This window comes from Hyla sarda, chromosome 4, assembly GCF_029499605.1.
Source record: "Hyla sarda isolate aHylSar1 chromosome 4, aHylSar1.hap1, whole genome shotgun sequence".
Classification (NCBI taxonomy): Eukaryota; Metazoa; Chordata; class Amphibia; order Anura; family Hylidae; genus Hyla; species Hyla sarda.
This window is the reverse complement of record NC_079192.1, coordinates 138439547-138583725: the sequence shown is the minus strand read 5'-3', so window position 1 is coordinate 138583725 and position 144179 is coordinate 138439547. Positions and strand designations below refer to the sequence as shown.

Here is a 144179-nt window from a genome sequence, read left to right as displayed (position 1 = left end):
ATTGTCTAGTAAGTTTCAAAATGTATCATAAGTTTTATAGAATTGTATAGGAAGCTAGAAACTAAAGGATAGATAACTTCTTTAACTGTCTAGATAGCATTCAAATTTCTAGATAGTATTCAAATGTCTAGATAGCATTTAAATGTCTAGATAGCATCAAAATGTGCTTAGTCTACTTAGGATGTATAGCAAATGTTCAGATCATCCTGTTCGATAGCATCCTGTTCTAGTCCTAGTCCCTCTGTCTCAGGGGACAGACGTCGAGGCCGACTTATCTTTAGTAAGGGGGTTTGTGGTGTCCCAGTACCGCATTCTATACGGCACTTATTAATGTATGGGTCCCCATAGCCAGAGTCCCTAGGACGTAGGGATCCCTGTCAGCCAGTCTACCCCTAGTCGCCTCTATTCTAGTTTATAATCAGTAATTTATTCATAGGTTAATGAAAATAGAATAATATGTGTAAATAAATGGTTAATTACTTGTTTCCATTAGCGTTGCAGGACCTGCGGGTCATGTGACTAGGTGAACTCTATGGTATTAGGCTTGAGGACCTTTGGAGGCCCTGTGATGTAAGCAATCCCGTCTCACGATGTTATGGTGAATGGCAAACATTCAGACCAACCAGATTCGCCACGCCCCCTGCCCATATAAGGGAGCGGCGGCCATCTTCTCGCTCTCTTGTTCCTGGATGAGCAAGCAAGACCTGCGCAGCAATTATCGCAGTGAGTTAAGCCCGAGTCTTGCAGCAACGGCTGAACAATTATAATTATAGAGTGTATCAGTTCCCAAACACTCTGCAGCATCACCGGACCTAATAACTCCCCTAAATCCGGAGGGATCTGCAAATCTCTTCCTAAATTCAGAGACTGAATGTCTAGCTCAAGGTCCGCAACAACTGGCAGTCACTAAGCAACCTAAAGACTGTTTGTATGAGACTGTTACTGTGCCGTGGATATTGCAAGCACTTCAGTAAAAAGTTGTTCCAGTTCAAGTTTAATCTTCTTGTGGACCTTCAGTTATTTTATGTACCTATCATTACTGGGAAGGGCAGCGATAGGCCGGAACATTGATTCAGCATACCAGCCCTCAGCCTGGCGTCACGAACTCTAGGGTTAACATTAACCCCTTATATACCTATACCATACCACCACTACCATACACCCCCCAAGGGCTACCACAAATTCGAAAGAAGATAAATTAAATGATTTCCAGCCTTTCCACGCCTAAGTGACATATATATTCCCCACACTTGGCCATAAAGGATTACAATGTAAAAACTATAATGAGCAGCAAATATCACCTACAGAGAACTCAGCTGCAAGAAACAAGATCAAGTAGACAGATGAACAACAAAAAAGGAAAACTTCTTAATACATCCATTTCTGCTTCACAAATCACAGGGGAATCACGGCCTCCTGCCTCAGCTTAGTGGAGTAAAGCATACCAGCACTTAAAGATCATGAATTACCTAAAACAATTAGAAAGTGCAGACCACAAGACATCATCATGTGATCCACTAACTACATCAAACCTTAAAAGGCTCAGACACCCGAAATCTGCAGATAATTGCTCCCCCCAAATAACTTCTCACCCCCACTATATCCATCTCTAAGGGGGAGATTTATCAAAACCTGTCCAGAGGAAAAGTTGCCCAGTTGCCCATAGCAACCAGATTGCTTCTTTCATTTTTAACAAGGCCTCTGCAAAATTTAAGAAGCAATCTGATCTTTTGCTATGGGCAACTGGGCAACTTTTCCTTTGCACAGGTTTTGAAAAATCTCCCCCTAAATGTTTACAAAAGTCATTACAAAAGAAACATTTTTCCACCTCTACCTTTACTTACTTAACCCTTAACCCCTTCACGACGAGCGACGTACATGTATGGCGCCGCGAAGTGTCACTTGTTTGCGCGGCGACGTACAAGTACGTCGCGGGGTTCGGGAGCGCCGCATCACCGGTAGCGGTGATCGGGCTGGGATGACTGCTGTTATCTAACAGCAGGCATCCCGGCACATTGCCGAGGGGGGTCCTGAGACCCCCCCATGACCGCGATGGGTGCAAATCGCAGGTCAATTCAGACCTGCGATCTGCGCGATTCTGGGTCATACGGGTCACTGGTGACCCAGTGACCCGGAAAATAAGAGGGATCGGGGGTGTCCGAGACACCCTCAATCCCCCTGAAGGGTTAGGAGTTTGGTGGCAGGGGTGCCACCCCTCCTATCCCTGCTATTGGTCGGCCGAGCGACCGACCGATAGCAGACCGGGGGAGGGGGGGTTAAAGTTCGGTTCCCCCACTTTGCCCACCTATCGGTGTCCGGGCAAAACGGGGGAACTGTCCATGGAAGGTCGGCACCAAAAGGTCCCTTACCTGGATCCTGGATCCCGGATCTCCGAGCGCGATCCTCCCCCACGTGCGGCGGCGGCTGCGGCAGCAATACTTCCGGGTCCTGCTAGGTGAGTCGTTGCCTAGCAACATCCGGAGGGCCACAGTTTAAAGTGGTCTCTAAACCGTGGCCCTCCAGATGTTGCAAAACTACAACTCCCAGCATGCCAAGACAGCTGTTTGCTGTGTGGGCATGCTGGGACTTGTAGTTTTGCAATATTTAGAGGGGTTCAGGTTGTACATCACTAAGTGGTCTCAAACTGTAGCCCTCCAGATGTTGCAAAACTACAACTCTCAGCATGCCCAGAAAGCAGTTTGCTGTCTGGGCATGCTGCGAGTTGTAGTTTTGCAACATCTGGAGGGCCACAGTTTTGAGACCACTGGACAGTGATTTACAACCTGAACCCCTCTAAATCTTGCAAAACTGCAACTCCCAGCATTCAGGAACAGCATAAGGTTGTCTTGGCATGCTGGGAGTTGTACTTGCGTGCCTCCAGCCATTGCATAACTACATCTCCCAGCATGCTCTTCCGCAATCAGTACATGCTGGGAGTTGTAGTTTTGCAACAGCTGGAGGCACACTGGTTGGAAAATACTGAGTTAGGTCATAGAACCTAACTCAAGGTTTTCCAACCAGTGTGCCTCCAGCTGTTGCAAAACTACAACTCCCAGCATGCATGGTCTGTCAGTGCATGCTGGGAGTTGTAGTTTTGACCCCCCTCCCCTGTGAATGTACAGGCTACATTCACACTGGCGGCAGATTACAGTGAGTTCCCCGCTTCAAATTTGAGCTGCGGCAAATTTTCTCCTAACTCCTAGCGGGAGACTCAGTGTAATCTGCCTCCAGTGTGAATGTAACCTAAAAACACTACACTACACTAACACAAAATAAAGAGTAAAACACTACATATACACACGTACACAGCCCCCCCTACCACCCCCCTTCCCCAATAAAAATGAAAAACGTATTGTACGGCAGTGTTTCTAAGATGGAGCCTCCAGCTGTTGCAAAACAAAAACTCCCAGCATTTCTGGACAGCAATTGACTGTCCAAGCATGCTGGGAGTTTTACAACAGCTGGAGGCACCCTGTTTGGGAATCACTGGCATAGAATACCCCTATGTCCACCCCTATGCAAGTCCCTAATTCAGGCCTCAAATGCGCATGGCGCTCTCACTTTGGAGCCCTTCAAGGCAACAGAATATGGTCACATATGGGGTATCGCCGTACTCGGGAGAAATTGCCTAACAAATTTTGGTGGGCTTTTTCTCCTTTTACCCCTTATGAAAAGGAACAGTTGGAGTCTACACCAGCATGTTAGTGTAAAAAAAATAAACATTTTTACACTAACATGCTGGTGTTGCCCTATACTTTTCATTTTCACAAGAGGTAAAAGGGAAAAACGCCCCTCAAAATTTGTAACGCAATTTCTCCCGAGTACGGAGATACCCCATATGTGGGTGCAAAGTGCTCTGGGGGCGCACAACAAGGCCCAGAAAGGAGAATGCACCATGTACATTTGAGGCGATTTGCACAGGGGTGGCTGATTGTTACAGCGGTTCTGACAAACGCAAAAAAAAAACCACACCCACATGTGACCCCCATTTTGGAAACTACACCACTCATGGAATGTAATAAGGGGTGCAGTGAGAATTTACACCCCACAGGTGTCTGACGGATCTTTGGAACAGTGGTCGGTGAAAATGAAACATTTTGCACAGCCCACTGTTCCAAAGATCTGTCAGACACCAGTGGGGGGTAAATGCTCACTGTACCCCTCATTACATTCCGTGAGGGGTGTAGTTTCCGAAATGGTATGCCATGTGTTTTTTTTTTTTTTTCTGTCCTGGCACCATAGGGGCTTCCTAAATGCGACATGCCCCCCGAGCAAAATTTGCTTTCAAAAAGCCAAATATGACGCCTTCTCTTCTGAGCATTGTAGTTCGCCCGCAGTGCACTTCAGGTCCACTTATGGGGTACCTTTATACTCAGAAGAGATGGGGTTACAAATTATGGGGGGTCTTTTCTGCTATTAACCCTTGCAAAAATGTGAAATTTGGGGGGAAACCCACATTTTAGTGAAAAAATATATATATTTTTTTTACATATGCAAAAGTCGTGAAACACCTGTGGGGTATTAAGGCTCAATTTATCCCTTCTTACGTTCCTGAAGGGGTCTAGTTTCCAAAATGGTATGCCATGTGTTTTTTTTTTGCTGTCCTGGTACCATAGGGGCTTCCTAAATGCAACATGCCCCCCGAGCAAAATTTGCTCTCAAAAAGCCAAATATGACTCCTTCTCTTCTGAGCATTGTAGTTCGTCCGCAGTGCACTTCAGGTCCACTTATGGGGTACCTCCATACTCAGAAGAGATGGGGTTACAAATTTTGGGGCATCTTTTCTGCTATTAACCTTTTAAAAATGGTATGCCATGTGTTTTTTTTTTTTTTTTTTTTGCTGTTCTGGCACCATAGGGGCTTCCTAAATGCGACATGCTGCCCCCCAAAAACCATTTCAGAAAAACGTACTCTCCAAAATCCCCTTGTCACTCCTTCGCTTCTGAGCCCTCTACTGCGCCCGCCGAACACTTTACATAGACATATGAGGTATGTGCTTACTGGAGAGAAATTGGGTTACACATACAAGTATACATTTTCTCCTTTTACCCCTTGTAAAAATTCTAAAATTGGGTCTACAAGAACATGCGAGAGTAAAAAATGAAGATTTTTCATTTTCTCCTTCACTTTGCTGCTTTTCCTGTGAAACACCTAAAGGGTTAAAACATTTACTGAATGTCATTTTGAATACTTTGGGGGGTGCAGTTTTTATAATGGGGTCATTTATGGGGTATTTCTAATATGAAGATCCGTCAAATCCACTTCAAACCTGAACTGGTCCCTGAAAAATTGTGAGTTTGAAAATTTTGCGAAAAATTGGAAAATTGCTGCTTAACTTTGAAGCCCTCTGGTGTCTTCCAAAAGTAAAAACTCGTCAATTTTATGATGCAATCATAAAGTAGATATATTGTATATGTGAATCCCCAAAAAATGTTTTGGGGAATATCCATTTTCCTTACAAGCAGAGAGCTTCAAAGTTCGAAAAATGCAAAATTTTAAATTTTTTCATCAAATTTGGGGATTTTTCACCAAGAAAAGGATGCAAGTTACCACAAAAATTTACCACTATGTTAAAGTAGAATATGTCACGGAAAAACAATCTCAGAATCAGAATGATAACTAAAAGCATTCTAGAGTTATTAATGTTTAAAGTGACAGTGGTCAGATTTGCAAAAAAGGGGTTCGTCCTAGAGGTGAAAATGGACAAAGACCATTTTGGCCTTAAAGGGGTACTCCGCCCCCAGACAACTTATCCTCTGTCCAAAGGATAGGGGATAATATGTCTGCCCATTCCCATAGACTTACATTGAGGTTGCGTGGCGTGACGTCACAAGAGGGTGGAGCCGTGACGTCACGATACTCTGTCCCCTGCATTGCCCTGTGAAACGGGAATGCTGCAGGAGAGATCGCAGGGGTCCCCAGCGGTGGGACCCCTGTGATCAGACATTGTATCCCCTATCCTTTTGCTAGGGGATAAGATGTCTAGGGGCAGAGTACACCTTTAATGAAAAGTTTACATTTTTTCCTCCTCCCCTTCTAAAATCCTTAACTCTATTATATTTCCATTCACAGAACCATATGAGGGCATTTTGTGCAACCAATTGTACTTTGTAATAAATCACAAATTTTACCCTAAAATGTATGGTAAACCCCCCAAAAAAAATTTGGTGTAAGGAAATATAAACATGGGGGGAGTTTTGTTTTCACACTGTACACTTTAAAGTTAAAATGACATTTTTTGGCAGATCCTGTCCCTACGAAAACTGTAGGGGGTGACTTTAACTCTGTCATTTAACCCCGCCCTGTCAGATCCCTTACTGCTGACAGGGCGGGGTCGAGGCGTGACCAAGTAATGAAACCTTTTATGGAACATACTTCCTTAACTGATCCGTAGAGGATCCATAACCTGGCGGAGAGGCAATTCTCCTTTTATTCTTATGCACAAGCTACTTAGTCCCGTATCGACTTTGTTCTGTTACATTCCTCCCTAGGATCTCATGTCATTGATAAGCAAATAGAGAATATGGTAATATCGGACCATTCACCCATTGTGCTTCATTTGGCCGATCGCCACCCTTATGGCACTGATATTTTATGGTGCTTCCCAGCCGCCTTATGCAAAGATGAGTCATTTGCGGTGCTACTGAGGGGTTGGTGGTTGGACTATGTGCGCATTTACATGACACATTTCTATTTTGGGACACAGCAAAGGCAGTTTAAAAAGGACATATTATCTCCTATGTTGCGGGGGAAAAAAGAAAACTGGCTACTAGGTATGCCATAGCTAGCGACTCATTGCAAAAGGCATATACTGCCTTTTTGATGGACCCCTAAAAATTGAACAATGTTGGATTAGGGCAAAAGAGGAGTTTGACAGCTGGCTTGCAGAGTGAGAAAAGTATTACCATGTGGGCTTTCAGGCCCTTATACATAATTTCAGAAATAAGTTGGGACGCCTTCTAGCCTCTTTAGCCAAGGGACAGAACCCTCCCGCCTCCATATTGTCATTGAAAACCCCAGGGGGCGCCCTTCTTACCAATCCCAAACATATTTCAGACTATATGGGCAGGCATTATGCTAACTTTTATTCTGCCACTTCCACTAACCCACTACCCATACACACCATCCTTAATGACATAACCCTGCCGACAGTGACTGGGGAACAATTGGAGTCTCTTAATGCGCCCATATCCCCAGATTTAGTGATCAAGATAATTAAACATCTTAAAAACTCGAAGGCTCCTGGTCCTGACGGACTAATTGGGGAGTTTTATAAGCTCCTCCAGGATCAAGTCCCTACCACGCTAGCCAATTTATACAACCAAGTATTACAAGGAAGGGACCCCTGGGAATCGGCCTCTATGTTCTATGTCAGGCTTTTAGCTAAACGAAACAAGGATCCACTGGATCCTGATTCGTACAGGCCTATATCTTTAATAAATGTTGATTCAAAAATACTTTCCACCATTATGGCAAATAGGTTGGCATATATACTGCCAAGTTTAATTTCTCCAGCTCAAACTGGTTTTATAAAAAATAGGGCTGCAGTCATGAACCTCCGTACAGTACTCACGGTTTTGGATACCGTTCAGCACCGTTCTGGCATGCCAGGATGCCCTTCTTTACTGACTTTAGATGCCGAAAAGCCATTTGATAATGTCAGTTGGACATGGTTGGATGCGGTGTTGGACGCTATGCATATCAGGGGAGCTTTTAGAACCCTGCTTCACTCTATATATCACTCTCCGCAATCTAGAATTTATCTCCCAGGCTTTTTGTCACCGATCTTTCCTCTCAATAAGGGCACCCAACAAGGATGTCCTCTGTCCCCTCTTTTGTTTAACCTTTCCCTAAAACCATTAGTGAGATACCTGACTACCTCCACATTGTTCTGGGGCATTGAAATTGGAGAAGTAGTGGTCAAAGCATAGTTTTGATGATGTGATTCTCTATATGCAGGACCCGATAACAGATGTTCCTCGAGTCCTTGATGCCCTCGAACGTTTTGGATCCTACTCAGGCTATAGGGTTAATGCACACAAATCTTCCCTCTTACTCTTAAAAAGACCCCACCCTCACCACGCTCCATTTCTACACTCCTTAGGGGTCCCGATTGCCCCCCAATACATAACATATTTAGGGATTCATATTGGTAAGTCGCCCCAAACAATATACGCCCTAAACTATCCACTGTTAATAAACAAAATCCAACTAGACCTACATAAATGGCATAGTCTGTCACTTATGGGTAGGTGCCATTTAACTAAAATGTGTAGCTTTGCGAAACTCCTATACCCACCTCAAACTACACCTTTGCTACTGAAACATTCGGATGTTAAAATATTGACTTCCATGTTTACAAAATGTATATGGGCTGGAAAGAAGCCTCGGATAGCCTTGAGGAAACTAATGGTCTTTCCCTGTGCAGGGGGAGTAAACTTCCCTGATATTAGATGTTATAATCTTGCGTGCATAATGCGACACATCATGGACTGGTACCATGGCTCCTCCTCTTATTCCAATTTACGCCTTGAGAGAGCGTTCACTGTGCCCTGGCATCCACTCGCGTTGTTACATTGCTCGCTTTCATCTCTGACGCTGGCTGTCAAGCGCTCCTTACTATTCAGAGACACTTATGCCACTTGGAAGGAACTGAGAAGACGTATGAAATTACCCTTCTCGTGTTCGAAACACCTTCCTCTCTGGTCTACACCTGATTTCCCTGCTGGAAATGAAAAACTCTTTATTTAATTTGTGGCATCAAAATGGCATTCACACTATGGGCGAACTCATACATACAACGGAAAAGAGGTGGTACACGTTTCAGGAACTGTCTGATCGCTATACTATTCCTCCCTCACATTTCCTCCAATATAATCAAATAAGCTCTTTCTGTAGATCTAAACTTAGGGACCTCACCAGGAAAGCGAACCCCACTGAATTCGATTCCATCCTCACCTCCATGACTCAAAGATCTATCTCAGGTTTATACTTTACTCTTCGCAAATGGTATGTTCCCCCCCCCCCCCCCCTGAGAAAGCGGTAGGATCTAAATGGGTGTCTATTTTACAGGATGAGAATGCACCTGAACACATATTGAACGGATGGTCTGATTTCAGGAAACATGTTACTAATGAGTAGTGTTGAGCGGCATAGGCCATATTCGAATTCGCGAATATTCGCGAATATATGGACGCATATTCGTCATATATTCGCGAATATTCGCATATTCGTAATATCCTCGTTTTATTTTCGCATATGCAAAAATTCGCATATGCGACAATTAGCATATGTTACTTTTCGCATATGCGAAAATTCGCACACCAGTCTCACACAGTAGTATTAGAGTCTTCTTTACACCACACAAGCTGGAAGCAGAGAGGGGTGATCACTGTGATGTGTACTGTGGAAAAAAAAACGAATATTCGTAATTACGAATATATAGCGCTATATTCGCGAATATTCGCGAATTCGCGAATATGCGATATTCGCGAATAAAATTCGTATTGCGAATATTCGCGAGCAACACTACTAATGAGAAATGGAGAGAGACCCAACTTAAGCTTATGCACTCTGCTATATATGCGTTCACTATTCCACCATCCATGAGCAACCCATCCAGAATGGATTATTGCCCAAAATGTAACCTCTCATTCGTGGATTTATATCACAGCATTTGACTATGCCCACGTGTTCCAAATTACTGGACACTAGTATCACACTTCCTCGTATAACTGCTCCTGGCCCCTACTGATTTCACCCTGGGTCCCTATGAGGCTCTCTTCCATATTACGGTGTTGGGATCGAGTACCAGTCACACCTATAGATATTTGTCTCCCATGATTCACACAGTCATCTTCCTTGCTAAACTGAACTTACTACGAGAATGGCTATCACCCTCGGTACCCACCATAGCGCACCTGTTAGAGGCATTGAAACATTTATTTACCTTAGAGTGGAGGGAAGCACTCTCTCATAAAGAAAAGGCAGCAAGCAGACTTTTTACGAAATGGAAAATGTTCCTGACTACACATTATTCAGCTTTAGAGCTGCTGCCTATAGTTTGCCCTTTTGCATCTACCCAATGGTATGTTATGTCATCTTTGGCGGGATCCTTAGGGGCACTGAAGATACCCTGATCTACCCTAGTCTACACTATAAGCCCTCACCCATTATCGCTGTGTCATCCCCGGTTAGGTCCTAGAAATGACTCTTGGAAACTCCTTAGTGGATGTGGGGGTTTGAGCTCTGGATGACGGCTGCTTATATATTTGTATGTCTGTATGATTGATTAGTCCTGTATGTCTCTCCCTGTCTATCTGTTATTGTCTTATACCATACCTACTGTTTAAAAGTTGCATACATGTATTTAGGCAATATGACCGTATACGGATGTTTATGAATGCTATGCTCTTACTATAAGTGTTTTGGTTGATTGTGTCTTGATCGTTCCCAGATACCAATTTATTGACACGAATGCTGAGACTGCCACTAGCTCTCAGACATAGACGACGCTTCCTGGAACTACGCTGGCATCCTACCAGCAAATGAGACGTGAAACGTACGGTTTTAGTGATACCTGTGCTATATGGCTTGTATGCCTTGTTCTGTGCATTTGTAACTGTTGAGATTCTAACTTGCACTGTCCTATCATATGTATTACTGTGTTCTTGGATAACCTTTTATTCAATAAAACAAAAATTGTTGTTAAAAAAAATGACATGTTTTCTTTATTTTGTGAGTCAATACGATTAAAATGATATCCATGGTTACATACCTTTCTATTATAGTATTCTACTTAATCGCAAACTTTTTTTTTACAAAATCAGTACGTCTAAAATTGCCCTATTTTGACCACCTCTAACCTTCTCATTTTTCCGTATACAGGAATGTGTGAGGGCAAATTTTTTGCGCCATGATCTGTAGTTTTCATACCACTTTTGCATATATGTAATTTTTTTTATCGCTTTTTATCATTTTTTGTGCAATGTGATGTGACCAAAAAGCTGAATTTTTTTTATGTTTACACCATACGGGATCATTAACATTATATTTTTATAGTTCGGACATTCACACATGCGACGATATAAAAATGTCTATTATTCATAGTTTTTTACGCTTTTTTTAACTAAAATGAGGAAAAGGGGGGATTTAAATCTTTATTGGGGGAGGGGCTTTTCACTTTCTTTTTTTACACTTTTTTTTTGTCCCCATAGTGGACAAGTAATAGCAACCATTAGATTGCTATTACTGTTTAGTGCTATGCATAGACATAGCACTGATCAGTATTATCGGCAATCTTCTGTTCTGGTCTGCTGGAAGGCAGATAAGAGCAGAAGATCCCAGGAGAGCGGAGGAAGCAGGCGAGGGGACCTCTGCATCTTGGCTGAGCCCCACGGCAGTGTCTCGGGCTATGAGATCAGCCATTTAAAGTGCCACACTGGTACAGATGCCAGGATCTGTATTGATCACATCTGAGGGGTTAATGGTGACATAAGCACGATTGCTGATGTCTGCGCCACCGTGACCCACTGTGCATGAAGCTCGCAGCCTACCTGTGCCATAAATGTGCTGAGCTGTACGCTAAGTTACTCATTGCAGCACTGTGCATTTACTACACATGTCCTTAAGGGGTTAAAGAAGTATTCCTACCTCACATATTGGGCTTCCAGCTATTTACGTAACTCCGGGAGTTACATAAACAACATAGCTCACAGGGTTAGGCCATTTGTAAGTTTAACTCCCGCACTTAGACTCTTTTTGTCATCATGTTCACCTTCGGTGCCCGCAAACAGACCAAGCAATTATTAGAATTAGTGATTGCAGATCTGATTGCTGTAGCAACATAATAGGTTGCCTATTACGGAGGATCGTCATGCTCCCTCCCATAGACTTACATTGAGGGGGTGGAGCTTGATTTCATGAGGGGGCGGGGCTGTGATGTCACGATCGTCCAGCCCCTGTGTCGCTAGTCATCAGGCGGAACTTCGCTCCATGCGCCAGAAGACAGAGGTGCTGCAGGAGAGATCGCGGGGGTTCCCAGGGGCAGGACCCGAGCGATCAGACATCTTATCCCTTATCCTTTGGAAAGGGGATGAGATTTCTAGGGGAGGAGTGCCCTTTTAACAAAATATGAAAAACAATGCTGTCCTCAAAGCCCAAAATAGGCTGGTCCTAAAGAGGTTAATCGGCTCCCTGTAAAAAGGTCCTAAGATGGGTTGACGCTATACAAGCAAAGGCTAATAAATAAATGACTGTGAACAAATGTGTTTCTCCAGCAATATGCTTATGAAGAACTGACTGAAGTGATTCAGTTGCAATAGCAATAGCAAGACCAATATCACAATAATACCCTATAACATTCAGCTGAATGATAAAGTTCTTCAAATAACTGCATGGAGCCAGAAGATCTATGGGTTATTTCATGTACATTGAAATATTGCAGGAATCAAGATTAACAATTCCAGCTGTGTAGAAATGAAGATTTAAGCAGTGGATTTAGAAGAAGTGTAATGTGTTGCAGAAAAAAAACATTATTTTTTTTTATTCTCAGTTCTAGTCTTTGATTCAAGGTGCAGAACATAACATAAAAAAGAAATAAAAATTGCATTTTGATAAAGTATATCGCTGGGCCATTATTACACATATTGACATTGTTTGTCTTCGGCTTTGGCATTTCAAGATTTTGTTCTGTCAGAATTCACATTCACCTTTAAAGTGACTTCATTAATCGTCTGCTGGCTCTGCTCATTCAACAAAATGCACAGATCTAATCTAGGAAATATGGAAGGGCTTTGTTTTCCAACAAGAAAGGAATTCTATATGCAATACTGACCAATATTTGTGAGCTAAAAAATCAATACAGGAAATCTGTCCTCTTCATGAGAGGTTTAGTGGGGGGGGCTTAAAGGGGTAATCCGCCCCTAGATGTCTTATCCGGCCCCTGGGGTGCCGGACTGGAGGGGTCCCAGCAGCCGGACCCCCGCGATCAGACATCTTCTCCCCTATCCTTTAGATAGGGATAAGGGGGGAGATTCATCAAGACCTGTGCTGAGGAAAAGTCGACCAGTTGCCCATAGCAACCAATCAGATTGCTTCTTTCATTTTTCAGAGGCCTTTTAAAAATTAAAGAAGCGATCTGATTGATTGCTATGCCCAACTGGTCGACTTTTCCTCTGCACAGGTTTTCATGAATCTCCCCTCATATGTCTAGGGGTGGAGTACCCCTTTGAGCTCGAAAGCTATACCTTATCCACAGGACAGGGAATAACTAGATAATCAGTGTGGGACACCCACCGATCTCAAGAATGGAGAACAAGCACCATAGAAAATTAATTGTGCGCTGGCCGTGTGAATCTGTGCTGCTGCTTTATTTGTACATGGAGACATTTTCCTCCATCTCAGGAGTTCCAGTGGTTGGACCCTCACGATCAGCTATGTTATTCCCTATCCCTTTGGATCTTGAGACAATCCCTCTAAGCCAGAAGTCAATTATGACCTTGCATGAACTTTATAGAGGAAATAATTGTTTATATCAGTGGTTTCAAACTGTGGCCCTCCAGATGTTGCAAAACTTCAACTCCCAGCATGCCCGGACAGCTGTTGGCTGCAGCCAATGGCTGTTTCTGCATGCTGGCAGTTGAAGTTTTGCAACAACTAGATCAGTGTTTCCTAACCAGGGTGCCTCCACCTGTTGCAAAACTACAAACTTCCAGCATAATCGGACAGCCAACAGCTGTTCGAGCATGCTGGCAGTTGTAGTTTTGCAACAGCTGGAGGCAGCCCAGTTGGGAAACACTGATCTAGAGGGCCACAGTTTGAGACCACTGGTTTATATCAAGACTAGCTGAGTACCCGGCATTGCCCGGTTTTTCCTTCCTAATCCTTGTTTGGGAGGAAAATAAACAAAGGAGGAAGCTTTTGACTTCATATCCTGTCCTCATATATTGTTGTCATATCCTAACCTCATATCCCGACATCCTATCCTGACCTCCTATCCCGTCCTCCTATCCCGACCTCATATGTCAACCTCCTATCCCGACCCATAATATGTGTACCAGGTATTGAAATATCTCCAGCCGTACGGAAGTTATGTGGGAACATACATTTCCCATTGATTTGCATGGGACTTTAAACAAAAACCCCAACCCTCACAAATGGGGGTAGTTAAGGGTTCAGTAAACTATCTTATATTTTAAGTGGACATGTAAGTAACATGTGACCAAGTATTATCAAAATATCTCTAGCCATTTGGATGTTATGCAGTAACATATATTTCCCATAGACTTGTATGGGACTTTAAACATAAACCCCGCCCCTGGCAAATGGGGGTGGGTAAGGGTTAAATTACCTATCCTATGTTTGTTGTTGACATATAAGTAACATGTGTGCCAAGTTTCATGTTAATATCTTTAGCCGTTTGGACGTGATGCTGGAACACAGAGTTATATATATATATATATATATATATATATATATATATATATATATATAAATAAATCATTGCATTCTTGCCACAATATGAAATCTTTAACCAAAAGAATCATCAACTTGATTCTCATATATGAATAGGATCCATTGAATAGTTTATCATAATAGGGTTTGTTCAAGAAAATATAAATTGTGCCTACAGCCTCAATGACGGAGCATGCTGTCTGCGTCATAACAGAAAAAAAGAAAACAAATAAGAATTTGATTTAGTTTGAATGTCATAGAAATGAAGCAAATCCATCAACTGGTTGAAGTATTAGCAACAAAAACAAACAGTAGAAAGCTCTTTGAGAAGACCACCCAATATTGCAGAAAAAGGTCTTCTATAGGGGTACATAGAGGACACCGGCAGTGGCTGACAGACCCTAATGACATAGAATGGGGTTTATCAGGGTTCCCCTGCATGCAGCATTGGGTTTAATATCCAAAACAACAGAATCTGCATTGGAGGCACCCAACAGAGGCCAACAAAGATGTGGCTAGAGCCAAGCACCCCCTTATGGAATGATATGGAACACTGGCTTAAACCATCAAAATGTCAATGTCAAAAGGAGAAGTCGTATTATTAACTTACCAGAGGCTTCACTGTTTACTGACAAACTTCTTCAAGGAGTCTGAGTCCCTTGTGGGTCTGGATGAAGCCTTGTGCATCCGGATAAAACCTTATAGGTCTGAATGAACATGTCTGGACATGAACTGGTCTTCAGTGATCAGAAAGCAGACACCTTACATCACACTGCACAGATAGCAACCTCCACAGACAAGGACAAGTGCACTACAGGACCCAATACACCTTTTTTTTTTTATCTTCTTTTATCATCATAAATATAATTTAATTTATGTACATGATCTATGCAGATTTTACTGTGATGCAATAACCAATAACTTCAGTTATCTTCCCCCAACTAGAAAAATAAATGGCTGTAATACAGTGTCTTAAAGGGGTACGCTGCTGAAAACATCTTATTCCCTATCCAAAGGATAGGGAAAAATATGTTAGATCACGGGGGTCCCGCCACTGGGGACCCCCACAATCTCCAGGCCAGCAGTGGTGACGTCCGGAATACATAAGCTTGTAGCTTCCGCGTTTGTGAAGTCACACCACGCCCCCTCTATTCAGGTCTATGCCATTCGCTTTGTGCACTGAATGACAGGGGTGCCACAGAGGAGAATGCAGGGGTCCCCAGCAGTAGGACCCTGTGATTATACATCTTATCCCCTATCCTTTGGATAGGGGATAAGATGTTTTTTTTTAGCAGAGTACTCCTTTAAGTCAAAATACTGAAAAGTTGACCACATTGTTTCTAATTAGTTCATCTCCACTGGTTACATCATCATAAACATAAAAGTTACATGATTGGTCCATAAGTGTTCATTTCTTAACCCCTTAAGAACGCATCAATTTTTTGCAAATCTGACCAGTGCCACTTTTTGCATTAATAACTCTGGGATCCTTTAACTTATGAATTTGATTCCGAGAAAGTTTTTTTGTGACATAGTCTCCTTTATGTTCATGATAAATTTTATTCAATACTTGCATCATTTCTTGGTAAAAAAAAATTAAAGAATTTCATGAAAAATTTAAAAAAATTGCATTTTTCTAACTTTGAAACTTTCTGCTTGTAAGGAAAATGGACATAAATAAATTATATATTAATTCACATACACAATATGTCTACTTTATGTTGGCATCATAAAGTTGACATGTTTTTACTTTTTGAATCCATTAGTGGGCTTCAAAGTATAGCAGCAATTTTCACAAAAAATTCTAAATCTGAATTTTTCAGGGGCTAGTTCAGTTTGAAGTGGATTTGAGGGGCCTTTCTGTGAGAAATTGCCCATAAATGACCCATTTATAGAAACTGCACCCCTCAAAGTATTCAAAATTATATTCAGAAAGTTTGTTAACCCTTTAGGAGTTTCACAGGAATAGCAGCAACGTAGAGGAGAAAACTCAAAATCAAAATTTTTTACACTTACATGTTCTTGCAGCCCCATTTTTCGAGTAAGAAAATACCTCATATGTGGATGTTAAGTGCTTTGCAAGCGCACTAGAGGGCTCAGAAGGGAAGGAGCGACAATGGGGTTTTGGGGAGCGAATTTAGACAAAAATGGTTTTTGCAGGGCATGTCACATTTAGGAAGCCCCCATGGTGCCAAAATAGCAAAAGAATACCCACACTATTTGGGAAATTACACCACTCAAGGAAAGTAACAAGGGGTACAGTGAGCCCCACACCCCACAAGTGATTGAGAAACTTTCGTTAAAGTGGGACGTGAAAATAGAAAAAAAAAATTTCACTTAAATACTGCTGTTACTCCAATTTTTTTTTTCACAAGGGGTAATAGGAGAAAATGTCCCCCAAAATTTGTAACCCAATTCCTCTTGAGTAAGGAAATACCTCATATGTGATGTAAAGTGCTCTGTGGGTGCACTAGAGGGCTCAGAAGGGAAAGAGCGACATTGGGCTTTTTGAGAGTGAATTTTGCTGAAATGTTGTTTTTTGTTTTTGTTTTTGTTTTTGGGGGGGGGGGGGGGGGGGGGGGGAATTTTGCATTTAAGAAGCCACCATGGGGCTAGAACAGCAAAAAAAAAAAAAAAAAAACATGTGCATTTACAAAGCCCCCATAGTGCCAGAACAGTGGACCCCCCCCCCCCCCCATATGTGACCCTATTTCGGAAACTACACCCCTCACGGAATGGGGTTACTTGGGGGGTCCACTGTTCTGGCAGCATGGGAGCTTTGTAAACACACATGGCCTTCCTTCTCTTCTCTTCTGAGCATTGTTGTGTGCCCGTAGAGCACTTTACATCCACATATGGGGTATTACCATACTCAAAAGAAACAGGGATACAAATTTTGGGGGTCTTTTTTTCCTTGTACCTCTTGTGAAAATGAAAAGTATGGGGCAACACCAGCAAGTTAGTGTAAAAAAATGTAATTTTTTTTTACACTAACAGGCTGGTGTAAACTCCAACTTTTCCTTTTCATAAGGTATAAAAGGAGAAAAAGCCCCCCAAAATTTGCAATAAAATTTCTCTCAAGTACGAAAATACCCCATATGTGGCACAAAACTGTTGCCTTGAAATACATAAGGGCTCCAGGGTGAGAGAGCGCCATGTGCATTTGAGGCCTAAATTAGGAATTTGTATGGGGCGGACCTGGATGCAAGCATGGCGTTTGCCTCTGCCAACAAAAATACCCTATGGCAGTGTTTCCCAAACAGGGTGCCTCCAGCTGTTGCAAAACTCCCAGCATGCCTGGACAGTCAGTGGCTGTCTGGCAACTCTGGGAGTTGTTGTTTTGCAACAGCTGGAGACTCCGTTTTGGAAACAGTGCCTTACGAGATGTTTTTAATTTTTATGGGGGGGTTATTGTGTAAAGGTGTGTATATACTCGTTATTTTGTGTCAGTGTAGTGTTTTTAGGGTACATTCACACAGGCAGAGGTTGAGAGAGAGTTTCCTGCTGGGAGTTTGAGCTGCAGCGGAAAATTTGTCTCCATCTGTTGCAGAACTACAACTCCCAGCATGCATGGTCTATACATGCTGGGAGTTGCAGTTTTGCAACAGCTGGAGGCACACTGGTTGGGAAACACTGAGATAGGTAACAGACTAACTCAGTGGTTGCACACATGTGTGCCTCCAGCTGTTGCTAAATTACAACTCCCAGCATGCACGGTCTGTCAGTGCATGCTGGGAGTTGTAGGTGGCAGCAGAGAGCACTGTGGTCAGACAGAAAATAAATTCAAAAAGAAAGAACTTCCTGTGGATCATTCAGCAGCTGATTCCAGTACTGGAAGGATTAAGATTTTTTTAATAGAAGTAATTTACAAATCTGTTTAACATTATGGCACCAATTAATTTAAAAATAGTTTTCCACTTGTGTACCCCTTTAATGCCTCATTTATTCCAAAAGCTCTCCGCTGACACCTCTGTCCATGTACCATGTTCCAGGCACTGTCCAGAGCAGGAGCAAATCCCCATAACATACCTATCCGGTTCTGGACAGTTTCAGACATGAATAAACAAGAATAAACAAGATCATTCTTTCGGCTGAGGAATTCCAGCGGCAAAAGCTCCGCTGTTTAAATTCTATAGTGTGCACTTTGACAGCAATCTGGATAAAAGAGGGGGAAAAAAGGGACCAGCGAGAGCACCTCGTGCATTACCAGGTTCATGTGCAGGAATCAAAACAATGCAAACAAGGCTATTACAGAGTGATCCTATAGTACTGGGGTATCACAGAGTAGAAAACAGCTTGCAAGACGTCACGAGGGGGCATGACCCTTATGTCACGTCTCAGTCTCAGGAGCACTGAGAAGCAATGAAAGAAGCAATCTGATTGGTTGCTATGGGCAACTCAGCAACTTTTCCTTTGAACAGAGTCTGATAAATCTCCCCCATAGACTTCAATGAGAGAAAAACACTATGATTTTCACAAATAAACACCATAGTCTCAACATGTTGGCGTTTTTTCCAACTGAAAAGCCAGAAAAACGCCCCAAAAAGCCAGAAAAACGCCAAAGAGTCAATAAACGCCAAATCAAAAAAAATGCTAAAGGAATATAGCATTTAGCAATTCCCCATTGAATTGAAGCTAACATCTGGCTGCAGTGTTTTTGAACAGAAAAAAACATCATGCAGACGATCTGACATTTTTTTGGGCATTTTTACTAAAAAAATCGAAATGTAAACTTAGCCTTAGGGTGTCTTTTTTTGGTGTCATGTGCATTTGCAGAGCTATGAATACAGTGTAAACCCCCTAGATGTGACCCCATTTTTAAAACAACACCCGATAGAGAAGTCATCAAGGAGTGTAGCTATCATTAAGACCTCACTGATGTTTGAAACTAGGTTTCATTACTTTCAAAAGGCTGAAGATATTTTGATAAAAATTGGTGTTCATATTATTTATATGTCAACTAAAAATATAGTACAGTTAAATTAACTCCCCCTTATGCAAGGGTGGGTTTTTTGTCTGTAGGCCTGTTCATGTCTATGGGACATTGGCCCTCATTTACTTAGAAAATCGGGTTGTAAGTCCATCTTGCTTTCTTACCCTGCTGTTTTCCCCTGGTATTTATTATTATGTCGCACGTGGGTTTTGTAGGTTTTGGTTTCCAACTCCTCTGAGTTGTCGGGAAAAAATCCACAACAATTCAACAAATTCGGGTTGGAGACCTTTATAAATACGTGGGAAAGCTCAGAAATGTCGGGTTACGCCCCTTTTTTGGGTTTGGGAGAATCCACATCGGGTCCGTCGGGAAAAAATGTTGCATCGTGTCGCAGACTGGCGCACGATGTCTGCGACTTGTCGCAGACATAGATGCGCCAAAAAAAAGCGACAAAACAAGTCAGGTTTAGAATAGTAAATGAGGGCCACTGTGTTACTCTCAGGCTGCAGAGTTGGCCCGGGACTTTTTAATATCCTGTCGACTGTCCGGCAGGCAGATGAAGAAAACAGTTAGGATGGCATGGGAGGACATGAAGGTGGGATATAAGGTCAGAATAGGAGGTTGGGATAAGAGGATGGCATATGAGGATGAGATACGAGGGCAAGATAGCAGGACATGAAAACGATATACAGTGGTCCCTCAACATACGTTGGTAATCCATTCCAAACGGACCATCGTTTGTTGAAACCATCGCATGTTGAGGGATTCGTGCAATGTAAAGTATAGGACAGTGGTCTACAACCTGCGGACCTTCAGATGTTGCAAAACTACAAAACCAAGCATGCCCGGACAGCCGTTGGCTGTCCGGGCATGCTCGGTGTTGTAGTTTTGCAACATCTGGAGGTCCGCAGGTTGTAGACCACTGTTAGAGGAAGTTGTACTCACCTGTCCCCGCCACTCCGGACCTTCACCGCTCGTCACCGCTGCCCGGGATGTCGCCGTCCATCACTGTCGCCGCGTCCCCGAGGTGTTCCCGACGCTGCGGCAAGGCCTCTGCTTCCCCGGCATCCTCGCTCTCCGCCATCAAGTTTCTACGCACACCGCTCTTATTGGATGACCGGACGACGTGCGCAGCCACGTGATGACGACGATGGAGAGCGCCGACGATGCAGGGGATCCCGAAGAGGACGCTCCGGAGCCCCGAGGACAGGTAAGTGATCGTCAGCTGACCACACGGGGCACCGTAAACGGCTATCCGGTGGCAGCTGAAGCAGTCTGGGCCGCCAAATAGCTGTTTATGCGATGGCCCCGACATACAAAAGCATCGTATGTTGATGCTGCCTTCAACATGCAATGGTCTCTGAGAGGCCATCGTATGTTGAAATTATCGTGTGTCGAGGCCATCGCAGGTCGGGGGGGGGGGGGGGTCACTGTATGAGGACAGAGCAGGAGGATATGAGGACGAGATATGAGAACAGAATATGAGGATAGGATAGGAGTACAAGAGTCTTAATAGGTGGCCTTGACGTGGCGAGTGGGCTTGTACTTTTTGATCAAAAATGTATACTAACAACCTGTTAGTTTTTGATATTATGCTGAGAAGCAATCAGATCATTATACAAGATTGTAGATGTGCGACCATGTCTGTTTTTCTACCCAAATTCACTAGGAGTACAAGAGTGTTTAGATCTCTGCTAGAAGATAATAAAGAAAGGGAGTTCTTGGACATTTGTAATCGCTCCCGCTCAGCCTACATTCTATGAAAATCATGAAAACTGTTGAGCAATTCTTACTGCTAAACATAATTTTAAAGGGAATGTGTCATTTATAACATTTTAGTTTTATTAGTTAGATTCAGGTGTATAGATGATAAATAATCCTTTTGGTACTCATTTATTTATTTTGTATGGTTTTATTTATAAAAACTTCCTTGGATGGCCATATTAAAGATATCTGCTTTGTGTTGTGCCGCAGTATATGTGACAGCTGAAATGAATGGGAGTCGGTTGGCAGAGAAATGACATAGATTATTACAACCTCCAGGAAATGATGGAGTACATCCCTCTTCTCCAGAGACCAGCAGAGATGCAGATACAGAGCCTTATCACTGTGCATAATGTACAATATATCTATGCAACATTAATATCCTGCCTTATCTAGGCCTACAGCAGTACAATAAAGTCAGCATTAAAGAGGACCTTTACTAGACTTCCGTAGCTGCTATGAATGAGCTAGGGTATGTTCACGGGGTGGAATTTCCATGCCGAATCTGGCAGAAAAATTCAGCTTGGAAATTCTGCTACATGGAGTTAACATTGGGGAGAATGGAATTTCCGCTGCCCAATTTACAGTGCTGTGGAAATTCTGCTAAAACAACTTCAGTAAGGGGACTGGAAAAAAAAATCCCGCCATAATAAAAATTCTAATCACCCACCCCCCCCAACAAAAAATAAACATATTTGGTATTGCCATGTGGGTAATTATCTAAACTAGGGCTGCAACTAACAATTACTTTCACAATCGATTAGTTGGCTGATTATGGTTTTGATTATTCAGATAAAAATAACCATAATGGAAAAGATAATTTGGGAGTTAGATTAGGGAGGGAGTTAAAGGGGTTCTCCGCCCCTAATGATATTATCCCCTATCCCAAGGATAGAAGGTACGATGTCTGATCGGGGGGTCCAGCCGCTGGGACTCCCCACAATCTTAGGTCCGGCACTGCGGCCTTCTGAACAAGGAAGCTTGGCTCTTCCGTGTTTGTGATGTCACGCCATGCCCCCTCCATTCATGTCTATGAAGCCGTCACGAATCCTCCCATGAACATGAATAGCTGTGGTCATCTGTCATCCAGCATGGAGCGGAGTTTGCTCTGTGCATCGGATGTCTGGGGAGCCGCACTGTAATTTTATTTATCCCTTATCCTTTGGATAAGATGTCTAAGAGTACAGCTTTAATGAGGGGATCAAACTTAAGGTCTTCTGTGTGTTTTAGGTTTGTGGGGTTCGCTAGCTGCTGAGCTTTGTGGAAGCTAAGAGGAGGAGCTTTTTACTATATTTAAATAATAATTCTTTTAAATATAATTTACTTTTTTTCCTTGTAACGGTTATCCCCACCTCCAGGTTTCTTACCTGTGGCCAGATAAGAGGCACAGCACATTCCCTGGTTGTCCATCCTACGTGCCCCCAGCAGCCCATTTAGTGAAGAGGGGAGCAGCACACATAATCTACATCCTACATCTTCTCTCTGCAACTATTGGGATTCTGGCCTTTAGCACAGAGCCTGACAACCTAGAAAATAATAACTATACTGTTATTGTATGTAATCTTACTGCCCTGAACAATCAAGATAAAATGTCCGTTTGGCCGAACAGTGAACAGCTAAAAAAAATTACAATTTCATCTCCCAAATAATTCATTTTCATCTTTGCAGCCTACTTCATGGTAAAATCAAGGGTATCATTACAAAATGCAAATGGTCCCGCAAAACAACAAACCCTCATAAGGAAACAACAAACCCTCATATTTTCAACGTTTAATATCCATAATATGCAAAAACTAAAACTGGCTGCATCTTTAAGAAGTTAAAATTGTCATGAGCAATTTTGACTTAAGTCAGGGAAGAGTGAGCCCTAAAATGACTCTGAAGCTCTTTTCCTGCCTCATTGCTCAACCGCCCTAGCACGTGTTCAGTCATGTTTTTCATCTGTCTCACAATTATACTGTTGGCTTAGAAGGTCTTTTATTTAGTCTTGTAAAGTTTCATTCATCAAATGAAATTAACATTGTAAACATAATCTCTTTCTATTCTATGCATACACTTATCAAAAAAGGGAACAATAAGGACTTGTTCACACTGCTGAAGTTTAGCTGGCGGAGTTCCACCAGCTGAATATCTGCTAGCAGCAGGCTCCGTTGATGTCTTTGGCTGTAGAGCGTTATCACATAGACGTCAATGCAGTCTGGCTACATTTTTTTCAAAGAATGAACATGTCCATTCTTCAGGCGGACGTACTTCCTGCTGCCGGAATTTCATTGTGAAAAATCTGCATTGTGCAGACTCTGCTACAAGCGGATTTCCGCAGTGGAATTTTGTGGCGGTAAGTCCACAGTGTGGATTGGGTCTTAAAAGGGTACTCCACTCCCCAGCGTTCTGAACATTCAGTTCCAAATGCTGAGTGCGGGCTTTGGGGGGTTGCTACGCGCCCTTGTGACATCACGCGTGATGCCCCCTCCCATAGACTTGCATTGCAGGGGTGGGGGAGTGATGTCACAAAGGGGGCGTGGCGGCCCCCTAAGCCCGCACCCAGCATTTGGAACTAAATGTTCTGAACGCTGGGGAGTGGAGTACCCCTTTAAAGGGAAAGTGTAAATGAGATGGGGCCTAATTGCTCAAGTGCCACAGCCTGGCACCCCTCCTCGCTTACCTGCACCTTTCAGCCTCTCATTGACTGATGCACAGGGCTTTTTTGTGGATCCAGCCTTAGTATTGACAACTTACTATTTTATCTGTGTCACCGTGCTTAGTCTGTATAAAAATATATGCAGTATATAAGTCAAAAAATGTGAGCAGAAATAATTCATCAGTGGTTAGTAAACTGCTTCAGGTTCACCTATTTATGAGTAAGAAAGTATAAAATGTCTTAATATTAAACTGTCACTGTCATTTCCAGTTTGACATTTTGTAACAAAATTTGCATTCTTCCTCCATATAAAAGCATGTGTTTCTAGGTCACTATTCTTTTGTAAATATTCAAAAACTTTTAGAACATAAAAACACATTAACCTTTTAGAGTTAATCTGTAGAGGAGCACACCTTTCTGCACCCAATACTTGATAACAATAATAAATATAACAAACCTTAAAAGTGTATTTTTGCTTATAACCAATCTACATAAAAATATTACAGAATAGAATAAAGTGGTATTCCCAATATGGACATGAATGGTAAATCCTGTGGATATGCCATAATATCATAGTTGTTCAGTAGATTTGGGTCCCATCTCTGATACCAGCCACCTATTTTGGCATGTAAGGGGACCCCCATTCTCTGCATAGTTGCAGGTCCCTCCCTGCAGTGGAACGCAAATCTATCTGATATCGTTATATGAACCCAAAACAGATATTAAGGAAAGATCTGTATACAAATGTTTGCTGGCTCTATATTGTGGTTATATTGTTTATTGTATATGTGGTAGCCTGGGGTTGTAGGGTATATGGGGTGTAGCTGTGCGGTTACTAAAGGGTGCTTGCTTAACCCTTTCTATCCGTGACGCCAGGGTGATTACTATTCTCTGTATGCTTGTCCTACCTCCAACCTTCCCAAGAGCGATAAGGAGATAGTAAATAATTGATTGTCCACAACCGGAGATTTGCAGAAACCTGTTGGAACTTTTACTGAAGATTTTAGGCAATAATGAACAGGAACAGTCCTTACAACAGAGTCCATTAGAGCTTGACAAGTGGTTGGGACCTCGTGAGTCTATTGAGCTTAAGAAAGTAATTGTTGCGGTGAACCACTGGATTTAGGGGTTTAGATTCGGTCCAGTAATCACGCTAGCTTTAGCGGGGATTGAGATTTTAAAGGGGTTATCCAGGAAAAAAACTTTTTTTTATACATCAACTGGCTCCAGAAAGTTAAACAGATTTGTAAATTACTTCTATTAAAAAAATTTAAATCCTTTCAGGACTTTTTAGCTGCTGAAGTTGAGTAGTTCTTTTCTGTCTCTCTGATGACACGTGTCTCGGGAACTGTCCAGAGTAGAAGCAAATCCCCATAGCAAACCTATTCTACTCTGTGCAGTTCCCGAGACAAGCAGAGATGTCAGCAGAGAGCACTGTTGCCAGACAGAAAAGAACAAGTCAACTTCAGCAGCTGATAATTATTGGAAGGATTAAGATTTTTTAATAGAAGTCATTTACAAATCTGTTTAAATTTCTGGAGCCAGTTGATATATAAAAAAAAGTTTTTCCTGGAATACCCCTTTAACTCACGGTTTAGTTTAGGCTGAGGCCGGCAGGTTTCTGGCCTAGCTTGTCTTTGAAAGTTGCGCAGATCCATCCTAATAGTCCGGCATCCACGAGAGCAGCAACCGAAGAGAGGGATCATTGGCAACAGCTCCCTTATATGGGCAGGGGCTGGACTTAAGCTCACTGGTCCATAACAACTGTCAATCTTCTGTACAAAGAGTTATGGGTAAACATGTGAACCAAGGACCTCCAAAGGCCCTCCAACATACCACAGAGGAATCAATATGAATCACATGACCGAAGGTCCTGTGACCGTATCAATGTAATTAACATTTATGTACATTTTATACATATAACACATCAAATTTAAAGGTAAAGAGGCGACTGGAGACTTACTCAGCAGGCGGACCCCATCCCTTACTAGGAACTCTGACTTTGGGGACCACCACACAGGGTACAGTATACCATACGGTACCGGGACACCACATATATTTTGCCCTTCAGTAAACATAAATAAAAAAGAGTTTGGGGGGAAAAATATTAACTCTATAAAAATTGTTGTCATCAAAATTTTTAGGTGAAGATGACACAGAGTGCCACTATAAAAAGCAAAAGGGTCCCCATAAACAGTGCCAGAAGTCTGCTTCTGCTGGCAGAGTGCCCCAATAAACAATGCTGCAAACAGGCTGTCCCCTATAAACAATACTGGAAGCAGTGTTCTCAACTTTAGCAGTGTTTTCCTGTCACACAATACATCTAGCAAAGCACCCTCTCAGGAACAGTGCCAGCCGAGCACGTTTTTGCACAAGTCACAGTTGTAGTGAATAGACCCAAGCTTCTATTGTAATTCTATACATCTCTGAACGTAGAGAGGTCTATTGAAGTTTTTTTGTTGGAAGAAGTATAGTGATGTAATCTCCATTAAGGTAAACCAGGGCACTTCTATGTTAGAGGGGCACTTCCTATTTCCCACATAGAATGTGTCGGCAGATAAGAACCACTTGGTCCATCTAGTCTGCCCAATACTCTAAATCCTATCAATAGTCCCTGGCCCTATCTTATATGAAGGGTAGCCTTACGCTTATCCCATGCATGTTTAAACTCCTTCACTGTATTTGCAGCGACCACTTCTGCAGGAAGACTTTTCCATGCATCCACTACTCTCTCAGTAAAGTAATACTTACTGATATTACTGCATAAACCTTTGCCCCTCTAATTTAAGACTATGTCCTCTTGTGGTAGTTTTTCTTCTTTTTAATATGGTCTCCTCTTTTACCATGTTGATTCCCTTTAGTCTCTTCTTTTTTCCTAGCTATACATTTTAAGGTCCTTTAATCTTTCCTGGTAAGTTGTATCCTGCAATCCATGTACTAGTTTAGTAGCTCTTCTCTGAACTCTCTCTAGAGTATCTGTATCCTTTTGGAGATACGGCCTTCACTACTGCGCACAATACTTCAAGTGAGGCCTCACCAGTGTTCTGTACAACTGCATGAGCGCTTCTCCATTTCTACTGCTTATACCTCTCCCTATACATCCAAGCATTCTGCTAGCATTTCCTGCTGCTCTATTACATTCTCATCCTACCTTTAACCTCTTATGGACTCAGGACGTACCTTTACGCCCTGAGCCCAGTCCCGGTGTTTAAAACGGGGTCACGGCATGACCCCGCATCACACCGGGTCGGTCTCGACTGCTAGTCAACCGATCGTTGTGCCGCGCGCTATTAACTCTTCAGACGCGGCGATCAAAGTTGACCGCCGCATCTGAAAGTGAAAGTAAAAGCTTCCCGGCAGCTCAGTCGGGCTGATCGGGACATCGCGATAAAATCATGATGTCCAGATCAGCTAGGACGCAAGCGGAGGCCCCCTTACCTTGCTCCGTCACGTCTGATCTGGTTTGATAGCTCCAAGCCTGAGCTACAGGCTTGACCAATCGAGCCCCTATCTCGCTGATCCATGCAAAGCTATGGCTTTGCAGGGATCAGGGTAAAAGATCAGTGTGTGCAGTTTTATAGGTCCCTATGGGAGCTATAACCCTGCAAAGAAAAAGTGAAAAAAAAAAAGTTAACAAAGGTCATTTAACCCCTTCCCTAATAAAAGTTTGAATCACCCCCCCTTTTCCCATAAAAAAAACTGTGTAAATAAAAATAAACATATGTGGTATCGCCGCGTGCGTAAATATCCAAACTATAAAATATATTGTTAATTAAACCGCACGGTCAATGGCGTACACGCAAAAAAATTCCAAAGTCCAACATAGCATGTTTTTGGTCACTTTTTATATCATATAAACATGAATAAAAAGCAATCAAAAATTCCGATCAATGAAAAAATGGTACCGATAAAACACGGCACAAAAAATGAGCCCTCATACCGGCCCGTACGCGGAAAAATAAAAAAGTTATAGGGGTCAGAAGATGACAATTTTAAACGTATACATTTTCCTGCATGTAGTTATGATTTTTTTCCCAAGTACGACAATATCCAACCTATCTTAATAGGGTATCATTTTAACCGTATGGACCTACAGAATAAAGATAAGGTGTTAATTTTACCGAAAAATGCACTACGTAGAAACGGAAGCCCCCAATATTGACAAAATTACATTTTTTCTTCAATTTTGTCGCACAATTAATTTTTTTTCTGTTTCGCCGTGGATTTTTTGGTAAAATGACTAATGTCACTGCAAAGTAGAATTGGTGGTGCAAAAAATAAGCCATCATATGGAATTTTTTGTGTAAAATTTAAAGCGTTATGATTTTTAGAAGGCGATGAGGAAAAAATGAAAATGCAAAAACGGGAAAACGCTGAGTCCTTAAGGGGTAAAGTCTTCTGAAGTAATTACTCCTAAATCCCTTTCCTTAGATACTGAGGTCAGGACTGTGTCAAATATTCTATATTCTGTCCAAGGGTTTTTACGGCCCAGGTGCATTATCTTGCACTTGTCCACATTAAATTTCAGTTGCCAGAGTTCTGACCATTCTTCTAGTTTTCCTAAATTATTTTCCATTTAGCATATCCCTCCAGGAACATCAACCCTGTTACATATCTTTGTGTCATCAGCAAAAAGACACAGCTTACTATTGAGACCTTTTGCGATATCACTAAGGAAGATATTAAGCAATATTGGTCCCAGTACAGATCCCTGAGGTACCCCACTGGTAACAAGACCTTGCTCTGAATATACTCCATTGACTACAACCCTCTGTTTTCTGTCGTTCAGCCACTGTCTAATCCACTCAACAATATGGGAGTCATAGCTCAATGACTGCAGTTTATTGATAAGTCTTCTATGTGGGATAGTGTCAAAAGCCTTACTAAAATCTAGATATGCGATGTCTAGTGCCCCTCCGACATCTATTATTTTAGTCACCCAGTCAAAAAAATCTATAAGATTTGTTTGATATGATCTCCCTGAAGTAAACCCATGTTGTTTTTCATGTTGCAATCCATGGAATTTTAGATGTTCCACAATCCTATCCTTTAGTAGAGTTTCCATTAATTTCCCCACTATTGATGTCAGACTTACTGGCCTATAGTTGCTTGATTCCTCCCTACTACCTTTCTTGTGAATGGGCACGATGTTTGCTAATTTCCAATCTTCCGGAACGACTCCTGTTACCAGTGATTGGTTAAATAAATCTGTCAACGGTTTTGCTAGCTCACAACTAAGCTCTTTTATTAATTTGGGGTGTATCCCATCAGGCCCCTCTGACTTATTTGTCTTCACTTTAGACAGTAAACGTAGAACCTCTCCCTCTGTAAAGACACATGCATGAAACGATTCATTAGTTTTCCTCCCTAATGGAGGTCCTTTTCTTTCCTTTTCATCTGTAAAAACTGAACAGAAGTATTCATTAAGGCAGTCGGCTAGCCCCTTATTCTCTTCTACATACCTTCCTTCCTTTGTTTTAGTTATTCCTTGTTTTAATTTCCTTTTTTCATTTATATATCTGAAGAATGTCTTATCCCCTTTTTTCACAGACTGAGCTAGTTTTTCTTCTGCCTGCGCTTTAGAAGTTCTTATAACTTGCTTGGCCTCTTTCTGCCTAGTCTTGTAGATTTCCCTATCTTCATTGCTCTGGGAAGTTTTATAATTACTAAATGCTAGCTTTTTGTTTTTTTATGATTTTGGCCACTTCTGCTGAGTACCACAGTGGTCTTTTCCTTTTCCTGCTTTTACTGACAAGTCTAATGCAATTTTCTGTTGCCTTCAATAATGCGTCTTTTAAGTAGTCCCATTTCTCCTGGACTCCATGTAATCCATTCCAGTCTGATAGGGACTCATTTATGACTAATCTCATTTTTGAAAAGTCTGTTTTTCTAAAACTTTTGTTTTTGTGTGGTGTGACTCCTTCACTATTTCTATATTAAACCAAAATGATTGGTGATCACTAGATCCCAAGCTTTCGCCTACAATAACATCATATACTTAATCCCCATTTGTGAATACCAAATCCAGAATGGCCTCCCTCCGGGTTGCCTCCTCTACCACTTGTTGTAGAGATAATCCCAGTGGGGAATTTAGAATATCTGTTCTCCTGGCAGAACTAGCTATTTTGATTTTCTAGTTTATATCCGGAAGATTGAAGTCTCCCATGATGATAACTTCTCCTTTCATTGTCATTTTAGCTATTTCTTCAACTAGTAGATCATCTAATTATTTATCTTGGCCAGGTGGTCAATATATCACACCTACACGAGTTACTGTCTGATTACCAAACTGCAACGTAACCCAAACTGACTCTATGTTGGCCTCACTAACTTGTATTAGGTTATATTTTATGCTATCTTTCACATATAGGCCCATTCCTCCTCCTTTCTTGCCTCTTGCCTGTTGCATGATCCTCTGTTGCCCAGGGTACAGTTAAGAAAAACACAAAAAAAATATATTGAAACACATACTGTGGCATAGTAGGCTACATTTGGTGTGTCGTATACACAGACTGCAACAACAAACTAGATATATATCTATATATATATATATATATATATATATATATTAAAATACTGAGGCCGACTGCCTATGGTATTGCCACTTATAATAAATCTCTGGAAAGGGCTTCATATATGTACTCCTAACCCATAGAACAACACAAGAACACTGTGGAGTCATTTCAAATACTTGTAAAAATAGTACAATTAATTACATTATTTTAAAATCAAGGGGCATTTCAGACACTTATAAAAACACACAGGGAAAAACTCCCTCTGGGGGAACAGACAAAAGGGCGATTCCTCTATGTATCTACAGAGTATTGTCACTTCAAAAACATAAACAAGAGGTCAGGTATAGCTATACATACCAAGGAGATTACCAAATAACAAATAAGGAGCAGGAGTTGCGCAACCCCAGTATACTGTGTGTATGGAGCTCTGTGGAGAGGCGCAAGTGAGCACCCCTGTATACTGTGTGTATGGAGCTCTGTGGAGAGGCGCAAGTGAGCACCCCTGTTTACTGTGTGTATGGAGCTCTGTGGAGAGGCGCAGGTGAGCACCCCTGTATACTGTGTGCATGGAGCTCTGTGGAGAGGCACAGGTGAGCATCCCTGTATACTGTGTATATGGAGCTCTGTGGAGAGGCGCAGGTGAGCACCCCTGTATACTGTGTGTATGACACTCTGTGGAGAGGCGGAGGTGAGCACCCCTGTATACTGTGTGTATGGAGCTCTGTGGAGAGCCCCAGGTGAGCACCCCTGTATACTGTGTGTATGGAACTGTGTGGAGAGGCGCAGATGAGCACCCCTGTATATTGTGTGTATGACGCTCTATGGGTAATCCAGTGCTCCCTACTTATAATGGGGATCCTTTCACCTTGCGAGACTTCAAGGAAAAGATAGAGTCTCTTTGTTTTCTATTCTTTCCCCCCTAACCAGCAGGTGCAGTTACTCACGGGACAGCTACAGGGATCTGCATTGGAAGAGGTCCGCACCTGGCTAGCTGCCGACAAGGCCACAGTGGAGCAGATTTTTGAGGGACTGTACCAAGTGTTCTAGTCTCACTCCCCATCTGAGGTACGTCTACGCCTGTACGAGAGACATCAGAAATCAGGTGAGACCCTTCTGGCCTATGATGTAGCATTACAAAATGCATTAGAAACTGTGCATAAGTTAGACAGCATTACACTCGAGCAGGGCAACAAGGTGCACATGGACAGATTAATAGATGAGGCACAAAATAAATGGGACAAGGCCCAACTTAGAATGCTGGCGGTGCAGAACCCTGACATATCTTTCACTGCCTTTAAGAGATTGGCCATAAAAGTAATTGAGTCAGGGCCCAAGGCAGAAGAAGTTAGTGCCCCTTCGGCTGAGACATTAGGAGCCTCTGCCAGGCCAGCACAGCCCTCACCGCCTGTTGTTGCATCAATACCTGCCCCTACCAGCCCTGCGCCCGCAGATTTACAGAGTGTACGACAGGACATTGATCAGTTAACTAAGGCCGTTAAAGAACTGACGAGTAGGTCTATTCCACCTAGTCAAGAGACACTTCCACTCAGAAAACCTGCTCCCCGTCCTGCCAAACCACTTCATTATCCCCCTGTTAGGCCACCAGGGACTCAGAGACCTTTCTGCTATTATTGCAATAAATCCATGCATTGGAAAAGTCAGTGTTAGGCTTTAAACGGGAATCCCCTGAGGTCGAGGACCGCCCCTCAGGAGCATCATCCCTAGGTCCAGATTTACCCTGCACCAAATCAGGACTTTCCATGTACATTGCCCCATGCCCTTATGTGCAGGTTATTGTGGAGGGAGTACAATTAGAAGCCCTCATTGACACAGGGTCCCAAGTATCCACTATTCCTAAAGATGTGTTTTATAGATATTGGGGACCTGAGTATTTGTGTGAACCAGATGATGTGGATTTTCAAGTGATGGCAGGGAACGGGAAACCAGTACCCAGTCATGGGTACTGGGAGCCCACCATACAAGTGGGAGAGTATGTCCTCCGAGGACAAGGTGTGATTATCACAAATGTTGATAAAGGGTCAGCAGAGTTCATCCTAGGAATTATGAGGCATTGTTTTGAGGAGAGTGTAGGGTCCTTGCATGCATCTCTCCCTCACATGTCACCCTTAGGCCGGCAAGCTGTGCAACACCATCTGAAGATGCTGCAAGCCGAACAGAAATTTGTCAACCGCCAAGGGGAGATCTGCCGAGTGAGGATTCAGGATATACGGTCTGTGACCCTCCAGCCGCAGACGGAGACAATTATCTGGTGCCGTGCCAGACCAGGGGTGAAGAACCAGGATTACCAGGCATTACTGGAACTGATTCAGCTGGAGGGCTACCCCTTGGTCCGTGCAGCAACGAGTCTAGTTACTGTGTCTAACAGGAGGGTCCCGGTCCGAGTATTCAACTTGTCGGATGTCACCACCAAGCTACCGAAGTATACCCCTGTCGCTCAGCTATACCATCTTGGGCCCAAGGATGTACAGACTAAGCCGCAAGTAGCTCGACAGTGGACCGCTCAGACTACCCACGGAGCCGGTAACAGCTATCCAGAACCATGGTGGACCCAGCTGCAGATGGGGGATGAGAACACCCCCAGTGATCAAGTTGGCGGAGTCATCCAAGTGGCCAAACAATATCAGGAGGCCTTTAGCAAACACCCCACCCCTGATTTTGGTGATAGGTGATAGTCCTCCAATCAATGAAAGACATTGCCCAGTGGCACCTGGTATGTACCAGACGGTGATAAAAATGGTGACTGAGATGAAGGAGGCTGACGTCATCCGGGAGAGCCAAAGTCCTTGGGCTGCTCCCTTGGTCCTCGTCAAGAAGAAAGATGGGAACATCCGCTTCTGCGTGGATTACCGGAAGTTGAATAATGTCACCCACAAAAGATGCCTACCCTCGGATAGAAGAATCCTTGGCTGCCCTAGGATCCACTGCCTACTTCTCTACTCTAGACTTGACCAGTGGATATTGGCAAGTGCCGATGGCAGAAGAGGATTGTGAGAAAACTGCGTTTGTGACACTGATGGGGCTCTTCGAATTCAAAAGTATGCCCTTTGGGCTATGCAACGCCCCTGCCACCTTTCAACGCCTAATGGAACGGTGCCTAGGACATCTTAATTTCCAGAGCGTGCTACTATATCTAGACGATATCATCGTCTACTCCAAGACGTACCAAGGGCATCTGGACCACTTGAAGGAGGTGTTTCAAGTCCTAATCCAACATGGACTGAAGATCAAGCCCTCCAAGTGTCATCTACTGAAGCCACGGGTCCATTCTCTCGGCCAGTGGCGTAGCTATAGAGGTCGCAACGGTCGCCATGGTGACCGGGCCTCTACGCCACGGTCCCTGCCCCAGCTGTGCAGGAGAAGGAGGACATCCCGCCGCCTCCTAGAGATGCTGCATCCTCCCTGCAAGACGAGGAGGACGAGGCTGGAAAAGAATGACAGAGGGTCAGAGGTGAGAGTGGTGGGGGAGGGTTTGCTGGCTAGAAGAGCATGGAGCAGTGTTTCCCAACCAGGGTGCCTCCAGCTGTGGCCAAACTACAACTCCCAGCATGCCTGGACAGCTAAAGGCTGTCTGGGCATGCTGGGAGTTGTAGTTTGGTCACAGCTGGAGGCATCCTGGTTGGGAAACACTGGCATAGAGTATGACAGAGGGGATGGGTGAAAGGAACATGGAGGACAGATGGGGGGGTTGGAAAAAGAACATTGTGGAGGACAGGGGGGGGGGGTTGGGGGGGAGGAGCATGAATAAGCCCCCCTCTGACCTCCTTTTCCAATACCCCCCTGAAAAATGAGCATGGAGGAGGGGAGAGTGTTGGGAAAGGGGGCATGGAGGAGGACAGGGAGGTGGAAAAAAGGAGCATGGAGGAGGATGGGGGTTAGAAAAGGGGCATGAAGCGCCGTTCATTTACGGCATGGCTATGAAGTTAGCGCAGGAACTCCTGCGCTCAATTCATAGAAGTTGCGCATAGTGACATCCTCTGATCTTAGAAGCCAGTGTTTTCCAACCATGGTGCCTCAAGCTGTTGTTAAACTACAACTCTCAGCATGCCTGGACAGCCAAAGGCTGTCTGGGCATGCTGGGAGTTGTAGTTTTGCAACAGCTGGAGGTGCCATGGTTGGAAAACACTGGCTTACAGTAAATATCTTAAAGGAGTACTCCGGGAGGCAAACATTTTCATTCAGACTGCCGGCAGTAAAATAGAAAATATACATACCTGCTGTCGCTCCCCTGGTGGCTCCAGGGGAGCGGCCTACGCCGCAATCCTTTTCCTGGTGTCCGGTGGTTGGTGAGGCATACTGACAATCACCATCCACAGCGAAGTCCTGCCTCGGCCAGAGATAGGCTGAGCGGCAGTGCGACTCATTGACCACCGGCAACCAGGAAAAGGATCGCGGCGGAGGCCGCTCCCCTGGTGCGTATATATATATTTATTATTTTACTGCCAGCAGCTGAATGAAAATGTTTGCATCCTGAAGTACTCCTTTAAGTTAGAGAAAAAAATTATATATTGTGGAAACCTCTCTTATCATAAATCTTCCTGTACAGATTAACATTAGGGTAGGGTTACATGTCTGCGGATCCGCCGATGACTTGACTCTATAGAGTGCCTCCTGCTGTTTTCCCCCCTGTGTGCTGCTCACAACAGCAATCTGCCACTAACAAGCAGCCACACAGGGACCTGAGAGTCACCATGGGCACATGCAGTGTACTCTGAGACATCGTGGAGCAGCAGATTGCTGCTGCAAGCAGGATACGGGGGAAAACAGCTGGAAGCACACTATAGGGTCAGGTCATTGACGGATCAGCAGAGTAACATACACTATTGATCTGTTACATGTGACCCTACCCTAAGGGTGCGTTCACGTGTGCATATTTTTGCTGCATATTTGCTTCAGCAGATTTTGCTGATGTGTGTGCATGTATGATGTGTTTATGTACTGTATGTATGATGTATGAATGTGTGTAAACAAGATGTATGTATGATGTGTGGAGATGTATTCTGTGGGGGGGGATCTGGAGCCAACGGGTGTATGTATGATATGTGTGTGTATGTATGTATTATGTATGTGTGTATGTACTGTATGAATGATGTGTGTGTATGTACTGTATGAATGATGTGTGTGTATGTACTGTGTGTGGCAGTATTCTATTCAGGTGGTACAGTAGGAGGCAGTATTATGTTTAGGGGTACAGTAGTTGGCAGTATTATATTCAGGGGGTACAGTAGTTGGCAGTATTATATTCAAGGGGTACAGGAGGAGGCAGTATTATATTCATAGGGTACAGGAGGAGGCAGTATTATATATAGGGGTACAGCAGTTGGCAGTATTATATTCAGGGGGTACAGTAGGAGGCAGTATTATATTCAGGGGGTACAGTAGGAGGCAGTATTATATATAGGGGTACAGTCATGGCAGTATTCAGGGGCTGCAGTAGGAGGCAGTTTTATATTCAGGGGGAGCTGTAGGAGGCAGTTTTATATTCAGGGGGTACAGTAGGAGGCAGTATTATATTCAGGGGGTACAGTGGGTGGCAGTATTATATTCAGGGAGTACAGTAGGAGGCAGTATTATATTCAGGGGTACAGTAGGAGGCAGTATTATATTCAGGGGGTACAGTAGGAGGCAGTATTATATTCAGGGGATACAGTGTGTAGAAGTATTATATTCAGGGGGTACAGTGTGTGGAAGTCTTATATTCAGGGGGTACAGTAGGAGGCAGTATTATATTCAGGGGGTACAGTAGGTGGAAGTATTATATTGAGGGGGTACAGTAGGAGGCAGTATTATATTCAGGGGGTACAGTAGGTGGAAGTATTATATTCAGGGGTACAGTAGATGACGGTATTATATTCAGGGGGTACAGTGGGTGGCAGTATTATATGCAGGGGGTACAGTGGATGGTAGTTTTATATTCAGGGGATACAGTAGGTGGCAATATTATATTCAGGGGTACAGTAGGAGGCAGTATTATTTTCAGGGGTACAGTAGGTGGCAATATTATATTCAGGGGTACAGTAGGAGGCAGTATTATATTCAGGGGATACAGTGTGTGGAAGTATTATATTCAGGGGGTACAGTAGGTGGCAGTATTATATTCAGGGTTACAGTAGGTGGCAGTATTATATTCAGGGGATACAGTGTGTGGCAGTATTATATTTAGGGGGTACAGTAGGTGGCAGTATTATATTCACGGGGTACAGTAGGTGGCAGTATTAAATGCAGGAGGTACAGGGAAATTTTTCGCACCGGGGCCCTGGGGTTTCTAGCTACGCCCCTGATCTCGGCCAAGTGGTCAGCGCAGAAGGCGTCCAGCCTGATCCAGAAAAAGTGAGTGTTGTCAACTGGCCTACCCCACGCACAGTGCGGGACATCAGAAACTTCCTGGGATTCGCTGGCCACTACCGGCGCTTCATCCCTCACTTCGCACAAATTGCTGGACCCCTTACAGCTCTTCTCCGGGGTACTGCGAAGGAGAACTATAACGGAAGACTCCCGATCCAGTGGGCTGAGGAACAAGAAACAGTGTTCCGGGCTTTGAAGTACCTACTCACCGAGCCACCTATCCTGGCGTATCCTGATTATGGCCAGCCCTTCCGGTTGTACACAGATGCCAGCTTCGAGGGCCTGGGAGCTGTTCTATTCCAGGTGCAGGAAGGTAAAGAAAGGGTGATAGCCTACCCCAGCAGACATCTGCGAGGAGCAGAGAAGAATGACGGCAGCTACAGTTCCTTCAAGTTGGAGCTCCTCCACTTGGTCTGGGCACTGACCGAAAAGCTTAAGGACTATCTAGCAGCCACCCCTTTCCCCATGTACACCGACAACAACCCGTTGGCACATGTAAATACAGCAAAGTTGGGAGCCATTGAGCAGCGTTGGGCCTCCAGAATGGCCAACTACGACTTCAACATTAAATACCGCAGTGGCAAGTCTAAGGTTAACGCTGATGTGCTATCCCGTATGGCTCCTGGCAAAGAGCCACCCGTCGAGGAAGAGTGGGAAGACGTGGAGATGCCCCCATTCTATCAGAGGTTTGTAAGTCAGAATGTCCTGACTACACAGGAAGACGGTGAACCTGGATCTACAAAGGTTCCTGAGAACCTCTATACATGGAAGACTTTACTGGACGAAAGTCGAGTCATGGGGGATCTGTTGGACTACCTAATCCTGAAAAAGGTACCAACCCGTCTACGCCGGTCACAATGTGACTATGGGTTGAAGAGGTTGTGGCGCCAAAGAAATCAACTGTTTATCCACAAAGGACTGTTGTACAGGAACGCGTAGGATCCAGTCTCTGGTGAACGACTCCATCAGATCCTGATCCCGAGAAGAGATGCTGCCATGGTACTAAATGCCTATCATGATAAGTCAGGACACTTTGGGATCCACAAAACCGAAGCCACCGTCAGACAGAGGTTCTATTGGGTAGGGATGCGAGGAGACATTGAAAAGTGGTGCGGTGAATCCTCTGTCTGCAACGTCACCAAGAATCTCCGCAAGGATGCGAGAGCACCCCTTCATCCCATCCAAACTGAAAGGCCCAACCAGCTGGTCTCCTTGGATCATGTGAAGTTGTCCACCACTCGGTCCGGATACACCTACGCCCTTACCATGGTAGACCACTACTCCAAGTGGGTGGTGGTAGTGCCTGTCAAGGACCTCACAGTGAAGACTGCTGCGCAGATGTTCTATTCTAACTGGGTCCAACTCCCGGGATGTTCGGAGTCAGTCCTCACGGACCGGGGAACAGCTTTCGAAGCCCAACTGTTCCAGGAATTGTGCCAGTTCCACGATTGCATGAAGCTCCAGACTACAGCCTACCATCCCCAGGGGAATGGCTTGTGTGAACGCATCAACCAGGTCTTCATACACATGCTGTGAGCAGCGTCCGTATCCAAGCACCAAGAGTGTCCCCGGCTATTGCCTGAACTGTTGGAGATATACAACAACACCACCCACAGCTCCACAGGGTACACTCCTTCTTCTTAATGATGGGACGGCATGTGCAACTTCCCAACTTCCCAAGGACCAAGCCTTTGGGTTACAAGCACCCTTCAACAACTCTCCACAAGCCTCGCAAGACTGGATCTCTGAACATCAAAGGAGAATTCAGGAAGCTAAGGAGATTGTTGGGAAGAAAAAGGGCGAGGCCCAAGAACGTCAGAAGAGAGACTACAACCGCCACGCATCTGCTAAACTGTTACAACTGGGAGACAGGGTTTGGCTACGGAAGTTCCCCAGAACTCACAAGTTGGATTCTATCTGGGAGACAGAACCTTATACCATAACTGCCGTGCCATACCTGGACTCAGATGTCTACGAGGTGCAGAAGATTGGATTGGAACTGCAGGTGGTTCATCGGAACAGAATCAAATTGTGCCTCAAAGAGGACCTACCAGAACCTCCTCCTCCTGCTCCCACAGCTGCTAGACCCATGAGGGAATATGTCCCAGGAGAAGGAATCCATCCATCGATGGACATTCCGATGTTCTCATCTAACCAGCCTGCAGTGTTCTGTGCAATGCCCTATCCAGTTCCAGCACAGCCATCTCTGGTTTCCTGACCTGCTGTGAGCCTGTCTCCCGTGGCAACTCCAGTAAGGTCAGAACCAATCTCCCTGATCCCTATGGGTTCCCTTAGTCCAGAGTTGAGTACAACTCATGACTCAAGCCCACTCCCGAAACCCAAGAGGTGGTGTTACGTCGATGATAAAGGTCGACCCAAGGAAAGATAACAATTAGATATCAAGACTGACAACCTTCATAAATAGTGTACTATGTGTACATAAACTTCATTAGTGTACCTTCATAAACTCCAGTACAAATAACTCAGAAAATATCTCACAAATACAAAATTGAGTCTTAGGGACTGTAACATATTATATTTCAGTCCTTACCATTGTTATGCACTAATGTCATGCACTAATATTTTCTCTTATCTTTTACATATTCAGGATGCTCTTCCTGGCCAGAAAGTATACCTGCAGCTAGCAAAAAATACATCTATCCAAAAAGGTAACAGTATGTAAATTGTTATCTAAGTTCAGAGTTCTAGGGGTAAGTGTGTAGTACCGATAGACCCTAGCAGCTAAGGCATTGGGCAGAAAGCCTCAGGCAACCCAATCCGCAACAGTGTATAACATGGAAAAAAATATGTGGTATAATATTTACTGTATGTCAAAAAAGAGAAAAAAAAATGATAGTGAGATTTCTTACGTTATGTAGAAGCATCAAAGTCATCATACATACTTCTAGTCGTATATCAGTATTATCTGTCAGTCAGAGGGAAAAAAAGAAAAAAAATCATCAATCATATGTTCAGTCAAATGTCATTTGTCATTAATTTAATGCATAGTCAATAGGTGCATAATAAACTAACGTAAAGTAGCCATACCAAAAGGGTATACACATAGCATGTGATGAACCTATCATATTTTGCTCATCCTGTTTGTGATCCAAACCCAAATCCTGTTTATCCAGTTAAAATGTCATCCTGTTCTAGAGGGCAGGACTAAAGCAAATTACCAATAATCCTGTTCGTGAACTGATCCCCAACAATCCTGTTTATATATAATTGTTGGAGCATGTACGGACACTACTCAAACGTACAGAGACTTCATATTTGTTTTCATCTCAGCCTGCATATTGTTACGCCGAGCGCTCCGGGTCCCCGCTCCTCCCCGGAGTGCTCGCAGCGTTCTCTCATTCGCAGCGCCCCGGTCAGACCTGCTGACCGGGTGCGCTGCGATATTACTCCCAGCCGGGATGCGATTCGCGATGCGGGACGCGCCCGCTCGCGATGCGCATCTCGGCTCCCGTACCTGACCCGTTCCCCGTCTGTGTTGTCCCGGCGCGCGCGGCCCCGCTTCTTAGGGCGCGCGCGCGCCGGGTCTCTGCCATTTAAAGGGCCGCTGCGCCACTGATTGGCGCAGCAGGCCTAATCAGTATTCTCACCTGTGCACTCCCTACTTATACCTCACTTCCCCTGCACTCCCTCGCCGGATCTTGTTGTCATTGTGCCAGTGAAAGCGTTTCCTTGTGTGTTCCTAGCCTGTGTTCCAGACCTCCTACCGTTGCCCCTGACTACGATCCTTGCTGCCTGCCCTGACCTTCTGCTACGTCCGACCTTGCTCTTGTCTTCTCCCTTGTACCGCGCCTATCTTCAGCAGTCAGAGAGGTTGAGCCGTTGCTGGTGGATACGACCTGGTTGCTACCGCCGCTGCAAGACCATCCCGCTTTGCGGCGGGCTCTGGTGAATACCAGTAGCAACTTAGAACCGGTCCACCAGCACGGTCCACGCCAATCCCTCTCTGGCACAGAGGATCCACCTCCAGCCAGCCGAGTCGTGACACATATGGACGTTTGTATTAATGCCCAGGACTGCATCCGGCCCTATGGCCATTCCATCCCTCTACCTTAGGGGACCTACGTCAAGGATGACTTTTCTCAAGTAAGGGGGTTTGTGGTGTCCTAGTACAGGACCTGATCTCTAAAGTCCCCTCAGCCAGAGTGCCTCCATTTCCATAGGGCTCTCCTGCAGGGCTTACCCCTGGTCACCTCATACAACTTATGTTAATATATTATTTAATGTATAGGAAATATAAATGTATAGGACCTTTCCCGGGTCATGTGATGTACAGTTGTAATGTATAATTGCTTAACGACATTACAGGGTCAAGTGATGTACCCAGAGTTCACTGGGTTCAGAACTTACAGGTTTGCTGACCAATGAGCTTAGTCCAGTCCCTTATTATATAAAGGGCTGTATTCAATCAATTCTCTCTCTTCCCTACTATACACTGAAGCAAGCACAACTATCTCAGCAGAAATATCAAGTCATCTAGGCCAAAGCCTAATAACCTGCAGCCACTAAATCATGAGTTACAAAGCTCAATCTATCAAATCCTGTGTGACTACTACCAGCTAAAATATTATAATTAGTAGCACAGGGGCCTGCATCAAAGCTCATTGCTTTAAAGTCCCAGCAAAACCTGTGAGGAACCTGTATCCCAGTTTACTCTTAAGAGACTGTTATGTACAAAGACTGTTGCATAAAATCTTCAAGTAAAGTTTTCCAGTTTATTCACGAAGTCTGCTGTGGACATTCCATTATTTTCCCTACCGTTTCTGGGACCATTAACATTAAGGAAACCTCACCCTGGTGTCACGACAACAAAGGGTTAATATCACCAGACCCTGCACTAACATTACCGCAACACCCCAAACCACAACTCTCCTGGTTCACCACAGTACCCTACGAAATTTTATTAAAAAAGGTATCTCCATCTCCAATAACCATAAAAACGAATAATGAAATCTGCCAAAAACTAAAGTAAAACTAACGACATGTATTAAGAATAGATCCGAAATAACAAAGTCATCCGAAAGCTGAATAGTTTCCGAAAAGAACTGGAAAAAAAGATATATGAATGCGTCCGAAAACAGAATAAAACTAATTACACTTGTACACTAAGTACATTTGCGTCCTGTGTTTGACGGCGAGCATCGGAACGGTGCTCGCGTCATACACGGCAGGTTCTGGCTGCAAGTAGCAGCAGGGAACCCGCTCGTAATGGCCATTAACCACTCAGATGCCGTGATCAATACAGATCATGGCTTCTGCGGCAGTGCGGCACTTTGAATGGATGATCAGATCGCCCGCGGCGCTGCCGCGGCGATCCGATCATCCAGCATGGCATCCCTTCCCCCAATGAAAATGAAAATTGTCTGTTTTTCCCATTTTACCCCCAAAAATCGTAAACTTTTTTTTATAAACATATTTGGTATCGCCGCGTGCGTAAATTTCTGTGCTATCAAAATATAGTGTTAATTATCCTGTACTGTGAATGGCGTAAATGTAAAAAATGTAAAAAGTCCAAAAATGCTGCTTTTTTGTCAATTTTTATAAAAAAAATTTTAACAAAAAATGATCTAAAAGTTTTATATGTGCAAATGTGGTATCAATAAAAAGTACAGATGATGGCACAAAAAACGAGCTCTCATACCGCCCTATATATGTAAAAATTAAAAAATTATAGGTGGTCAAAATAGGGTGATTTTAGATTACTGATTTTGTACAAAAAGTTTTAGATTTATTTTAAGCAGTACAAAAATATAAAAGTATCTAGCCATGGGTATCATTTTAATCGCATTGACCCACAGATTAGAACATGTGTCATTTTTATCATAAAGTGCATAGTGTGAAAACAAAACCCTCCAAAATGCGCAAAATTGTGGTTTTCATTAAAATTTCCTCCCTAAAATTTTTTTTTGGGGTTCGCCGTACATTTTATGGTAAAATGAGAGATTCCATTACAAAGTACAATTGGTAACGCAAAAAAAAAAGCCCTTATATGGGTCTGTAGATGGAAAAATAAAGGAGTTATGGATTTTAGAAGGCGAGGAGGAAAAAACGAAAACACAAAAATAAAATTGGCCTGGTCCTTAAGGTTAAAATTACCTTGGTCCTTAAGGGGTTAAGAGAACCGAAAAATTTTTTACATTTAGAAAAGCGAAACAAAACAAAATTTTTGGTTGTACACATATCTACAGGTGAGCACCCCTGTATACTGTGTGTATGACGCTCTGTGGAGAGGCGCAGGTTTGCACCCCTGTATACTGTGTGTATGGAGCTCTGAGGAGAGATGCAGGTGAGCACCCCTGTATACTGTGTGTATGGAGCTCTGTGGAGAGGTGCAGGTGAGCACCCCTGTATACTGTGTGTATGACGCTCTGTGGAGAGCTGTAGGTGAGCACCCCTGTATACTGTGTGCATGACGCTCTGAGGAGAGATGCAGGTGAGCACCCCTGTATACTGTGTGTATGGAGCTCTGTGGAGAGCCCCAGGTGAGCACTCCTGTATACTGTGTGTATGGAGCTCTGAGGTGAGCCGCAGGTGAGCACTCCTGTATACTGTGTGGTAGCCCTTTGGGGTGGGTGTATGGTAGTGGTGGTATGGTATCGGTATATGAGGGGTTAATATTAACCCTATAGTTCGTGATGCCAGACTGAGGGCTGGTATGCTGAGACAATGCTCCGGCCTATCGCCGCCCTTCCCAGTATAGATAGGTGCATGAAATGACTGAAGGTCCACAAGGAGATTGAACTTGAACTTGAACAACTATACTTAAGTGCTTGGGATACATCCAAGGCACAGTAACAGTCTCGTACAAACAGTCCTTATGTTGCTTAGTGACTGACAGTTGTTGCGGACCATTAGCTATTTATACAGTCTCTGAATTTAGGGTAGATATTTGCAGATCCCTCCGGATTTAGTGGTATAATTAGGTCCGGTGATGCTGCAGAGTGTCTGGGAATTGATACACTCTATATTTTGAATGATCCGGCCGTTGCCGCAAGGCTCGGGCCTAACTCACTGCGTCAGCTGTGGTACAGGTCCTTCTCGTTTGACAGCCCAGGAACAAGAGAGATCCTTACTGTTTGGCTGCGCAGGAACAAGAGAGAGAAAAGATGACCGCCGCTCCCTTATATGGGCAGGGGGCGGGGCGAATCCGATTGGTCCGAACATCTGTCATTCACCATTACACAGAGTAATGGGATTGCTTACATCACAGGGCCTCCAAAGATCCTTAAGCAGAATACCATAGAGTTTACCTAGTCACGTGACCCACAGGTCCTGCAATGCTATGGAACAGGTAATTAACCATTTATTTACATATATATTACCCTATTTACATTACCTTTACATAAATTACTGGTCTATGAGCTTGAATAGAGGCGACAAGGGGTAAACTACATAACAAGGAATCCCTACGTCCTAGGGACCCTGGCTATGGGGACCCACAGATGCGGTACCGTATAGGATGCGGTACCGGGACACCACAAACTCCCTTACTTAAGATAAGTCGGCCCCGACGTCTGTCCCCTGAGACTGAGGGACTAGGACTAGAACAGGATGCTATAGAACAGGATGATCTGTACCTTTGCTATACATCCTAAGTAGACTACACAGGTGAGCACCCCTGTATACTGTGTGTATGGAGCTCCGTGGAGAGGTGCAGGTGAGCACCCCTGTATACTGTGTGTATGATGCTCTGTGGAGAGGCGCAGGTGAGCACCCCTGTATACTGTGTGTATGGAGCTCTGAGGAGAGATGCAGGTGAGCACCCCTGTATACTGTGTGTATGGAGCTCTGTGGAGAGGTGCAGGTGAGCACCCCTGTATACTGTGTGCATGACGCTCTGAGTAGAGATGCAGGTGAGCACCCCTGTATACTTTGTGTATAGAGCTCTGTGGAGAGCCCCAGGTGAGCACCCCTGTATACTGTGTGTATGGAGCTCTGAGGTGAGACGCAGGTGAGCACCCCTGTATACTGTGTGGTATCCCTTTAGGGTGGGTGTATGGTAGTTGTGGTATGGTATCGGTATATGAGGGGTTAATATTAACCCTATAGTTCGTGATGCCAGACTGAGGGCTGGTATGCTGAGACAATGCTCCGGCCTATCGCCGCCCTTCCCAGTATAGATAGGTGCATGAAATGACTGAAGGTCCACAAGGAGATTGAACTTGAACAACTTTACTTAAGTGCTTGCGATACATCAAAGGCACAGTAACAGTCTCGTACAAACAGTCCTTATGTTGTTTAGTGACTGACAGTTGTTGCGGACCTTGAGCTATTTATACAGTCTCTGAATTTAGGGTAGATATTTGCAGATCCCTCCGGATTTAAGGGTATTATTAGGTCCGGTGATGCTGCAGAGTGTCTGGGAATTGATACACTCTATATTTTGAATGATCCGGCCGTTGCCGCAAGGCTCGGGCCTAACTCACTGCGTCAGCTGCGGTACAGGTCCTTCTCGTTTGACAGCCCAGGAACAAGAGAGATCCTTACTGTTTGGCTGCGCAGGAACAAGAGAGAGAAAAGATGTCCGCCGCTCCCTTATATGGGCAGGGGGGCGGGGCGAATCCGATTGGTCCGAAAAATCTGTCATTTACCATTACACAGAGTAATGGGATTGCTTACATCACAGGGCCATCAAGGTCCTTAAGAAGAATACCATAGAGTTTACCTAGTCACGTGACCCGCAGGTCCTGCAACGCTATGGAACAGGTAATTAACCATTTATTTACATATATATTACCCTATTTACATTACCTTTACATAAATTACTGGTCTATGAGCTGGAATAGAGGCGACAAGGGGTAAACTACATCACAGGGATCCCAACGTCCTAGGGACTCTGGCTATGGGGACCCACAGATCCATAGGTACCGTATAGGATGCGGTACCGGGACACCACAACTGTGTGTATGACGCTCTTTGGATAGCCCCAGGTGAGCACCCCTGTATACTGTGTGTATGGAGCTCTGGGGAGAGGTGCAGTTGAGCACCCCTGTATACTGTGTGTATGGAGCTCTGTGGAGAGATGCAGGTGAGCACCCCTGTACACTGTGTTCATGACGCTCTTTGGTGAGGCGCAGGTGAGCACCCCTGTATACTGTGTGTATGACGCTCTGTGGAGAGCCCCAAGTGAGCACCCCTGTATACTGTGTGTATGGAGCTCTGTGGAGAGGAGCAGGTGAGCACCCCTGTATATTGTGTGTATGGAGCTCTGTGGAGAGGAGCAGGTGAGCACCCCTGTATACTGTGTGTATGGAGTTCTGTGGAGAGGAGCAGGTGAGCAACCCTGTATACTGTGTGTATGGAGCTCTGTGGAGAGGAGCAGGTGAGCACCCCTGTATACTGTGTGTATGACGCTCTTTGGAGAGTCCCAGGTGAGCACCCCTGTATACCGTGTATGGAGCTCTGAGGAGAGGTGCAGGTGAGCACCCCTGCATACTGTGTGTATGGAGCTCTGTGGAGAGGAGCAGGTGAGCACCCCTGTATACTGTGTGTATGGAGCTCTGTGGAGAGGAGCAGGTGAGCACCCTTGTATACTGTGTGTATGACGCTCTGTAGAGAGCCCCAGGTGAGCCCCCCTGTATACTGTGTGTATGGAGCTCTGTGGAGAGGAGCAGGTGAGCACCCCTATATACTGTGTGTATGACGCTCTGTGGAGAGCCCCAGGTGAGCACCCCTGTATACTGTGTGTATGGAGCTCTGTGGAGAGGAGCAGGTGAGCACCCCTGTATATTGTGTGTATGACGCTCTTTGGAGAGTCCCAGGTGAGCACCCCTGTATATTGTGTGCATGACGCTCTGTGGAGAGGCACAGGTGAGCACCCCTGTATACTGTGTGTATGGAGCTCTGTGGAGAGGCGCAGGTGAGCACCCCTGTATACTGTGTGTATGGAGCTCTGTGGAGAGATGCAGATGAGCACCCCTGTATACTGTGTGTATGGAGCTCTGTGGAGAGGAGCAGGTGAGCACCCCTGTATACTGTGTGTATGACGCTCTGCGGAGTGAAGCAGGTGAGCACCCCTGTATACTGTGTGTATGGAGCTCTGTGGAGAGGTGCAGGTGAGCATCCCTGTATACTGTGTATGGAGCTCTGTGGAGAGGAGCAGGTGAGCACCCCTGTATACTGTGTGTATGACGCTCTGTGGAGAGGTGCAGGTGAGCATCCCTGTATACTGTGTATGGAGCTCTGTGGAGAGGAGCAGGTGAGCACCCCTGTATACTGTGTGTATGGAGCTCTGTGGAGAGGCGCAGGTGAGCACCCCTGTATACTGTGTGTATGGAGCTCTGTGGAGAAGCGCAGGTGAGCACCCCTGTATACTGTGTGTATGGAGCTCTGTGGGGAGGCGCAGGTGAGCACCCCTGTATACTGTGTGTCTGGAGCTCTGTGGACGGGCGCAGGTGAGCACCCCTGTATACTGTGTGTAGGACGCTCTGTGGAGAGGCGCAGGTGAGCACCCCTGTATACTGTGTGTATGGAGCTCTGTGGAGAGGCGCAGGTGAGCACCCCTGTATACTGTGTGTATGGAGCTCTGTGGGGAGGTGCAGGTGAGCACCCCTGTATACTGTGTGTATGGAGCTCTGTGGAGAGCAGCAGGTGAGCACCCCTGTATACTGTGTGTATGGAGCTCTGTGGAGAGGCACAGGTGAGCACCCCTGTATACTGTGTGTATGGAGCTCTGTGGAGAGGCGCAGGTGAGCACCCCTGTATACTGTGGGTATGGAGCTCTGAGGAGAGGCGCAGGTGAGCACCCCTGTATTCTGTGTGTATGGAGCTCTGTGGAGAGGCGCAGGTGAGCACCCCTGTATACTGTGTGCATGGAGCTCTGTGGAGAGGAGCAGGTAAGCCCCCCTGTATACTGTGTGTATGGAGCTCTGTGGAGAGGCGCAGGTGAGCACCCCTGTATACTGTGTGTATGGAGCTCTGTGGAGAGGCGCAGGTGAGCACCCCTGTATACTGTGTGTATGGAGCTCTGTGGAGAGGCGCAGGTGAGCACCCCTGTATACTGTGTGTATGGAGCTCTGAGGAGAGGCGCAGGTGAGCACCCCTGTATACTGTGTGTATGGAGCTCTGTGGAGAGGCGCAGGTGAGCACCCGTGTATACTGTGTGTATGGAGCTCTGTGGAGAGGCGCAGGTGAGTACCCCTGTATACTGTGTGTATGGAGCTCTGTGATGAGGAGCAGGTGTGCACCCCTGTATACTGTGTGTATGGAGCTCTGTGATGAGGAGCAGGTGTGCACCCCTGTATACTGTGTGTATGGAGCTCTGTGGAGAGGTGCAGGTGAGCACCCCTGTATACTGTGTGTATGGAGCTCTGTGGAGAGGTGCAGGTGACCAAACCTGTATATTGTGTGTATGGAGCTCTGTGGAGAGGCGCAGGTGAGCACCCCTGTATACTGTGTGTATGGAGCTCTGTGGAGAGGCGCAGGTGAGCACCCCTGTATACTGTGTGTATGGAGCTCTGTGGAGAGGCGCAGGTGAGCACCCCTGTATACTGTGTGTATGGAGCTCTGTGGAGAGGCGCAGGTGAGCACCCCTGTATACTGTGTGTATGGAGCTCTGTGGAGAGGTGCAGGTGAGCACCCCTGTATACTGTGTGTATGGAGCTCTGTGGAGAGGTGCAGGTGACCAAACCTGTATACTGTGTGTATGGAGCTCTGTGGAGAGGCGCAGGTGAGCACCCCTGTATACTGTGTGTATGGAGCTCTGTGGAGAGGCGCAGGTGAGCACCCCTGTATACTGTGTGTATGGAGCTCTGTGGAGAGGCGCAGGTGAGCACCCCTGTATACTGTGTGTATGGAGCTCTGTGGAGAGGCGCAGGTGAGCACCCCTGTATACTGTGTGTATGGAGCTCTGTGGAGAGGCGCAGGTGAGCACCCCTGTATACTGTGTGTATGGAGCTCTGTGGAGAGGTGCAGGTGAGCACCCCTGTATACTCTGTGTATAACGCTCTGTGGAGAGGCGCAGGTGAGCACTCCTGTATACTGTGTATGGAGCTCTGTGGAGAGGCGCAGGTGAGCACCCCTGTATACTGTGTGTATGGAGCTCTGTGGAGAGGCGCAGGTGAGCACCCCTGTATACTGTGTGTATGGAGCTCTGTGGAGAGATTTGCATAGATTTTAAATGTTAACTAAATAATTCAACACAACATCAAACCTGCACAAGATTCTGTGCTTGCAGCTGTGAATGCACCTTAAGGTGTGTTCACAAGCTGCATTGTTGCTGCAGATAAGTTGCAGAAAATGTGCAGTGTCTCTGCACCCAAACAGATCAACGTATTTTATTTCAGTTGCAGATCTATTGCATACAATAAACAGCATATCCACAATGTATAAACATAGCTTCACAATAATATATTCATGTAGTGAGGGTGGAACTGTATTACATCTAAATACCGTATACTTTTCCTTGATAACCAAGGTGGTCAGATATCAGTGCAGGTTACTCAGCAGGTGGCTATAAGCCCCAATTCACACCATGCATTCACTGTCTGCTGCTGGTGTAGTTATGAAAAACATCATAAATATATTGAACACATACTGTGGCATAGTAGGCTACATCTGGTATGTGAAAGCCCATGGTTATGTAACCTTCTGCTGGTATTGTGATGCCCACAGGCAGTGATGTGAATGGGGCTTTATCATCTATCTTATTAGTGACATGAGATGGAGCCATGGCCCTCGGTAAAATACTTCTCCTCACCCCGTGATCGGACATCATCTGAGGAGAACTGTTCAGGACTTTGTTCTTCATGTCCTGCTCCATGTAACCCTCAGGAATGCAGGGCTGGCGGGTGTGGACGGGGCCATGCCTCACATGATTGGGATTATTGTGGCCTCCTGATGGTCCAGTACACCGAGGGCTCAGAACATGGAGACGGCTGGGAGGAATAGTCGGGCCAACAGGACGGCACTGGCCACCTTCACTTTCATATTACTGCTATGGTCGGCGATACACCTGCTGTACCGGGGGGCACAGGGTGTACAAAGCGCGCAGCATCGGCAGAGGAGAGCTGTAGGTGAGTAGCGCATGTGCCGTATACTGTGTGTATAAAGCTCTGACTAGAATGGCAGGTGGGTACCACATGTGCTGTATACTGTGTATATGGAGCTCTGAGGAGAGCCGCAGGTAAGTACAGCATGTGCTATCCAGTGTGCATGGAGCTCTGTGGAGAGGAGCAGGTGAGCACCCCTGTATACTGTGTGTATGGAGCTCTGTGGAGAGGCGCAGGTGAGCACCCCTGTATACTGTGTGTATGGAGCTCTGTGGAGAGGCGCAGGTGAGCACCCCTGTATACTGTGTGTATGGAGCTCTGTGGAGAGGCGCAGGTGAGCACCCCTGTATACTGTGTGTATGGAGCTCTGTGGAGAGGCGCAGGTGAGCACCACTGTATACTGTGTATATGGAGCTCTGTGGAGAGGAGCAGGTGAGCACCCCTGTATACTGTGTGTATGGAGCTCTGTGGAGAGGCGCAGGTGAGCACCCCTGTATACTGTGTGTATGGAGCTCTGTGGAGAGGCGCAGGTGAGCACCCCTGTATACTGTGTGTATGGAGCTCTGTGGAGAGGAGGAGGTGAGCACCCCTGTATACTGTGTGTATGGAGCTCTGTGGGGGAGCACCCCTGTATACTGTGTGTATGGAGCTCTGAGGAGAGGTGTAGGTGAGCACCCCTGTATACTGTGTGTATGATGCTCTGTGGAGAGGTGCAGGTGAGCACCCCTGTATACTGTGTGTATGGAGCTCTGTGGAGAGGAGCAGGTGAGCCCCCCTGTATACTGTGTGTGTGACGCTATGCGGAGTGAAGCAGGTGAGCACCCCTGTATACTGTGTGTATGGAGCTCTGTGAAGAGGCGCAGGTTAGCACCCCTGTATACTGTGTGTATGACGCTCTGTGGAGAGATGCAGGTGAGCACCCCTGTATACTGTGTGTATGGAGCTCTGTGGAGAGATGCAGGTGAGCCCCCCTGTATACTGTGTGTATGGAGCTCTGTGGAGAGGCGCAGGTGAGCACCCCTGTATACTGTGTGTATGGAGCTCTGTGGAGAGATGCAGGTGAGCCCCCCTGTATACTGTGTGTATGGAGCTCTGTGGAGAGGAGCAGGTGAGCACCCCTGTATACTGTGTGTATGGAGCTATGAGGAGAGATGCAGGTGAGCACCCCTGTATACTGTGTATGACGCTCTGTGGAGAGGCGCAGGTGAGCACCCCTGTATACTGTGTATGACGCTCTGTGGAGAGGCGCAGGTGAGCACCCCTGTATACTGTGTGTATGGAGCTCTGTGGAGAGGAGCAGGTGAGCACCCCTGTATACTGTGTGTATGGAGCTCTGAGGAGAGGTGTAGGTGAGCACCCCTGTATACTGTGTGTATGATGCTCTGTGGAGAGGAGCAGGTGAGCACCCCTGTATACTGTGTGTATGGAGCTCTGTGGAGAGGAGCAGGTGAGCACCCCTGTATACTGTGTGTATGGAGCTCTGTGGAGAGGAGCAGGTGAGCACCCCTGTATACTGTGTGTATGGAGCTCTGTGGAGAGGAGCAGGTGAGCACCCCTGTATACTGTGTGTATGGAGCTCTGTGGAGAGGAGCAGGTGAGCACCCCTGTATACTGTGTGTATGGAGCTCTGTGGAGAGGAGCAGGTGAGCACCCCTGTATACTGTGTGTATGGAGCTCTGTGGAGAGGCGCAAGTGAGCACCCCTGTATACTGTGTGTATGGAGCTCTGTGGGGAGGTGCAGGTGAGCACCCCTGTATACTGTGTGTATGGAGCTCTGTGGAGAGGTGCAGGTGAGCACCCCTGTATACTGTGTGTATGGAGCTCTATGGAGAGGAGCCGTTGAGCACCCCCTGTATACTGTGTGTATGGAGCTCTGTGGAGAGGCGCAGGTGAGCACCCCTGTATACTGTGTGTATGGAGCTCTGTGGAGAGGAGCAGGTGAGCAAACCTGTATACTGTGTGTATGGAGCTCTGAGGAGAGGTGCAGGTTAGCACCCCTGTATACTGTGTGTATGGAGCTCTGTGGAGAGGCGCAGGTGAGCACCCCTGTATACTGTGTGTATGGAGCTCTGAGGAGAGGTGCAGGTGAGCCCCCCTGTATACTGTGTGTATGGAGCTCTGTGGAGAGGAGCAGGTGAGCACCCCTGTATACTGTGTGTATGGAGCTCTGTGGAGAGGCGCAGGTGAGCACCCCTGTATACTGTGTGTAGGGAGCTCTGTGGAGAGGAGCAGGTGAGCACCCCTGTATACTGTGTGTATGGAGCTATGAGGAGAGATGCAGGTGAGCACCCCTGTATACTGTGTATGACGCTCTGTGGAGAGGCGCAGGTGAGCACCCCTGTATACTGTGTGTATGGAGCTCTGAGGAGAGGTGCAGGTGAGCACCCCTGTATACTGTGTGTAGGGAGCTCTGTGGAGAGGAGCAGGTGAGCACCCCTGTATACTGTGTGTATGGAGCTATGAGGAGAGATGCAGGTGAGCACCCCTGTATACTGTGTATGACGCTCTGTGGAGAGGCGCAGGTGACCACCCCTGTATACTGTGTGTATGGAGCTCTGTGGAGAGGCGCAAGTGAGCACCCCTGTATACTGTGTGTATGGAGCTCTGTGGAGAGGAGCAGGTGAGCACCCCCTGTATACTGTGTGTATGGAGCTCTGTGGAGAGGAGCAGGTGAGCAAACCTGTATACTGTGTATAAGGAGCTCTGAGGAGAGGTGTAGGTGACTATCCCTGTATACTGTGTGTATGGAGCTCTGTGGAGAGGCGCAGGTGAGCACCCCTGTATACTGTGTGTATGGAGCTCTGTGGAGAGGCGCAGGTGAGCACCCCTGTATACTGTGTATGACGCTCTGTGGAGAGGCGCAGGTGAGCACCCCTGTATACTGTGTGTATGGAGCTCTGTGGAGAGGAGCAGGTGAGCAAACCTGTATACTGTGTATAAGGAGCTCTGAGGAGAGGTGTAGGTGACTATCCCTGTATACTGTGTGTATGGAGCTATGAGGAGAGATGCAGGTGAGCACCCCTGTATACTGTGTATGACGCTCTGTGGAGAGGCGCAGGTGAGCACCCCTGTATACTGTGTGTATGGAGCTCTGTGGAGAGGCGCAGGTGAGCACCCCTGTATACTGTGTGTATGGAGCTCTGTGGGGAGGTGCAGGTGAGCACACCTGTATACTGTGTGTATGGAGCTCTGTGGAGAGCCCCAGGTGAGCACCCCTGTATACTGTGTGTATGGAGCTCTGTGGAGAGCCCCAGGTGAGCACCCCTGTATACTGTGTGTATGGAGCTCTGTGGAGAGGAGCAGGTGAGCACCCCTGTATACTGTGTGTATGGAGCTCTGTGGAGAGATGCAGGTGAGCACCCCTGTATACTGTGTGTATGGAGCTCTGTGGAGAGATGCAGGTGAGCACCCCTGTATACTGTGTGTATGGAGCTCTGTGGAGAGGCGCAGGTGAGCACCCCTGTATACTGTGTGTATGGAGCTCTGTGCAGAGGAGGAGGTGAGCACCCCTGTATACTGTGTGTATGGAGCTCTGTGGAGAGGCGCAGGTGAGCACCCCTGTATACTGTGTGTATGGAGCTCTGTGGAGAGGAGGAGGTGACACCCCTGTATACTGTGTGTATGGAGCTCTGTGGAGAGGAGGAGGTGAGCACCCCTGTATACTGTGTGTATGGAGCTCTGTGGAGAGCCGCAGATGAGCAAACCTGTATACTGTGTGTATGGAGCTCTGTGGAGAGGCGCAGGTGAGCACCCCTGTATACTGTGTGTAGGGAGCTCTGTGGAGAGGAGCAGGTGAGCACCCCTGTATACTGTGTGTATGGAGCTATGAGGAGAGATGCAGGTGAGCACCCCTGTATACTGTGTATGACGCTCTGTGGAGAGGCGCAGGTGAGCACCCCTGTATACTGTGTGTATGGAGCTCTGAGGAGAGGTGCAGGTGAGCACCCCTGTATACTGTGTGTAGGGAGCTCTGTGGAGAGGAGCAGGTGAGCACTCCTGTATACTGTGTGTATGGAGCTCTGTGGAGAGGCGCAAGTGAGCACCCCTGTATACCGTGTGTATGGAGCTCTGTGGAGAGGCGCAGGTGAGCACCCCTGTATACTGTGTGTATGGAGCTCTGTGGGGAGGTGCAGGTGAGCACCCCTGTATACTGTGTGTATGGAGCTCTGTGGAGAGGCGCAGGTGAGCACCCCTGTATACTGTGTGTATGGAGCTCTGAGGAGAGGTGCAGGTGAGCCCCCCTGTATACTGTGTGTATGGAGCTCTGAGGAGAGGTGCAGGTGAGCACCCCTGTATACTGTGTGTATGGAGCTCTGTGGAGAGCCCCAGGTGAGCACCCCTGTATACTGTGTGTATGGAGCTCTGTGGAGAGCCCCAGGTGAGCACCCCTGTATACTGTGTGTATGGAGCTCTGAGGAGAGGTGCAGGTGAGCCCCCCTGTATACTGTGTGTATGGAGCTCTGTGGAGAGGAGCAGGTGAGCACCCCTGTATACTGTGTGTATGGAGCTCTGTGGAGAGGCGCAGGTGAGCACCCCTGTATACTGTGTGTAGGGAGCTCTGTGGAGAGGAGCAGGTGAGCACCCCTGTATACTGTGTGTATGGAGCTCTGTGGAGAGCCCCAGGTGAGCATCCCTGTATACTGTGTGTATGGAGCTATGAGGAGAGATGCAGGTGAGCACCCCTGTATACTGTGTATGACGCTCTGTGGAGAGGCGCAGGTGAGCACCCCTGTATACTGTGTGTATGGAGCTCTGAGGAGAGGTGCAGGTGAGCACCCCTGTATACTGTGTGTATGGAGCTCTGTGGAGAGGAGCAGGTGAGCACCCCTGTATACTGTGTGTATGGAGCTATGAGGAGAGATGCAGGTGAGCACCCCTGTATACTGTGTATGACGCTCTGTGGAGAGGCGCAGGTGAGCACCCCTGTATACTGTGTGTATGGAGCTCTGTGGAGAGGCGCAAGTGAGCACCCCTGTATACTGTGTGTATGGAGCTCTGTGGAGAGGAGCAGGTGAGCACCCCCTGTATACTGTGTGTATGGAGCTCTGTGGAGAGGAGCAGGTGAGCAAACCTGTATACTGTGTATAAGGAGCTCTGAGGAGAGGTGTAGGTGACTATCCCTGTATACTGTGTGTATGGAGCTCTGTGGAGAGGCGCAGGTGAGCACCCCTGTATACTGTGTGTATGGAGCTCTGTGGAGAGGCGCAGGTGAGCACCCCTGTATACTGTGTATGACGCTCTGTGGAGAGGCGCAGGTGAGCACCCCTGTATACTGTGTGTATGGAGCTCTGTGGAGAGGAGCAGGTGAGCAAACCTGTATACTGTGTATAAGGAGCTCTGAGGAGAGGTGTAGGTGACTATCCCTGTATACTGTGTGTATGGAGCTATGAGGAGAGATGCAGGTGAGCACCCCTGTATACTGTGTATGACGCTCTGTGGAGAGGCGCAGGTGAGCACCCCTGTATACTGTGTGTATGGAGCTCTGTGGAGAGGCGCAGGTGAGCACCCCTGTATACTGTGTGTATGGAGCTCTGTGGGGAGGTGCAGGTGAGCACACCTGTATACTGTGTGTATGGAGCTCTGTGGAGAGCCCCAGGTGAGCACCCCTGTATACTGTGTGTATGGAGCTCTGTGGAGAGCCCCAGGTGAGCACCCCTGTATACTGTGTGTATGGAGCTCTGTGGAGAGGAGCAGGTGAGCACCCCTGTATACTGTGTGTATGGAGCTCTGTGGAGAGATGCAGGTGAGCACCCCTGTATACTGTGTGTATGGAGCTCTGTGGAGAGATGCAGGTGAGCACCCCTGTATACTGTGTGTATGGAGCTCTGTGGAGAGGCACAGGTGAGCACCCCTGTATACTGTGTGTATGGAGCTCTGTGCAGAGGAGGAGGTGAGCACCCCTGTATACTGTGTGTATGGAGCTCTGTGGAGAGGCGCAGGTGAGCACCCCTGTATACTGTGTGTATGGAGCTCTGTGGAGAGGAGGAGGTGACACCCCTGTATACTGTGTGTATGGAGCTCTGTGGAGAGGAGGAGGTGAGCACCCCTGTATACTGTGTGTATGGAGCTCTGAGGAGAGGCGCAGGTGAGCACCCCTGTATACTGTGTGTATTGAGCTCTGTGGAGAGCCGCAGATGAGCAAACCTGTATACTGTGTGTATGGAGCTCTGTGGAGAGGCGCAGGTGAGCACCCCTGTATACTGTGTGTAGGGAGCTCTGTGGAGAGGAGCAGGTGAGCACCCCTGTATACTGTGTGTATGGAGCTATGAGGAGAGATGCAGGTGAGCACCCCTGTATACTGTGTATGACGCTCTGTGGAGAGGCGCAGGTGAGCACCCCTGTATACTGTGTGTATGGAGCTCTGAGGAGAGGTGCAGGTGAGCACCCCTGTATACTGTGTGTAGGGAGCTCTGTGGAGAGGAGCAGGTGAGCACTCCTGTATACTGTGTGTATGGAGCTCTGTGGAGAGGCGCAAGTGAGCACCCCTGTATACCGTGTGTATGGAGCTCTGTGGAGAGGCGCAGGTGAGCACCCCTGTATACTGTGTGTATGGAGCTCTGTGGGGAGGTGCAGGTGAGCACCCCTGTATACTGTGTGTATGGAGCTCTGTGGAGAGGCGCAGGTGAGCACCCCTGTATACTGTGTGTATGGAGCTCTGAGGAGAGGTGCAGGTGAGCCCCCCTGTATACTGTGTGTATGGAGCTCTGAGGAGAGGTGCAGGTGAGCACCCCTGTATACTGTGTGTATGGAGCTCTGTGGAGAGCCCCAGGTGAGCACCCCTGTATACTGTGTGTATGGAGCTCTGTGGAGAGCCCCAGGTGAGCACCCCTGTATACTGTGTGTATGGAGCTCTGTGGAGAGGCGCAGGTGAGCACCCCTGTATACTGTGTGTATGGAGCTCTGTGGAGAGGAGCAGGTGAGCACCCCTGTATACTGTGTGTATGGAGCTCTGTGGAGAGGTGCAGGTGAGCACCCCTGTATACTGTGTGTATGGAGCTCTGTGGAGAGGTGCAGGTGAGCACCCCTGTATACTGTGTGTATGGAGCTCTGTGGAGAGGAGCAGGTGAGCACCCCTGTATACTGTGTGTATGGAGCTCTGTGGAGAGGCGCAGGTGAGCACCCCTGTATACTGTGTGTATGGAGCTCTGTGGAGAGGCGCAGGTGAGCACCCCTGTATACTGTGTGTATGGAGCTCTGTGGAGAGGCGCAGGTGAGCACCCCTGTATACTGTGTGTATGGAGCTCTGTGGAGAGGCGCAGGTGAGCACCCCTGTATACTGTGTGTATGGAGCTCTGTGGAGAGGCGCAGGTGAGCACCCCTGTATATTGTGTGTATGGAGCTCTGTGGAGAGGCGCAGGTGAGCACCCCTGTATACTGTGTATAAGGAGCTCTGAGGAGAGGTGTGAGTGACTATCCCTGTATACTGTGTGTATGGAGCTCTGAAGAGAGAAGCAGGTGAGCACCCCTGTATACTGTGTGTATGGAGCTCTGTGAAGAGCCCCAGGTGAGCACCCCTGTATACTGTGCATTTTGAGCTCTGTGGAGAGGCGCAGGTGAGCACCCCTGTATACTGTGCATTTTGAGCTCTGTTGAGAGGCGCAGGTGAGCACCCCCGTATACTGTGTATTTTGAGCTCTGTGGAGAGGCGCAGGTGAGCACCCCTGTATACTGTGTGTATGGAGCTCTGTGGAGAGGCGCAGGTGAGCACCCCTGTATACTGTGTGTATGGAGCTCTGTGGAGAGGCGCAGGTGAGCACCCCTGTATACTGTGTGTATGGAGCTCTGTGGAGAGGCGCAGGTGAGCACCCCCGTATACTGTGTATTTTGAGCTCTGTGGAGAGGCGCAGGTGAGCACCCCTGTATACTGTGTATTTTGAGCTCTGTGGAGAGCATCTATGGGAGCAAAGTGTACAGGGTCATTCCTAGGTGCAGCACCACACCTGGATCTCTCATGGCTTGTATCTGATCACCTGAGCTTTTTCCTCTGTGGCAGCTTAGATGTCACACAGTGTGGACAGTTGATTCCCAGTATGTGCCCCGGTCATTATTGCACCTCGGGCCCACATGTTGTCCTCCAGTGTTTGTATTGTAGTGTGGACTATATTCCTTATTACCTGGCTTCGTCTGTGCACCATTTTTTTTCAATGCTATTGCACATGATGCCCGACCATAATTTATGCAGCCATAAATTCAATCCAAGTTCTCTGCATAGATTATTCCTTCAGAAGAATGTAGGAAAACCTAAAGCATTAATCCTGTGTTATGGTCTGTTTACACAGGACTGAAATATTTGATGCAGATTTGTTGTGGATTCTTAGTTCACTTTTGGAGTTAATGTGGAAAATTAGCAACAAATCGGCCGCATTTTAGCCCCGTGTGAACAAGCCCTTAGGACCCATGCACACTGAGTAAGATCGTACTGAATTTTACTGTGTAATTTTAAGTACGGGAAAGTACGGTTACATACATTCAGAGGAAAATAAAACAAGGCAACACCCACATGTGACCCCATTAGACAGTACACCCCCTGAGGAATGGGTATAGGGGTAAAGAGGACATTTTAAACGCATGGGTGTTCTCTAAATTTATTTTCAAGGAATGGATGAAGTGTAGTTTGGGAAAATTGCAATTTTCACCTCTGCTCGGCTTCATCATTCTGTGAACAACCAACATGTGCCCCTGAATTGTTGCCTGGAAATACGACGGGGCTCATGAGAGGGAACTCATTTGAGGCTTATGTTTGCCCCAAACCCTATGCTCTGAATCATCATTCTGGGAATTTTTTGTCTTTGACCATCTCCAACCTGTTACCTGCAAGTGTGCACAACGTCTTATCGGAAGTATTATGTGAAGGTTGTTTTTTTTTATTTTTATTTTTTTTTGGGGGGGGGGGGGGTTGGGGGTTAGGTTTAACATTTGGAAGTCAATGTACTGTGGACAGGTACATTGGGGTAAAATTATGGTAAATTAAAATGGGGAAGAGGATTATAAATGTAGTAATCCATGGAAGTGTGATACTCCCTGAAGCAATCTTCAATGCAGAGACCTGGATGATCGAGGCAAGTGTCACACTGAGTGGTGGTGTCCTTCCTTATCCCCCTCCTGTGCAGGGCCGGATTAAGAGCATCATGGGCCTGGTGCTGAAGATTTTGATTGGCCTTTTTATCGGAATATATAAAATGAAAATGCAACACAAAGTAATTTTTCTTAACACAAATAAAGCGCATCTGTCACATGTTTTATGCACATTAAATTACCAGGATAGCTGAATAAATGTTAGTGTCCAGAGGAAAAATTGCTGAGTTAACCATAGCAACCAATCAGATCGCTTCTTTCATTTTCCAGAGGCCTTTTCAAAAATGAAAGAAGTCATCTGATTGGTTGCCATGGTCAACTCAGCAACTTTTATACTGGAAGAAAGGAGATTTTGTCTAAGGCAAAGGAAAGGGTTTTTTACACTAAGAACAATAAGGATGTGGAATCCTCTGCCTGCAGATATGTTCTTATTAGAGTCTGTAAAGATGTTTAAAAAGCAACTGGATGAATATTTGCAAAAGCATAACATTAAGGGATATAGGCCCTGATTTTTTTCAGCATGTTGTGATGCCCGCGCTGTAGCATGTTGTGATGCCCGTGCTGTAGCATGTTGCAGAAAATTATTTCCAGTATAATAATCAAATATACCAATTGCCACAGAATGGGAAAGTGCTAAAAAAAAATTTACCATTTAAAACTACAGCTCCCAGTATGACCTTAAGTATGGGGTAAGGCTATGCTAGGAGTTGTTGTTTCACCCATCATTACTGCAGGACTTACAAGTGACTCCAGCTCTGATAGGACATAGTGAGGAGAATACACAATGAAATAAGTGACTACAGGTGACGTCTTCTCTATAGTGAGGAGAATACACAATGAAATAAGTGACTACAGGTGACGTCTTCTCTATAGTGAAGAGAATACACAATAAAATCTGTTACTACAGGTGACGTCTTCTCTATAGTCTTTTCTTATCTAATTCAGATGGTACATACCACCAGGACTTGTTTCAGCTAAATGTTCACTCAGCAGAACTTGATACCCAGACGGCTCCTCACTATGTCAGCGCATTCTGATCCTCTATATGAAAACAATAATTATTATAATACTGCCAAACACCAAATCCTTTGAATATAATACTGGCACACACTGTACCCTCTGAATATGATACTACTACACACTGTATCCTCTGAATATAAGACCGCCACACACCGTAACCTCTGAATATATTACTACAACACACTGTACCCTCTGATTATAATACTACCACATACTGTGCTCTCTGAATATAACCTTGCCATGCACTGTCACGATTCGGCTGGCTGGAGGTGGATCCTCTGTGCCAGAGAGGGATTGGCGTGGACCGTGTCGGTGGACCGGTTCTAAGTTGCTACTGGTATTCACCAGAGCCCGCCGCAAAGCGGGATGGTCTTGCTGCGGCGGTAGCAACCAGGTTGTATCCACCGGCAACGGCTCAACCTCTCTGACTGCTGAGATAAGCGCGGTACAAGGGAGTAGACAAGAGCAAGGTCGGACGTAGCAGAAGGTCAGGGCAGGCAGCAAGGATCGTAGTCAGGGGCAACGGCAGGAGGTCTGGAACACAGGCTAGGAACACACAAGGAAACGCTTTCACTGGCACAATGGCAACAAGATCCGGCGAGGGAGTGCAGGGGAAGTGAGGTATAAGTAGGGAAGTGCACAGGTGAAGGTACTGATTAAAACCTCATGCGCCAATCAGTGGCGCACCGGCCCTTTAAATCGCAAAGACCCGTCGCGCGCGCGCCCTAAGGAGCGGGGCCGCGCGCGCCGGGACAGCACAGATGGGGAACGGGTCTGGTAAGCGAGTCGGGATGCGCATCGCGAGCGGGCGCGTCCCGCATCGCGAATCGCATCCCGGCTGGGAACATTATCGCAGCGCACCTGGTCGGCAGGTCTGACCGGGGCGCTGCGAATAGGAGAACGCTGTGAGCGCTCCGGGGAGGAGCGGGGACCCGGAGCGCTCGGCGTAACATGCACCCTCTGAATACAATACCGTAATTATGTGGCCCATAAAAACCATACTACCCCAAAATTCCTTATAATATACACTATGGCCGACATGTATAATTGTCTTTAGACTGTTTTTTTGTGTCTAAAAATTGTGCAAAAAAAAAAGGCGCTAGCAGGGTTTATTTGTGCCTTTTTTGCGCTTGAGTTGTAATCCACTGATTTTGGCAATACACATAATATGGACGGGTTTTATGAACTGCACCTTTTTGTGAAAAGGCGCAAAATATTTGCAAAACCACTGAAAAGTCTCTAAAATTACACCAGCCCAGACTTAGCTTTTGGGTGTATGTGAAGAGTGAAATTTTAGAAAATGTGACCTGCACAAAATGTATCAAATGGTCTGCTACCTTTTAATAAATGTGATGCTCCTACACATTACAGCACACAAAAAAGGTGTAAAAAATGCTTCACATACACCTACAATGATAAATGCCGGCCCATACCTCTGAAATGCAAAACACTCTGTGCCCCTCATATATGGTAATAATGCCCCATCCTGTGCCCCCACATATATTAATGATAACCCGTCTTGTTCCCCCCCACATAATAATAATGCCCTCTGTCCTGTGCCCCTCGCATATAATGCACCCTGTCATGTTCCCCTCACATACAATGCCCCCTGTCCTGCCTCCTCAGAGGGCATTATATCTGAGGGGCACAGGACATAGGGCATTATATGTGGGGGGCACAGGACAGCCCCCCACCCCCCCCCCCCCGTCATGTGCCCATATAATGCACATATAATGCCCCCTGACATATGTCCCTGACTTATAATGCCCCCTGTCCTGTGCCCCTCAAATATAATGCCCCCTGAGGGGGCAGGACAGGGGGCATTATATGTGAGGGGCACAGGACATGGGGCATTATGTATAAGGGGCACATTTCAGGGGGCATTATATGTGAGGGGCACAGGACATGTGCATTATATTGGCACATGACAGGGGGGCCCCTGTCATGTGCCCCCACATATAATGCCCCCCTGTCATTTGCCCCCCACATATAATGCCCCCTGACATGTGCCCCTCATATATAATGCCACTTGGACATGGGGTATTATATATGAGGGGCATTATATATGAGGGGCACAAGACATGGGGCATTATATATGAGAGGCACATGTCAGGGGGCATTATATGTGGGGAGCAAATGACAGGGGGGCATTATATGTGGGGGCACATGACAGGGGGGCATTATATGTGGGGGCACATGACGGGGCATTATATATGAGGGGCACAGGGCAGGGGGTATTATAAGTAAGCTGCAAATGTCAGGGGGGCATTATATGTGCATTATATTGGCACATGACAGGGGGGCCCCTGTCATGTGCCCCCACATATAATGCCCCCCTGTCATTTGCCCCACACATATAATGCCCCCTGACATGTGTTCCTCACATATAATGCCCCCTGGACATGGGGTATTATATATGAGGGGCACAGGACATGGGGTATTATATATGAGGGGCATTATATATGAGGGGCACAGGACATGGGGTATTATATAAGAGGGGCACATGACAGGGGGGCATTATATGGACACATGACAGGGGGGGGGGGGGTCCTGTCATGTGCCCCCACATACAATGTCCCCCTGTCATGTGCCCCTCATATATAATACCCCATGTCTTGTGCCACTCACATATAATGTCCCCCTGTCATGTGCCCCTCATATATAATACCCCATGTCCTGTGCCCCTCATATATAATGCCCCCCTGACATGTGCCCCTCACATATAATGCCCCCCTGACATGTGCCCCTCACATATAATGTCCCTGAGGGGGCAGGACAGCCAGGGGTATTATATGTGAGGGGCACATGTCAGGGGGGCATTATATGTGAGGGGCACATGTCAGGGGGGCAGTATATGTGAGGGGCACATGTCAGGGGGGCATTATATGTGAGGGGCACATGTCGGGGGCAGTATATGTGAGGGGCACAGGACATGGGGTATTATATATGAGGGGAACATGACAGGGGGGCATTATTTGGGCACATGACAGGGGGGTTCTGTCATGTGCCCCACATATAATGTCCCCCTCATATATAATAAACCATGTCTTGCAACCTATAATGCGGTTGCTGCCCTCCTGACATGTTAAATTGTGCCCCTCACAGTGCCTTACATTATAAATGGCCCCAAGGGCTGTGACCTTTCTCTCCGGGACCCGGTGACTCAGACTGACACGCTGTGGCGGCTGCTGCTCAGTCCTTGTGTCAGTGGGAGCCGCGGGGACGTGACTTCCGGGCGCCGCCGTGAAGTGGATGACGTCACCGCAGCTCTCACTGACCGCTGCCGCAGCGCGTGTGACTGGCGGAGGTGACAACGGCCCGGGTGTTGTAAGATAGCGGGGGGGGTAGTGTCGGCGTTAGGTGTTTTGTAAGATAGTGGGGAGCGGGGGGGGGGTTTGTGGGGTCTCTGTTAGCGTTAGGTGTTGGCGGCAGAACGGGAGGCGGGTCACCGGTCTGGGCGGCCTATGCGGGCCGCCTGTGCAGGCCACTCGGCCTATTTTAATGTAAGGGCCTGGAGCGTCAGCTCCATCCGCCCCTACATTAATCCGGCCCTGCTCCTGTGACACACTCTGCATTTTTTCTGTGATCATCCCTTCTTTCCAGTGTGGGGGACCTCAACTGGACAGTGTTGGCCTGGGAAGATCCGAGAGCCTATAGTCCCAGAGGTACTTTGGCCTGCTCTTTCCCGGTTGCCAAAGATCAGGGCCTTTAGAACTTCCTCTTAGAATGGCAGGAATGTCCCTGTGTTGCCAGAGTACTGGGACAGTACAAAAAAGTTGTACCAAATAGACCGCAACTTTTTTGTACCTTGCCCATGTTATCCGCATGGCGTTATATGGCTTGAGGACGTGATCAGAGAGGTAAACTCCCCCCATATACTGATTGTAGTCTACGATACAATCAGGCTTGAGGACCGGTCTCGCGGTACCCTTGCTGCCGTTACCATGAATTGTGGTCCGCTTAAGCACATCCCTCTTGACCAGCAACAGGTTTTCATGGGTAAGGGCACAGGACTCACCCTTGGGGATAGGTGTCTGGAGGGGATAGGTCGGGAGGCCTTTTTGATTCTTTTGCACAGTATCACAAGCGATCGTAAATCTGGCGGCGATGGATGTGAAAAGATACTCGTATAAAAGTTATCCACGTATAGGTGGTAACCCTTATCTGGCAGTGGGTGCAAAAGGTCCCACATCCTGGGGGTTCAATAGGGGAATCCTGTCCCTCGTATACTCTAAACGTGCGAGTGTACTTCAGCAAAGTTTATAGAGTTTTACACCATATCTCACCCGCTTAGTGGGGATATATTGGCAAAAGATGGGTCTCCCCTTAAAGCTGATGAGAGACTAATCAATAGAGACCTCCCATTGGAGGGGCATAGGCCTCCCAAAATTTGGGAGGGACATGCTGCATTATCAGTGTAATGCAAACATTTCCAAATGGCCTCGAAACGGGGACATGTCATGGCCATACTGTAAAGTGGGGTCTGGTGGAGGATGTCCCCACTCCAGTATTGCCTGGGTTTTTATTTTTATTTTTTTAGTAGGCCCATATGCAGCACTGGGCCCCAAAACATCCTCATTTAGGCTGCAGTGACGGTGTACCATCCATTGGGCCTAGCCAAAAAGGAGCCTGGGTTTGAGGCATCAAACTGTTGGGCGTACAGGTTTGTCTGCAATCTAAAGTGACGGATGGCACAAAATGGCCAAGGATGCCTTAGGATTTCACTGAAGGGGGGCGATGGCACCATCCCCTTACTGCCGAGATTGGTCCGGTCTTTGCGACTGGCCAGTCACAGCCGTCCTGGGGGGGGTGGCATCACTGCCACCTCCCAGTACAGTACGGAGTGTGATTGGTGGTGTGTCATACACCACCAATTACCCTCCTTTTCCAGGTCATCGGGTCATCAGAGACCCAAATGACTCGGAAATGCTGTGATTTGCCGATCTGAATTGACCGGCGAATCACAGCGATCGACAGCACGGGGGGTCTCAAGACCCCCCCTTGGCAATGTCACAGGATGCCTGAGGAAGGATTTACAGGTACGCCCTTCATCCTTAACCTCTTAAGGATGCATCAATGACGAAATGAGGACCTTTTGGGACCTCGTGCTACATATGGGCCTAGTTAAAAAAACAAAAACAAAGGTCAGGCAGTACTGGAGCGGGGACGTCCTCTACCAGACCCCGCTTTACAGTATGGCTATGACCCGTCCCCGGTTCGAGACCATTCAGAAATGTTTGCATTATGCTGATAATGTGGCATGTCCCCACCCCCCCAAAGTGATCCCGCGTATGATCGCCTGTATAAAATCAGGCCGGTCATCGATCACTTCGGGGCTAAATTTTGGGAGGCCTATGTCCCTGGAAGGGAGGTCGCTATTGATGAGTCTTTCATCAGCTTTAAGGGGAGACTCTGCTTCCGGCAATACATCTCAACCAAGTGAGCGCGGTATGGTGTGAAGATGTATAAACTTTGTGAGAGTACCTCAGGGTACACTTGCATGTTTATAGTGTATGAGGGAGATTCCCATTTTGAACCCCCAGAATGTCCCCCCACTCTGGGTGTTAGCGGGAAAATCGTTTGGGGCCTTTTGCACCCATTGCTAGATAAAGGTTACCACCTTTTACGTGGATAACTTTTACAATAGTATCCCTCTCTTCACATCCCTCGCTGCTAGATCCACGGTCGCTTGTGGAACAGTCCAGAAGAATCAAAGAGGCCTTCCTTCCTATCCCCTGCAGACTCCTATCCCCTGGGGGGAGTCCCATGCCTGTTCCCATGAAAACCTGTTGCTGGTCCAGTAGAAGGACAAGAGGGATGTCCTTAAGCTGTCCACAATTCATGGGAACGGCAGCACCCTTGTCTCTGTGCGAGGTACCGTGGGACCGGTCCTCAAGCCCGATTGTATTCTGGACTATCGATATATGGGGGAAGTTGATCTCTCTGATCAAGTCCTCAAGCCATACATGGCCATGCGCAAAACACGGGCATGTTACAAAAAAGTTGCAGTCTACATGGTACAGATTGCCATGTATAACTCTTTTGTGCTGTCCCAGCACGTTGGCAACACAGGGACATACCTGGAGTTCCAAGAGGAAGTTCTAAAGGCCTTCATCTTTGGTGACTGCACAGGAGTGGTTCAGAGCACCTCTGGAACTTCGGTTCCCCGGATCATCCCCGGCAAACACTTTCCAGGTAAGGAAATTAGGGACGATCCCAAAAAGAAAAAATGCAGTGTGTGTCGCAAGAGGGGGATTCGGAACGACACCACCACTCAATGCGATACTTGCCCCGATTATCTGGGCCTCTGCATTAAGGCTAGGATTCCACTTGTTTTTTTTTTTTTTCCAGCGTTTTTTTTTTTTCCAGTATATTTTTTTTCACTGAAAAAAAAAAAAGCCAGGAAAAATGCCAGTGCAACTTCCTGCATCTTAAGTTTTTTCTGACGTTTTTTGCATTTGAGTTGAAATTGCATTTTTGGCCCCTTTTGGCATTTTTTTCAAAATGTGTTTGGTATAATAATAATAATTTAAAAAAAAAATAAAAAAAAGGAAGTAGTAGGGATTGAAAAAAATGTATAGTAAGAAACTTTTATTTTTTTATAATGAACTTTTAATTAATTTTCAATAAAGTGCGCTTCACTTTTTTTTATATATATATATATATATATATTTTTTTTTTTAGGTAGTACTACTATTCCCAGCATGGAACAGACTGTTCGATGATGGGAATAGTAGTACCTGTACTAATAGACATATCGCCCCGGGTGTCACTCCTGATACCCGATGCGATCATCCTTAATATAGCAGAGATGCGGAGCGGCTCTATACAGCGCTCGCATTTCTGCACTATACTCCTGCCAGTGATGTGAATAGAAATTCACATCTCTCATTCATATTTTCCGCCCAGAGTGGGGATTGGCCGGATGGTTGCAGCCAATCACAGCTCTCAATGAGAAATATGATTGAGTGATGTTCTATTCATATCACTGGCCGGAGTACAGAGCAGATGTGCGGAGCGCAGGAGAAAGCCGCTCTGCATCTCTGCATTAGATAGGATGATCGCAGCGTGTGTCAGGAGTGACACTTGCTGTGATCTGTCCCTAACTTTAGGTACTACTACTCCCAATATGGAGCACACTCTGCTCCATGCTGAGAGCTGTAGTACCTGCAGTTAAGGAAAGATCACAGCAGATGTCACTCCTGACACCCGCTATGATCCTCCTGTATAATGTATAGATGCGGGCAGTCGCTCTTCTATGGTCCCCTGCACTGATGGGTATGTGTATGTGTATATATATATATAATATATATATATATATATATATATATATATATATATATATTTTCCCACAGAGAGTTGTGATTTGCTGGAACCATCTGGCCAATCACAGCTCTCTGCGGGAAATATGATTAGGTGTATATATACGTCAGTGCAGGGGACCATAGAAGAGCCGCTGGCCGCATCTATAAATGATACTCAAGGATCGCACGGACCCAGAGCGATCTGTCAATTAGTACAGGTATTACTACTCCCATCAAGGAACAGTGTGTACCATGCTGAGAGTAGTAGTACTACCTAAAAAATAAAGAAAAAAAGTGAAAAAAACACACACACACACTACATTTTTATTATTGTCGGCTACATTTTTAGGTCCCTGCCTGCCCACATAAATTCACCCCTGTTTAAAAATTAATAAAAATGTTGTTATAAAAAAGATCAATACTGTATAATGCAAAACCGCCATGGAGCTGAAAAACGCCAAAAAAGAGTGAAAAAATGCCAAAACGATTCTAAAAAAAACTCCAAACTTAAAAACGCCAAGTGGAAAAATAATTTTGCAATTTCTCATTGATATACACCTAACATCTGCCATGCGGCAGAATTGGCGTTTTTCCCCACAAAAAAAAAGTGGAATTTCAGCCTAAGGATTGCTTCAGAGAGTATCACACTTTCATGGAGCACTAAATTTTAATCCTTTTCCCTGATTGATGTCTTCCAAATTTTAAAAACAACCCCCCCCCCCCCCCCCCAAAAAAAAAAAAATATATATATATATATATTTCCCAATACCCCTGATAATATCTTTTTTTTTTTTTTCCTCCCCCAAAAAATGGCTCATGGGACACAACGTCGACAGCATTGGAGTTTTGCATGTGCCTCAATTGCGCAGCGCTCTCTCCCCACCTGAGCGGGGTTTTAGGATGGGCATCATTTTTACTTTCGGCTATACTCTGGGTCATCATTTTGGGAATATAATTAGCATATCAGTACCAACTTGCAATTTTCATTTTCCCCAAACTACACTTCATCCATTCCTGGAAAATAAATTTAGGGAACACCCGTTTGTTCCAAATCTCCACTTCACCCCTATTCACCTTCCCTAGGCGGTGTACTGTTTGTAATAGGCTCACATGGGGGTGTTCCTTTCTTGTATTTTCCTCTGAATGTATGTAACTGTTAGGTCCATAAGAAACATTGGCCTCAAATGCGAAGAGTTCTCGCTGAGCTCTGTCGTATTTCCAGGCGACAATTCGGAGTCACATGTTAGTTGTTCCCAGAAAGATGAAGCAGAGTATAGGTTGAAAATTGCAATTTTCAAAAGCTACCCTTCATCCATTCCTGGAAAATAAATTTAGGAAACACCCATGCGTTCAAAATGTCCTCTTTACCCCTATAGCCATTCCCCAGGTGGTGTACTTTTTGTAATGGTGTCACATGTCGGTGTTTCATTTTTGTATTCTCCTCTGAATGTATGTAACGGTCAGCTACTGATATGCCATAGGCCACAAATACAAACAGACCTCTATAACTTCTGAGCCTTGTTGTGCACCCGCTCAGCACGTTACCCCATATGTGGATGTATTTCCATAGTCAGGAGAAAAAGCCCTCCAAAATTTGTAACCCAATTTCTCCTATTACGTCTTGTGAAAATGTTAAAAATTGGGTAACCCCAGCATTTTAGTGTAAAAAAAAATCAGATTTTTTTCAATTTACGGCCCACTGTTCAAAAACCTGTGAGGTGCAAGTACTCACTGTACCCCTTGTTACCTTCCTTGAGGGGTGTAGTTTCAAAATTGTGGTCACTTGTCAGGTTTTTTTTTTTTTTTTTTATTGTTTTAATTTTATGTCAGAACCTCAACCATTGCAGTGCGAAGCACCACTTTAGGCCTCAAATCTCATTGGTGCGGTCTCACTCCTAAGCCCTGTTTTGCACCCGTATAGTGCTTTTACACCTTATATGGGTTATTTCCTTATTTTGGAGAAGTATTCACTGTAACCCTTGTTACGTTCCTGAAGGGGTCTAGTTTCCAAAATGGTATCACATGTGGGGGGGTTTCTGCTGTTCTGACTCCATGGGAGGTTTGTAAATGCATATGGCCCCCGACTTCAATTTCAGCAAAATTCTCTCTCCAAAAGTAAAATGGCACTCCTTCTGTTCTGAGGCCTGTAGTGAGCCAGTTTAGCACTTAACGTCCACATATTGGGCTTTACATTTTGGGGTCCATTTTCTCCTACTACCCCTTGTGAAAAAGAAAAATTTGGGGTAACACCATCATTTGAGTGTTAAAAATCAAATTTTCCATTTTCATGTCCAACTTCAACGCAAGGTCGTCAAACACCTAAGAGGTGTAAGGCTCACTATACCCCTTGTTACTTTCCTTGAGGGGTGTAGTTTCCAAAATAGTATGCTATGTTGGTTTTTTATTTATTTCTGTTGAATATTTTATTTTTTGCTGTTCTGGCACCATGGGGGCTTCCTAAATGCAACATATCCCCCAAACACCATGACAGCAAAAAGTGTTTTAAAAATCCCACAGTTGCTCTTTACCTCTTGAGCCATGTTGTGAGCCTGCAGAGCACTTTAAGTCAACATATGAGGTATTTAAATACTCGAGAGAAATTGGGCTACATATTTTGGGAGACTTTTTCTCCTTATGCCACTTTTAAAAATGAAAAAATGGGGCTACAAGAACATGTTAGTGTAAAAAAATGTAGATTTAGATTTTTCTCATCCACTTTGTTACTATTCTTGTGAAACACTGAAAGGGTTAAAAAAAACTTTCTGAATGTCATTTTGAATACTTTGAGGGGTTTAGTTTCTATAATGGGATCATTTATGGGGTTTTTCTCACAGAAAGGCCCCTCAAATCCACTTCACACATAACTGGTCCCTGAAAAATTCAGATCAAATTGCTGCTATACTTTGAAGCCCTCTGTCTTCAAAAAGTAAAAACATGTCAACATAAAGTAGACATATTGTATTTTTGAATCCAAATATATTTGGAATATCCATTTTCCTCACAAGCAGAGAGTTTCAAAGTTATAAAAATGCTAAATTTTCATGAAATGTAAGGATTTTTCACCAAGAAAGGATGCAAGTAACAACGAAAATGTACCATTATGTTTAAGTAGAATATGTCATGAAAAAACTATCTCAGATTTAGAATAAAAGGTAAAAGCATCGCAGAGTTATTAATGCATAAAGTGACAGTGGTCAGAGTACCTAAGAGGTTAAACAGCACGGTCAATGGCGTACACGTAAAAAAAAAATTCCAAAGTCCAAAATAGCGTATTTTTGGTCACTTTTTTTATACCCTAAAAAAAATGTATAAAAAGCGAACGAAAAGTCCAATCAAAACTTCAGATCACAGCGCAAAAATTAGCCCTCATACATCCCTGTATGCGGAAAAATAAAAAGTTATAGGGGTCGGAACAGGACATTTTTAAACGTATTAATTTTTGTTCATGTAGTTATGATTTTTTCCAGAAGTAAAACAAAATCAAACCTATGTAAGGGTGCATGCACACTACTTTTCTTAAGATACGGGACCGTATACGGCTGGGGAGAGGGGGCGGAGAGTCGGGGGCGGGGTAACCGCATGCTGCCATATGCGGTCCTGTATCTAATGTATTTAAATGAGCGACCGGAGTGAAACGCTGCCTCTGGTCGGCTCCGTTTTGGCCCGTATACGGGTTCCCGATCTGACCTACAAAAGTAGTCAACAGCGTTTTTAGGTCCAGTCGGGAAACCGTATACGGGGCAAAACGGAGCCAACCGGAGGCAGCGTTTCACTCCGGATGCTCATTGAAATACATTAGATACGGGACCGCATACGGCAGCTTTCGGTTGCCCCGCCCCGAACTCTCCGCCTCCCTCTCCCCAGCCGTATATGGTCCCGTATCTTAAGAACCGTAGTGTGCATGCACCCTAAGTAGGGTATCACTTTAATCGTATGGACCTACAGAATAAAGAGTGTCATTTTTACCAAAAAATTAACTGTGTAGAAACGAAAGCCCCCAAAATTTACAAAATCACGTGTTGTGTTTTTTTGTTTTTTTTGTTTTTTTTCAATTTTTGTCTCACAAATTATATTTTTTTTTTATATTGATTTCGCAGTAGATTTTTGGGTAAAACGACTGATATCATTACAAAGTAGAATTGCTGGTGCAAAAAACAAGTCGTCATTTGGGTCTGTAGGTGCAAAATTGAAAGGGTTATGATTTTTAAAAGGTAAGGAGGAAAGAATTAAAGTGCAAAATTGGAAAAACGCTCAGTCCTTAAGGGGTTAAGTACCAGAACGCAAAGGCAGACCTGTACGCCCTGCATCCGTAAGGGGTCAAAGGGGTTGTGCCATCATGTAAAGTTATCCCCTACAAGATAGGGGATTAGCACCTGATCACAGGGGGTGCAACTGCTGTCCCCCATGATCTCAAGAATGAGGACTATACTCCACGTCAATTACTCCATATTCTTGGTAGTTAAAGTCTGGTGAAAAACTTTTTTTTTTTTTTTTTTTAAATCAACTGGTGCCAGAAAGTGAAACAGATTTGTAAATTACTTCTATTAAAAAATCTTAATCCTTCCTGTACTTAAAGGAGTAGTCCAGTGGTGACTCAGTGGACTGAGCGTTTTTCCAATTTTGCACTTTAATTCTTTCCTCCTTACCTTTTAAAAATCATAACCCTTTCAATTTTGCACCTACAGACCCAAATGACGACTTGTTTTTTGCACCAGCAATTCTACTTTGTAATGATATCAGTCGTTTTACCCAAAAATCTACTGCGAAATCAATATAAAAAAAAAATATAATTTGTGAGACAAAAATTGAAAAAAAAAAAAAAAAAAAAGGATAGGGGATAAGTTGCAGATCGCGGGGGGGGGGGGGGGGGTCCGACCGCTGGGGCCCCCTGCGATCTCCTGTACGGAGCCCCGACAGCCCGCAGGAAGGGGGCGTGTCGACCTCCGCACGAGGCGGCGTCCGACACGCCCCCTCAATACAACTCTATGGCAGAGCCGAAGCGCTGCCTTCGGCAATCTCCGGCTCTGCCCTAGAGATGTATTGAGGGGGCGTGTCGGCCGCCGCTTCGTGCGGGGGTCGACACCTGCTATCTGGGCCGAGAGCCGGGGGCCCCATACAGAGAGATCGCAGGGGGCCCCAGCGGTCGGACCCCCCACGATCTCAAACTTATCCCCTATCCTTAGGATAGGGGATAAGTTTTTCACCACTGGACTACTGAATACTACAGTGGAAATTATTTTCCGTTTGAAACACAGAGCTGTCTGCTGACATCATGAGCACAGTGCTCTCTGCTGACATCTCTGTCCATTTTAGGAACTGTCCAGATTAAATGGAAATCCCCATAGCAAACATATGCTGTTCTGGACAGTTCCTAAAATGGACAGAGATGTCAGCAGAGAGCACTGTGCTCGTGATGTCAGCAGACAGTTCTGTGTTTCAAAAAGAAAAGAATTTCCACTGTAGAATTCAGCAGCTAATAAGTACAGGAAGGAGTAAGATTTTTAATAGAAGTCATTTACAAATCTGTTTAACTTTCTGGCACCAGTTGATTTAAAAAAAAAAAAAAGGTTTTCACCGGAGTACCCCTTTAAAACCTTCTATTTATTGAGCAGGCTCTCCATGATATCACCAGATGATCGGGCATAGCAGAACTAGTGCAGCGTTTTATTGGTCTTATTAATGCGCAATTGCGTTTTATGTTCATTTATCTACTAGCTAATAGTTTGACTGTAAAGAAGAATAACAGCGATGGAAACGGTACATCGAGCTCCTATTTCAGAACGATATTTAAAAAAAATCTGCTATTATGATGCGATTACTCCCAGATATAAAAGAGCAGTGAATAGCATATGAAACATGATTGCTTTGTACTGTATTGTCTATATTTGTTAGGAACTGTTCTAAAAATTACTTAAACATATGCTGCCAGACTTGTCAGAAAGCTGTGTTATTGGGGGCCAAGTACAGTGACCCCCCCCCCCGACCTAAGATGGCCCCGATATACGATAATTTCAACATTCGATGGCCTCTCAGAGGCCATCACATGTTGAAGGCAGCATCAACATACAATGCTTTTAGCTGCCACCGGATAGCCGTTTACGGTGCCCCGTGTGGTCCGCTGACGATCACTTACCTTTCCTCGGGGCTCCGGAGCATCCTCTTCGGGATCGCCTTCATCGTCGGCGCTCTCCATTGTCGTCATCACGTCGCTGCGCACGCCGTCCCGTCATCCATTAGGAGCGGCGTGTGTAGCGACGTGATGGTGGCGAATTGAGAGCCTGGATGCCGGGGAAGCAGAGGCCTTGCTGGAGCACCGGGGACACCCCGGGGACGCGGCGACAGCGATGGAAGGCAACATCCAGGGCAGCGGTGACGAGCGGGGATGGTCCGGAGTAGCGGGGACACGTGAGTATAACCTCCAATACCAGTGGTCTTCAACCTGCGGACCTCCAAATGTTGCAAAACTACAACTCCCAGCATGCTGGGTGTTGTCGTTTTGCAACATCTGGAGGTCCGCAGGTTTTAGACCACTGCCCTATACTTTACATTGCACGGATCCCTCAACACACGATGGTTTCAACAAACGATTGTCCATTTGGAACGGATTACCATCGTATGTTGAGGGACCACTGTATTGGAGTCACTAAGTTTGTGTTCTCACAGAGAAAACTCTGCGGCAAAAAATGAGGTATACTGTCAGATTCTTTGTGGACTTGGAAACGTGTTTAGTCCAGTCCCATACAATGCAGAAAGGCTTCAGTAAGTGGCATGTAATGATTCCCATTCCCATTAGTGGACATTACATGGGTTGGAATCTGTGTGAACAAACAAAGGAACACTATGCGTGTGTGGTGTCCCGGTACAGTATTGCATCCAGTACCTAGTGTCGAGGGCCCCAAAGTCAGAGTAATTACATTCAGGTAGGGTTCCTCAGATGGGACAACCCCTAGTCGCCTCTCCTTAATTCTAACTTTCATGTTCATAAATGTGTATATATATTAGTAATTATATCTATAATTGTATAGAGATGTATAGTACTTACCTTGTTCAGTGTCGCAGGACCTTCGGTCATGTGACCAGGCTAGTAACCTCTATGGTATATTGCAGGACCTTAGGAGGTCCTTGGGTCACGTGTTGCCCACAAATCTCTGTAATGATGATTGACATCCGTTTGGACCAATTAGCGTTAGTCCAGCCCCTGCCCATATAAGGGAGCGGCGTCCAATTATCGCTCTCTTGGGTTGCTGCTCTCGTGGATGCTGGACTAACAGGATGGTGTGCTACGCAACTTTCAAAGACACTCTAGGCCTCAAAACCTACGGCCTCAGCAGAACCAAAAATCGTGAGATTTACTCTAATTCCTGCTAATGCTTGCGTGACTACTGGACCACAACTAATTCCCCAAAATCTAGTGGAACAGTGCAATAGTCAAAAGACTTTTAAAGCTGAAGTCCCAACCATTATCAATCTCCTAAAGGAAGCTGTTGTATTGATGAGAGACTGTTATGTTAATGAAGCGTATAGAAAATCTTCAGTAAAGTTAACGCTGTTTACAGAAGCTTTCTGGTTGTGGACAATCTATTATTACTCACTACCTCAAGCCTATTATCATCTACCTCCCAATCGTTCCTGGGAAGGGCGGCGGTAGGAAAAGCTTTATTGAATACCCCTCACCATGGCGTCACGAATAGCAAGGGTTAACAAACACCCTTTAATACCCGCACAGCTACACTCCCTATACCCTACATCCCCCAGGCTACCACACATGAATTTAGTAAGAGCAGCATTTCATAGGCCACTCTTATGTGAAATCCAGGCACTTTTGCTCAATAAATCCACCTGTGGCTGCCCGCGTGGCAGCCATACCAATCAACCACAGCTCGAAGCTGGCATGAATTTCAACTTTAATTTATGCTGGTTTGTAGGTGTAAATTGTAATGTATTTGAATCATGGTGATGCCACACCGCCTTTGCACAATGTCATGCCCACCTAATGTAAAAAGTGCCAAAGTTTTATTGCAAACTGGGAGTTTGTGAAAAACTTAGTATTTTTTTGGAAGGCTATATTCCCACGCCAGCATTTCTGCATGTATTTCTGCATTGGAATCTACATGAAAATTCTGCATGTCTCATTCACACAGCAGAATTTTCCGCATATGAACGAAAGATGTGAAATTCCAGACGAATTAATGCGGCCAATGAATTCACGCACCTGTGCAGAATTTCTGCCATCTTAACATAGCCTTACACTGCACCAGGCTGAGAGCTTAAAGGGGTACTCCGGTGAAAACCTTTTTTCTTTTAAATCAACTGGTGGCAGAAAGTTAAACATATTTGTAAATTACTTCTATTAAAAAATCTTAATCCTTCCAGTACTTATTAGCTGCTGAATGCTACAAAGGAAATTCCTTTCTTTTTTGAACACTGATGACATCACGAGCACAGTGCTCTCTGCTGACATCTCTGTCCATTTTAGCAACCATGCATAGCAGATGTATGCTAAGGGCAGCATGGTGGCTCAGTGGTTAACACTGCTGCCTTGCAGTGCTGGGGCCTTGGGTTCAAATTCCACTAAGGACAACAATAAATAAAGCGTTATTATTATTATTATATTAAAGTCAGCAGAGAGAACTGTGTTCGTGATGTCATCAGAGAGCATTCCAAAAAGAAAAGAATTTCCTCTGTAGTATTCAGCAGCTAATAAGTACAGGAAGGATTAAGATTTTTAATAGAAGTAATTTACAAATATGTTTAACCGGAGTACCCCTTTAATAAATCCCCCCCCCCCAAATGTGCTAATAACCAGTTTTTTATGCACTGGCCTAAGAGGGTAGGGGTAGAGGAGACCACATTGGCTCTGACAGAACTGGACACTTTCATCTGTAAGTTGAAGTCTGTTCCCCCTTTTGTTACTGCTAGCCAAGCCATAAAGACCACATCGGAATTTACTATGGTGGCCATTATTGTCTTGTTAATCCTACATTCTAGTAATTCTTTTTAGAGAATGGTCACACTTGCCCTGATTTACTATTGGAAACCCAATCTGTTTTGTATGGGTGTGCGCCAGAATTTGGCACATTGCGCCACAAATTGTGTGTGTCACAATTTGCGCCAAATAAAATGTAAAAACCTGACCAACTCTCCATTTTACTTAGAAAACCTGGAAAAGGGGTCTGGCCACCAGGAAATGGGGGTGATCCCCCTGAAAAGGGGGCGTGTCCCTGACATTCTACAAAAAAAATTCGAAAAAAGTGCAAAACATAGGGAAACACTAGTAAACACAGTGAAAAAATACTTGAAGGGAATTAAAACTCACAAAGAAAACTACACTCCGCTCTTAGTAAATCAGGGCCACTGTGCGTACTCACTGCAGATTTTCTGCACATTTTAAATGTTTTAACAGGCTCTATAAAGTACATGGCTTGAAACAAATGGTGTGAATATACACGTGGACTCTACTCAAAAGAAATAAAAGCCATAACTGAAAAGAAACTAAAATTTCTTCCTTATAACAGCAAAACAGATTTATTAATTCTCCCTCAGAAGACAGTATTTGATTCAGAGATGTTCTCATAGAGGGTAATATATCAGAACAAGCTGCATAAAATGACTTATTGAGGACAGAAACTCATACAGATAACATATCCTATTTTATTGTTTTCAGCCTTCTGTAACTTACAAATCATTCATTCAGGTATGTAATGAAACACAGAACTAAAGCTCTTTGCCTAAGTAAAATACACAAGTATGCTTCTCCCATTATACTTTAAAGGAGTAGTGCAGTGAAAATAAACTCCTTCCCTATCCAAAGGATAGTCTGACGGAAGCGGCCGTTCCGATCCTCGCAGGAAGCCATTCCGTGCGCAGGGGAGGCACGCCCCCTTCCAGCAGACTGCCGGGGCCCCATTTAGGAGATCCCAGTGGTCATACCCCCCACGATCTATAACTTATCCCCTATGCTGTGGATAGGGCCTTAGTTATTATTTCACTACACTACTCCTTTAACATCATTTTAGAACGATCTAGCCCTTAAGCAGTTTTTCTTCCCAAAAAAAATTTCAGTTCCATAAAAAAAAGTATTTGCCCCTTCCTGATTTTTTATTTATTTATTTATTTATTTTTTAAATCAAATATGAATATTACACAAAAATAACCTACACAATAGTAAGTAAATACAAAATGCTGTTTTCAAGTGACCATTCCATATGTTATAGAGAAGAAAAGCTATTCAAACCTTCATCGTCCTAAGTGAAAAAATAATTGAACCCCCCCGAGCCGCCACTCCCCCTCCCAATTCACCCCCAACACTCCCTGCAGGCTACTCTGTAACCCCCTCCTCTTGGACTTGGGAACATACCTCTTCATGCAATCTGAGATGTCACTCATCCACAAAGTCCTGCCCCGAATTTGGCCAGGCAAGAGGAGCACAGTGGCTGGAACAAGGGGAAAGAGGCAGTCGGAAATTCCCCTTTAACCCTGTCTTACAGTTTAGGAGGCCAAAATATCTCAAAACTGTAAGACATTATATCGTGATCCAAAGAAACTCAACTAAGAAAGGTACTGGGCAAAGATTTCATCCGAGGCAAAAACTACTGCTGACATACTCCTCTCACTTTGCCAACAAAACATCTTGATGATCCTCAAGACTTTTGGGAAAATATTCTGGGGACTGACAAGACCAAAATTAACCCTTTCCATAGGTGTGCGTCTTACTGACATGAAACTAACACAGCATTTCAGGGAAAAAAAAAAACATCCTACTATCAGTCAAAAGTGGTGAGTGTGTTATTGGGACACATGGAAAATGTCTCATAGACGCCAATACATTTCTGTGCGGAGTTCACAGAAAGAATGGACATGTCTATTCTTTCTACAGACAACGGAATTTGAATTTCCGCACAAGATGTCTTCGGCGCGGAAGTTTTGCTATGTGAACAGTGCAGAAAAACCCCACTGAATTCAATGGGACTCTGCTGCTGTGCAATCTCTGTGCAGAATTCCGCACGGAAATTCCCTCATGTGAACATAGCCTAAGACCTGGAGATATTCTGTGATTGATTGGAACCATAATTTTTGCTTTCTACCAAAAAATCCTGAAAGAGAATATGCAGCTATCAGTTCATGACCACAAGCTAAAGTGCACTCGAGTTATGCAGCAGGACAATGATCGAAAACACCAGCAAGTTCACCACTGAATGGCTTAAAAAAATGTAAAAAAATAAGGTAAAGGGGTACTCTGCCCCTAGACATCCTGTCCCCTATCCAAAGAATAGGGGATAAAATGTCTGATCACAGGGGTCCGGTCGCTGGGGACCCCTACGATCTCTCCTGCAGCACCCCTGTTTCTCAGCTGCACAGAGCGAGGATCGTTCTGTGGCTGATGACGGGTGATGCAAGGGACAGAGTATCGTGATGTCACGGCTTCACCCCTTGTGACATCATGCCCCGCCCCCCTCAATGCAAGTCTATGGGAGAGATCGCGGGGGTCCACAGCAGTGGATAGGGGATAAGATGTCTAGGGGCGGAGTACCACTTTAATCAAAGTCCGGGAAAAAATTGAGATGCTGTGGAACCCCTTAAAGGGGTATTCCACTCGCCAGCATTCAGAAGATTTAGTTCCGAACATTGTGTGAACACTGTGGGGGTCGGCCACGTCCCCTTGTAATGTCACACCACACCCCCTCAATGCAAATCCATGGGAGAGGGTGTGTCAGCTGCCATGCCCCCTCCCAAAGACTTGCATTGAAAAGGGTGTGGTGTGATGTCACAAGGGGCCATGGCTGACCCCCGCAGCACGTAACTAAATGTTCCGAATGCTGGCCAGTGGAGTACCCCTTTTTTTATTTTTATTTTTTACACCAATTGTACTTTGTAATGACATCACTCCTTTTACCACGAAATGTATGGGGCAAAATTGCTACTTTTTAGGGGGCTTCTATTTCTACACATTGCACTTTTTTTTTTATAAATATGATACAAAAAAATTGAAATCAAGAAGAGGCATATACTTTTTCACAACACTATAATATATATATATATTTTTTTTTTTTTTTTTTTCTGTATGTTCCAGAATATCTGATTTCCGGCAGCAAATAACAGGTTAAAATGACATGTCCTTAGGGCTCAGATACTAGTAAATAATACAGCACTGGGCTCTTTGCCCAAACAATCAGCAGCCCCCGGGGATGGCAGTTGACGTTATGAACAGTAAGGGGCAGTATTATATTCAGGGGTACAGTGTGGCAGGGTTATATTTAGGGGAATAGTGTGTGACAATATTTTATTTAGGGGCACTGAGTTTTGCACCATTATATTAATGGGCACAGTGTGCGGCTTTATTATACAGTGATCCCTCAACCTACAATGGCCTCAACATACAATAGTTTTAACATACGCTGGTCTTTTCTGGACCATTGTAAGTTGAAACCAGACTCAACATACAATACTACAGACAGTCTAGATCTGTGAAACGCGTCAATGATGGAAGAACTGACCAATTAGAATGGGCATTCACTGGTAAAACACCTGTATTACTGAAGCGTATGCACTGACTGATGTCTGGTAGCGTCCCCTACAGTACAGGGAGGTATTACATATTCTGTACTCTTTACCTGTACCAGGGTTACCTGCTCCTTTGGACAACAGATAACGGCGACTCCATGTTACTTTTTTAGGACATTGTGTGCTGTACAGGACCGTGAAGAAGCTCCTGTCCTCTACATAGACCAGTGTTTCCCAAGCAGGGTGCCCCCAGCTGTTGCAAAACTACAACTCCCAGCATGCCCGGACAGCCTTTGGCTGTCCGGGCATGCTGGGAGTTGTAGTTTTGCAACAGCTGGAGGCTCCCTGCTTGGGAAACACTGACATAGACAGTGATTTACAGCTCCCAGCAGATCTTTATTACTTTTATATGTAAGGATTTGCTTTATCTATATTAGTTATTTACTTATTTTTCTTTAATTCTCACTTTTTCCTATTTTTAGATGACATTTTGGTGGCTTCAGAACCAATTACCAGGTTTCCATAGAGTTCTGGTCTCAACATACAATGGTCGACCAAGAACCAATTCATATTGTAACTTGAGGGACCACTGTATTTAGGACCCATCTACATACACTCTAGATTTGAGGGAGAAAGTAATGCCAAATATGCTCAAACACCATAGCTCAAACAGATAACAATAATGTCTACATACTTCTTAGTTCTGAGGATGATCTGCCTCTTCCTTTTCGGAGGAGTCTTGTAGCCTTGTTCTCTGGTTTCATGCCATGTGACCACATCTGTACTAGTTGTTTTAGAGATCTGGCCTCCAACCTTTCGTCCCACAGAATGCACCCTTTGTCAGATTTTCAGTGTCTCTGAGAAATTGCCAAAGGGGTTTAGGTGCTCTGTAGGATTCTTTCATACTGGAACTCTTAACCAATGTCATCTTATCACATGTGACTATAACATATCAGGAGACTCCGTCTTTTTGTGTGGTGTACCGCAGTGGGCCCATTAACTGTAATAGCACGAACATCTTGTGACTTTCCAAATGTTTTGAGTCCCAGACTTCCCAGTGAAGACCTGCTGGTTAAAGGGGTTATCCAGGAAAAAACTTATATATATATAAAATCAACTGGCTCCAGAAAGTTAAACAGATTTGTAAATTACTTCTATTAAAAAATCTTAATCTTTTCAGTACTTATGAGCTTCTGAAGTTGAGTTGCTGTTTTCTGTCTAAGTGCTCTCTGATGACACGTGTCTCGGGAACCGCACAGTTTAGAAGAAAATCCCCAGAGAAAATCTCTTCTAAACTGGGCAGTTCCCGAGACACATGCCATCAGAGAGCAGTTAGACAGAAAAGAACAACTCAACTTCAGAAGCTCCTAAGTACTGAAAGGATTAAGATTTTTTAATAGAAGTAATTTACAAATCTGTTTAACTTTCTGGAGCCAGTTGACAGTTGATATATAAAAAAAAAGTTTTAATAAACCCCTTTAAACAATACACATTTGGAAAGTGGCCCAAACAATAGTGACTAGAGTTGAGCGAACTTTTGAAATTTTGGTTTGCTGCGACTGCAAAACCTTATTTAAAAGGTTTGGTTGGAAGCGAATAAGTTCAAACCGAACCTGCAATTCAGTAACCCTTAAAACTTATGAACAAACAATAGTCACAGTGCATACTAAAAATAACAGATGCAAAACAGATCATTTACATCCAACAGATAAAGAAAAGAAAAAAAAACCTAACTACTCACTGAACAGTAAGCCATAAAACTTCCTGGCCAGGAGGCCCTGGCGAAAAAATGGGTACCCACTCAAAATGAAATTTTACCCCTAGTAAGCACACTAGTTATTTGACACTTACTGGATTTATAACTTCTCTGTTCGTCTCTAGTTTCCAAGCTGGCCCCGCGGGTGGTAGAGGGAAGGTGTGCTTATAGAACAGTAAGTGGCGTCCCTTTGGAGTGTTAGACACAAATAACAACTATTGATTGTATCTTATCTCTTGTACTTGTCACAGAAATAACTCTTATGTATTTCCATTTTACAATTGATGAAATCCATAAGTGTCACACTTTCTTCTTATGACTTTGTGGTGTCCCGTTACCGTATTGGATACCGTACCTTGTTTGGTGGTCCCCAAAGTCAGAGTTACTACGTTCAGGTAGGGTCCCCCAGGTGGGACATCCCCTAGTCGCCTCCTCTTTCTCTAATTTTATAATAATTATGTGTACATATTAAATAATGTATATGTTACGCCGAGCGCTCCGGGTCCCCGCTCCTCCCCGGAGCGCTCGCAGCATCCTCTCATTCGCAGCGCCCCGGTCAGACCTGCTGACCGGGTGCGCTGCAATATCTCTCCTAGCCGGGATGCGATTCGCGACGCGGGAGGCGCCCGCTCGCGATGCGCGTCCCGGCTCCCGTACCTGACCCGTTCCCAGTCTGTCTTGTCCCGGCACGCGCGGCCCCGCTCCTTAGGGCGCGCGTGCGCCGGGTCTCTGCAATTTAAATGGCCACTGCGCCACTGATTGGCGCAGCAGGCCTAATCAGTGTTATCACCTGTGCACTCCCTACTTATACCTCACTTCCCCTGCACTCCCTTGCCGGATCTTGTTGCCATTGTGCCAGTGAAAGCGTTCCCTTGTGTGTTCCTAGCCTGTGTTCCAGACCTCCTGCCGTTGCCCCTGACTACGATCCTTGCTGCCTGCCCTGACCTTCTGCTACGTCCGACCTTGCTATTGTCTACTCCCTTGTACCGCGCCTATCTTCAGCAGTCAGAGAGGTTGAGCCGTTGCTGGTGGATACGACCTGGTTGCTACCGCCGCTGCAAGACCATCCCGCTTTGCGGTGGGCTCTGGTGAATACCAATAGCAACTTAGAACCGGTCCACCAACACGGTCCACGCCAATCCCTCTCTGGCACAGAGGATCCACCTCCAGCCAGCCGAATCGTGACAGTATATATTTAATATAATGCATATTAGTCTACTTACCTTTGTAGCGTCGCAGGACCGTCGGTCATGTGACTATGTTCATTCCTCTATGGTATGTTGGAGGACCTTTTGGAGGTCCTTGGGTTACATGTTTACCCATAACCCTTTGTAAAGATGATTGACAGAAGTACAGTACCAATGAGCTTAAGGCCAGCCCCTGCCCATATAAGGGCGCTGTAGCCAATGATCACTCTCTTGGGTTGCTGCTCTCGTGGATGCCGGACTAGCAGGACGGATCTGCGCAACTTGCAAAGACACTCTAGGCCTGAAGCCTGCCGGCCTCCGCCTCAATCAAACCGTGAGTCCTAAACTAAATCCCCGCTAAAGCTAATGTGACTGCTGGACCTCAACTACATCCCCTAAATCCAGCGGAACAGCGCATATCAGTCTATGGACTCTAAAACGCTTAAGGTCCCAACCACTGTCAATCTCTAAGAGACTTTTAGAGACTGTTCTGGTTATGAAGCTTGCATAAAATCTTTTGTAAAAGTTCCGACTGTTTTCAGCAAACTCTCCGGTTGTGGACATTCAATTATTCTATACCTCCCTATCGCTCTTAGGAAGGGTGGCGGTAGGACAAGCATTGCAGAGGAGCCCTCACCCTGGCGTCACAAATAGAAAGGGTTAATCAGACACCCTTTAATTACCGCACAGCTACACCCCATATACCCTACACCCCCAGACTATCACAACTTGGCATCAAAGACTTCACAATTCTTTCCTGTTGGTTCTGGGCGGCCTCTATCCTGGCGTAGCCTTTTCACTTTCTTGTGCTTCATAAGAGGAGCCTGGGGTTTGGTGCGGCTGCAGGCCCTGTGGACGGGGTAGTGAGAAGGCCAACAGGAAGGATTTCTATACAGTAAATGACTTCTCTCTGTACAACCACAGAATTGCAGCACTAAGCCGCCTGTCTGTCTATCTTAGCTATGGGAGGGATCACTGGTTGACTTTTTCCGGCTGTGCTCACTAATTTAAACTTCTGGCCTTGTTGGGCCTTGGCCCGTGAGGTGTGTTCACTCTCAGTCCGTTTTTTTCCCTCCTAGCACACCATTGGTCCTACGTGCAAATCCTAGATGAACAGTTTTACCCCTTCCACAGGTAGAATAACTAATGTTTAGCAGCTGAACATATTACCCCCTTTCACAGGTGAAGTAACCAGTGTTCTGCAGTTGTCTTTCCTGATTGTGTGGCACCTGATATTGCTACACAGATGGACCCATTACCCCCACACAAGAGAGGTCATTCTATTACGCAGTTGTCTCTTCCTGCTACATGAGGCACCAGATATCACTATGCAGATGGACACCTTACTAGTGTTCTGCTCGTTGGGTCTATTGTCAGGTGCACCCAACATTGTCATGCGGCATGTGTGAGGGGACTGAAAAGTCATAAATATTCCACTTCCATGGGTGGAGTAATGGGGCAATGCTGGTCACTCTCTTCTAATATACAGAACATCTCTCCTTGCTTCCCAGATGAGCACTTTCCCCCCTTTGCATAGTCTTTGCATAGTTGGGATACTAGTGTTATGTGGGCTTGGACTTGTTGCCTTCTAGGACTTCATGTCATCGCGACACAGTTGGGCACATTCCTCTTTCATTGGCTAAGTAATTCTGTTACTCAGATTTTCTTGTTCTAGCTCTGTGAAATGTCTGCTGTGCCTCTGCATACATTATTTTTGCTCAGCGAGCGGAGATTCAGTCTGGCAGCTGCCGCCGGCGGTAGGACCATGCAACCCTGAACTGACACCATTGACAGATATGCATAACTTGTGGACTTCAATGCAAAGAAGGAACATGTTCCTTCTTTGCACAGAACAATTTCAGGGGCAGAATCGTCCGCCCATGAAAATGCTCAGTGTGAACGAGTCTCCTGGAAGACCCATTCACACTGATATTAAACTTCACTGCGTGGAATTACGTAGTGTGAATGCAACCTATGGCTGCCTAGTTGTTTGCAATACAGGTTCCATTCTTCTGTTACTAACACCTTGCTGTGTAATCCTCCAAACTCCATCCATCGGTAGGTAGTAGTGGCAGCCCCTTTTAAGGTAGTAGTAGTAGTGGCAGCCCCCTTTTAGGTAGTAGTGGCGGCAGTCCCTTTTTAGGGAAGTAGTAGTAGTGGCAACCCCATTTTAAGATAGTGGTAGGGACAGCCCCCCCCCCCCCTTTTTTTTTTTTTTTTGTAGTAGTAGTAGCAGTAGCAGCAGTAGCAGCAGCAGCAGCAGCAGCAGCACAGGTACCTAACACAAAACAGTGCATAGGGTTGTGTGACCCACCCCCTATGTTGTTTCCTGAATGGCTTATTTTTATTTATTTATTTTGAATAAAAATAATAAAGCATGTAACTATGGGTATACATTTTTTTCTTAAAAAACGGATGCAACTGGACATCAGTTTTCAACCGCATACAGATAAAACTTTGTACACACGTTTTAATACAGTTTAGTCAGGTTTTAAGGAATCCATTTTATAGTCAAAAACCTGATAAAAAAAACTGTATTGCAAAAACGTGGTGTGAACCTACCGTTAGGGTTATTTAGTTTAGAAAAAAAGAAGGCTTAAGGGAGACCTAATAACTATGTATAAATATATCAGGGGACAGTACAGAGATCTCTTACATGACCTATTTATACCCAGGACTGTATCTATAACAAAGCGGCATCCTCTACGTTTAGAGGAAAGAATGAGAAAGAAAGTGAGACTATGGAAATCTCTGCCAGAGGAGGTGGTCATGGTGAACTCTGTAAAAGAGTTCAAAAGGGATCTGGATGCATTTTCTGAGAGTAATAGCATTACAGGTTATGGATTCTAGATTTATAGGAACAGAACGTTGATCCAGGGATTTATTTTGACTGCCATATTTGGAGTTTGGAAGGAATTTTTACCTCAAGTATGAGGTTTTTTGCCTTTCTCTGGATCCACTCAGTAGGGACTCATTAGGGTTATAGATTGAACTTAATGGATTCTGGTCTTTTTTTCAACCTATGATCTATGTTACTAAATATTTGTCTAACTGTGATTGCCCCTCCTATTGAGGACCACACATGGAGGCATTGCTGCTGCAGCTGATGCATGTGCGAGCTAAGGTTAAAGTGCAAATATATCCAAAAAAGAAATACACAAGTGGCACCGATACCTTGTCAATGCAGCACCTCGAGATGGACAATGGCGATATTCGGGCAGTGACCAGAAACTTCAGTTGTGGTGGTGCTAGGACAAATATGCAGAAAATTAATGTAATAACCAAGAAAGACACAAAACAGGTTTCCTGCACTCGCCGCTTCAGTTCTGTTCACACAGCTCCCATCTCGGGCGGCTCCTCCGGAACTGGGGCTGGCGGATGTGTGGGGCGCTCAGAGGCGACTGCCGGCGGTTTCGCGCACATGTATGCGCTTCTTCCGGCCTTGAAGGTTAAAGTGCCACTGTCACCTCTATGAGGTACTGAGGTGCCGGCACCAATACTTAGGCCATAATGCAATGTAACAGACAGTACCTGTGTTTCCTATACCTGAGTCTTGTATACTCATATTGCTGCTGTCTTGTAATTTGGCCAAAGAGTCAGAGAGGCCAGCTGAGTTGCAGCAGAGTGCCGCTGAAAGAGTCTGCGGGACTCTCCAACTGTTCGGCTGTTGTGTACAAAACAGCTGTGTATCAGTATTAGTATGCAAAGCCACAGGCTAAATAAACACCGGTACTGTCTTGTAGATTTTCATATGCCCTAACTGTAGATGCCTGCATCTTCCATACCCCATACAGAGGTGACCGTTACACATGCCAAATATTGTATGTGCAATATTCCTAATTAAGTCATTCTTTTTCTTTTCAGAGAATGATACTCTTTGCATCTTTTCACCATCATCCGAGTTTCCCAAAGGACTGTTTACAGAGCAGGAGAGAAAAGATGGCGGAATCATCATTCATTTCTTAGTCATTATGTACATGTTTCTAGCTGTGGCCATTGTCTGCGATGAGTATTTCATTCCTTCCCTAGAAGTCATCAGTGAACGTAAGTGCTGGGAATGCTTAGCCATAGCAAGTAACCGATCTACTGTAATCTACTGGTCTGAAAGCAGAATGTCCTTACTGGACAATAATTTAAATGTTACTATATATATCAGATATCTTGCACCTATATAACAGCAGAAGCCTCTTGCTGTAATTTGAGTCAGATAATTCTGATATCTGATTGAAATCGTAATATATCCATGGATGAATCAACACCATTAAATTACCTTCCAGGAGACTCCAGCAATAATGGTTTACTCCTTATGGTAAATTTAAAAATCTTTCTAATGTACTTTGTTTAAAAAAAATTAAGTTTTCTATGTTGTATTTGTGTTTTTAAAAAGCTGCCACTAGGTGTCTCCCTACTTTTAACAGACTTTGGACTCCTGCTGGCCTGGCAGAAGTCCAAACACAGGAAATGCAGCCTAGAGTTCTGAGGGGGGGGGGGTGCAGCTTTATCCAATCATAGCTCCTCTCACACAAAACTGGCAGTTGGTAGCAGAGTAAGGGAGGAAGTTCCCCCCTGTATGGCTTCAGATGATGTCACACCTGCTGGGTAACTCCCCTTCTCAGTCTGTGAATCTGAACCTGCGCAGAAAATACAGAGCAATATTAAGGTAAAAAGCTAACAAATAATAAAAATAAAGGCAGGGGGGGGTGTTATCATGATGAGGGCAGTGAACTGGGAGGATTATAAGATTTAACAAGTTAATGAGAGGTACTCTTTAATATATTGTTATAGAATTTTATTGCATTCTATGTTTTCTCTGTACAAGGTCTTGGCCTATCCCAGGATGTTGCAGGAGCTACCTTCATGGCAATAGGGAGTTCTGCACCTGAATTTGTCACAGTATTTCTAGGTATGTGGTATAACATAAGAATGTGGAATGTTACCAAAATGTCAATTTACAAAACCTGAGATGCTTGAATTTTGCCTTTTTTCCACAGTTTTATGCCTTGATTTTTCAAAAGTTTGTAATGTTTTTAAAATGTTTGAATATTAAATAAAACCATGGGGGGGGGGGGGGGAACCCTAACTCCTCCCTTTTAGAAAAGAAAAAAAAAAGTGTCTGCAAGTCACCCTTGAAAAAGGCATGGATCTGGCATAACATTTGGTGGCTGCGTGTGGTTTTTGATGCATGCTCTATCTCGTCGTACTGACACCTTCTAGCAAGTAATGAGTCTTACTATATGTGTCCTTTCCTGAAAGTGAACATGTTACTCTACTGATATGTGTTATTCTATTGATGCCTATCTGCTTACCAGTTTGTGTTGCACTACAATCTGCATGGTGTGCATAATTTGAAAACACTGTACCATAGTGCTCTACTCCTGGTCACTCTAGGATATTGCAGTCTCTTACCAGTAGGTGCCATTCACACAGCTACTAATAGAGATTTCCATAACTTCCAAATACAAACACAGTTGTGTACCGGAGTTAGTGTTATTTCTGCTATACAGCTTAGGAGCCAACCATAGGGTCAAGGCATTGGGCTTGCCTCACATGGCCGATAACAATCAGTAAATCTTTTATCTACCATCTGTTATTACTATTGGATCACTGACTATATATGGCTCTGTGTGTAATTTGTAACCCTGTCATATGCATCACAATTGAGGCCCTAGTGACTTTAAAGTGGACACTATCTGATTTATGAGACTCACTGATATGAGTACAGACATATACTTATTCTTACACTAGGCTGAGCTCCTTACTGATCGTTTAGAACCACATTGGTGGTATATGTCATTTATCAGTGGGTCTCAGCAGGGGCGGACACAGACAGCAGAGGCCCCCTGTGCAAAGAATGTGCCTGGGCCCACCTACCACCCCCCCTCCCCCATACGGCAATTGTTCAGGGGGGCCCCCACCCAGATCATTTGCTCAGTAGAAACCCCCTCCTTGTATGAGTTGTTAATTATTTATTAAAGCCCCCATAAGCCGCAGCTCATTCAGGCCCCCCACATTAGGTAACATAGTTTCCCCATATTAGGTAACCTAGTTTCCCCAAATTAGGTAGCATAGTTTCCCCACAATAGGTAGCATAGTTTTCCCACATTAGTTAGTATAGTTTCCCCATATTAGGTAGCATAGATTCCACACATTAGGTAGCAATATCCTCACATTAGGTAGCATAGATTCCCCACATTAGGTCGCAGTTTCATCACATTAGGTAGTATGCCCCCCCCCCCCCAACACACAGATGCGCGCACACACACAAAGACACACACAGACACATAGATACACTTACCTGGCCTGCACAGCACTTCTCCTCTCTGGTGGCGGCCTGACGAGTGATGTCACTGACGTCCTCCTGCACGGGTCTGCGGAGGGACGTCACTTGCGCCGCAGCTGCTTTAGAACAGTGAGCAGTGGCGCCACAGCGCCGCTGCTCACATGTGCGTCGTGTAAGGGGCGGGCGCCACCCTTTGAAAGGGCAGCGGGCCCTCTCACACGCTGGGCCCCTGTGCAACTGAACCGACTGCACAGGCTGTCTGCCGCTGGGTCTCAGCTCTAGTATCCTTAGTCGTAAAGCTGACTGCACAGTGTGAAGTGAGGATAGATAAGGTATAGAGCCTGATAATTTTAAACTTACTATAGGGATACACATTTCTTACGTGGTAGGTAATAAAGTTTTTACACATTCATCAAATTCATTATCTCCCTATTGTCACTAGAAAATTGATTAATTCAGATGTGTTGTAAATAATGAGTGAAATGTTGTAACACAACCAAAACGGGGTGATGTGGAGGCCCTGCATCTCTGAAGGATTGCTTGCAACAGTCTGGCCACGGTCGCTGCCTTTTTTTTGGAAAAACTTATAACACAAAGCCCCTGTAAAGAAAAGTGCACACCCCTAATACATAACCTTTTATTATGTTATTCTTCATAAAATAGAAGTGCAGGAATAAACTGATTTAAAACTTAACCCCCCAACATGTTTCACCGTGTCATCAAGAGGATGTGAGGCAAAAGTACACTTATGGGTTGCAGTGTGATCTTTCTTTTGCTGCGATCAGCACTAGATCCAGATGCAACATCTAGAGCCAGATGCAGACTGATTATCAGGCACAGCGGGTATTTACCCAGTGGGCCATCCAAAGTGCTGCCGTATAAGGATAGCTTTAACTATAAGAGCGTCTTAATGACACACCTACAGTTAAAGGGGTATACCAGGACTTTTTTATTTTTTTTTATTTGACTATGCCTGGACTGCCAAGGTATGCTGGGAGTTGTAGTTCTGTAACATCTGTCCCTTCAGATTTAGCAATTTTCATGACATTTTTGAAAATTGCTGCTCTACTTTGATGCCCTCTAATTTTTTCAAAAAGCAAAAATATGTCCATTTTATGATGCCAACATAAAGTGGACATATTGTATTTGTGAATAAAAATAACATTTATTGGGAATATCCATTTTCCTTACAAGTAGAGAACTTCAAAGTTAGAAAAATGCAACATTTTCTAAATTTTCATGATATTTTGGGATTCTTCACCAAAAAAGGATGCAAGTAACGCCGAAAATTTACCATCAAAATAAAGTAGAATATGTCACGAAAAAACTGTCTCAGAATCAGAATGTTCGGTAAAAGCGTTTTCGCGTTATTAATTCGTAAAGCGACAGTGGTCACAATTGCGAAAAAGGGCTCAGTCCTTAAGGTGAAAAAGGGCTGCGTCCTTAAGTAGATCTATTCCCCACAGAAGGCTGATAGTACCCCATGTAGGTAGAATCAATAGGTAAGTAGTCAGGCAGGTAGGTAAATAGGAAGCTAAGTAGGTAGCCAGGAAGGTAGGTAAATCGCTAGGTAGGTAGCCAGGAAGGTGGGCAAGAAGTCAGGTAGATAGGTAGGTACATAGATAGATAGGTAAGTAACTATATTGGTAGGTAGGGGTGTAGGTAAATATGTAGGCAGGTTGCCAGGAAGCTAGCCAGGTAGGTTCCCCCCCCCCCCCCCCCCCCCCTATTTGCCAGCTAGTGCCTGTATTGGAAGGGCGTTGATGTAGCCCAGTGGATAGATCTCTTTGGCGGCATGCGCCCCAAGCCAAAAGCATAGGCATACTTCTGTCTACCATGCATGGGAAAAGGCTGAGCTTTCAGTTCTTAGACCAGCAAAGTTTTGTTTACATTTTTTTTATATTATTTTTTTTTTATGTAGCATATGCAGTTGTTATGTGTGTATGTGTGTGTATGTAATATAATATATATATATCTCCTACATACATTATGTGTAATCAGCATTAAATATTGTTTTTACTCTGTTTTGCAGGTGTGTTTGTCACCAAGGGAGATATTGGAGTGAGCACTATTGTTGGCTCAGCTGTATATAATCTCCTTGGGATATGTGCTGCATGTTGCCTACTTACATCTGCGGTATAGTACTTCATACATTTTGTATATTTTAGAGAATATTTCATGCTGAAAAAATACACAAATTGTATATCAGGAGTCAGGACAAATATAAACATAACAAATGTAATGAATTAGTGATAACACAATTCTTCTGGGTTATTTTGTGTGTGTGTGTGTGTGTGTATATATATGTATATATATATATATATATATATATATATATATAATATGTGTGTGTATGTATGTATATATATATATATATATATATATATATATATAATATTTGTGTGTGTGTGTGAGCAAAGTCAGGTTTTAAAATTGACAATAAACAGTAAATTGTAGCAGTTTCTGAACTAGAGCTCATAGGTTATTTAGCTGGCAGAGTTTTGGAACAGTTTACACTTATATAATTCTACAATTTATATAATTCTTATTGACACATTTTTTACTGCGATTCTACTGAAGCTAAAGATAGGCTGCAATAAAAAAAATGAAGTAATTTTAACAATATAGCTGTAGTAAAAAAATAAAATAAAATAAATGATATATAGCTTTTGTTCCACCAAAGTTATGAAAAACATAGGCAATCGATCAATAAAATTCTTCTGGTCCTTAAAGGGGTACTCCAGTGGAAAACATTATTATTATTATTATTATTATTATTATTATTATAATATATATATATATATATTTTTTTTAATCAACTGGTCCCAGAAAGTTAAACAGATTTGTAAATTACTTCTATAAAAAAATCTTAATCCTTTCAGTACGTATCAGCTGCTGTATAATAAAGAGAAAGTTCTTTTCTTTTTGAATGTCTTTTCTGCCTGTCCACAGTGCTCTCTACTGACACCTCTGTCCATGTCAGGAACTGTCCAGAGCAGGAACAATTTTCCATAGCAAACCTCTCCTGCTCTGGACAGTTCCTGACATGGACAGAGTTGTCAGCACTGTGGTCAGAAAGAAAAAAATTCTAAAAGAAAAGAATTCCCTCCGTATTTTACAACAGCTGATAAGTACTGGAATGATTAAGATTTTTAAATAAAAGTAATTTACAAATCTGTTTAATTTTCCGGCACTAGTTGATTTAAAAAAAAAAAAGTTTTCCAACGGAGTACCCCTTTAATGAAAATGTGGTGTTGTTTTTAGGGGGTTAAACAGGCTCACACCAACCTGCCTGCATGGATCTCATACCGCATCTTACAAAGAGCATACAGGGCTACTTCAGATTCATTCATTAGGGTCTCTGTGTGCTGCCATGGTGCTTTGGTCAAGAAGGTGTGAATACCTGTGTAATGTGGCATGTTTTGTATATACACATGCACAGGGGAACAGTATGGGCCCAAAGCCAGTTACGGGCACCATTTACATGTCTGTATGATCTGTATCTGTGGATCAATAATTCTTTTCAATAAATTTGACTGTGACCATCTAGTTTTGCCCTACATGAAGTTAGTTTAATGTAAATAAAAAATAAATCCCATTAGCTGTGTAACGGGCAGGAACCAATTATGGTCTAAATATATACACAGACACTCTGTCTGTACAGATACTAATTTACAGCATAAATACATTTGGGTGGGAACTTGTTATTTAAAGGGGGTTTTCACAGAAGGAAACTCATCATTTATCCCCAGGTCTTGTGTACCCCTGGTTAAATGGAGAGGTGGTCAGACAGCACTGTACTCACCTGTCTTTGTCCCCCCGATCTCCTGCACCGCACCCCAGCTCTCCCCAGGAAGGTAGCGTGTCGACCTCCTTTCGAAGTGGCGGCTTACACATCCCCTCCATGTATCTCTATTTGAGAGCTGGAGATACCCAGAATGCTTAGATATATGGAGGGGGCGCGTTGGTCGCTGCTTCGTGCAGGGGTTGATACGTTCCCTTCCTGGGTAGAGCCAGTGTGCCGTGCAGGAGATCACAGGAGTTCCCAGTGGTCTGACCATAAAGACTGCCCCCCAATGTAAAACTTATCCCTTATCCTTTTAAATAGGGGACAGGTTTTACTGCACCACAGTACTCCTTTAAGTTGACTTAATGTATTCTATTATTAGTCCTGTTGCAAGCTAATAGAACGCACAATTCATCCAGGATATGTTGTATGGGTGATAAACAGCCAATGGCACACTTGCAACACTGTATAAAAACTCATAGGGGGGATTTATCAAAACCTGTCCAGAGGAAAAGTTACTGAGTTGCCCATAGCAACCAATCAGATCGCTTCTTTCATTTTACAGAGGCCTTTTCAAAAATAGAAGTGACCTGATTGGTTGCTATGGGTAACTCAGCAATGTTTCTTTAGACAGCTTTTGCTAAATCTCCCCCATAGTTACTATTTCTTTTAGTTTAGCTGCTTTAGCACAATCTGAAATCTAGTCCACATGTCGGCACTTGTGCTCTTTTTAGACAAGACACATGGATTAAGTGGCTGAGTATAGAATTCTTATATAAAAGAAATTGCCTTTTCTTTTTCTCTTGCACAGATAAACAAGTTGACTTGTTGGCCATTATTTCGTGATTGTGTTGCATATGCTGTTAGTGTTGGAGCAGTTATTGCCATAACATTTGACAATAAAATTTACTGGTAAGTAACGTATTTTTCCATAAATAATGTACTGTTCTGTAATTGTTCAAATAAAAACATTATATATAGATAGACTTGTTTACACAAATAAACACTGCTCATTAATTTCAGTGATCAGAAGGAGTTAATTTGTGATGAATGTGGATTATTAGTATTTTGGCAAATACATTTTGTACTCGTGAACATTGTTTACAAATTAATTCAGATAACATTTCCATAAATATTTCTCTCATCAAAGTATCTATACTGAGGCTAGGTTCACATTGTGCTAGCATATGCATCCATGTATAAATCTAGATTTTCCTAGCTTGTGACGGAAAATATTAGTTATATGAAGACAGGAGGCGAGTATCTTATGCATTAATCTTTCTTTATTAATGCCCATAGCAGAATTTTTATAACTTCTTTTTAATAAAATTCAAACAAAAACTACAACTCCCAGCAGTCCTAGCAATGCTGTAAGCCACACCTAGGCTGGTGGCCCCTATATAATGGACTGCCTCGGGATGATCCTCCTCTTTCTTGATGCGATGAACTCAGCAACACTGGAACACGATAGCCATCCGGAACACCGTACCGCCACTGGAGCTTTCGGCCAGCCGGCCCGCACTTCCCGACTCCAAGTCTGGAACCTCACCAACAATTCTATCCCAACGGGGATTGTAACGGAGGGACGTCATCCCAACAGGGGATGAAGAAAACTGAAGAGCTGCACGAACAGGTCAATCACCAACGTGGACACGTCGTCGATTTTCAGTAACCTGAGGAGAGACAAAGACATCCGTCACAGGGTTGGGTTGGGAGGGAAGATACTCGCCTCCTGTCTTCATATAACTAATATTTTCCGTCACAAGCTAGGAAAATCTAGATTTATATATCAGACAGGAGGCTCATATCTTATGCAGGTTCAAAGCCAGCAACCAGATAAAATACATACGAACATAAGCAAAACATCACAAAACCGACATGGAGACATGTTCCTCCGGTCTGAAGTAGAAATGACGAAAGGTAGATTCAGAAGACCAGTCAGCCGCCATTAAGAGATCAGCAAGGGAGCCACCCGTCGTGACCACTTTAGTGGCCATAGCGCCCCTGGATGAGTGTGCTCCAAAAAGGGACACGTCTATGCCCGCCATTTCCATGGCGGATCGGACCCACCGCGCCAGGGTTGCGGAGGTGACCGGATGGTGAGGCTTGACATAAGAGACAAGGAGTTGAGAAAAGTCAGGAGAGCGCAGCTCAGCAGTGAGCGACTCGTAAGTTTGAAGGCAACGAACAACACAGAGGCGAGGATGTGCTGGAAAATAAGGGTAGAAAACTGAATGCAAACTCGTTTTGGTCCTGCGTACCACCGAGAAGTTTACACCTCGAGGCGAGAATTGACGCCTAGAGATGTCCAGGGCTCTAACATCCGAGACTCTCTTAATGGAGACCAGGCACAATAGGACCGTTAGTTTGTAGGACAACAGGCGCAAAGAAAGCGCCTCATTGTCCTCCCAGCCGGAGAACATGTCCAGCAATCGGGAAACATCCCAAGTGGATTGATATTTTGGACGAGGAGGACGCTTAAATCTTATACCGCGCAACAACCTACACACCAATGGGTGTTTGCCAACCGGCAATGAGTCCACCGGGTAGTGATAAGCGGAAATTGCCGACCGGTACACGTTGATGGAGCTGAATGATTTACCGGATTCAAAAGAATCCGCCAGGTAATTTACTATTATGGATATAGGCGCTTGTATGGGATCAACCTGTCGTTGATCACACCAACGCACCCAAAGTCTCCAGGCTGATCGATATGCCGATCGAGTCCCGGGGGCCCAGGCCAGGGCGAGTAGGTCCCTAGCTGATTGAGAAAGGTCGCCGTCTGTGTCCGGCACCCTGAAACCAACCACGCTAGGAGAGTCAGGTTGCCCTCCGCTACTAGAGGGTGGATACACCCGGTTGGGTTGGAGAGAATTTGCGGGAAACTCGGCAGTAACCTGGGATAATCCAAGGTCATCCCCAGAAGGAGGGGAAACCAGGGTTGTGTCGGCCACCATGGGGTGATCAACACAATGTTCGCCCTCTGGTTCGTTAGATGTAGAAGAACTTTGGGGATCATGGAGAACGGGGGAAACGCATAGTGCGTTCCCTCCGGCCATATTTGGCGAAAGGTGTCGACCGCGACTGCCTCCGGGTCTGGTCGCCAGCTGAAGAATCGAGGAAGATGATGATTGAGTCGTGAGGCAAAGAGATCTATGCTCAACGGACCCCAAAGGAGATTCAGCTGAAGGAAGATGGAACGATCCAGACGCCAATCGCTGGAGTCCAGGAGATAGCGAGAATTCCAATCGGCTACCGCATTGGAAACCCCTGGAATATATTCTGCCAACGGTACGATGTTGCGGGAGAGACAGAAGTTCCAAAAACCCTTCGCGATGTCGGCAAGGATCTTGGATCTGGTGCCCCCCAGGCGGTTGACATATTGCACCGCCGCAACATTGTCCATGCGTAATAATACGCAGCAATTGGAGACCTCCGACAGGAAGCTCTTGACGGCAAATGATGCCGCCAGAAGTTCTAATGCATTGATGTGGAGGAGGGTTTCCTCTGAGGACCAGGTCCCTCCTGTAGTGGCGTCTCCAAAACGAGCGCCCCAGCCTAGGCGGCTCGCATCCGACTCTAGAATGAAGTCCGGACTGGAATTGAAGATCGTCTTGCCATTCCATTCGACGGCATGACGTAGCCACCACCGCAATTCTGCCGTGGCCTCCGCATCGAGGGGTATCTCGTCTGCGTACTTGAGGCCTTGCCGAAGATGAAGGATTTTGAGTCTCTGGAGGGCCCTGTAGTGAAGAGGGGCCGGAAATATGGCCTGAATGGAGGCCGCCAAGAGACCCACCAAGCGAGCTAGGGTTCGCAACGACAAAAAGCCTTTGCGCAAAACTGCCCTGATCTCTTTGCGAATGAGAGCCAACTTTGCTTTGGGCAAGCGCAATACAGCTTGATTGGTGTCCACCAAGAAACCCAAGAACTCCAGCTCCTGTACAGGGGCGAGGACTGATTTCTCGTGGTTGATTAGAAATCCTAGGCCTTGTAGGAGAGAAAGCGTCCACCCCAAGTGGAGAGAGGCTTGGTGCTTTGAGCGAGCCATGATGAGGATGTCGTCCAGATAAATGATCAGACGAACCCCTCTGCTCCTCAGGGAAGCCACCACCGGTTTCAATAGTTTGGTGAAACACCAGGGGGCAGACGAGAGACCGAAAGGAAGGCAAGAAAATTGCCACATCCGATCTCTCCAGATGAAACGGAGTAGTTGTTGGGAAGCCGTGTCCATGGGGACGGTGAGATAGGCGTCTTTTAAGTCCACCTTCACCAGCCAGTCTCCCGTTTGAAGAAGGTCCCGAAGGCAATGTATGCCCTCCATTTTGAAATGTCGATAGGCGACATGTTGGTTGAGATCCCGAAGGTTTATCACGGGGCGGAATCCGCCTCCTTTTTTCTTGACGAGGAAAAGGTTGCTGACAAACCCCGGGGATGACGGGTTGACCTCTACAACCGCTCGCTTGGACAGAAGGTCTTGCAATTCTTTGTCTATGAGGGTAGTGTTTTGAAGTGAAAACCGGATGGGAAGGGGTAGTATGCCCAATTCCGGAGGGGTGAGAAGATCTATATGGCAACCCGTTATAGTCGTGAGAATCCACGGGTCTGCCGTAATCGCAGACCAGGCGTGGATAAAATACTGAAGACGGCCCCCAACAGGAATGTGTGATAGTGGAATGGGTGGAACACTTACCGGTAGGAGGGCGAGATCGGGGATATCCTCTGCCTCCACGGCCGCGCCACGGTCTGCCCCTGGGCGGGAAGAATGGCGCCGGTTGAGCCACTGGCATGGTATAGGAGGGTGGAGCCTGGGGATACAGCGGTGGAGCCGTTGCCCTGGAATACGGCCTGTATGAAGGGGTCCGGCCGGCAGAACGGCCCCTATTTCTGCCGGCCCGGGGGAAAACCTTGTTGGCCCCTGATTTCTTTAGAGAAGTTTGGGCCTTGTCCAGACTATTGAAAAGCCCAACAAATTTGTTAATGTCTTTTACCAGGTTATCCCCAAAAAGCATACCCTCTGCCGAGGGTCCTGGTTCAGTTTCGGCTAGGTGGGTCAATTGCGGGTCAAGCCGCATCAGGATAGAGCGCCTGCGCTCAGTAGAGCACGCTGTATTGGCGCTGCCGACCAGACATATGGCCCTTTGGGCCCACCCCCGGAGTTGGGTCAGATCCACGGGTTGATCTGCTGCAGCGGCCTGTTCTGAAAGGTTCAGGATCTTTGTGAGTGGGCCTAATAGGTCTAAGATACGATCCTGGATGGTCTTTAAAGACCGTTCTACTCCTTTTTTCGGGAATTTTCCCGACTTACCCAGATATTTGGCTAGGATAGGGTCTACTTCGGGGGTAGCGACCACTTTCTTAGGTATAAAAGGTCTGGGACATTCCGCCCGTAATTTGTTACGGTTAGTCCTTTCAATGGCCCTACGAGCCCAGAACTCCACATACTGGGATACATGAGGCAACGGGGTCCAGTCACCAGAGCGAGGATGGGATATCGCGTCTGGGTGGAAAAATGGTTCACCTAGGGCATCTAGGAGTACCTCACCCTGTGGTTCAGGGTCGGCGTTGGTGGTGAACGCCGAGGGCCCAGCATCCTCATCTTGGGAATCAGACTCGGAGACCGAAGTCTCGCCCGATCCATCATCTGATTCCTCGTCAGAGGGTTCTACATATGAATCGGGCTTGGCCCGCCTGGCGGACCTCTGCCTCTTTGGTAACTCCCTGAGGCCCAGGGGTCGTTTAGAGTCTGTGGGATGCATGGGTCGGCAGACCGTGGGGGGAACTGCCTGTGGCATATTATTTACTTCCCCTGCCGGGGAGTCAGAAGCCGCAACTGTATGCTTCCTTTTCTGAGAGGCTTTACCTTTCTTTGAAGGCGGCTCATCGCTGTGAGACAGCGGAATAGGGGTCAAAGACATCACCTGATGTGGGCCTGTTGGAGCAATAGCTGAGGCCAGGGCAGCTTGAACGGACCTATTTATGAGTTCCTGTATTTGGGTTGCACTCATGAACTGTGCTGTATCTAAATTTAAGTCATCCCCCCCAGTGGGAGCAGATGTGGAAGCATCAGACATGGTAGGTATTAGTAAGTAATAGCTAGGGGAAGAGAACTGACCGGCTAACAAGTATCCTGACAGTTCAAAAGTAGTTGATAAACTTATTATATATATAGGGCTTACTGGGGAGAAACAAGTCCAGGCTCCGACCTCCACACCGTCAGCACTGCACTGGCGTTACGGTGGGAGGAGAGCCGGAGGTCTAGAAGGACGCCAGGGACGAAGTCTCGCGAGACTACGTCTCCCGGAATCACTATTGGCTGTGCCCGGGACCGCCCACTAAAACGTCAGTGGGGAACCGCCCATAGAACCAGCAAGGGCCGCGCCGAACGACGCGGCCTGACGAGAGGACCCGCCCCCCGCCCGCGCGCGCGAAAAGGCGAAGGAGAAGGAGGACGGGAAAAGCGCAAGGTAAGATGGCGGAAAAGGGATAGCTAGGACAGAGAAAAGTAATAGAAAGGAAAGGAAAGCCGCGAAACGCCGCTACAGGCAGCGATACACAGAATAATGAAAGTAAAACAAAATAGTCAATTAATTATCAATAATTAACAATAAATAAATATGAGTAAAGAATATGAATAAAGAAATATGAATAAAGACAGAAATATGAATAAAGAAAAAACACTATATATTGAGGGAGAAAAGACAGCTCCCTCAGCTATAAAACGCGAAATATAACTGAAAGTATATATGTGGAAATGGAATCACTTATCTGAAATCTGCTATGAGCAGAAAGAAAGAGGAGGATCATCCCGAGGCAGTCCATTATATAGGGGCCACCAGCCTAGGTGTGGCTTACAGCATTGCTAGGACTGCTGGGAGTTGTAGTTTTTGTTTGAATTTTATTAAAAAGAAGTTATAAAAATTCTGCTATGGGCATTAATAAAGAAAGATTAATGCATAAGATATGAGCCTCCTGTCTGATATATAACTGAAATATGCCCCCCCAAAAAATTTAAAATGTATACCACATGGTAAAAAATGTTTCTTTTTCAAAGGATGTAGCTGAACAGAATAAGGCTGGGTTCACACTACGTTTTCTCCCATACGGGAGCGCATACGGCAGGGGGGAGCTAAAACCTCGCGCTCCCGTATGCCTTCGTATGCGTTCCTGTATGTCATTCATTTTAATGAGCCGGCCGGAGTGAAACGTTCGGTCCGGTCGGCTCATTTTTGCGCCGTATGCGCTTTTACAACCGGACCTAAAACTGTGGTCAACCACGGTTTGAGGTCCGGTTGTAAAAGCGCATACGGCACAAAAATGAGCCGACCGGACCGAACGTTTCACTCTGGCCGGCTCATTAAAATGAATGACATACGGGAACGCATACGAAGGCATACGGGAGCGCGAGGTTTTAGCTCCCCCCTGCCGTATGCGCTCCCGTATGGGAGAAAACGTAGTGTGAACCCACCCTAACACAGAGGGGGTCTAGGGAGCTGTTTAACACATTGCCAAGGACCTACCTTGGTGCTTGGGTTAAACAGCCTGCTGGATCACTGCTTATCACAGTGTGAATTCAGCCTTAAAGGGGTACTCTGATAATTATATATATATTTTTTTTAACTGGTGCCAGAAATTTAAAAAGATTTGTAAATTACTTCTATTAACCCCTTAACGACGCAGGACGTATATTTACGTACTGCGCCGGCTCCCGCGATATGAAGCAAGATCGCGCCGCGATCCCGCATCATATCGCGTCGGTCCCGGCGCTCATCAACGGCTGGGACCCGCGGCTAATACCACACATCGCCGATCGCAGTGATGTGCGGTATTAACCCTTTAGAAGCGGCGGTCAAAGCTGACCGCCGCTTCGAAAGTGAAAGTGACCCGGCTGCTCAGTCGGGCTGTTCGGGACCGCCTCGGTGAAATTGCGGCGTCCCGAACAGCTTACAGGACACCGGGAGGGACCCTACCTGCCTCCTCGGTGTCCGATCGGCGAATGACTGCTCCGTGCCTGAGATCCAGACAGGAGCAGTCAAGCGCCGATAATGCTGATCACAGGCGTGTTAATACACGCCTGTGATCAGGATGAGAGATCAGTGTGTGCAGTGTTATAGGTCCCTATGGGACCTATAACACTGCAAAAAAAGTAAAAAAAAAAGTGTTAATAAAAGTCATTTAACCCCTTCCCTAATAAAAGTTTGAATCACCCCCCTTTTCCCATAAAAAAAATAAGTGTAAAAAAAATAAAAATAAACATATGTTGTATCGCCGCGTGCGTAAATGTCTGAACTATAAAAATATATAATTAATTAAATCGCACGGTCAATGGCGTACGTGCAAAAAAAATTTGGGTCACTTTTTATACCATTAAAAATGAATAAAAAGTGATCAAAAAGTCCGATCAAAACAAAAATCATACCGATAAAAACTTCAGATCACGGCGCAAAAAATGAGTCCTCATACCGCCCTGTACGTGGAAAAATAAAAAAGTTTATAGGGGTCAGAAGATGACATTTTTAAACGTATACATTTTCCTGCATGTAGTCATGATTTTTTCCAGAAGTGCGACAAAATCAAACCTATATAAGTAGGGTATCATTTTAACCGTATGGACCTACAGAATAATAAGGTGTAATTTTCACCAAAATATGCACTGCGTAGAAACGGAAGCCCCCAAAAGTTACAAAATGGTGTTTTTTCTTCGATTTTGTCGCACAATGATTTTTTTCCCCATTTTGCCGTGCATTTTTTGGTAAAATGACTAATGTCACTGCAAAGTAGAATTGGCGACACAAAAAATAAGCCATAATATGGATTTTTAGGTGGAAAATTGAAAGGGTTATGATTTTTAAAAGGTAAGGAGGAAAAAACGAAAGTGCAAAAACTGAAGGGGTTAAAAAATCTTTAACCTTCCAGTACACTTAAGCAGTTCTATGCTACATTAGAAATTATTTTCTATTTGAATTTCTTTTGTCTTGTCCACAATGCTCTCTGCTGACACCTGATGCCCGTATCAGGAACTGTCCAGAGCAGCATAGGTTTGCTATGGAGATTTTCTGCAGTTCCTGATACGGGCATCGGGTGTCAGCAGAGAGCACTGGAAAGACAAACAATAAATTAAAAAAGAAAATAATTTCCTCTGCAGCATACAGCTGCTAAAAAGTACTGCAAGGGTGGAGATTTTTTAATAGAAGTAATTTACAAACTTTCTGGCACCAGTTGATAAAAAATAAAAAAAATGTTTTCCACCGGAGTGCCCCTTTAACAGTGCTTAGAGCAGTGCAAACACAATGAATTCTGTTGGTCACGTTTGAATTGCAGCACTCCCATAAGTGGTTTTGATTTGTAACCTACATATTGTAACTTACTTACTGTAACTTTCTTATATTTGATATGTAACTTACGAAAACACCTGTCCAGATCATCCCAAAGATCTAAACTGCATAAACTGCAATCAAGGAAATGAGACACCCAGTTATTTATATATATATATATATATATATATATAATATATTCTATACCACCAGCACACCAGCAGTTAAAGATGTAAAGTGATATTTATTCACTCATCCATTGGTGCAACGTTTCAAACCTCTCAATGGGGTCTTTTTCAAGCATACCCCATTGAGAGGGTTGAAACGTTGCACCAATGGATGGGTGAATAAATATCATTTTACATCTTTAACTGCTGGTGTGCCGCTTCTTGCCTTACTTTTGATTTCTTGGAATTCTGAGCGCCTGTGGTCGAGGCTATGGCTGGCTGAACACCCGCTTCTGGCTAACAAGTCATCTTTACAGTGCAACTCTAACTACAATTTTTTTGGACTATTATATATATATAATCGCATAAGGTATACACCACTACTTTGCCATAAAATGGTGCCAACCTCCAAGACCCAATCCCAATCCACCACAAGTTCAAAAAGTAAGATGGCACAAAACTCCCTTATAATGAAAAATGGCAGCAATGTTTGAAAAAGGTTATATGTGAAAATCCTGTGTACTAAGACCAATTTTACCAATAATATAAGCATACAAGGAGGAATATTATCACCATATATATACTGTGTTTCCTCGAAAATAAACCCTAGCAGGATTATGGGGGTAGGGCTGCAATATAAGCCCTACCCCGAAAATAAGACCTAGTCCAGGGGTAATCAGCTGGTGGACCGTGGTCCAGATGCGGTCCGCAGCCACCAGTAATCCCCGCAGACCCCACATGGCCACCACAGTAATGCCCGCAGAAACGACACCCCCCCCCCCCCCAGCCACCACAGTAATGGCCGCAGACCCCACACACCCCCAAACCCCCCCCCGGCCACCCCAGTACGGAAAGTTCGCGAATCGGGCGAACCGCCATTGACTTCAATGGGCAGGCGAATTTTAAAACCCACAGGGACTCTTTCTGGCCACAATAGTGATTTAAAAGTTGTTTCAAGGGGACTAACAGCTGGACTGTGGCGTGCCGGAGTGGGATCCATGGCAAAACTCCCATGGAAAATTACATAGTTGATGAAGAGTCTGGTTTTAATCCATAAAGGGCATAAATCAGCTATTATTCCTAAATGGTTTGGAATAAAGTGCTTTAGCCCCCTTTAGGCAGAACATAGTTAGATCCCCCCCCCCTTTAGGCATCACATAGTTAGATCCCCCCTTTGGGCAGCCCATAGATTCCCCCATATTAGGCAGCACATAGTTAGAGCCCCCCTTGAGGCAGCACATAGTGGGATTTGAACCCAAGGCCCCAGCACTGCAAGGCAGCGGTGCTAACCTCTGAGCCACCATGCTACACTTAGCATACATTTAATATCCACGGTTGCTAAAAAGGACAGAGATGTCAGCAGAGAGTACCAGAAAAATTAGGCATGTACACATGGATGAAAAATTTGGTATTGTTGCAGCCGCTTCTGTAGCAGCGGCCAGAAAAATTGCAGCACTATAACAAGTGCAGCAGCAGAGGCCAGAAAAATTAGGCATGTACACATGGATGAAAAATTGGGTATTGTCGCAGCCAGAAAAATTGCAGCACCATAACAAGTGCAGCAGCAGAGGCCAGAAAAATTAGGCATGTAACCTGGCTGGAAAATTTGGTATTGTCGCAGCTGTAACAGCGGCCATAAAAATTGCAGCACCATAACAAGTGCAGCAGCAGAGTCCCGAAAAATTAGGCATGTACACCTGGCTGGAAAATTTGGTATTGTCGCAGCCGCTTCTGAAGCAGCGGCCAGAAAAATTTCTGTTTGTTTCGCCAGGCAGAAAGTGCCCTAAAACATTGCGGCTTGAACCCTAGTTGGTGGCGGATAAGTCACGCAAGTCATCCAGCATTCAGTGTTCAAATACAGCAGCGTGTGGACCAATTTTAGCCCAAGGCAGCTCATCTGATCAGGCCTTGTTCAGTCAAATGTATCGCCCAGTGTCAGTCCCTTCGGGATCCATCCCTCATTCATCTTAAGAAAGGTGAGGTAATCCAGACTTTTTTGACCAAGGCGACTCCTCTTCTCAGTGACAATACCTCCTGCTGCACTGAAGGTCCTTTCTGACAGGACACTTGAAGCGGGACAGGCCAGAAGTTTGAGCGCAAATTGTGATAGCTCAGGCCACAGGTCAAGCCGGCACACCCAGTAGTCAAGGAGTTCATTGCTCCTCAGAGTGTCGATATCTGCGGTTAAGGCCAGGTAGTCTGCTACCTGTCGGTCAAGTAGTTCTCTGATGGTGGAACCCGAAGGGCTGTGGCGATGCGTAGGACTTAAAAAGCTCTGCATGCCCTCCATCAACAGCATGTCTGTACAGCATCCTGTTCTTGCCGGCGTGTTCGTGGGAGGAGGAGGTGGATTACTTTCCCCTCTTCCCCTGTTAGATCCCTGTTGTGCTGTGAGATGACCCTTATACGCTGTGTACAGCATATTTCTTAATTTATTTTGGACCTGCTGAATCCTTTCCGCCTTTCTGAAATACCGGGGGTCTAGTAGCGTGGACACCCAGTACAGGTCCTTCTCCTTCATCTTTTTTATATGAGGGTCCCTCAAGAGGCACGACATCATGAAAGACCCCATTTGCACAAGGATGGATGCCGAGCTACTCATGTCCCTTTCCTCGTCCTCAGTGATGTCAGGGAAGGTATAATCTTCTTCCCCCCCCAGCCACGTACAACACCACGGGAACCAGATAGGTGAGAAGGAGCACCCTGGAATGCCTGCTGTGGTTGGTCTTCATCCTCCTCTTCAAAGCCACATTCCTCCTCTGACTCCTCTTCCTCACAATCCTCTTCCAGCGTTGCCGCAGGTCCAGCAAGCGATGCTGACGGATCAAGTAAAGCTGCTGTGGTGCTAGTGTTGGTGGTGGCGGCAGGCGGGCAAGTGGTAGCATGAGTGGTGCCCGAAGCTAAGCTAGAGGAGGAGAAGGACAGTGCGTCAAGGTTCCGAGCAGAAGCGGTAGCCAGTCAACTAAGTCCTCAGAACTTTGGGGGTTCAGGGTACGTGGCCTCTGAACACTGACCATTCTAGGGCCAAAGGGAATCCCAGCACCACGACGGCCCCTGTGGGGTGGCCTTCCTCTGCCTGTCATTTTTTTGGTTAAATTTGCACAAGTGTCACACCAAATGTGATTTGCACTAGGGTGACACAATTTGCCCTGCAGGCAAAAAAAACTGGCAACTGTAACGTGAACTGACAGTGACGACTGATTTTATTTAACAGCCAAAAAGGTTTTTTTTTTTTTAATTTGCACAACTGTCACACCTAATGTGATTTGCACTAGTGTAACAATGAGCAAAAAAGCTTGCCAGCGGAGTTCCCCTTTTAAGCAGTGGTCCCAACCAGGGTGCCTCCAGCTGTTGCAAAACACACGGACTGATATATTTCAGCCCTTTGAATAATGTAGTAGTTAGTTGCTTGAAGGAACTTAAGTTTGATTCTGGAGTACCCCTTTTAACCAGCGGTTCCCTCCCAACCAGGACTGATATCTTTCAGCCCTAAAAAGGGCTTTTTTTTGGGTGCTGTCCTTAAAGCAGATGTTACACTAGTGCTTTAGAAGTAAACTGGACCCTGAATACACCACCTAGCAGCCACCTAGCTATCGCTTTCCCTATACAACAGGAGCAACTTCTCTGACCCTCCACTTCCTAAGCCTGCAGCATGCTGAATGAGGCTAAAATGGCGTCCGTGCAAGAGGTAGGAAGGTCTGGAAGGGAGGGACTGCTGCTGATTGGCTGTAATGTGTCTGCTGACTCTGACTCACAGGGTCAAATTTTACTGCAATGTTAAAGTATAAGGGGCGGATCGAACTTCACATATGTTCGCCCGGCGATGCGGACATGCTAAATTCGAACAATTCGCGACATCTCTACCTGTCATCAATATTGTCTCACATAGTAATAGTGCCCACATATTACAGTTATTGCAGGTAGATTACTCCCTTCTTTACATTTAGGTAAGTCTGCTTCTCTCCACCATAATTTCTATTCTCTCCCCTTCTACCTGATATTAAGTAGGTAGGTATTCAGGCTGCTCCCCCTCCTCTCCCTCCATATAAACTAGGTAGACCCCCCCCCCCCCCTTTTATTTTAGATAAGTAAGAAGGGTTCCCCTCATTCTTCCCTCTTCCCTTCTTAGCTCAGTAAATATTCAGCCTCATTATATTAGGTAGGTAGGCAGGCTTCTTCCCACTTCCACCTCCATTCCACATTAGGCTGCATTCACACCACGATTGTCTCATTTATTTAAATGAGCCGACCGGAGTAAGATAGTGACTCCGGTCGGCTAATTTTTGTCCCGTATCCGGTATTGTTTTATTGGACTTAAAACTGTAGTATACTATTGTTTTTAGTCCGTCACAAAACTGGATACGGGGCAAAAATTAGCCGACCGGAGTCACTATGTTACTCCAGTCGGCTTATTCAAATAAATGAGATGGGGGCCGGGTCTGGCTGGGATACGGGAGCCCCTGGCTTTCACATCTCCCATCCGGATCCAGTCCCCGTATGTAACAATCTTGGTGTGAATGCACCCTTAACTAGGTATATGTTTCTCCTCGCCCCTTTTATGTTAGGTAGGTAGACAGCCCCCCCTTTCCACCCTCAATATAAATTATATATATTTCCCCCCCCCCTTTTAGGAAGGCAGATAGGTTGTAAGCAGGCTTCAGCCACCACCATCCCCCTTTCAACCCTCCATAGACAAATAGATCTCCCCCCTTTAGGCACTTAGGTTGGCAGGCTTCACCCACCTGGCCCCCAACCCCCCCCCCCTTCTCTCTCCATCCATTTTGCTGCAGGATTGGAAAAAAAAAACCATAAAAACTTACCTTTCACCGAACCCACGCAGAGCCATTCCATCCGGCGCATGAACATCCATGTCATCGCGTAGGCGGCGTGATGACATCCTATCATTGTACCGCCTGTGCCATGACGCGGACGTCCTGCATGGCCTCCCATCGATAGGTGGAGTGAGTGGTGGGGCTGGGAGCTTATAGCTCTCAGCTCCGCCACTCTGTAGCCACTGCATACAAGGTCCTGATACTAGTGTATCAGGACCTTGTATGCCAGGGGGCAGGCGGCCTACTGGGAATTTTCCCGGTATCCCGGGAGGTCAGTCCGGCCCTGAAGCCATGTATTTAGCCATCTTTGTATTGGCTATTCTGACTGTTTCACCTATGACTTCAAAAGAGTAGGGCTTTTTTTCTTTCATTGCCTGCTGTCAGCTGGTCGGAGCAGTACAGTGTTCCATTCTAAATATTCATTTTCCTGAACCCCTACTTACATTTTACCTCTCTTTAGAGTTAGGCAGCAGGATTCCATGCAAAATCCCATCAACTCGGTTTCCCGCCACCAAAGCAAGCAGTATATGGAAATGCAGAAGTCTTTTGGACTTGTTCTGCAATTCTTCCTACAGAACCAGGATCTTCATCGGCTATGTGCACTGCGCAGCAGAATCCTATTGAGTAGCTCTAAATGAATTCTGAGCAGAACATTCTTAATGTGCATGGGCCCGAGTGGCCACCCTTGCTATAAAAGAAGGGACCATAAACTTTGCATCTGCTTATTTCACAGAACACTTTATCTTTGCGTGAGTCCCTCATGTGCTTGATAAGGGGACAGTGTTTTTTTTAGCCCCAAATTCTAACATTGTGGTGGTTGACCTTTCCACTGAGGTGAAAAGCCTGGTCGCTGAATATCAATGCAAAAGTCACCAGGTTTCTGTTAGTCATATGGTTTCACCCCTGAAGAAGATGTAACCTTACAATGCAGACATTTCTGTAAGTTATGATATACCGTGGCATACTGTGCTGTGATTGGTTGCTATAATGCTTTGATTTTGCATTGATTTTAAAATCACTGACCATTTACCACTTATGTTACTTTTAATGAGCCAATACTTTTACACCATTCTTTTTGAATTGTCCTATACACGGGCAACAAGACACAATGTGCAACTGTAGATAAACAACCTGCTTGATCTAATTTTTCAAAGATACTTGGTGACCTGGTAACAAGTATGTATGTGAAAACCGTTTCCTTTGTCAATAGAACCTGACTTAGGGCTAGTTCACACAAGTGGATTTCCTTTCAACCTCTGTTTCCCACTGTGAATGGTTAAACACGCTGCGAATTTCAAAGGAAATCCACTCATGTGAACGAGCCCTTAATCATTTTAGCCAATCAAACTATAATGTCTTCAGTCAGTTGAAGAAAGTAGATATTTTTCCAGAAGTGTATATATTTAGGTACATACGGACTTGGACTAAATTGTTGGTATTCTTCTATTAAAGACAGAAAAACCGACAATGCTCCTTAAAATAACTTGAAACTGACAAAAGTAATAATAAATTACTGAGAATTAACTGATGAAAACCAGACATTGTGTAAGAACCTGAAAGGTTAATCTACACTGAGGTCTTTTGCTATTTTGGTTACTGTGGAAACGCCCTGATCTCTGGATGGTCAGCTGACCTCGTTGGCTTTTCACCTGCTTAGCTCCCTATTTAAACCCTCAGTATTCACTCAGGCTTCGCCTGCAAAAGAGCTCATACTCCTAACTAGCGTTTGTACTGTATCTTGTATTTCTGGCATAACTGACCTATTATCTCCGCTCTCCTCTACTGTTTCTGCGATTTTGCTTATCTGTTATCTCTTGGTACTGACTGGGCTTGTGGACTGTCGCCTATTGTGTGTGTTTTGTTTATTATTTCTGTTAGTGTGGGTGTTTCCATACAGTGTTCTGACCTCTGTCTGTATTGTAAGTTTATTTTGTTGACGTTTTACTCCCTGCACTTATTCGGGCAGGGCTAGTTGGAGCGGATGAGTTCAGGGCTTCACTCTTCCATGCCCATATGTGACATATTGCTTTTGAATTGTGTTTTAACCCCTTAAGGACCAATGACGTACCGGTACGTCATTGGTCCTGCTCTTCTGATATAACGCGGGGTTACACAGTAACCCCGCGTCATATCATGGCGGGCCCGGCGTCATAGTGAAGCCGGGACCCGCCTCTAATAGTGCGCAGCGCCGATCGCTAAAAGTGAAAGTGAAAGTTCCCGGCTAGCTCAGTCGGGCTGTTCGGGATAGCCGCGGCTAATCGCGGCATCCCGAACAGCTGACAGGACAGCGGGAGGGCCCCTTCCTGCCTCCTCGCTGTCCGATCGCCGAATGACTGCTCAGTGCCTGAGATCCAGGCCTGAGCAGTCATGCGGCAGAATCGTTGATCACTGGTTTCTTATGAGAAACCAGTGATCAACATAGAAGATCAGTGTGTGCAGTGTTATAGGTCCCTATGGGACCTATAACACTGCACAAAAAAAGTGAAAAAAAAAAGTGAATAAAGATCATTTAACTCCTCCCCTATTAAAAGTTTGAATCACCCCCCTTTTCCAATAAAAAAAAAAACACAGTGTAAATAAAAATAAAAATAAACATATGTGGTATCACCGCGTGCGGAAATGTCCGAATTATAAAAATATATCATTAATTAAACCGCTCGGTCAATGGCGTGTGCGCAAAAAAATTCCAAAGTCCAAAATAGTGCATTTTTGGTCACTTTTTATATCATTTAAAAATGAATAAAAAGTGATCAATAAGTCCTATCAATGCAAAAATGGTACCGTTAAAAACTTCAGATCACGGCGCAAAAAATGAGCCCTCATACCGCCCCATAAACGGAAAAATAAAAAAGTTATAGGGGTCAGAAGATGACAATTTTAAACGTATTAATTTTCCTGCATGTAGTTATGATTTTTTTCCAAAAGTCCGACAAAATCAAACCTATATAAGTAGGGTATCATTTTAATCGTATGGACCTACAGAATACATATCAGGTGTAATTTTTACCGAAAAATGTACTACGTAGAAACGGAAGCCCCCAAAAGTTACAAAACAGCGTTTTTTTTTCAATTTTGTCGCACAATGATTTTTTTTCCCGCTTCACCATAGATTTTTGGGCAAAATGACTGACGTCATTACAAAGTAGAATTGGTGGCGCAAAAAATAAGCCATCATATGGATTTTTAGGTGTAAATTTGAAAGAGTTATGATTTTTTAAAGGCAAGGAGCAAAAAACGAAAATGCAAAAACGGAAAAACCTCCGGTCCTTAAGGGGTTAAAAGAATAATTTAGAAGAAAACTAAATATTAAAGAGTACCTGTCATCAAACCATATTTTCTAAACTAATTCAGATTACCGTATATACTCGAGTATAGGCCGAGTTTTTCAGCACGATTTTTCGTGCTGAAAACACCCCCCTCGGCTTATACTCGAGTGAACTCCCCCACCCGCAGTGGTCTTCAACCTGCGGACCTCCAGAGGTTTCAAAACTACAACTCCCAGCAAGCCCGGGCAGCCATCGGCTGTCCGGGCTTGCTGGGAGTTGTAGTTTTGAAACCTCCGGAGGTCCGCAGGTTGAAGACCACTGCGGCCTTCAACATCATCCAGCCCCCTCTCACCCCCTTTAGTTCTGAGTACTCACCTCCGCTCGGCGCTGGTCCGGTCCTGCAGGGCTGTCCGGTAAGGAGGTGGTCCGGTGAGGAGGTGGTCCGGGCTGCTATCTTCACCGGGGAGGCCTCTTCTAAGCGCTTCGGGCCCGGCCTCAGAATAGTCACGTTGCCTTGACAACGACGCAGATACGTCGTTGTCAAGGCAACGGCTCTATTCCGGGCCGGAAGCGCGGAGAAGAGGCGCCCCCCGGTGAAGATAGCAGCCCGGACCACCTCCTCACCGGACCACCTCCTTACCGGACAGCCCTGCAGGACCGGACCAGCGCCGAGCGGAGGTGAGTACTCAGAACTAAAGGGGGTGAGAGGGGGCTGGATGATGTTGAAGGCCGCAGTGGTCTTCAACCTGCGGACCTCCGGAGGTTTCAAAACTACAACTCCCAGCAAGCCCGGACAGCCGATGGCTGCCCGGGCTTGCTGGGAGTTGTAGTTTTGAAACCTCTGGAGGTCCGCATGTTGAAGGCCGCAGTGGTCTTCAACCTGCGGACCTCCGGAGGTTTCAAAACTACAACTCCCAGCAAGCCCGGACAGCCGATGGCTGCCCGGGCTTGCTGGGAGTTGTAGTTTTGAAACCTCTGGAGGTCCGCAGGTTGAAGACCACTGAGGGCGAATGATGAGAAGAGGATGATGAAGGGGGGGGGGGGGGGTGTGGGGATGATGAAGGGGGGTGGGGATGATGAAGGGGGGGGGGTGTGGGATGATTACAAGGGGATGATGAAGGGGGGATGTGTGGGATGATAAGGGGATGTGTGGGATGATGACAAGGGGATGATGAAGGGGGGATGTGTGGGATGATGACAAGGGGATGATGAAGGGGGGATGTGTGGGATAAGGGGATGTGTGGGATGATGACAAGGGGATGATGAAGGGGGGATGTGTGGGATAAGGGGATGTGTGGGATGATGACAAGGGGATGATGAAGGGGGGATGTGTGGGATGATGACAAGGGGATGATGAAGGGGGGATGTGTGGGATGATAAGGGGATGTGTGGGATGATGACAAGGGGATGATGAAGGGGGGATGTGTGGGATGATAAGGGGATGTGTGGGATGATGATAAGAGGATGATGAAGGGGGGATGTGTGGGATGATGACAAGGGGATGATGAGGATGTTAATGACGGGTCTGGATGATGACAGGGGGGGATGAGGTATTTCCCACCCTAGGCTTATACTCGAGTCAATAACTTTTCCTGGGATTTTGGGTTGAAATTAGGGGTCTCGGCTTATACTCGGGTCGGCTTATACTCGAGTATATACGGTATATTCCTTAACTACTCCTAACATACCTCCAGCCCGGCAGGAGAAAGTGGGCATTCCCTAGCAGGCACAATGTGTGTAAAGCCTATGAGAGCTGTGCCTCGCCATGCTCTGCACGCACTTCCTGAGTTTGGTCTCCTGCCTGGCCGGAAGGAGACCAAATGAATGTTTTGACTTGCGCAGGGAGCAGAACAGAGCCACCTAGTGGCCCGATTTTTTTTTTTTTTCAATCACATTAAAACATATAAAGGTTGGGAATTTTAACAGCAAGTAAATAGCAAAGTGTTGTATAATTACATAAGGAACAATATATTAAGTTTAATTTGGTGTAAGGTATTCTTTAAAACTTGCCCAGACAAGTGATAGTCCCCTTACTTTAGTTGCACAACCTTTTGAGGCAGTCAAATTTAAGTGACTTCTGCACTTGTCTACAGGCATCTTGGCCGATTCCTCATAAAATACTGCTATAGCTATCTCAGGTTTGAAGGTTGCCTTTTCCAAACTGCATGCTTCAGCACAGTCCAAAAATTTGCTCTTAGCCACAATTGGGTGTTACAGCTGCGTGTTTTGGGTCATTATCTTATTGTAGGATCCATGACCTATAACTGAGACCAAGCTTCCTGACACTAGCCAGCACTTTTTGTTCTAGAATGCCTTCATAGTCATGAGATTTCATTGTACCTTGTGAACGTAGAGCTGATGTGGCTTGCCAAAAAGCTCCAGTTTTGTCTCCTCTATCCCAAGGACATTCTCCGAAGTTTTGTTGCTTGTCAATATGCATTTTGGCTTTGATGTCTTTCTCGGTCATCTTCTATTAAGTCCACTTTGGCTCAAACCATGATGAATAGTGTGATTTGAAACACTGATGTATCTTGACCTTGGAGTTCATCTCTTTTGTCTTTTGAAGTTGTTCTGTGCTTTTTGGTTATCATTTGTATTTTGATTTGTCATAAATTTTCCACTTGAGGCCACGTCCAGGGAGGTTGGCTGGAATTCTGTGGACCTTAAACTGCTAAACAATATGTGCACCTGTAGTCACAGGAGCATCAAGAAGCTTGGAGATTGAGATGGTCATATAGCCTTTAACTTGCTTGTCTATAATTAATTTTCTTTATCTCCTGAAAGAACTCTTTATGTGGTCTATGTTCAATGAGGTACCCACCATGATACCAAACAGCACAGTGAATACTTTTCACCCTATAAATAGGCAACTGACTGATGACAGTTTGAAGACACCTGTGACACTAATTGCAGGGCCCACTATAGTTAAATATGTCCCTATCTTTTCTAGGGGTACCATCATTTTTGTCCAGGCCATTTTTGTTATTTTGGTTGTTTTAAATGATTCTGTTAAACCGCAATTCAATAGCAATGTCAGATGCATTATCACTTCTGTCAGTTTCAAGTTAATTCAGGTAGCATTGTGGGTTTTTCAGCCTTTAAAGGGGTATTCAGGGTTTATACATCTTATCCCCTATCCAAAGGACAGCATTCTGTGCCCGGCGCTGCCTCCGAGACGTGGACGTGACATCACGGCCATGCCCCCTAGTGATGCCACATCATGCCCCATAGTGATATCTTGTCACCCCCCCTCCCATAGACATGATTGGAGGGGGCGTGGTGTGACATCACTAGGGGCGTGGCCGTGTCACGTCACTGTCTCGGAGGCAGCGCCTGGGACGGAATGCTTGGAGCGGCACCGAGATCGTAGGGGTCCCCAGCATCGGGACCCCTGCGATCATACATCTTATCCCCTATCCTTTGCATAGGGGATAAGATGTATAAACCTGGAATACCCCTTTAATGGAAGGGTACCAAGATATTTGTTCACATCTGTATAACTATTTAAACATGTAATATTTTTAATCTCATTACATTGTCTTCTCTCACGTCAGGTACGAATCTGCATCCTTGATTTTGGTATATGGGCTCTACATTGTGATGCTGTGCCTTGACATCAGAATAAATCAGTATTTGGTGAAGAAGTTAAGTCCTTGTTGTACGTGTTTTGCTGAAGCCCTAGAGGAAAACAATGAACAGCAGCCCCTACTTGGATGGAAAGAAGAGAGCCTACATATAGTTCGCCAGAACTCCAGATCTGATAGCGGCATCTTTCAGGAAGACTCAGATTATTCGCACCTATCAATAAGCTTGCATGGGCTTAATGAAATATCAGATGGTCAGTAATGAATTGAAATGCAGATCATGTGTTATTTTGTTCATAACAGACGGTGCTTGAAGGGGAACCATTCAAAAATTATTTACCAACGTAAATACCTTTACAAAAGATAAAATCAGTGAGCATGGATCACTACTGACTTGCAGCTGTGGTAGTAATAGACAGAGACGTACCTTGTGCCCCTGGCGAGGTGCTGTATCGGCAACCCCCCCCCCCCCTTTTCACCATACAGATACAGTTAAAATTAAGTGACTCACAATTGACATCTTCTCTTATTGGTGGCGTACTCTTTTCTTTTCGTTTTCATCCTGCTCAGACCGACATGTCGACTTCTTCCAGCCAAAATTTCATCTCTTCAGTATCTGCAGGACAAACATCTTAGACTCCACATATTTCCAGTGCCTTTTCCGCCGCTACACAATCTCCTCATCTATAGGAGCCCAAACTGTAATAATGCCCCCTTGGTGTCCTGCACCATAAAAGTGGGTAGAATAGTAGGTCCCTCATTAAGTAGGTATATCCCCCCAGTAGGCAGGTAGGTATGCCCCACTGCAGTTCTCTTATTAAAGGAAATTTTGTTACTAGTATCACCCACACTAACCAGCAGTACTGGCTGGTAGTGCAGGTGACACTGATTAAAATGATGCCTACCAAGCCCAGATCCATCACTGTGTTCCAACGATATCCTTATTTTTCTTAATATTTAAATGAGCAGCTAGGGGCGAAGGCTTATTAATACTACTTTATTCCCCACTCTACTACACAAAGCTAAACTACAATCCCCAGCATGTCCCGCTGATCGCCCTAAGCTCAATGCATCACACTGCCACTCAGCCTATCACCAGCCAAGGCGGGACATTGCTGCGCCTGCTATTTGTTGACAGGCATTGTGATGGATCGACCATGGCCAGACCAGGAAGAAAACGGCAGCGGAGAAGAGTGATTTACCAGGGGAGCGGCAGCCGGTGAGTCCTTTTTTTTAATTGTTTTATATACAGTGATCCCCTGACATACGATAATTTCAACATATGATGACCTCTCAGAAGGCAGCATCAACATATGTCGGGGGCCATCGCATAAACGGCTATCCAGCAGCGCAGACTGCTTCAGCTGCTGCCGGATAGCTGTTTAAGGTGCACCGTGTGGTCCGGTGAGTGTCACTCACCTGTCCCCAACGTTACGGACCGTCCTCTTCAGGCTCTGCTGCATGGCCGTCGCTCTTCTGCATCGTCATCACGTCACCTCGCACGCCGTCCCGTCATCCAATAGGAGCGGTGTGAGCAGCGACGTGATTACTGTGATGGAGAGCAACGATCCTGGCCAGCGGTGACGGTCCGGAGCGGCAAGGACACCCCGGGGACGTGATGACAGCGACTAGGGCAGTAGTGACAGTCCGGAGTGGCGTGGACACATATTCAGCAGCTAATAAGTACTGGAAGGATTAAGATTTTTTTAATAGAAGTAATTTACAAATCTGTTTAACTTCCTGGCACCAGTTGACTTAAAAAGAAATAAATAAATTTCCACCGGAGTACCCCTTTAAACAGATTTGTAAATTACTTCTATATAAAAATCTTAATCCTTCCAGTACTTATTAGCTGCTGTATGCTCCACAGGAAGTTGTGTAGTTCTTTCCAGTCTGACCACAGTGCTTTCTGCTGACACCTCTGTCCATTTTAGGAACTGTCCAGAGTAGGAGCAAATTCCTGTAGCAAACCTCTCCTGCTCCGGACAGTTCCTGACATGGACAGAGGTGTCAGCAGAGAGCACTGTGGTCAGACAGAAGAGAAATTCAAAAAGAAAAGAACTTCCTGTGGAGCATACAGCAGCTGATAAATACTGGAAGGATTAAGATTTTTAAATAGAAGTAACTTACAAATCTGTTTAACTTTCTGCCTTCTTTTGATAATAATAAATGTTTTCCAGCAGAGTCCCCTTTAACCCCTGCGTGCAGAACGCCGCCTTTATACGGTGGATGACGCGATACCTAAATGCGCACTCCCGTGGCGCTGATTGGGTTAATTAGCTAAAGTCCCGGAGTGTCCGGCGGGAGACCACTCCCTCCCCCTTACAAGTTCCAAAACTGCAACTCCCACCATGTCCAGACAGTCTGGGCATGCTGGGAGTTGTAGTTTTGCAACATCTGGAGGACTACAGTTTGGAGACCACTGTGTAGTGGTTTCTAAATTGTGGTCCTCCAGATGTTGCAAAACAACAACAATTGCCGGACGGCCATTGACTATCCAGGCATGCTGGGAGTTTTGCAACAGCTGGAGGCACCTTGTTTGGGAAACACTGGTGTAGGTTATTTGTGGTGGCAGAGGCAAGAGTAATGCTTTTATCCGTGTCCGCCCCCATGCAAATCCCTAATTTAGGCCTCAAATGCGCATGGCGCTCTCTCACCTCGAAGCCCTGTCTTATTTCACGGCAACAGTTTAGGGCAACACTGGGGTATTTCCGTACTCAGGAGAAATTGTGTTACAAATTTTTTGTGGGGCTTTTCCTCCTTTTATCCCTTTATGAAAATGAAATATTGGGTTCTACACCAGCATGTTAGTGTAAAAAAATATATATATATATATTTTTTTACACTAACATGCTGGTGTTGCCCCATACTTTTCATTTTCACAAGAGGAAAAATGAAAACAAGAAAAGAATGGTAATTTATTAAACATTAACCCCTTTATGACCACGGACGTAAATGTACGTCCTAGTGCGGCGGTACTTCATGCACCATGACGTACAATTACGTCCTGTACATGACCGCGAGCATGGGAGCGATGATCGGGTCATGTGCGGCAGGTCCCGGCTGCTGATAGCAGCCTGGGACCCACCGGTAATGGCCAACATCCGCAATCGTGCGGATGTCTGCCATTAACCCCTCAGATGTCGTGATCAATACAGATGGCTACATTTTATGCTGACCTGATCGCCAGCGGCACGGCCGCGGGGATCAGATCAGCTAACATAGCGGATAGAGGTCCCCTCACCTGCCTCCGCCGGCTTCTTCTGCTCTGGTCTAAGATCAAGCAGACCAGAGCAGAAGATAGCCGATAACACTGATCTGTGCTATGTCCTATGCATATCACTGAACAGTATTAGCAATCAACTGATTGCTATAAATAGTTCCCTAAGGGGACATAAAAAGTGTAAAAAAAAAATAAAAAATTACAAAATTAAAAATCCCCTCCCCCCAATAAAAAAAATTTAAATTGTTCCTTTTTCACATTTTACCCCCAAAAAGTGTGAAGAAAAATGAATAAACACATTTGGTATTGCCGCATGCTTAATTGTCCGAACTATTAAAATATGATGTTAAAGGGGTACTCCGCCCCTAGACATCTTATCCCCTATCCAAAGGATAGGGGATAAGATGTCAGATCGCCGCGGTCCCGCTGCTGGGGAGCCCCGGGATCGCCGCTATGGCATCGCGCTATCATTACTGCGCAGAGCGAGTTCGCTCTGCACATAATGACGGGCAATACAGGGGCCGGAGCGTCGTTACGTCACGGCTCCACCCCTCGTGACGTCACGGACCACCCCTTCAATACGAGTCTATGGGAGGGGGCATGGCGGTCGTCACGCCCCCTGCCATAGACTTGCATTAAGGGGACGGGCCGTGATGTCACGAGGGGCGAGGCCATGACGTCACGCTGCTCCGTCCCCTGTATCGCCCGTCATTACTCACAGAGCGAACTCGCTCTGTGCAGTAATGATAGTGCAGTGCTGCAGCGGCGATCCCCGGGGTCTCCAGCAGCTCATACCACCGCTTATATGGAAAAATGTAAGTTATAGCTCATCAAAATAGAGGGATTTTAAATGTACTAATTTGGTTAAAAAGTTTGCGATTTAAAAAAAAAAATTTTTTTTTGCGCAACAATAACAGAAAAGTATGTAATCATGGGTATCATGTTAATCGTATTGACCCACAGAATAAAGAACAAGTAATTTTTACTGTAAATTGTACGGCGTGAAAATGAAACCTTCCAAAATTAACAAAATTGCTGTTTTCTTTTTAATTTCCCAACACAAATAGTATTTTTTTTGGTTGCGTCATACATTTTATGGTAAAATGAGTGATGTCATTACAAAGGACAACTGGCCACGCAAAAAGCTAGCCCTTATACTGGTCTGTGGATGAAAATATAAAAGAGTTATGATTTTTAGAAGGCGAGGAGGAAAAAACGAAAATGCAAAAATTAAAATTGGCCTGGTCCTTAAAAGGGTACTTCCGTGAAAACTTTTTTTTTTACTTATTTATTTTTTTAATCAACTGGTGCCAGAAAGTCAAACAGATTTTAAAAATCTTAATCCTTCCAATATTTATTAGCAGCTGAATACTACAGAGGAAATTATTTTCTTTTCAGAACACAGTGCTCTCTGCTGACATCACAAACACAGTGCTCTCTGCTGACATCTCTGTCCATTTTAGGAACTGTCCAGAGCAGCATATGTTTTTTGCCCCAGTTGATTAAAAAAAAAAAAATTATAATAATTAAAAAGTTTTCCACCGGAGTACCCCTTTAAGGTCAAAATGGGCTTGGTCCTTAAGGGGTTAAATGGCGCTATTCCCTGGTGCCTAGTGGTCCCATTTAAAGTCATTGGGAGCTTTAAAGGGGTACTCTGCCCCTAGACATCTTATCCCCTATCCAAAGGATAGGAGATAAGATGTCTGATCGCCAGGGTCCCACCGCTGGGGCCCCCGCAATTTCGGCTGCGGCACCACAGACATCTGCTGCATGGAGAAAAGTTCCCAGTGGCGGGACCCCTGCGATCAGACATCTTATCCCCTAGCCTTTGGATAGAGGATAAGATGTCTAGGGGCAGAGTGCCCCTTTTTAGTATTCTTGACAAGGCACAGCTGCGGGATTGGGAGACGTATTTTGAGTGCAGCATTTGTGGACTGAATCTTTCTAGTGTTGCTTCCAATAAAAACAATTTCTTAAGGAAGAATGCTTATACCGTGTTATGTACAGTGTGCGGCAGGTCACTGTGATATACAGAAAACCCTCTGTAATGTAACATCCCATCAGTTTTATAGAGTCCTCTACCCCTATTATAAATAGTATTGAATTTAAGCTGAAAATGCACTTTCCATGACAGTATGTGAGAACAGAATTAGATTCTTTGTGTATGATTACTGCCCCTTTAAGTTATGTAATATGGTATCTATCCTATCTATATGCAGACGCAGCGCTAAGTAAATTAGGGTTTTACCAGTATAGTTAAAAAATAAATAAATAATTAAAACAAAAAGGAATGCAAGGCCTATGCATTTTCCCTTTATTCTACGTTTCTTCTTCAGTAGAAATTCACAGTGCGGGGAGCGCTTATTCTTTTGACAGCTGTTATTATGGGTTTATAGTCTCAGGTTAATGCGTTCTGTGTATTTTTGTTCATACCGTATTTCTTTTATGTTTACATCAGACCCTCCAAGCGTGTTCACAATGCCAGAGAATGACTTGAAAAGAATTCTCTGGGTGCTGTCACTCCCCATCATTACATTGCTCTACTTGACTGTACCTGACTGCAGAAGAAGCTCATGGAAGAAGTGGTTCATTTTGACCTTTATAATGTCAGCCGTTTGGATCTCTACAGTAACTTACATTTTGGTTTGGATGGTGACAATAGTAGGTGGGTGAATTCTATCATGCACTAAACCAGTATACACTTTGTGGGATTTATTTTTATAGCATAAACAAGCAAAATTGCCTGATTGGGATCACTATACAAGTGCGAGATTCCAATTGGTAAGCAAGGCAATCTCCGTTTCCCCTACAGTTATGTAAAAGCTTTCTTTTATGTTGGGTTTTCTTGGCCTAAAAACACGAAAATGCTGGGTTTTTTTGTGTATGAGCTTCATGAGTTGTCATTTGTGTTTTCATGAGTCATTAATTGTCCAAAATAGAGTGTTTAAGTTAATGGAAGGGTTAAGTAGCATTTTTGGTAACAGTTTTTAAATGATTAATGTAAAGGATTTCTCTTGAGGGATGTGAGAAAAATATTGCAAAAAAATTAATAAATATAATAAATATAAATGTATATACACACTAAAATAAGCAAGTTTCATTTCTGTTCAACCACGGATGGCCAGCACTTGACTTCAATGGAAGCTTCAGACATAAACCGCGCTAAAAAGAAGTGATATGGCACTACTGTTCAGTGTGTTTCCCTCATCCCCATTGAGGTAAATGGGAGCAGTTTTTTTGGATGCAGAAATCCCGTTTTCTGGAACAGCATGTTTTATGTCCATGTGAACGTACCCTTTCATGTGTTATTGTTAAGCAGGAAAAAGTAAAGGTCTGTGTGAGAAAAATACCACTGCCAGAATAACACACCTGAAGCTGTGTTTTGAGAAAATAGCCGCTGAAAGATAAAATGGCATTTTCCTACTGACGTCCAAATAACAACATCTGTCTGTAGTGTTTTTAATAATAAAAAAAATATATAAAAATAAAAACCACGATGTAATTTTCTTAGATGTAAGAATCTTAGGGGGAGATTTATCAAAACCTGTCAAGAGGAAAAGTTGCTAAGTTGCCCATAGCAACCAATCAGATCGCTTCTTTCGTTTTTGAAAAGGCCTCTGAAAAACGAAAGAAGCAAACTGGTTGCTATGGGAAACTCAGCAACTTTTTCTCTGGGCAGGTTTTGATAAATCTCCCCCTTAGTTTCTGCATTCAAGACGATTAATACGCAGTTCTCGGCGCAGCAGTGACTTTTAGTTTCTTCAGGCAGCCGTCTGTATGGCCGTCTTCTGTCTGTAAACTTCTGTTACTATTTTGCTTCATGATTATAAGCAGGCCCGTCGCTAAAGGACAGGCAAACCAAGCAATTCCTTGGGGCCCCGAGCTGTCCCGAGGCCCCAAGCAGAGCCGGTGCTTGTTGTGCTTCCTATAAGGCTGCAGCCACCTGAGCGTTCTATAGAGAGCCTCAAGCGGCTGCAGCACTCCTGGTCAACTTCCGAGTTCCTCCCCTTCCCTGTAGCATGGCCGGGCTCCTCATCCTCCTGGCTGTCAGTCCAGTTTCCTGTTCCCGGCCGGACTGACAGGATGTGTACACTGAGTGCTCACCTTTCAGACTGAGTGACAGCCAGGAGGTAGAGATGCTCGGCCACGCTACAGGGTCCAGGGAAGGAGCCAGAGGAGGTAACTGAGAACATGGGTAGGGTAGGGAGGGGAAAAAACATAGAGGGGGAAAGATAAATAAATAAAAAGGGGGGGGGAGTGGGGAGGTGGGGGGAGGAATGACACATAAGGTGGGGAGGGGGTGGAGGGGGGCCCTCCCTGTCTATTTTGCTTGGGGCCCCCAAATTCCTTCGAACGGCCCTGATTATAAGGGCCACTTTATTTGTTACTACTGAGTGTATAGCATGACTAAGGTGTCTGTAGAAATTTAGCATGCCTGTGGCATATACAGGTGACCAAAATAACCTCCATCTTACCATTGGAATACAAAACTGAGAAGCTGCAGAGCGTATTCTTTTCTGTCAGAATAGATAGCGATTCTTATTTAAGTCTATGATCAAAGCCGACATACATCAGAGGATACTGCAGTCTTTTTGAGTGTCCTGGTAGACACATGTGGCATATCAATGGTACAGGGAAGGATTGAAACATAGAAATCTTAATTTTAACTTGTGTTACATCCTTTTAGTCCCTGCACGGAATGTTAAGTCTGTTTATGTCCCCTCTGGCCTGTTATGTGGACAAATATCACAAATTGATGATTTGCCAAGAAGCATTTAGATGAAATTCTTCAGGAGCACCTTTTTTTTTGTTCTTAGACCAAAGATTAATGTCACGTGCCCTTACTTTATAAAGTGTATGTATAAAAAAAAATAATTGTCACGTCTCAAAGTTAGTACGGATAGATTACGGGGTATATTACGAGGCTATTATTCTTTTCTTCAGATACTCACGAGGAATTATGGTTGACTTTAGGAAGTAATTTTTTTTCCCTGGCACTAAAAAAAAAGACAAAATAATTCACTGTTTAACGATTGAGGAGGGGCCAGCTTTGGGAAGATGCTGAAGAACCAAGGCTGCAGGATTGAAGTGAATCAATGGGTATCGAGTTACACTCCACTGGGAGTAAGCTGAAAACATGTAGGTTTAGACTATTTATCAATCGTGTGTACAGTTCTTATTTGCTTTATGGTGGTTAGGATGCTTTTACACTGTACATCAGAGTGTACATCAGCAAGGAATTTCTGATATATTCCTTCAACAGATGCCATTGGATAGCCATAAATAAAAGGAAACTGTTACTTATAGGCAGAGATGAGCGAGTGAAGCCCAGCGAACCCTGTCTCACTCTGAACTTTGGGGTGGAAGCGGCTCGCCAAACTTTTGAACAATGCCAGGTTTGACTTGTGCAGTAATAATAGCAGAAGAGATGAGGAAGAGAAGGTGTTTTGGCACCTAAATGAAAGGAGGAAGTACTGGGAATACTCAGATGAGGTCAGGGTAGCCTAGCATACCTTGCAGCTATCAGAAAGATCACATGATCCCAGGTTATCCTATAATAGGACACAGAATAGGGGTGGGTTTAAGAGGCTAATAAAGCCTTATGCACTGCAGTACATGAAAAAAGCCATTGCCTTTTCTAGTAACTGTGGGCATTTTAACACTGGCTGGCATCTGTTGACAACCAGGCATACTATTATCCACATTGTGCTAGTGGATTCTGTATGCTTTTTAACCCTTTTTACTCTTTTGTTTTTTTTGTTGTTGTTGTTCCTCCTTCCAAAGGTTATCTTTATTCTGTAAGTCCATACAGTTAACATGATACCCAATTTATATAGGTATTGTTTTATTTTACTTAATTACTTTTACTTAATTTACTAACTTTTATGCTTAAAAAAATTGTCCATTTCTGACCCTTATAACTTTTTAATTTTTACACATACAGGGATGTATGAGGGCTCCTTTTTTGCATTGTGCTTTGTAGTTTTGATGGCACATATTGATTGCATTTTATTCATGTGATCAATATGGAACAAAAATTATGCCGAACATCGGCCTGATCGTTGTTGGGCATTCGGCGTGGGTCCCAGTTGTTAATGGCAACCGCGACCTGCCGGGTAGGACACGCGCTCAGCTGCTGTTTCAGAGATCTTAAGCAGTGTTATACACGTGTTTTGAGACTTTTTATATTGCCAGTTTGCAGAGAACCTGTTCGCCACAAACCGAAAATTTTCTGAAAGCAGATGAAATGAACTTTTGAAGTGTTAGTGCATCTTTCCTCATATTCTGCCATATTAAAACATTTTTTATAGGATGCTGATTGATAGAATAGTGCAGTAGACTATGCTGTTTTATTCAGTAAAGAAAAGAGCATATACTGATTGTATACCGGCCCAACAGCTCTTGTTTTGGTTTTGTAAGTGGGGGCATATGGACATGATTGGTGTGTAGTCCAAAAACTACGTAATAAGTGTGATTTAAAGGGATTGTCCAGTCCCCAGCCTGCCCGATAAAATAATTTAAAACTTTTCCATCTCCCTTTCTCCCTTGTAGCCTCAGGTATCAGAGCGCTCTGCATTGCTTTCCCTCGAGCTGCAGAGAGTAGCGTCCACAGCTGGGAAAACTGACAGGGGCGCTCGCTAATCACTGTCCGAGGTGGGACACTTCTGTGGCCAGTGATTGGCTGAGCAGCACTGTGATGCCATATCTACAGCTCCGGTGTAATGAAGAATTATGTTTCTTGAAGAGAGCTGTGTCCCAAACAGCTGATAGAAATGCTGAGTCAGCACAGGCACTGTGATTGGCTGAGGCGCACATACCCGCCCCATATTATTTTGGTGCTGGACACAGTTCTCTGAAACCCCTCTACACTCTCATGTGCTCAGCTTTTCCCTTTTCCCGATCTCTGTGCTCGCTCTGGCAGCTGTCAGAGCAGACAGATCAGGGGAACAATTCTCTACAGCCTCCCGCCCCTGCTTCCACTTCAGACAGACAGCAGCACAGCAGCAGAATATGTCCTTTATCATGTCCCCGATCTCCATGCTCGCTCTGGATATGTCCTTCATCATGTCCCCGATCTCCATGCTCGCTCTGGATATGTCCTTCATCATGTCCCCGATCTCCATGCTCGCTCTGGATATGTCCTTCATCATGTCCCCGATCTCCATGCTCGCTCTGGATATGTCCTTTATCATGTCTCCGATCTCCATGCTCGCTCTGGATATGTCCTTTTATCATGTCCCCGATCTCTATGCTCGCTCTGGATATGTCCTTCATCATGTCCCCGATCTCCATGCTCGCTCTGGATATGTCCTTCATCATGTCCCCGATCTCCATGCTCGCTCTGGATATGTCCTTTATCATGTCTCCGATCTCCATGCTCGCTCTGGATATGTCCTTCATCATGTCCCCGATCTCTATGCTCGCTCTGGATATGTCCTTTTATCATGTCCCCGATCTCTATGCTCGCTCTGGATATGTCCTTTATCATGTCCCCGATCTCTATGTTCTCTCTGGATATGTCCTTTATCATGCCCCCAATCTCTTTGTTCGCTCTGTCAGCTGTCAGGGGAACATTTCTTTTCAGCGTCTTCTTGCACCAAAATGTACAGTGGAAAATCCACATGATTTAGCATTTCTGCGATGTGTGGCCATACCCTTAGGGCAGTGGTCTCTAAATTGTTGACCTTCAGCTGTTGCAAAACTACAACTCCCAGCATTTCCAGACAGCCCCTTTCCGTTTCAGGAACTGTCCCGAGCAGGACAGGTTTCCTATGGGGATTTGCTTGTACTCTGGACAGTTCCTGACATGGACAGAGGTGTCAGCAGAGAGCAAAAGGGTCAGACTGAAAAGAAAAACTTAAATTTATCTGGAGCATACAGCAGCTGATAAGTACTGGAAGGATTAAGATTTTTAAATAGAAGTAATTTACAAATCTGTTTAACTTTCTGGCACGAGTTGATTTGAAAACAATTGTTTTCCACCGGAGTACCCCTTTAAGGTTTTTAATATTTTATTAGGCGGGCTGGGGACAACCCCTTTAAAGAGAACCAACCATTGCCTTTCATGCTCTATCAATCAAGACTAGTGGGGAAGGGAGAAGTAATTGAGTATCGCCCTAACGAGTCGGGCAGCATTAAAGTGACGAACAGTTCTCTTTAATCATTCCCATGTATACTTAAGATTATATATATATATATATATATATATATATATATATACAGACTAAACTAAGTGTATGTATTATGTGTGTATGTATGTGTATATATATATATATATATATATATATATATATATATATATATATATTTAATTATATATAGAGAGAAAAACAGCAGTGCGGCACTCCAAACAAGATTTGAAAAAAAGGTGAATTTATTGTCTCACATCATAGCAGCAACGTTTCAGTTCCTCACTGGAACCTTTCTCAAGCTTTTTCCAGTGAGGAACTGAAACGTTGCTGCTATATTGTGAGACAACAAATTCACCTTTTTTTTTTTTTTTTTTTTTTTAATCTTCTTTGGAGTGCCGCATTGCTGTTTTTCTATACTAATTTTGGACCGGGCATTGGAGTCGAGGTAGTGCTGCAAGAATTATTCTGCTGTGTGTGTATACACACACACACACACACACACACACACACACAGCAGAATAATTCTTGCAGCACTACCTCGACTCCAATGCCCGGTCCAAAATTAGTATAGAAAAACAGAATGTGTATGTGTATGTATGTATGTATGTATGTGTGTATATATATATATATATATATATATATATATATATATATATATATATAATGTGTGTGTGTATTTACTATACTGATTTAAAGATCATTGGCTGTACCTATGGTATACATTACCACATCCCTAAACCACCTTCTGCAACATTTTTCGATGCGTATAATTAATGAATATCAATAACACTTTCAGGTGAAACACTGGGCATTCCAGATACCGTTATGGGTCTTACTCTACTAGCTGCAGGAACAAGTATACCAGACACTGTTGCAAGTGTGCTTGTTGCAAGAGAAGGTATGTGTCGATGAATTATACTGTGTCTACTTAATGTGGCACACACATGAAGATGATTGTTTGGTCATTTCTGCCAACTGGTTTTGTTCTTCAGTCTGAAGAGGTGTCCTGCATGCTTTTGAAGTATTCATGGTTGCATTCTTAAAGGGGTACTCTGCCCCTAGACATCTTATGCCCTATCCAAAGGATAGGGGATAAGATGTCAGATCGCCGGGGTCCCGCTGCTGGGGACCCCGGGAATCGCTGCTGCAGCACCCCGCTATCATTACTGCATAGAGCGAGATCGCTCTGCACGTAATGACGGGCAATACAGGGGCCGGAGCATCGTTACCTCACGGCTCCACCCCTCGTGATGTCACGGCCCGCCCCCGTCAATTCAAGTCTATGGGAGGGGGTGTGATGGTCGTCACGCCCCCTGCCATAGACTTGCATTAAGGGGACGGGCTGTGATGTCATGAGGGGCGGAGCCATGACATCACGCTGCTCCGGCCCCTGTATCGCCCGTCATTACGCACAGAGCGAACTCGCTCTGTGCAGTAATGATGGCGGGGTGCCGCAGCGGCGATCCCCGAGGTCCCCAGCAGCGGGACCGCGGTGATCTAACATCTTATCCCCTATCCTTTGGATAGGGGATAAGATGCCAGGGGCGGAGTACCCCTTTAAAGGGATCATAAAGATGATAAATGTATGATCTCCTGGGGTCATGCCGCTAGAATCCATCATAACCACCACATTTTTTTCCTCCCCTCTCCTCCCCCTCTGTTGGCTGCCTTTGTAACCTGTAATGCTTATACATATTATCACTGTTTCACTGAGGTTTGATTTTTCTAGTGAATTAGGAATGAGTGTTCAGGTACAGGAGCCAGGTATGGGTGGAGGACAAAGATTCTTCTGAGAAGTGGAGAAACAAACATTTTTGTTTTTTATATAGGCTTGTACTATTGATTTATTGATTTAAAATAAAGATTCACTGTAAATGGCCTGTTCTATACCATAGTCAAAATGCATTGTGTTAGGACTCTACAACTTATGACTGTCTGTTGAACATATGAAATTACTTAGAGTAAAACCAGTAAACAATACATTGCTTCCTCCATGAATACAGACAGTCTGCTGTATTTTTTTTTTTCATATGTTTATAGCCCAAACAGCACAAAATATTCAATTTAGGATGTGTTTGTGTAATTACAAATGTAATGTTTGTTTTTGGCAAAATATGATATGACTTAAAAATAAGTGTCTCCTTTTGTTTTTACAGGAAAGGGTGATATGGCCATGTCAAATATTGTGGGATCAAATGTATTTGACATGCTTTGCTTAGGAGTTCCATGGTTTATTAAGACTGTTTTCGTAGACCGGTCATCACCAGTGGAAGTGAACAGTAGTGGACTAACTTATACTACCATCTCTTTATTGTTTTCAATTGTCTTTATATTTGTGGCAGTCCACATAAATGGCTGGAAGCTGGATAAGAAGTTGGGTGTCATCTGTCTAATCATGTACCTCATTTTTGTTACATTGTCAATTTTGTATGAACTAGGAATAATAGGAAGTATGCCTGTACGTTTTTGTGGAGACTAGTAAATGTGACGTTTGATTACCTTATTTAATTTTCATTTAGTGATTTGATGTTAAAATAAGAATCCTAGTGGTTTAATAACATCCATACATGTCACTATGTGATGGTGAGCTCAACTTTTTAAGCATAGCATTTCAGCAAACTCTGTTCTCCTGTAAGCTCTAGACAATCCTTCAATTTTTTTTTAATAAATTTTAAACTTTTGTCAAGAAAATTAACATACAATTAACAGTCCCTGAGGACCATCCCCACCCTCAAACACGCAACAGTCGGACCATAAGACTGGATGTGTAAAGTACCAGAAGGAATAGTCTATAATCAAGCAATCGTATACCCCTATAAGTACGAGGGTGTGGATTCTCCCCACAGAGAACACCAAAACAGTAGTAACACACCACCGACAGGACAAACCCATTCATACACATACAAAAAAAACATTTCCAGGGAGCTCACCATTTATCTACGATACCAACTTGAGATTGGGAGGTCCCATGAAGCGGAGGATCAGTAGAGACTACAGTAGAGACAGTAGAGACAACATCCACGGCATCCAGGCCTTATCAATTTTTTTTTGACATTTCCGACTTGCGTACAATGCATGATCTAGGGGAACATATTTGTTCACTAAAGCTATCCACCGAGACCGAGGAGGGGAGGACACGTCTTTTAAAGCCATCACTATGACCTTGCGTGCACAAAACAAGAGAAAACGGATCAATATACTCCAATAGGAGTCCGACACTTAAACCATTGATAACCCTCAACAAACATACTTCTGGCATCAAAACAAAGGGGAATTCTAGAACGTCATCACCTCTCTCCAAAAGGGCACCACACAAGAGCAAGTCCAAACCCCATGCAAAAAAAGTACCTCTCTCCCTCCCACACCTAAAACAAACATCCGACCCAGAGACCCCCACAATCCTTCAATTCTAAGCTTTGTCGTGTGTACAGGTTGCATACGACCCACAAAACAATTCCTTGGGTGTTTTGTCTTCAGTAGCACAAGCTAGGCACAACGGATTCGGCACTAAAATGGCAAATCGGTGTAACTACAATTTTATTACAAGACTGAGGCTCGAATTATGCTATACTTTCTTTTAATTTAGCTCACAGCAGCAAGGATTAACATATTGAAAAGGTGAAGAAAACTTTAGCGCAACCAAACATATGGTAGCATGTAACAGCCAATCCATATAGATTATAGGTCTCAACTGTCAATCCTCTTTCTTGCTGCTCACAGCTGAAGATAAGTGTTACTTTTTCCAGTGTCCTTTATTCTATTGTATAATACATGTATATGTGTGTTATATGAAAATTGTAGATTCCCATTGAAGGCATTAAAACTATGAATTAACACATGTGGAATTATATACATAACAAAAAAGTGTGAAACAACAAAAAATATGTCATATTCTAGGTTCTTCAAAGTAGCCACCTTTTGCTTTGATTACTGTTTTGCACACTCTTGGCATTCTCTTGTTGAGATTCAAGAGGTAGTCACCTGAAATGGTTTTCACTTCACAGGTGTTCTGGTGTGGAGGAGGAGGTGTGATGTTGTGGGGGTGCTTTGCTGGTGACAATGCTGGGGATTTATTCAAAATTGAAGGCATACTGAACCAGCATGGCTACCACAGCATCTTGCAGCGGCATGCTATTCCATCCGGTTTGCGTTTAGTTGGACCATCATTTATTTTTCAACAGGACAATGACCCAAAACACACCTCCAGGCTGTGTAAGGGCTATTTGACCAAGAAGGAGAGTGATGGGGTGCTGCGCCAGATGACCTGGCCTCCACAGTCACCGGACCTGAACCCAATCGAGATGGTTAGGGGTGAGCTGGACCGCAGAGTGAAGGCAAAAAGGGCCAACAAGTGCTAAGCATCTCTGGGAACTCCTTCAAGACTGTTGGAAGACCATTTCAGGTGACTACCTCTTGAAGCTCATCAAGAGAATGCCAAGAGTGTGCAAAGCAGTAATCAAAGCAATAGGTGGCTAGAACCTAGAATATGACATATGTTCACACTTTTTTTTGTTATGTATACAGTTCCACGTGTTAATTCATAGATTTGATGCCTTCAGTGTGAATCTACAATTTTCATAGTCATGAAAATAAAGAAAACTCTGAATGAGGTGTGTCTAAACTTTTGGTCTGTACTGTATGTGTGTGTGTGTGTGTATATGTAGGTGTATATATGTGTATATATATATATATATATATATATATATTCTCAGGAAAGCAGCACTCCAGGATAAAGAGGTGCACAGGTGCCTACTGTGTCAGGTCCAGGTTGGGGACCCCTCCAAGATACAGAAAAATGTAATAGACAATGGCACACCAAGTGTCCGCAAAAAAAGAGGTGATTCATTCAAAAAAACGTGTTAGGCAACGTTTCAGCTGGCTCACCCAGCCATTTTCAAGCAATAAATGACTCGCAGTGATATATATATATATGGTGTACAATCATTAAAGTCCAATATATCAATTTGTGTACAAAAAAGTGAAATGCATACATCATAATAAATATAATAAAACAGTGTTTAAGATGCACATACACATTGAATACATAATCTGAAGAACCGATCATGTTACTGCGTGCATCCGCATTGACAGTATAAAAGTGTATACCATAATTGCATAATAGTTGTGCACAGGTGAATGTTAAAATCATTATCAACTGGGCGGGGAGATGAGTCCACTCAGCAGAAATGTGTACACAAGTCGCCACGAGGACGCCATTGCCAAGGGAGACAGCACACGCCAGCAAACAGAAACCGGAAGCAATGGCTCTGCTAGAAAGTCATGTGACTTTGCGTGTCAAAGCGTCGTGGCACATGCGCAAAGCCAAGAACATACACACCGTTGGCCATCTTGGTTAAGGGCACACCCTTACACATAATCGTAGGGAGCACAGCAATCTTCAGTGCGCAGTAAAGCACAAGGTATAGCCAGGTGGAGGGCGGAACCCCGTCCCCGTCTAGCAAACCTATACCTCCTACTGTCCAGAGCACCAGTGTCCCTGATGTCGCCGGGTTTTGGGGGCGCTGTTTGGCATCATATGAAGAAGTGCAACCTCTTTCCTTCTGTGTTATTCGGGTGGCTGTCATGTACATTGATGGCTAGGTGGTTAGATGCAGATGAAGTTCTTGCTGTAGAGGCGTGTGCTGTTATTAAATAAAAATCAAATATAAAGTGTAGGATTTTTGAGTGAGTGTATCCCATCTCCAGTGTCCAGTGATCTAAAAATAAAAGAGAAAAAAGAGAATAAGCATAAAATCAAACAAATCAGAAAGTCAGATATACAGAGGGGTAGCAGGCAAGATTAGGTCCAACATTGTTATGCATTATAAATTTCTTGTGTTACATGGAAATCTACATTAAGGCCAGAGAGTTTCAGAGTATTAAGTTCATAAATCCATTGTAATTCCCTGCGTTTAAGCATCGCCACTCTGTTCCCACCCCATTTGGGTATCGGTACATGATCTATTGACATAAATTTCAAGTCTTTTTCACCATGTCCATACTTTACAAAGTGACTAGGGACTGGCAAATCAGTCCGTTTTTTACGAAAAGAATAGCAGTGTTTGTTCAATCTAGTCTTGGCATCTAGTGTGGTCTCGCCTACAAATAAAAAAACATACCAACTACGTGAATACATTAACTGCAATACTACGATGTTAGTTTATGTGGCCACATGCACCAAGTGTAACATGCAATATGTAGGGTGCACTACCAATACCCTTAAAACAAGAATCAGGAGGCATATCTCCGACAGTAGGAGTGAAGGAGTAGGCATTTCCATGTTATCACGCCATTTTCGAGATGTGCACGCGGGGGAGTTGGATTCCCTGCGGGTGTCTGGTATAGAAAGGGTTAAGATAGGTATTAGAGGAGGGGATGCGAGAAAACGCCTCTTCAATAGAGAGACATATTGGATATTTCTTTTGGATACCAGATACCCGCGGGGAATGAACAAACGCTTAGATTTAATCATGACCTGTACATAAGAATATAGTCTAGCGTTATTTGCCTCCCCGGATGCCCCAAGCGCCGTAGCCCCTAATTATGTTTTATCAATTTATATATTTTTGGTAGACCAATAATTTCTCTTGGTGCAAGAGTTGGGAGGGTGATTCCGCCTAGTGTGTTTTGATACCTATTAGAGTGCGGTTACTGAAAATTATGGTATTAATACGTAATGGATATATATGTAAACCAAAACAGAGCAAATGGTGCAGTGTTTCAATTTATTTATGTACATCTAGTAATTCATGGCATAAATATCATCTTTTAGTATATGTATACATGCACGTAGGTTACAGAATTACACATATAAAGAGGTTGCTTATCCTTTTGCATTATTTACCCGTGCATGTGTGATATTAACATGCCGTAATCCATCTAATGCATGTAATTTTAACATATATGTCCATGTATGTAGTTTTTTGAGTCATTTAGTCAATGAGATAAATTATCCCATTCTACTATTGACCTACACATGCACGATACCAACATACCGCAACCTATTTTGTGCATACTTGTCGATTTTTGCACTTAATGTTTGGAGTATATTCACACTCATAGGATATACACACAGCGAATAACGCACTAATGGTAGGATCCAACCCATTCTGTAATATTAACAGATGATATCCATGCCGGGTTTTTATAATTACTACCTATGTCAGGTATTTTATCATGTGACCATCGAGTCTCTATTTTAAATTTGCATGTTGGTCTGTTGAATTTAGTCTACGTTTAAGCTCAAGAGAGAGCGAAACGCGTCAGATTACCACAGTCCTGTGATGTCTGTTTCCTTGCTATGGCATGAATAAAAGCAATCTTTTAGAGCATACCTGGTGCCGGACAGTCCTTCCTTCTATACGCTGTTGAAGCCGGGGCGGGACCGGCGGGTCCGTGACAGCACAGGTGTGTCGGAGATTCGGCTCCGGAGGTGAGCGGACACCACTCCATTTGGACATAAATTTCTTGTGTTACATGGAAATCTACATTAAGGCCAGAGAGTTTCAGAGTATTAAGTTCATAAATCCATTGTAATTCCCTGCGTTTAAGCATCGCCACTCTGTTCCCACCCCATTTGGGTATCGGTACATGATCTATTGACATAAATTTCAAGTCTTTTTCACCATGTCCATACTTTACAAAGTGACTAGGGACTGGCAAATCAGTCCGTTTTTTACGAAAAGAATAGCAGTGTTTGTTCAATCTAGTCTTGGCATCTAGTGTGGTCTCGCCTACAAATAATAAGTTACAAGGACATTGTAGGATATATATAACATGGTTGGAGTTGCATGTAAGATAATAACGGTTTCTATATTTTTTCCCGGTTTGTGGGTGTGTAAACTCTTTTCACTTCATCATATATGTGCAGTTCACACAAGTACAGCACGGATAAGAGCCCTTATTCGCTACTGTCAGGTACCGCTGTTTTGGTTTATTGAGGGAAACATCAGACTTTACTAGTTTGTCCTTTAAATTCGTCGCTCTGCGATAGGTCAAAAGTGGAGGATTAGTCATCTCTGGTATATGTGGCAATCCAGTGCTTGTCCTCTTTACTCACAATTCTTTTTACTCGCATCATCTGACTTATCGGGAGTGATCGTAGCATACTACGTGAATGTTGACTGTCATAACGTAATATAGAATTCACGTCTGTCGGTTTTGTATAGATGTCAGTAGTAAGCATACGGTCATTTATGCCAATGGTAGTATCCAAAAATTGTACATGAGTCGTGGAAAAAGTCAGAGTAAATTGAATGCTGGTCACCAGGGAATTAAGAAAGTTGTGAAATGCATGAAGTTATTATCTTACATGCAACTCCAACCATGTTATATATATCCTACAATTTCCTTGTAACTTATTATATGTAGGCAAGACCACACTAGATGCCAAGACTAGATTGAACCAACACTGCTATTCTATTCTATTCTTAAAAAACGGACTGATTTGCCAGTCCCTAGTCACTTTGTAGAGTATGGACATGGTGAAAAAGACTTCAAATTTATGTCAATAGATCATGTACCGATACCCAAATGGGAACAGAGTGGCGATGCTTAAACGCAGGGAATTACAATGGATTTATGAACTTAATACTCTGAAACTCTCTGGCCTTAATGTAGATTTCCATGTATCACAAGAAATGTATAATGCATAACCATGTTGCCTAACACGTTTTTTTTTTTTTTTTTTAATAAATCACCTTTTTTTTGCTGACACTTGATGTGCCACTGTCTATTAAATTTTACTATATATATATATATATATATATATATATATATATATATATATATATGTGTGTGTGTGTTTGTGTGTATTAAAACGTTTTACTTGTTCCTACATGTTTTCGTCTCATTATATATATTTCTTTGTGACTTGTTTATTCTCATTTAATATAATCTTTTCATTATTTGGGGGATCTGATTATTATTTCTGTCAACCATAATTTTTCAATATCTTTTTCCACCTATTTTTCCCCTTTGCACATTATATTTATTTATATATGTAATCGGTTTTCATTGTGCTTGTTTTCAATGTTATCATTTTCCATTCAGCCTATTTACCGTATTTTTCGCCGTATAAGAGGCACTTTTTCTTCCCCAAAACTGGGGGGGGGGGGGGGGAAGTTGGTGCGTCTTATACGGCGAATACACACCTATCGCAGCGGTCCCTGCGGCCATCAACAGCCGGGACCCGCGGCTAATACAGGACATCACCGATCGCAGTGATGCCCTGTATTAACCCTTTAGACACGGCGATCAAAGCTGACCGCCGTGTCTGAAGCGAAAGTGACACTAACCCGGCTGCATCGGGAGGGACCTTACCTGCCTCCTCGGTGTCTGCTCCATGCCGGGATCCCCTGCATGGCCGCTGCTCTCCTTCGACATCATCACGTCGTCGCGCACGCCGTCCAGTCATCCAATAGGAGCAGCATGCGTAGCGACGTGATGACCGTGATGGAGAGTGTGGATCCCGGGGAAGAAGACATCCGGAGCGTCAGGGACACCACGGGGGACACGGCGACAGGGCAGCGGAGACGGGTCCGGAGCGGCGGGGACACATGAGCATTACCTCCTATACCAGTGGTCTTCAACCTGCGGTCCTCCAGATGTTGCAAAACTACAACTCCCAGCATGCCAGGACAGCCAAAGGCTGGGACTTTAAACAAAAAACCCCAACCCTGGCAAATGGGGGTGAGTAAGGGTTAAATTACCTATCCTATGTTTCTTGTTCACATATAAGTAACGTGTGCCAAGTTTCATGTTAATATCTTTAGCCGTTTGGAAGTGATACTGGAACATACACACACACACATACACATTGAGTTATATATATATATAGATTAAGATATTTATTTTCTTCTTGAGCCCTATATATATATATATAGATAGTGTATATTTATACATATTGGTAAAAATGTTATCAAATTTTATTCTACATTGCCTTCCTATACTATTTACTATGGCCTCTGGGGAAGGTGAAATTCTTCCTTCTGATGTGAGGGAATATACTTTTATTAATAAGAAACACGTCCAATCCTTGGTTGCTGAGTCAGTCAATAAGACTATTCACTCTGATATTGAAGGTACCATGTCCACTTTACAGGACTCTATTGGCAAAACTGTTGCATTAGCAGTATCCCAAGCTGTCCCATCTCGTCATGGCCCTTCCACTCCCTCTGACCAGTTTTTGGTAAGCAGAGGATTCCACATCTCAGCTGGCCAAAGGGTTCAAAAAATCAGGCAAAGTGTCAAAAAAGAGCCATCATTGCCATGACGATCCTGCTTCTCCTATGCCTAAAATCTTTACATAAGGGTCAAGTTCTTAATGTCTGACTGCCTGCAACATAAAAGCGGCAAAATACATGGTGGTAAAACATCCCACCCCATACCCTCCACCCGTGAGGAAGCATCACCTAAACGGGCAACTAAATCCTCTGCCAGGAACGAGCCTGACTCATGTAGTTTTATCCAGTAAGTCGTCTTCTTCTGACTCTAACCCCTCAGATGAGGCCCAAGATTCTCTCTATGAGGATATCTCGGACGGTGACAATATGTTGTCTTTACATGATACCTCTGATAATTTGATTTTGGACAGCTCAGGTGCACCATATTTTGATCCAGGGCAAATTAAGCACCTGAGATCATGAGATTGGATGCCACACCTCAATGTGGCTAAATTTATACAGACATGGCATAAAAAAACCTTTAGATAAAAAGGCCAGAAATAAACTCGGGGCTGAATTCCCAAGGCCTACATTACCCGACATCACTACATTGACCCCCGATATTGACCTTACTTTGGTTAAATATTTAGCAAAATCGGGGAAGAACCCCATAAAGGGCTTGGACCGCTCTTTTAAGTCCTGCCAGGATAAATTGATTGATATCCTTGGTCCACTAACTAAAATTATGGACCTTTCTAAGGAAGATCTGGCTTCAAATAAACCTGTGGATGTTCATGTCTGGATTCAAAGGGCGCTCTGTTTCTTTGGCAATGCCAATTCAGCTTTTTCTTCGGAACGAAGACGTTCTATTTTATTACATTTAGATCCACAGCTGACACATCTGGCCACTACAGAACCAGGCCCCTCTAATGAGGGATTATTGTTTGGGGACTCCTCCTTCACTAAGGAGTTGAATAAATACATGGGCTTATTTTCCTCACTTGATGAAGCCCAGACATCCCTACTAGAGATGAGTGAACTTGCAGTAAATTTGATTCGTCACAAACTTCTCGGCTCGGCAGTTGATGACTTATCCTGCGTAAATTAGTTCAGCTTTCCGGTGCTCCGGTGGGCTGGAAAAGGTGGATACATTCCTAGGAAAGAGTCTCCTAGGACTGTATCCACCTTTTCCAGCCCATCGGAGCACCTGAAAGTTGAACTAATTTATGCAGGAAAAGACATCAACTGCCGAGCCGAGAAGTTAGTGACGAATCGAATTTACTGTAAGTTCGCTCATCTCTAATCCCTACTTAAAGTTTTCCATAACAAGGTTTTCTCTCGGGCTGGGAGAGGCAGGGATCACTTTCCCAACCTATCGTGGGAGACCGTGGTGCTCTAGAGGTTCCAGAGGATTTTAGAAATCCAGACCTTCTTCAGGTAAGCTTAACTCAATCATCTTTTTCCCATAGGCATGTTAGATTTGGTCTATGATCCCATCAGATTCCTGGGGTCTAGACACAGTAAGAGGTTATCAAATAGAATTCATTTCTCCACCCATTCCTCATCCCATAACCTTTTCAACATCGGACCAAGCTCTAGTAGATGCCAAAATTCAAGAACTACATTAGAAAATGCCATTAATCCCAGTGTTTTCTTTCCCGAGAGTTTTCTCAGCAACCAATTTCTTGTTAAAAAGAAAGATGAAAACCAGAAAAAAAAAAGGAGATATATGGTCCTTCAGCCAATAATATATATGCCCTTGGAGACAATTTACCAAAATAATAACGCTACTAAAATCTACCAATGAGGCCACAGAAAAACGCATTAAGCTAAAAATGTATAATTTTATTAATAAAGATAATAAGAAAAACAATGCCTCACGATACAGTGCTCAGAAAGATATCAGATATAGCACTGAATAATGAACACAAAATCAAGGGAGGGGGTTTAGGGTACAGGTGAAGAACCTGACCTGACCAACCCTACCTAGTCTAACCCCTTGCCCTCACTACAATAAGTGTGGACAGGGAGTAGGGATAATATAAGTCACATAAACATAAAGAATGAACAATGCAATGACCTAATATGTGTATATTCTTACTCCTAATGACCTACGCGTTTCACCCTTACTTATAGTTAGGGGTTCATCAGGGCTCAGGGGAGCAGTCAACATATCACAAATAATAATCAAAAAAACTCTATAAAAAAGTGATAAATAAACAAGTGAAGCACACGTGATACAAAAATATAATAACCGCACATTGATACTGAGTAATGATAAATAGATGTATGAGAAGTAGATAAATCATCCCACACTGGCCACAATAGAGGAAATGTGGATCCTTAATTGTACTATGAGTAGATGAAGAATACGATCCTTGTCCAAAGCAAGTACTCCAAGAGTAATTAGGTAAGTATGAGATAGCCCAACGTCGTATTATAGATATAGCACCACAGGGATCACTGTTTGCCACACCCTGTGTTAATGAATGTGCTAGAACCCATATATGATGGTAATAGGCTAAAAACTGATGACTGGTGTGACACACCAAATATAATGATACAAAATGTTGGGCCAAAGATACCCCTGACCAGATAATGCACAGCGTCAGGACGGATAAAGGTGGATTATGGATAGATTAGAAACACTTCCAGCAGAGCACCTAATGTAGGATGTTTAGAGCATCAGGCAGTCCAAGATACAAGATGAATATGGTAATAAGAAAACCTGGTATCACCTCCCTAGTGTGGAGGCTCCAGAGGAGACGATGACTCCCGGTCCCCGGTGTCCCATGTGTGGACTCAGTGTGCGGCGCAGTCGGGCTGATCGGGGTCATCGCGATAAAATCGTGATGCCCCGATCAGCTACTCGGAGAGAAGAAGGTCCCTACCTTCTTCCGTCGGCGTCCCGACTCTGATTGATTGCTCCATGCCTGAGTTACAGGCTGGAGCAATCAACCACCGATTACACAGCTTGTTGCCATGCAACGGCAAGGCAACAATCTGTGTATGCAATCAGCCATTGCAAGTTCATAGGTTCCTAAAGGAGCGATGAGCTCGCAAAAAAAAAGTGTAAAAAAAAAAGTTAACCCTTTCAGGTATCCCTTCTGAATTAAAAGTTTAAATCACACGGCATTTCCTAGTAACAAAATAAAACAGTGTAAATAAAAATAAACATATGTGGTATCACCGCATGCAGAAATGTTCGAATTATAAAAATATACCACTTTTAAAACCGCACGTTCAATGGCGTGCACGCGAAAAAATTCCAAAGTCCAAAATAGCGCATTTTTTTTATCACTTTTTATACCACAAAAAGGGAATAAAAAGTTTTCAAAAAGTCTGATCAGAACAAAAATGGTACCGCTAAAAACTTCAGATCACGGCGTAAAAAATTAGCCCTCATAGTGCCCTGAACACAGAAAAAAGTTATAGGGCTCAGAAAATTACAATTTTAAACGTATAAATTTTCCTGCATGTATTTATGATTTTTTTCTGAAGTAATACAAAATCAAACCTATATAAGTATGGTATCATATTAACCGTGTGGACCTACAGAGTAAAGATAAGGTGTCATTTTTACCGAAAAATGTACTGCGTAGAAACGGAAGCCCCCAAAATTTACAAAATGGCATTTTTTCTTCAAGTTTGTCACACAATGAATTTTTTTTTGAGTTTCGCCGTGGATTTTTCGGTAAAATTACTAATGTCACTGTAAAGTAGAATTGGTGGCGCATAAAATAAGCCATAATACAGATTTTTAGGTGCAAAATTTAAAGGGTTATGATTTTTTAAAGGCAAGGAGGAAAAAACGAAAATGCAAAAATGTGAAATCGCTTCACATTTCGGACGTTCATTATGTCAACCGACTAGGAGGTACAAAATCGAAAATACTAGCAGACAGTGCCAAGGAATTTTGGCATTTTTGTCTGGACAGAAACATTGTCCTAAAAGCAGAGTACCTTCCAGTTCTTTCCAATTCAGTAGTGGATTGGAACTTTTGCTTCCTTCTCGATGCCAGCGACTGACGTTTAGACCCTTCAATTTTTTCTCGTCTCAACTCTCTTTGGGGTCCTCTTTATTTGGATCTCTTCGCTTTTTGTCTGAATCGTCAACTTCCATGATTCTTCATTTGGCACCACGATCCAGAAGCATTAGGCATAGACGCTCTCCTTTAAACCTGGCCTTCGGACACCCTTTATGCTTTTCCTTCCCACTTGCTGATTCCCAGACTTCTTCTGAAAATCCTTTCTTAGAAATCAACGGTGGTCTTGATAACTCCTTGGTGGCCATCTCAAGCGGGGTTCCCTCAACTTCTGGGAATGACTGTGGATTTCCCTCAAATTCTTCCAATGTCTCCTTCCACCCTTCTGGATCCTTCAGGGAATTCTCATCCTCTAATTCTTTCAGAAACTCTATCTCTTGTCATCTGGTTAGTATAGGGGAGTCCTCATATAATCAAGGACTTTCACAAACATGTGACCTCCTTGTCACATTCTTCCCCCCTTGTCACATTCCCCTCCTTGTTACATTCTCCCCCCTTCATGTTACAGTCCCCTCCCGTCACATCCCCCCCCTGTCACATCCCCCCCTTGTCACATTCCCCCCCTTGTCACATTCTCCCCCTTCATGTTACATTCCCCCCCTTGTCACATCCCCCCCCTGTCACATCCCCCCCTCTGTCACATTCTTCCCCCCCTCATGTCACCTTGTCTTGTCCTGCAGCAGAACACACTAGGTTTGCCGGGCAGATTTCAAACCTAGTGTATTTGCTGCAGAACAAGCCCTTTCCCCTTCAGCCAATCACAGGCTTTACACCACTGCGGCCTGTGATTGGCTGAACAGTGAAAGGTCGTGCAAGATGAATAGTGAAGAGAGCAGGGACCAGAGTGCACGGAGGGGAATGGCATATGCAGGGACCGGGATTAGGTGAGCAAAAGGTTTTATTATTTTACTACTTTTTCCTTTTACACTTAGCTCAGTGTTTTTCTAACAGGGTGCCTCCAGCTGTTGTGAAACTACTACTCCCAGCATGCCCGGACAGCCTTTGGCTGTTCGGGCATGCTGAGAGTTGTAGTTTTGCAACAGCTGGAGGCCCCCTGGTAGGGAAACACTGACTTTTAGTATTTTTCTTTACCTGCTCTGGCCGGCCCCCGCAACGGGAGCCGACCAGAGCAGATAATCGCATGTTTTCCCGGGGGGGCCGCATCGCTATATCGCATTGCTTTTGCGATATATCGTGCAGCCCGGTCGGGAACTCTGCAATTCTACCCCGAGCGTGACTCGGGGTTACCGATCCTGGCATGGAAAATTAACCCCGAGTCAAGTTCGGGATTACCGCTCAGAAGGTTAACTCATATCATTTCCTCCCAACCTCTTTTGAAATGGGAAAAGCTTACCATACTATTACCGTTTATTGTTCCGCTATTTCATCTAATCACGTTCTAATAGACTCCTTTCCTGTAGGCAAACATCCTTTACTCTGCAGGCTCTTAAAAGGTATTCTTTTCGGAGGGCTCCTCTTCGCAAATATCACTTTACTTGGGACATCAATCTAGTATTATTGGGCGATAATGATTCATTATCTTTGAAACTATTATCTTACAAACTCTCTCTGATTCAATGTCTTATCTCTCTCTTGTAAAAGAGTTTCCGATGTAAGAGCCTTGGATATATCACATAGATCTTTTTTTTTTTCACATAGGCATTTTGTTTACAATTTATAAATGTACAAAAACCAACTTATATTCATTTTTTTATCCATCTTTTCCTCACAATATTAACTTGGGTGGTTCACTGTTTACAATCTGATGAACGCAAAATAAATCCCTCTACTTCACAACTCCTAATATCTTATTGTAAGCCTCATCTTCCCATGTCTTCTTCCATTTTAGCTAGGTGGATCAAACAAACCATGCAGTTAGCAGGAGTTGATACTTCTGTTTTTGGTGCTCATTCAAACAGAGGAGCTATGTCCTCCAAGGTTCAGATCTTTTGAAAGTTGCAAACTGTTCATCTGAATCCACAGAACTAGAGGCCCCACATCATGACAACAAAACCTGAAAGGAAGAGACAGACACAAGTATTGGCAATAACTGGCCACAATGTTTATTAGGGGGTTACCAAAAGGGCAAAGAAATAATATTAGACATATAAAATACAAACAAAACAAAACTATGGGCAACAAAATTCCCCACTAAAAACAAAGCGACAAAACCAAAAATGGGAGAAGGGGAGGGGGGCGGGATGACACTGGTAAGTTGCCACGTGCATCAAAGAGGCCAGACTGAGGCACCGCTGGAACTTTATAGCAGGAGAGACACAGCCTGATAACACTGAACCAATGAACCATAACGTCCGCAGGTGTGACCTAAATAATCAGAGGGAGAGAAGGAGGACAGCAAGGAGATAAACCCCTTGTGGAGAAGAGAGAACATGATGTCGGCCCTGGCCCTGTGCATCTCCCCCCCCCCCCCCTTTCAATAGAAAGGTGGGGGCCTTTTACACTGAACCAGAGGCCCCACATCAAGACAACAAAACCTGAAAGGAAGAGAAAAAGAAATGGAGGGGGTCCAGCTCCTGGGTAGAGATTTACAATAAAACTTAACCTTTAATGGCAACTAATTAAAACATGGAAAGTCGCCACAAGGTGGCGAGTGACATGTCACTAAAACAAAGGGGGGGTGAAACGCCGACGCGTTTCGAGCAGTTGCTCTTAGTCATGGTGTTGGTACCATGAGAGACAGACACTAGTATTGGCTATAACTGGCTGCAATGTTTATTAGGGGATTACCAAAAGGGCAAAGAAATAATATTAGAGATATAAAATGCAAACACAAAACTTGCCCAAATAAACTCAGTTCACCCAAAATAAAGGGCAACAAAATTCCCCAAAAGGCCGAGCCTCAACCAGGCAAGGCCTCCCCACACACCGCAGGCCAGCTGCAATCATTGACTGAAGGCCGACATTAAAGATGTCCAGCCCAATAGAAGAAAGATGTACACCATCCTTGTAATAAAGGCCTGGAATAAAATCTTCAAGATCAATATATCTATAAGAAATTGCCCCAATCATGGGCATAAACTTCTCCATGGACCTATTCACACGCCTCCTAATTTTGTCAAAACAAATAGTATACTCAGATGCCCAAATTAATTATAAATTAATTAATTATTAATTATATTATGAACTACACTAACTTAACAGCCCCTGTAGCATAGTCCCATAAAAAAAATTCCTGGAATACCCCTTTAAGCATGCGGGTCTTACCTATGTCATTGCCCGATGCATGAATAATTAGAATATCCGGAGTGGGAAAAAATTTTAGAAATAATAGCCGACCACTGCAAACCACTGAACCCAAACCAATTAATAGAAACAGAATCAGAAGGAAAAGAAAGATTTACCACAGAATGCCAAACAGCTCTCTTCCAAGCCCACTTAATAAAGGAATTACCCACAATCCAAATTTGCCATCTCCTGTAAACTAAAAAGAGAAAACTATTTAAGAAACAAGCAAATGAGGTCTGACATAAATTTTAAATCTATGTGAATCCCAACGCCCAATCTTTTTGATGGCTTCATCACTCAAGTCCCATCTAGTAGCCATGGTGGCAGCAAAGATCCTGAAAGAGTAGGCTGAAAACTTAAAACCAGATAAACTAATTAAACTGAAAATGCAACAAGCTGCTACCATCCAAGTGTATTAAAAAAAGAAGACTGACAGTTGGGGCGAACAGATAAGTAATGAAAAATGGCAGCCACTGGACAAAAATTGGAACCAACTAGCGGGTAAATGGTTAAAAGTCTACTCCTAGCCATTTGAACTGTCTTGGATCTGCGAATGTAAAGCAATAAAGAGCCATGAACAAACTGAACATCCTGAAAAAGGAGAGCAGATGAGGATGACCTATTAGAAGAAATATACTGACAGACGCAGTGCTACAAAAAAAATGCCATAAAAAATGAAGCCTTAAAGAGAGATTCTTCAAAAGGAGAGGATACTAAGGAGGATATGAGATAATAAGAAATAGGACGAAAATAATCAACGCGATGCTGGGATTGCCTACATTTATATATCAACTGGCTCCAGAAAGTTAAACAGATTTGTAAATTACTTCTATTAAAAAATCTTAATCCTTTCAGTACTTATGAGCTACTGACGTTGAGTTGTTCTTTTCTGTCTAAGTGCTCTCTGATGACACGTTTCTCGGGAACTGAAGACACCAACCACGCCAGGATGAGGAGTAAGCAGACAAAGAAGAAATAGAATTCCTAATAGCATTACTGATCAGACCCATACCAGGTCCAGCAGATGAGGCGGGCATGGAGTCCTCTCTTGCTCTGACAATGGTGCCAGCTTCCGAAATCTGGTTAACTGTAAATGAGATAAAGCATCCGCAATATGGTTATTAATCCCAGGAACAAATTGAGCTTTAAGCCAGATATTTTGGCGCATACAAACCAAATGTCTAAGTAAACGAACTACAGAATCTGATTTTGAACCAAGGGGATTGATAGCAAAAACAACCCCTTTATTATCTGAATGTAAAAAAAAATACGCTTATTAGAAAAAAGATGACCCCAGATTACAACAGAACCTAAAACTGGAAAAAGTTCAAGAAAAACAATATTCTTTGTCAAGCTTGCATTTTGCCAGTAATCTGGCCAAGATTGAGCAGACCACTTACCATCAAAATAAGCACCATAGCCAATCGACCCCGCAGCATATGTAAAAAGGTGTAAAGCCTCATTGGTAAGAAATTAGTATTGCCAAACCGCATGACCATTAAAAAATGTTAAAAAATCAAGCCAAGTAGAAAGGTCCTCCTTTAGTGACCTGGTGAGCCGGATATGGGAAAAAGGAGACCTCAATCCCCGAGTAGCGGCAAAAAGAGGGCTAGAAATGACACA

At 44.6% G+C, this 144179-nt stretch overlaps 1 protein-coding gene across 3 annotated transcripts; it reads left to right on the top strand.

The window, feature by feature from the left end:
- Positions 1 to 49494: 49494 nt before the first annotated feature.
- On the top strand, positions 49495 to 128904 carry SLC24A5 (solute carrier family 24 member 5). Of its 3 annotated transcripts, XM_056572284.1 has the most exons (9): positions 49495 to 49698; positions 86382 to 86561; positions 87337 to 87420; positions 90830 to 90933; positions 93396 to 93496; positions 113718 to 114001; positions 119429 to 119635; positions 125899 to 126000; positions 127259 to 128904. In XM_056572284.1, the coding sequence occupies exons 1-9, from the start codon at positions 49551 to 49553 to the stop codon at positions 127579 to 127581; spliced, it is 1533 nt and encodes a 510-aa protein (XP_056428259.1). In that variant the 5' UTR covers positions 49495 to 49550; the 3' UTR covers positions 127582 to 128904. The 3 variants fall into 3 exon arrangements, with proteins under 3 accessions (XP_056428259.1, XP_056428261.1, XP_056428260.1); XM_056572286.1 differs by lacking the exon at positions 119429 to 119635; XM_056572285.1 differs by lacking the exon at positions 125899 to 126000.
- The last annotated feature ends 15275 nt before the right edge of the window (positions 128905 to 144179 follow it).

Excerpts from the sequence above, each read along its gene's own strand:
- SLC24A5 (XM_056572284.1), top strand. The coding sequence starts at position 49,551 with ATGGAGACGGCTGGGAGGAATAGTCGGGCCAACAGGACGGCACTGGCC. Across the intron at positions 119,636-125,898 it reads TTGGATGGTGACAATAGTAG|GTGAAACACTGGGCATTCCA; the intron begins GTGGGTGAATTC and ends TAACACTTTCAG. Across the intron at positions 126,001-127,258 it reads TGTGCTTGTTGCAAGAGAAG|GAAAGGGTGATATGGCCATG; the intron begins GTATGTGTCGAT and ends TTGTTTTTACAG.